At 41.3% G+C, this 141230-nt stretch overlaps 11 protein-coding genes across 22 annotated transcripts in view; 6 read left to right on the top strand and 5 right to left on the bottom strand.

Moving 5' to 3' along the window:
* The first annotated feature begins 4864 nt into the window (after window positions 1–4864).
* Window positions 4865–6054, top strand: LOC129194048 (DNA damage-inducible transcript 4 protein-like). The gene is made up of 2 exons (XM_054798942.1): window positions 4865–5243; window positions 5326–6054. Exons 1-2 carry the CDS (start codon window positions 5081–5083, stop codon window positions 5823–5825), a joined length of 663 nt encoding a protein of 220 aa, XP_054654917.1. The 5' UTR covers window positions 4865–5080; the 3' UTR covers window positions 5826–6054.
* On the bottom strand, window positions 5826–21375 carry dnajb12a (DnaJ heat shock protein family (Hsp40) member B12a). Its single transcript, XM_054798941.1, has 9 exons — window positions 21193–21375; window positions 20872–21049; window positions 18103–18248; window positions 17854–18024; window positions 13150–13229; window positions 12928–13037; window positions 12686–12858; window positions 12480–12622; window positions 5826–6621 (listed from the first exon to the last, which is right to left on the bottom strand). The coding sequence occupies exons 1-8, from the start codon at window positions 21323–21325 to the stop codon at window positions 12501–12503; spliced, it is 1113 nt and encodes a 370-aa protein (XP_054654916.1). The 5' UTR covers window positions 21326–21375; the 3' UTR covers window positions 5826–6621; window positions 12480–12500.
* trmt2b (tRNA methyltransferase 2 homolog B) lies at window positions 21215–28834 on the top strand. Its single transcript, XM_054798940.1, has 2 exons — window positions 21215–22453; window positions 26739–28834. Exons 1-2 carry the CDS (start codon window positions 21632–21634, stop codon window positions 27342–27344), a joined length of 1428 nt encoding a protein of 475 aa, XP_054654915.1. The 5' UTR covers window positions 21215–21631; the 3' UTR covers window positions 27345–28834.
* Window positions 28835–40880: 12046 nt separating this feature from the next.
* Window positions 40881–56153, top strand: scdb (stearoyl-CoA desaturase b). Of its 3 annotated transcripts, none has more exons than XR_008573711.1 (7): window positions 40881–40984; window positions 41174–41382; window positions 44954–45084; window positions 45162–45367; window positions 47411–47643; window positions 47838–54773; window positions 54850–56153. XR_008573711.1 is itself a non-coding variant. In XM_054799238.1 (6 exons), the coding sequence occupies exons 2-6, from the start codon at window positions 41178–41180 to the stop codon at window positions 48035–48037; spliced, it is 975 nt and encodes a 324-aa protein (XP_054655213.1). In that variant the 5' UTR covers window positions 40881–40984; window positions 41174–41177; the 3' UTR covers window positions 48038–56153. The 3 variants fall into 3 exon arrangements, 1 of the variants encoding a protein (XP_054655213.1); XR_008573712.1 differs by having other exon boundaries at window positions 47838–54992; window positions 55083–56153; XM_054799238.1 differs by having other exon boundaries at window positions 47838–56153.
* Window positions 56154–58504: 2351 nt separating this feature from the next.
* Window positions 58505–74050, top strand: wnt8b (wingless-type MMTV integration site family, member 8b). Of its 2 annotated transcripts, none has more exons than XM_054798951.1 (6): window positions 58505–58644; window positions 60492–60525; window positions 65962–66100; window positions 66213–66338; window positions 70017–70159; window positions 72033–74050. In XM_054798951.1, exons 1-6 carry the CDS (start codon window positions 58574–58576, stop codon window positions 72600–72602), a joined length of 1083 nt encoding a protein of 360 aa, XP_054654926.1. In that variant the 5' UTR covers window positions 58505–58573; the 3' UTR covers window positions 72603–74050. The 2 variants fall into 2 exon arrangements, with proteins under 2 accessions (XP_054654926.1, XP_054654927.1); XM_054798952.1 differs by having other exon boundaries at window positions 58510–58591; window positions 60497–60525.
* A 7403-nt stretch (window positions 74051–81453) lies between these two features.
* Window positions 81454–91331, bottom strand: supt3h (SPT3 homolog, SAGA and STAGA complex component). Of its 3 annotated transcripts, none has more exons than XM_054798954.1 (12): window positions 90798–91270; window positions 90607–90723; window positions 87555–87639; window positions 84201–84287; window positions 84043–84139; window positions 83844–83977; window positions 83701–83776; window positions 83117–83229; window positions 82241–82345; window positions 82003–82131; window positions 81830–81919; window positions 81455–81760 (listed from the first exon to the last, which is right to left on the bottom strand). In XM_054798954.1, exons 2-12 carry the CDS (start codon window positions 90684–90686, stop codon window positions 81719–81721), a joined length of 1038 nt encoding a protein of 345 aa, XP_054654929.1. In that variant the 5' UTR covers window positions 90687–90723; window positions 90798–91270; the 3' UTR covers window positions 81455–81718. The 3 variants fall into 3 exon arrangements, with proteins under 3 accessions (XP_054654930.1, XP_054654929.1, XP_054654928.1); XM_054798953.1 differs by lacking the exon at window positions 90798–91270 and adding an exon at window positions 91281–91331 and having other exon boundaries at window positions 81456–81760; XM_054798955.1 differs by lacking the exons at window positions 87555–87639; window positions 90798–91270 and having other exon boundaries at window positions 81454–81760.
* Window positions 87930–94445, top strand: LOC129194058 (runt-related transcription factor 3-like). Its single transcript, XM_054798956.1, has 6 exons — window positions 87930–88018; window positions 91947–92137; window positions 92222–92381; window positions 93807–93911; window positions 93985–94044; window positions 94114–94445. Exons 2-6 carry the CDS (start codon window positions 91955–91957, stop codon window positions 94443–94445), a joined length of 840 nt encoding a protein of 279 aa, XP_054654931.1. The 5' UTR covers window positions 87930–88018; window positions 91947–91954.
* Window positions 94446–97463: 3018 nt separating this feature from the next.
* Window positions 97464–108606, bottom strand: cdc5l (CDC5 cell division cycle 5-like (S. pombe)). Its single transcript, XM_054798950.1, has 19 exons — window positions 108414–108606; window positions 107995–108098; window positions 107749–107910; window positions 107547–107674; window positions 107360–107459; window positions 107133–107259; window positions 106117–106208; window positions 105886–106030; window positions 105615–105806; window positions 102293–102441; window positions 102040–102211; window positions 101802–101966; window positions 99972–100052; window positions 99655–99906; window positions 99458–99565; window positions 99294–99383; window positions 99087–99218; window positions 97751–97831; window positions 97464–97681 (listed from the first exon to the last, which is right to left on the bottom strand). Exons 1-19 carry the CDS (start codon window positions 108456–108458, stop codon window positions 97568–97570), a joined length of 2439 nt encoding a protein of 812 aa, XP_054654925.1. The 5' UTR covers window positions 108459–108606; the 3' UTR covers window positions 97464–97567.
* A 1443-nt stretch (window positions 108607–110049) lies between these two features.
* On the bottom strand, window positions 110050–122504 carry napba (N-ethylmaleimide-sensitive factor attachment protein, beta a). 2 transcript variants are annotated; one of them, XM_054799549.1, is made up of 10 exons: window positions 122231–122504; window positions 120165–120244; window positions 118826–118942; window positions 118694–118740; window positions 114282–114359; window positions 114149–114204; window positions 113989–114073; window positions 113740–113844; window positions 110919–110987; window positions 110050–110839 (listed from the first exon to the last, which is right to left on the bottom strand). In XM_054799549.1, exons 1-10 carry the CDS (start codon window positions 122326–122328, stop codon window positions 110687–110689), a joined length of 888 nt encoding a protein of 295 aa, XP_054655524.1. In that variant the 5' UTR covers window positions 122329–122504; the 3' UTR covers window positions 110050–110686. The 2 variants fall into 2 exon arrangements, with proteins under 2 accessions (XP_054655524.1, XP_054655525.1); XM_054799550.1 differs by lacking the exons at window positions 118694–118740; window positions 120165–120244; window positions 122231–122504 and having other exon boundaries at window positions 118826–118933.
* Window positions 122505–123728: 1224 nt separating this feature from the next.
* Window positions 123729–136069, top strand: ppp1r1c (protein phosphatase 1, regulatory (inhibitor) subunit 1C). 3 transcript variants are annotated; one of them, XM_054799170.1, is made up of 6 exons: window positions 123729–123817; window positions 125794–125845; window positions 127524–127561; window positions 127647–127701; window positions 132780–132968; window positions 135897–136069. In XM_054799170.1, exons 1-6 carry the CDS (start codon window positions 123737–123739, stop codon window positions 135950–135952), a joined length of 471 nt encoding a protein of 156 aa, XP_054655145.1. In that variant the 5' UTR covers window positions 123729–123736; the 3' UTR covers window positions 135953–136069. The 3 variants fall into 3 exon arrangements, with proteins under 3 accessions (XP_054655145.1, XP_054655144.1, XP_054655146.1); XM_054799169.1 differs by having other exon boundaries at window positions 125794–125851; XM_054799171.1 differs by lacking the exons at window positions 127524–127561; window positions 127647–127701 and having other exon boundaries at window positions 125794–125851.
* A 2654-nt stretch (window positions 136070–138723) lies between these two features.
* nckap1 (NCK-associated protein 1) overlaps window positions 138724–141230 on the bottom strand; it is a 52763-nt gene continuing 50256 nt past the window's right edge. For all 4 annotated transcript variants that reach the window (XM_054799162.1, XM_054799163.1, XM_054799164.1 and 1 more), the window contains one exon: window positions 138724–139939. In XM_054799162.1, the coding sequence (XP_054655137.1) occupies window positions 139823–139939 (117 nt within the window). In that variant the 3' untranslated portion in view covers window positions 138724–139822. The remainder of the gene's footprint in view (window positions 139940–141230) is intronic.

The following is a 141230-nucleotide window of genomic DNA, read 5'->3' as shown; positions in this document are numbered from 1 at the left end:
AGCAGATCTGAAGATCTGAAAACCAATCAGTATCTGGTCTGACCACCATTTGCCTCAAATACCGTGTACATTGATCTCGAGTAGTTTTTCTTGAGCTTAGTTTGATAGTATTACAGCACAGTAGTCCAGCATTTAGTAAAACACAAGTGCTTATGTATAAATGCATTTGTTTGATTTATTTTCATACATTTGAACATCCAACAGGGAGCAACAAAGACATCCAGCTACGCCGATTCCAACAGCATGTGGTTGCTATGGCGACAGCACGGAAACCACAAACTGGGACTCTTCTAAAGCTGACTTTATTCCGACATTATTGGTGCAATGTTGCGGTTGAAAGTAGAATGGAAATGAGGAACTAGAGCATGACAGAGTGCGTGTTTTACATTCAAACGGGACTAAGAGAACTGCTAAGTTACTCCGCTTCAGGCCATCCACTTCATATATAATACATTTACTACTAAATGGAGGGTTGGGGGTGCTTTTATGCACCATGTTCTGCCTATAAGGTGCTGCAACTGTGAGACAAAATAGGCAGGACAGACATTTACAGAAGGTTTATTTGAATAGGTGTTGCCACGATGCCGCCATAAATCAGCATTATTTAAAGAAATTGTTCAAAGAAAGGCAGCAGTGGGCAATATTTAAAATATTCAACAACACTGAGAATTCAGGTCAGCGGTGGTGGCTCTGTTGTTTTGTTCCGGCAGGTGAAGCAACAAAGAAGAGCTCAAGAACAAAAGGTAGCAGGCGCTGTTTTGTGGTGCCTTGTCGCCACCCAATGGAAATTGCGTGTATTACATGTGGAATTGGTGACAGGAATAAAATAAAATAAAATAAAATAAAATAAAATAAAATAAAATAAAATAAAATAAAATAAAATAAAATAAAATAATTTGGTTTCACCCAAATTTAGAACTTATAAATTCAATTACTTTAAATTAAAAATGAAATAAAAGCAGATTTAAACAGTACGTTTGATATGATATGCAAACATGCAAAAAAATTTCAAAATAACAAAATGAATTTCAATGGAATAAAATTACAATTAAATAAAAACAAAATTATATATTGTCACTTAAAACAATAGAGGCACACTTATAGACGTGCAGGTACATGTATAAAATGAATTTTGAAAAAGAATACACTGCCTCAACGAAAAAATATAACGCAACCATTTGCATCAATATTTTTGAGTAATGACAACATCTTTTTTTCTCATAAATATACGACTTTATTCTCGTTAATTTACAACTTTATTCTCGTCAATTTACGACTTTATTCTCATAATATTATAACTTTTTTATCGTAAATTTACAACATTTTTCTTGTAAATATCCAAATTTATTCACCTAATATTACAACTTTTTTATCGTAAATTTACAACTTTTTTCTCGTAAATATACAACTTTACTCTTGTAAATGTATGACTTTATTCGCATAATATTACAACATTTTTTACCATAAATTCACAATTTTTTTCTTGTAAATATATACAACTGTATTCTCGTAAATTTACGAACTTATTCTCAAAAAAATGTTTTTCAATGTGGCCCGTGGTCCAAATCTAAGTTTTCTAAACTTTTTTTTTTTTTTAATTAACAAAATTCCGTATCAACATGCAGTTATAACACAGCTGGCACAATGATCCTTTTGTATAGTTAAACAAGTGTCAATATGTAGTAAACATCTGTAGAAATGACACAAATACAACTTCGAGCTTCAAAAATGTACATGAAAAGCAGCTTGTCATACTTGACAGTTTTGCAGGTACTAGTGTTTTGCGTGTACAAAGAGTTACTGTGCCAGCTTGGCAGCTTTTACTCACTATTTTTTGTCTCTCCTCCGAAGTTATGCCTTTTTTTTTTACAACATAATAAGCAAATGATATGCAAATTAGACGATGGCGTAATGTAGCGACTTCTATGACAGCCCATAGCTACTTTTCTTACTGAAAAGTTGGCAACAGTGCATAAACTTAACTAACATACTGTAAGTGTTTAACTTCTGGTACCTGAAAAAGCATCCTGATTGTGACTCCCATACTTCCTCTCCTTGATGACACTACATCCATCATTTTGGCAGTACAATGATCACAACAACACAATGGAAGCCCTTTAGATGACTTGTCAAAAGAAACTGTATTTTTATTAGTACTGTCCATAACAAACTGGACATACTGTATGTCATGCTAAACGCTAAAGATTAGCATTAGCTTACTGCTATCTCGTCTAGTCATAGACATATACAGTACTGACGCATCTAGCGCTGGGCCGTACGTCAACGTCGCCGCCATATTGAATGTGGCAAGGCTACGCTGTAAATGAATACAAGTAAATGTACTTATAAAGCGCCTTTCTACAAATACATTTAAGTAAATGTCCAAAGTATATTGGTGCATGTGTGAATGTGTAAAAGAGAGGCATTAACTTAAATTTATTTGTAGAAAGGCGCTCTTTAAAAGTAAGCACATTGACTTGTGTTCATTTACAGCACAGCCGTGACACATCCAATATGGCGGAGACGTTGACGTATCGCCGCATTGGACAAACGTTTATGCGTCTAGTAGCCAATGTGCTCGTAGAAGTACTTAGCACTATTGTCTGTTTGTATGTTCTAACATGATTCCATCACAAGATGCTAACTGCATGCATCTGTATGTTGCAAAATGTATTTTTAAGTGAAACGCTACTCATTTTAAAATATCCGTTGGCTTTCAGCTCCAAACTTGCCCTGACATGTTCGCTGGGTGGGGGAAGGATACCTCAGAAATTCGCTCAAGGAGGAAAACTGACTTATCCAAGTCATTTGACCAAGTTTCTTCAACTAGATTTTTTTGGTTAACTCCTAAATGCAGAAATGTATTTACATGAATTTAAAATATTAACTTCATGCAATTACTTGCATGAAGTTAATACAAGTCATAATAATGAGGTTCTCAACATAGTAGTTGAGTATTAGGGCCACATTGAAAACAAAAATAATTGGAGATTTAGAGAATAAAATCGTACATTTACAAGAAAAAGTTGCAAATTTACAAGAAAAAAAGTTGTAATATTACAAGAATAAAATCATAAATTTTTGAGACAAAAATTGGAAACTTTTTTTCTTGTAAATTTACGAGAATAATGTCATACACTTACAAGAAGATTTTTTTTCTTGTAAATGTACAACCTTATTCTCTTAATATTGCTACTTTTTTCTGACAAATGTATGACTTTTTTCTCATAAATTTATGAGAAAAAAGTTAAAGACGTAAATTTCAGAGAAAAAACCTAAATTTATGTCTTTATTTCTCATCAATTTCCCATTTTTTTCTCATAAATTTACAACGTTATTCTTGTAATATGACAACTTTTTTCTTGTAAATTTGCCAGAATAAAGTCGTACATTTATGAGACTAAAGTCATAAATTTACAAGGAAAAAGTCATAATATTCCAAGAATAATGTCATAAATTTATGGGGGAAAAAAATAAGAGAATAAAGTTGTAGATTTACAACAATAAAGTCTTATATTTACAAGATAAAGGTCGTAATATTAGGAGAATAAAGACGTAAATTTACAAAATAAAGTCATAAATTTACGACTATTTCTTGTAGATTTCAGATTTTTTGTCATAAATTTACGACGTTATTCTTGTAATTTAACAACTTTTTTCTAAAGTTTTTGTCCCCGTAAATTTACAACGTTGTCGTAATACGACGACAATGTTGTAATATCACTATGTTATTCTTGTAATACAACAACTTTTTCTTGTAAATGTTCGAAGTTACTCTCGACTTTTTTTTCGTAAATTTACGAGAAAAAGTTGTAATATTACGAGAATAATGTCATAAATTTATAGTGAAAAAAGCAATATGAGAATAAAGTTGTAAATTTATGAGAAAAAAGTCGTAATATTACGAGAATAATGTCATACATTTATGGGAAAAAACAATACAAGAATAAAGTCGTAAATTTATGAGAAAAAAGTCGTAATATTACGAGAATAAAGATGTAAATTTATGAGAAAAAGTCATAAATTTACTACTTTATTTCTCATAAATTTACAACTTTATTCTCAAAATCTCAGATGTTTTTCAATGTGTCCCTAACACTCCATCGTATAATTTAAATCAATATATTTGAACTTTTATTACTATAATACTAAGTTACTATAATAGTTACGCTGCCTTAGTTTGTTCAGGGTGATATGATGTGATATATTGATGATACATGCTAAAAACAATACTAAACATGAAATCAGCAAAAAAAAAAGTTGGGAATGTACTGATGATTAATAGAATTTAGCATGGCGGGTTTTTTTTCCTGCAGAATGACGTCTGTCAAGAAAAATGATGCAACAGCAGAAGTCAAGTCAGGCTTGAGATTGAAGAATATTAAGTTTGACAGAATGTCTCACGTATCAAAATACAAATTAATAAACGTGTCAATTCGAGAAGAAGATCTGTTTTATAACTAGACACAAACTAACACTGGCGAGTTAATTGACTTGAATCCGGCTTGTAACACTCATCATTCATCATTCCTTCTCGTTTCCGACCATTCGGTTGCAAATACGCAGGCTACGTGCAAAACGTGAGGGTGTGTTTGATTTTGATGCCATTCGACTCTCGTCTCACCACTTTTCTTCTTTTCGTCACTACTCTTGCATCGCGCAACTTTCCCCATAAAAAGTAACTTTTGCTGTGTTGCTTCTTATCAGACGAGTGTGGTTTTTGAATTGTAGATGGTGTTGCTAAAATGTCCCGTTACAAGAACGTAAAGTTGCGTTGTTGGGAGGCTCGGGAGGGATGGGGGGAGTGGGGGTATAGGGTCGGGGTCTTTGCCCCCTCGAGGCAGCTGAAACGTTACCAGGCAGGATCGGACGCTGAGGACGTGAGGTGTTTGCCGATTGGCGGAGAAATCCAGTGGGCGGAGCTTTGTGGTTTGCCTATTTAAGGCTTTGTTCCATTGTTGCTGCTTGTGTTTTCCAGCTGGGTCCGGCTCAGGGGGGGTGATAGTTGCATAGTGGACTTAACAGTTTGAGGATACCACTTTTTTTTGCACTTTATTACTCAACACTCTTAAAAAAAAAAATGTCGTTCTCTTGCGGTCATTCTTTGGATGGGAGCTTCCCTCCTTCCCCGGCGGAGGACAAGGGCTCCAAGCGTCTGTCCTGGGGCAGACTGCTGCAGAGGCTCGCCGAGCTGAAGGGTTTCAACCAGAAGCTTTCCACACAGCAGTGCAACAGTGAAACTGGTGAGTAGTCTAATGCATTGTTTTGTGTGCGCATCTTTGTGAATGCTGCGTTTGAATAACAAACTGTCCTTTTTGTTCAAAGGCTCTGTGGCAGATATGTCCCTGTCAGAGTCTGAGAACAGCTTCTTCTGCTACCCCCTGGAGGAGACCCTCGCTGCAGACGTTGTAGCCACGATTGCACAATCCCTCCACCAGGCGTCCCACCTCCTGGGCTGTTGCACACTCATCATCCCAGACCCTTTGCTGCACCACATGGGTCAAGAACTGGTCCACCTGGCGGTCAGCGAGCCCTGCGGCCTGAGGGGAGCACTCATCGACCTGTGCGTGGACAAGGGGGACCCGGGTGAGCCGTGCACTGTGGATCAAATCGCAGTGGACGCGAGCTTGGTGCCCACTTTCCACGTCACGCTGGTGCTGAGAGCGGAGTCTGGGGGATTGTGGCCTAAGGTGCAGAGATTCTTTAAATCGGAGAGGACGTGCGAGACGCCTGCGAGGCAGTCTGTGAGACTGAGCTCCAGTTTCAGGGCCATGAAAAGGAAGTTGTATTGTTCCGGGGAGCTGCTCATTGAAGAGTGCTGCTGATCGCCACACACACTCCTACCTCTGAGGACTTAAAAAAAAAATGGCACCAAGCGCACCATCCTCAACTTGTACTTGCAAACAAGGCAGCTCATCACCTGCGGGTGTATCTTTTTTAAAAAAATGTAAAAGACATATAATTGCTCTCTCAAATGTTATCGCTTTTTGTACTGGAAATAAATTATTTTCTATAGTAGCGTGTGTGGTCTCTGGCATTGAATACATTTCCCATTATTCCGAACAAAATTTATTGGAAAAAAACAACATTATACAACTTCTTTTAGCTTGTTAATTTAATAAATAAGGTTTACTTGTGCAATCAGTTTCAATGATCTTGATCCGACGGGCTGCTGAGCAAATTCACTATAATATCATAATAATAATAATTCTACACTGTTAAAAAGTCTAAATCAATATTTACACTAGAAAGAACTATTAAAAAAAATTACACACTTTCCTCGTGAGTGTCTCAAGACACACGAGAAGGCCGAGAGGTTTCTCAAAAAAACAAACAAAAAGAAAGGGATAGAGAAAAGCTCAATTTAGCAGCTTCATTCACCGGACCACCAGACGGACCACCTGGCCGTCCTGAAGAGAGGGAAGAAAAATGTCAGCCAACATTTCTTGTGGCTTGTTTGCACGGGAGGTCAGAGTGGGTTCCCTGATGAGGTCTGCCGCCCGCTGGAGTGCGGAAGGCTTCTTTTCTTCTCTTGGTTTCGCGGCACAAATACACTCCGAATGGTGGGGGGGGGGGGCCTCCAGACCGGGTCCTCCAAAACTGATTCAAGTACCAAAGACCCTAAAACAGAAGGAAGGGAGATGAGCTAAAGGGTTGCGTGATTGCATAATGACGCATGTCATTTGTATGCGAGGGACAAACATGACGAGCAAAACAAACATGCTGAGAAATACAAACTTTCTTCTGTCGCTTCATTTTGTGTGTGTTTTTTTTTTTAAGTCACAAGCAAGACGGAGCAGTTTTGTTTTCATCCATGCTGACAAAATTATTTCGTTGACGAACCTTTTTTTCCATGACGAAAACGAGGCAGTGATGAGCTAAACATGGCTCTAGAAGTGCGCTTCGATGACAAGCAAACTAAATATCTGAATATTTGGACTGGCATGACTCACCCCAGTCGACATTGTCCTGATGTTTTGTTGTCTTATGACTCGCAGAAGTAATTCCACATCCCGTAAGTCGAGATGAGCCTCGGAAGGTGGAAGACGACAGACTTATGCGCATGCGTTCTTTCTTCTTCTGTGGTTTGGTGTGTCACGTGGTTCCGTCTGCATGCCTGTTCACAGCGCCACACGTAAGTGTGTCTTGTGCATTACATCCTTTTCACTCAAGTGACCCGTTCCCGTTAAGACAGAACTTAACTGAGATTACTTGAGGTCTATCAGTCTGGAAAAGGTTATAGTCATTTCTAAAGCCTAGGGACACCAGCGAACCACAGTGAGAGCCATTATCCACAAATGGCTTAAACAGTGGTGAACCTTCCCAGGAGTGGCTGGCCAACCAAAATGGCCCCAAGAGCACAGAAACGATTCATCCAGGAAGTCACAAAAGACCCCACAACAACATCCCAAGAAGTGCAGGCCTCACTTGCCTCAGTTAAGGTCAGTGTTCATTGCTCCATCGTAAGAAAGGCACTGGGCAAAAACGACCTGCATGGCAGAGTTCCAAGACCAAAACCAATGCTGAACAAAAAGAACATTAAGGCTCATCTCAATTTTGCCAGAAAACATCTTGATGATCCCCAAGACCTTTGAGAAAATACTCTGTAGTCTGACGAGACAAAAGTTGAACCTTTTAGAAGGTGTGTGTCCCATTACATTTGGCGTAAAACGAATGCCGCATTTCAGAAAAAGAACATCATACCAACAGTAAAATATGGTGGTGGTAGTGTGATGGTCTGGGGCTGTTTTGCTGCTTCAGGACCTGGAAGACTTGCTGTGACAAATGGAACCATGAATTCTGTTGTCTACCAAAAAATCCTGAAGGAAAATGTCCGGCCATCTGTTGGTGACCTCAAGCTAAAACGAACGAATGATCCAAAACACAACAGCAAGTCCACCTCTGAATGGCTGAAGACTTTGGAGTGGCCTAGTCCAAGTCCTGACCTGAATCCTATTGAGATGCTGTGGCATGACCTTAAAAAGGCGCTTCATGCTGGAAAAGCCTCCAATGTGGCTGAATGACAACAATTCTGCAAAATTCCTCCCCAGCGCTGGAAGAGACTCATTGCAAGTTATCACAAACGCTTGATTGCAGTTGTTGCTGCTAAGGGGGGCCCAACCACTTATTAGCTTTAGGGGGCAATCACTTTTTCCACACAGGGACATGTAGCTTTGGATTTATTTTCTCCCTTAATAATAAAAAGGTTATTTAAAAACTGCATTTTGTATTCAGTTGTGTTGTCATTGACTAATATTTACATTTGTTTGATGATCTGAAACATTTACGTGTTACAAACATGCAAAAAAAAATAAGAAAATCAGGAAGGTGCAAACACTTTTTCGCACCGCTGTACTAATCCAGCATAGCATGGATGCACATTTTTTTTCAATCCACCACTTCTTATTCCCTCGGGTGATAAGAAGCGGAGTCACGATGCCATCTGCTGTACGGAGAAGGAACGACAAGCTCCGTTCACAGGCAGTCCTATTATAATGTGTTTGTGAGCGAGGGCAAATCTGCAAATAAATCTGATAAATGGCAGTAAAAAAAAAAAACAACAAACGGCCGCATGTCTTGATACTTTTGTCCACATACAAGTGGACCCCCCCGAAGTGATACAATTCCAAATTCAAAGCAAAATATGCCTGTAATGATAAAAATTGTTGTGAACTGCTGTCATTCGTGACATTGGGATTAACATTACATTCTTTTCCCGCAACCATAATTAGGATAAGCGGCACAGAAAACGGATGGATGGATGGATTACATTCTTTGACTGCTCTTTAAAGGAGAAGTGCACTTTTTTTTTAGTTTTACCCATCATTCAAAATCCTTATGTGAGACATGAACAAATCTTTTCTTTTCTGGGCGTTCTAAAGATAAAAAAAAAAAAACAGACAAAAAGAGGCAGCCAACTAATGCATGTAATGGGACACACCTGTTCCGCTTACAAAGACAGCTATTAAAACTTCCAACAAGGTTTTATGGTTTTATATCCATGCTGTAAGCATGTAGTAACAAGTACATTCATGATAACATGGAATGCTTACAGTATTTTGTCCTCACATAGCAACATAGCTCCAATACTGTATGTAGCGTTACCTTTGGCTAGTGGCCTGAGGTGTTGTGAGCGAGTGTGTGGTGAAGCTAGTCACTAGCCGGCTAGCAGCTAGCTGGTGTGGTGTGGCGCGGTGTGACTACGCCAGCGACGTAGTTCTTAGGCGTAACTGTTAATAACAAGAGTAACAATGTCGCTGTAGCCGCAGCTGTAGGTCACATGATGTACATGGAGCATTGTTGCCGCTTTTTGGAGTTTTTTTCAGAAGGTTTTATAGGCGGAAATGCGTCCCATTACGTGCATTCTAGGTGCCTCGTTTTATCATTTTTTTTAATCTTTAGAATGCACAGAAAAGAGAAAGACGAGTGTTCAAGTCTCACATAAGGATTGTTGATGATGGACAAAATTTTAAAATGTGCACTTTTCCTTTGAAGTGACTTTCTCCAAAAAAAAAGAAAAAAAAAAGTAACGGCTTTGACAAAGTGTGACGACAGAAAAATATGCATAAGCGGAGTGTCCCCATCACTTGCGTGAAAAAGTCTGAATGTAAACATGAGGCGGGTGTGAGGCGGGAAGAGCATTTTTGTGTTGTGTTAACAGATGAGCTATTTTTATACTTGTAAGACAATTTAGAGTGTACAAATCCTACTAAAACATTGCCTATACAGAAAATAAAAGGGTTTTATTCTATTAACAATTTCACCCTGGAACAGATTATTTCTATTTCCATTATTTCCTGTGGAAAAAGTGTTTGGAAACACCAAAAAGAACCCCTGAAGAGATTGTGTTCCACCTCAGAGGCAGGCAGAAGTGTTGTTGCTCACTGCACAGACTAACATTAACGTCAGGAACTTTGCTTTTACTTCACTGGCCAAAGTTCTTCTCGTCACATGACGGTAGTGAGCAGTAGAAGCAGTATTCAAACTCCTCCTGTTGACGCACTCAAGATGGAAAAGTAAGTACGACACTCACGACGTTACCATGCACTAAATGTGTTCTCCACTGTACTATCAAGGTCCTCTCAGAACTTCTGGATGCGGGTCAGAATCTTTTACACTAAAAACAAACCCATTTTTGCATGAAATCAACGTTTTAAAACCCATTTGCAGCCCACCACAAATTGATTTGGCGCTACCTGACCTCATTCATGAACACATAAGGCATCAGATCTGCCAGAGAAGAAGACATAGCAGGAGGGTTCAGTGGTGCTAACTTAAAGAGATTTTGTCGCTATAATTAGCGAGGACTCGGACCCCTGTACGACCAGCAACAAATCTAGTGAGGACACTTTTGGAGAGTCCGACATGAAAGCACGTTTGGCTCTTCTCCCCCGTCACAAGGCACTCACAGGCGGCTCCGTCTTATTTAGTGACAGATGAAAAGTTCATTTGTAGTTGTAAGAATATTTGTTTTCCTTTTCATGTTTTTTTTGCTCACTTTTTGCAAATGCATCACAGCCAATTATGCAAATGAACACACCTGTCAAAATTTGCATTTAAAAATAAGGGAAGGTTTGTCCACCCCCCCTTTTTTTTTTTCCTTAATTCAATTTGGAAAATTCTGACAACAAACTAGGAATTTTTAAAAATAAAAGGTCCAGGAAAGTCATTGCTTTTTATCCACCCACAGCAAGGGCGTCCAACAGCACATTCTAAAAATATAATTTAACAAAGAAACAACAAAAAAAACCCACAGCAAATATGAAAAAAAACAACATAATTTGACAAGAATAAAGTCAAAATATTACCGTATTTTCACAACCATAAGGCGCACTTTAAAGCCTTAAATTTTGTCCAAAATGGGCGGGGCGCCTTATAATGCGGAGCGCCATATGTGTGTACTGAGTTCCAAAAGTGTTGCTGTGTGACTTTTATAAGCGCTCCGCTCGACTGACTGGGAGTGTCTCCTGCCGACACGCTGCTTACAGTATATAGAGGAAAGGAAAGGTGGACGTGACCGAGAACGCTAAAGGCACACCCCAGCAGTTATATAAGTATATTTTATTAAATGGCGCCATCTATCCATCCGGGCAAGGAGGCAGCAACATCCAGCGAATTACAAGGAAAGCTGCCCGTCTTCCGCTCCTACTGCAGTAAAAACATTGCAGTCAACTACTACCCAACTACATCACCAACATGGACGACGTGCCGCTCACTTTCCACATCCTGGTGAACCACACTGTAGAGAAGCAATACAGTGATACACACAACGGGACACGAGAAGTCGGCTTTTACTGTTGTGCTTGGTTGTCATGGTAATGGGCAGAAACTGCTACCTGCGGTAGACGCTGACGCTGCCTAAAGAAACGTTTCCAGCCAGACCAAAGGGGCTGGAAGGACGATGAGAAAATGGCTGAGTGACGTGTACGGAAAGAGACTGGATGTTTTTTTCACACGCGTCACCACAAACGAAGCAAGTGAGCTTTACATCATTCCGGGAGGCTTGACGAATGAACTCCAACCGCTGGACATCGGTGTAAACATGGTGTTAAAAGTCAAGTTGCGAGCGGCGTAGGAGTGATACATGACAGCTAGCGAACACAGCTTCACTAACACTGGGAGGCAGCGCCGTGCGAGTTTCGCCACAATTTGTGAATGGATGTAAACACGGCGTTTAAAGTGAAGTTGCGAGCGGCGTGGGAGCGATGAATGACAGCTAGCGAACACAGCTTTACTAATGGATTGTGGATGCTTGGGCTAACGTGTCTGATGCACTGTTCGAGCTTTCACAAAAGCCAGCATCATTTCTGAGGCGCCGCACGGCAACGAGACTGACTGACAATGACGACAGGGAACCTGGCGTGTTTGATGGAGAACTTGCCCCGCTCTTCATTTGGGATACAAAAGATGAGGACTTTGATGGATGTGTGGATGAGGATTGATCAAAAATAACGTGAGTACTTTGTTAAATACTTCAATAAAGTACAACCCAACTCAGTTTTGCTCTTGCTGGCTTTTTAAAAACATACAATAGCAAGCATGCTAGCGTATTGTAGCGTCACTGGGAGCACTTCCTGTTCCCCAGCGTGCTTTGTGGTAGTGTTTTGGTGCAAATGCTCTTAAATTTACATGTTTTAGCTACATAGTTGTTATTGTTCTGCAAAAATAGTGGTGGTGTCTTGTCTGTTTTTGCGTTGCTGTGTGATGACCATCCTGATTTCAAGTGGGTTTGATAAACTGAATGAGAGTTCTGCTCTTAATTCATCTGAAGAATTAATGAATTGTCGCTTCCTCACTGACTTTTGAGTGACATGGCGTGCATGCCTGCGCCCAACAACACGGTGCGCCTTGTGTATGTGTTAAATACAAAAATAGCACCTGTAACTGAGACTGCACCTTTTAAGAAGGTGCGCTTTATGGTCGTGAAAATACGGTAAGTGAAAACACTGGCAGGGGGTTGCGGTCCTAGAAAACCATACCCATCTATGTCTGTCTGTCCTCTATCCGTCCAGTATGACCTGAATCTCAGATAACCGGCTGCAACTGGGAGTTCCCATCTTCTGCGCCCTTTGGTACAGCTCAGAGTCGCCAAAATAGCGAGCGCGGTACATGAGGCCTTCCTCTGGAATCAAAGAAAAGAGTAAGGTGCAAAGCCTTGTTGCAGATGCATCTACGTGACACTCACTCTGCTGCTTCTCCTTCCAACAGTTGTTCCTGAGGTTGGAGATGTAGTCTTCCTCTACAGTCCTCTCCAAGTTCTTCAGGTTAGTTCCGCTGAATTCTTCACTGAAGCGCTCGCTCACATAGAAAGGCACCTTCAGGTGGGACGTATGCCTTTTGTGAATGTGCCCAGCTGACCTGGTGGAGCGGACGAGACGTGAGAACGGCGGCGTGTTGGGATTGAAAAGATGGAGGCCGCGCACTTACGGGCGGTAGCTAAGGCTGTAGGGGGGCTGCGTGACCATTAGCTGGCTGAGAGCAGACACGAGGATGAGAATAAGGATGGGCATCAGCTGGACAAACAGAGCAAGACCTCCCTGCTCATAGACAGAAAACACCAAATCATTACAGTGCCTTTAAACTACAGGAAATACCGCATACTGCACATACCGTTAACTCCAGAGACACAGTATCTGAATTAGAACTTACATCTCTCTGCTGCTCTCTTCTTTCTTGCCTATTATGGTGCGCAAAGTGCATTCTTCCATTTCTGTAAACGTGTACATTACCTAAAAAAACAGAGTGAATGAAGTAAAGTAACATGCAACCCAACATGCTATTTCAATTTGTTTACATATTAACTCATTCAATACCAGACGTATTTATACGTTGTTATGAACCCCAACGCGCTATCTCAAAGACGCCTTTTACGTTTTTTTGTGCGAGAGGCAAAAAGAGGTGATGAAGCAAGTGCACGCTAAAAGATGTCACTGTTAGAGCAGTTTGAAGCTATAAAAACGACCATAAGGTGGCAGAATTGCATTAGAGAGGAGCTCGGCATGGGTCTTTTTGCATGTAAAACACACTCAAGCAGGGAGGAAGTCAGTGTGGAGGAGTGTAGCGTGCAGAAGGTCACGCATTGTAGGGAAATTTTAGCACATGCACACGCACGCACACACACAGTTGAGTTCCAAATGTGAAAATTGTAAATAGTTTGTGGTGGTATATTTGTAATTAAATTGTTATTTTGATGTAAAACAACCTTTTTTTTGTGTTGTTTATGTCGTGGTATAGTTGTTTAGATATTTGAGCTGTCACAAAAGCAAAAAATCCTTGCGTCAAAGTGAAAGTTTGAAATGTACACAAAAAGCTGTTTTTCTCCCTGTTCTTGTTGGGAACTGATATTTTCCTGAAACTTCCTTATGTTCTACTGCTGATTACTAAAGAACGGAAAAAGGAGAGACAAACTTTTTTTCCTGATGAAAGACATGAGTCTAATGTTTCTTTTGGTAGGTTCCATGTTTATATTCCATAGAACACAATATTCTGTGAGCCTTGAAAGATCAGTCAAAATGGTCTAAAATGGCCGCTACTGATGGGGTTGTCTTTTGAAAAATGGCTGGGATTGAATGAGTTACTGTTACACACAGAAAGAGAATACACACCTCACATTACTATAGAATTGCAACATGGACATGATTTAGAGTAGCCAGTGTATAGCTTGTATAGCAATATGGATTTACGATGCACTGAAAATGAGTCAACACGTCGCCATTATTGTCTAAATAGCTGCCAGAATAGTACACACAAGTACGAAGATCATTGTGTCCTGCCTACGGTCAAGCAGGGTGGTGGTGGGGGTCTGGGGCTGCATGAGTGCTGCCAGCACCTGTTCACACGAATCCCAGCATGTACAGTCGTCACTCACTATATCGCGGTTCGAATATCGCTCCCTCACTACATGATAAATGATGGCTGTTTGGTGGCTGACGATGGCCTATTATTAGTCCAAAAAGTATTGAAAGACAAGTTCTACGCAGTACTGTGGCCACTAGGCATCAGTAATATCATGAGACATGACGTTAGATTGTATTACCTATCACAATGGCTGAGATCGAGCAAAAAAAGGTTCTCCACTCATTCCGTGTGGAAGTGGTAAGCTTTTGGCTTCTTTGTCCTTTTTCTCTACTTCGTTTGGAACACTTTCTTAAGTTTAGAATAAGTACATCGGAGAGGCTAACTAGTTAGCTCGCTAGCTTGCTATGCTTATGTTCCCGCAGTGATGCCATAGCCTGCACAATGTGATGTAAACAAAATGATAATAGGAGTGTAAAAGTGACTAAAAGGGGTGTTATTCCATGCCTACGTGGCTCTGATAATGTTAAAAAACGTATTTAGAAAGTCATAAACAAGTTTTCTATGCTCTAACTATGAAAATATTCACTTTATTACGATTGAATCCTACTTGCAGAAATTCACTTATCACAGTCGGGCCTGGAAGCAATTAACCGCCATAAACGAGGGACGACTGTACTGTACAGCTTTCTCTTGTACACAGACACTGTCCAAACCTTTTCCACTAAGGGCTGCAGATATGCTAAGGATTTATATACAGTATTTCAAGAAAAAACTGCATCTCAGTTTTGTGATATTGGTGAAAAAGCCTATTGTTGGTATCAACTTTTTTTGTTTTCTTTTTTTAATTTTCCAAATATTTCAACTTTCTTCTTAAACAATCTCTGCAAACTTTCTTCTTGTAACATTATGACTTTATTACTATAATTTGACTTTCTTCCCATAACATTCAAACTCTTTCTCCAACTGTCTCTCAAAGTATTACATCAAAAAAATGTCTCAAATATTTAAACTATGCAACTAAAATGACATGTTTACTTCATACTATAAAACTAAAATTATAAATAAATAAAAAATCTGATTTTTTTCTCTTATTATTTAGACTTCACTCATTGACATTACAGCTGTTTTTTTCCGTTTCTGCTGTTTTTTATTATTATTTTCTAACTATTTTGACTTTCTTTTTGTAAATTTTAGTTCTAATAACTTCTGACTTTATTCCCATAATATTTTGACTTTATTCTCATAACACAACTTTTTCCACAACCAAATACACTTCCTGATCAAAATCTTAAGACCAGTTGAAAAATGGCTACAATCTGCATTTTGCACATTTGGATCTTAATAAGGTTTTAAGCAGAGCTACAATATGCAAAAACAAGAAGGGGGATTGAGAAAAAAGCACTTTGAAAAAGTAATTTATTGAAAACAACAATTCAACTGAAATAGGCTGTTTATCAGATGATCAAAAGTTTAAAGCCATCGCTCAAAAAATAACAAAACTCTCCAAACCAGAACAAAAAATGTTCTCAGTAGGACTCAGTAATGAGTAGCTCCACCGTTCTTGTTCATCACTAAAAAATGGCTTTGGGCATGCTTGATTTGAGTGTTTCCAGGAAGCTAGTGGGAACATTGCTCCAAGTGGTGAAGATGGCTTCACCAAGGGCATCAACTGTCTGGAACTGATGGACATTTTTATAAACTTCCCTTGCCATCCATCCCCAAATGTTCTCTATGGGATTTAAATGAGGGGAACATGCAGGATGGTCCAAAAGAATGATGTTTTTCTCCCTGAAGAAGTCCTTGGTCAAGCCAGCATTGTGAACTGCAGCGTTGTCCTGTTGAAGAACCCAGCTGTTACCACACAGACGAGGACCCTCGGTCATGAGGGATGCCCGCAGCAACATCTACACGTAAGCAGCAACTATTTGACGACCCTGCACCACCTGAAGCTCCGATGTTCCACTGAATGGAAAAGCACTCCAGATCATGATGGCCCTCCACTGTGCCGGGTAGAACACATCTCAGGTGGGATCTCCTTGTCATGCCAGTAACGTTGGAAGCCATCTGGACCGTCAAGGTTACATTTTTTCTCATCAGAGAATAAAACTTTTTTCCACCTTTCAATGTCCCATGTTTGATGCTCCCTGGCAAAGACTAAACGGGCACTTTTGTGGTGTTGAAGGAGACGAGGTCTTTGAATTCCTTTTTTGTTTTTTTAAACCCTTTTCCCGCAGATGTCGTCTGATGGTTATTGCGCTGCAGTCGGCACCAGTAAGGCCTTAATGTGGGTGGAAGACCACCCTGTGTCTTGATGGACAGCCAATCGAATCCTTCGGCTCAGCGCAGGTGTGATTTTGTTGACTTTTGACTTTTTTGTTCCATAATGCTCAGGATCTTTCAAAAAATGTAGAATGACTGTCTGACTGCGCCCAACCTCAGCAGCCATGGCACGCTGCAAGAGGCCTTGCTTATGCAGTTCAACAATCCGACCACGTTGAAAAAGAGAAAGCTTCTTAGCTTTACCATCAGAAGGGCATGACAGTGGGAATGCCTGACAGAAAATGAACATTTTGAGCAGATTTTGGCTTTTATAGCCTGTGGTCTTAAACTTTTGATCAGCTGATAAACAACCTATTTGAGTTTAATTGTTGTTTTCAAAAATTACTTTTTCAAAATGCTTTTTGTCTCACTCCCCCTTCTTGTTTTTGCATATTGTAGCTCTGATTAAAACTGATTAAAACCTTATTAAGATCCAAATGTGCAAAATGGTTTTGATCAGGTTTTGATCAGGAGTGTATGCCTAAAATTACAGCTTTATTAGTTGCTTTGTTTGTTTCCCATTATAATATGACTTTTAAAAAATGTTGTTTTTTCTTTAATATTGAAACTTCATGGTACTAAAATGACGTTATTTTTCCTCATTACATTAGGACATTAATTATTGTAAAATTAGGACCTTCCTTTTTGTGAGAATACAACTTTTTTCTGTCAATATTAGTTTTTACTCTATTCTCTTTTTACTTTATTCTCGTACAATTACAGCTGTATTTTTTCTTATTGTAAATTTCCTTCTCGTAATTTTCACCTTCATTCCCATAATATTTTGGCTTTATTTCCCTAAGATTACAACTTTATTTGTTGGTTTGTTTCTCATAATATTACAACTTTTAAAAAATGTATGCCTTTTTTCTTTATTAATTCAACTTTATGCTACTAAAACGACAATCCGGTATTATTAAATATTAAATAAAAAAGTAAATATTGAGACGTTATTCTCGTAATATTAATTTTTCTTGTTAAATTGCAACTTTTTCTCTTAATATTTAGATTTTATTTTTGTAAAATTACTGCTGATTTTTCCATTTATGGTACTGGAGTTTTTTTTCTTATATTTTTAGAATAATAATACCAATATTAATAATAATAAAAAACAGCCACTGGCCACACTGTGCACACACCTGTTGTGTATTATTGTCCCTTGATAAAATGATGAGTGTGAGATGAGCGTGTACTTATTAGTCAAGGCAGGGAAATCAAGGGACATTTTGTACTGACTTGATGGGAAGCCTCCGCCAAAGAACATGTTGAAAAGGTCCTCGGGTGAAATATCTGCTTCAAAGTCACGGTGCTGCCTGTGTCTGCTCGGGTGCGACCTCTCCTCTCCATACTGGTCATACTGCCGCCGCTTCTCCGCATTGCTCAGCACGGCGTACGCGTTTCCGATGGCTGAAACGAATAAACATCACCAGTGAAGTGCACTGCAGGTGCTTTCATCTCACGGATCTGGATCGTTGCTTATTTTACCTTTGAATGCCTCCGTGGCGCCGGGCGCGTGGTTTTTGTCAGGGTGAAACTTCAGTGCCAACTTCCTGTAGGCTTTTTTGAGATCATCGTCAGACGCTGACTTTTCTACACCAAGGATTTGGTAGTAATCTTTGCAGGCCTTAATCCTGCAGGGCAGACCGAACATGGACTCCATAAACTAAGAAACTATTCTATCGCTATCGCACCAAATCAATGTGAAGCAGACACACACAGTTAAGGGTTAGGTCAGCAACATATCAGAAAATGTGGTAACAATGTCCATCATTGTTTTCCAAAGTCAAAGCTGATGTGTGTAAATATCTATAATACAATATTACAAAGATAACAAAAGCTCAGCTTTCATGGATGACTGAGGAAATTCAAAAATATTCACATTTGAGAGGCTGAAACCAAAGATATTAACATGTTCCAATCAAAAAACGATACATTGCCAATTAATCCATTTCATTGCTGGACCTCTGCAGCAAACCATTACATTCCTTGACACCAATACTCAAATTATACACAAAATTTAGGGAACGCATTTGTCTTATGTTACAAAAAAGACCAATGAGGGAATGTTTGTGCATCAAATCATGTGATTCATAATTTTTGAGGCACACAGTGGTGTGAAAAAGTGTTTGCCCCCTTCCTGGTTTCTTATTTTTTGCATGTTTGTCACACTTAAATGTTTCAGATCATCAAAGAAATGTAAATATTAGTCAATGACAACACAACAACTGAACACAAAATGCATTTTTTAAATTAAACTTTTTATTATGAAGGGAGAAAAAAAATCCAAAGCTACATGTCCCTGTGAGAAAAAGTGATTGCCCCCTAAAGCTAATAACTGGTTGGGCCCCCCTTAGCAGCAACAACTGCAATCAAGTGTTTGTGATAACTTGCAATGAGTCTCTTTCAGCGCTGGGGAGGAATTTTACAGAAATGTTGTCATTCAGCCACATTGGAGGCTTTTCCAGCATGAAGCGCCTTTTTAAGGTCATGCCACAGCATCTCAATAGGATTCAGGTCAGGACTTGGACTAGGCCACTCCAAAGTCTTCAGCCATTCAGAGGTGGACTTGCTGGTGTGTTTTGGATCATTGTCCTGCTGCAGAACCCAAGTTGCTTTCAGCTTGAGGTCACCAACAGATGGCCAGACATTCTCCTTCAGCACAATTCATGGTTCCATTTATCACAGCAAGTCTTCCAGGCCCTGAAGCAGCAAAACAGCCACAGACCACCACACTACCACCACCATATTTTATTGTTGGTATGATGTTCTTTTTCTGAAATGCGGCGTTACTTTTATGCCAGATGTGATGGGACACACACCTTCCAAAAAGTTCAAACTTTTGTCTCGTCAGAGTATTTTTCCCAAAAGTCTTGGGGATCATCAAGATGTTTTCTGGCAAAACTGAGACAAGCCTTAGTGTTCTTTTTGTTCAGCAGTGGTTTTGGTCTTGGAACTCGTTTTTGCCCAGTGACTTTCTTATGGTGGAGTCATGAACTGTGGATAATGGCTCTCACTGTGGTTCGCTGGAGTCCCAAAGCTTTAGAAAGGACTTTATAACCTTTTCCACACTGATAGACCTCAATTAATCTCACAAGTTGTGTTTTAATGGGGGAGGAAATCACTTTTTTTTTTTTTACACAGGGCCATGTAGATTTGGATTTATTTATTTTCTCCCTTAATAATAAAAAGTTTCATTTAAAAACTGTATTTTGTGTTCAGCTGTGTTGTCATTGATTAATATTTACATTTGTTTGATGAACAACTGTTGTTAAAAATGTTGCTTTCAAATAGTCTTCCCCTGCCAAGTCACGGTTCAAATTTCGCAGCTTCTGATCAATGTGCCAGACTGATCTGCAGCTACAGGAAGTGTCTGGTTGAAGTTATTGCTGCCAAAGGGGGGGCCACAAAATATTAAATGTGATGGTTCAGTTACTTAGTCCTCCCCCTTCTGTCATTGTTTGCATGCTATCCTCATTAAAATATAAAAACCTATAAATGTTTGGGTGGTTTTAGTTAAAACAGACACTGTTTTTTCATCTGTGTGATTTTGACAAAGATCAGATCACATTTGATGGTGATTTTATGCAGAAATGTGAGAAATTCCAAAAGGTTCAGATACTTTTTCATACCACTGCATATTGGATAATAGGAGTGTAAAGGACTGTTATTTCATGTCTAGAGGGTTCTAATAATGTTAAGCCATATTTAGAAGATCGTAAACAGGTTTTCTGCATGCATAAAAACATATTTGATGCATTTGACTTGTTGCTGACATTACTGTTTGTGTATTTTTTTTTTTTTTTTTTAAACACTGGCTTCTCCTCTCTGCAGAAGGACGGTGGTGACAAGCCTCACCTGCATTCCCTGACCGCGCATCACTGACCGACAAAGATGCGGACCTGGGTTGTTTAAAAGTATATTTTAGAAGCTTTTTGTGAAATCAGAGCTTGTACAAGTAGCAGAATATACAAATTACAAACACAAAAGCTGCCCAGTCATGTCATTACTTTGTGCAAATGCTTTTACTGTGCAGTCTTTGGTCACATGACAAAAATACCAGCGAAAGTATTGTTTTCTAATTTGTGTAAACAAGTGTAATGTCCTAAAAGTCAGGATTATTATCTTTGGATGTTTGATCCAGCTCTTGCAATGGACCTCATGAGATTGTGCACATTCAAACAAATGCTGTGATCATGCAAACATTGTTTAACGAGCAACCCATTGAACTGCAGAGAGCAAAACAAACACACTGACTTCCTGACCGCCTCCAGCTGTTCGGCGGTGTAAGGCTTTGCTGATTCTGCGTGGCCCTGCGCGGACGTTTGTGCCTCTTCTCTGTGGTGTCGGTGTCTCATGGTGGGTCCCTCTCCGTTAACAGTTCCGCCATGCTCGTCCGGAGGCTTTCCATTTTGCGACAACCTCTCCAGCAAGACTGTAAAAGAGAAGCAGACGGATTTCAACCCCAATGTCTGTATGCTAATTAGCGCCAATCAAATTATGCTAACGGATACTAGCGCTGCAACTGGTAGCTTTCGTCCACCGTTTTGGCGTGAAGATAAAAATACACCGACTTACTTTTGGCCTGGTCTGTCGGAAACAAACGCTGGGCTTTCTCTAGAAACTTCCTGGCCTTGTCTGGTTGGTTGTTGCTGACTGCATTTAGACCTATTTTAATGCAACGCTCTGCTTCGTCCTTGTTTGAGTCCATTGCTACACGGCGGAAGTATTTACTTGCCCCTGCTCCGGACGCTTGGTGATGACGCCACTCAAAGCCCCATAAGGAAAGTATGACGCCTCAACAGTGCGACCCTTGCCTATTTTCGCTTGTCTGCTTGTCATCTGTCTAAAAGACCGTTTGAATACGTTTTATGTATGTTTGTGTGGCGGTAATGCACATGCATTATAGTTTGTCGATATCGTATGAACTCAAAAAAGAAGATTTTCGTTTAACTAAGCTGGCATGTCCCAATTTTTGTGAAGCAAGCTAACTTTTTTTTTTTTTTTTTTAGCCAAAATGGCTTACTGTAGGTTATTTATGTTTATCAGGCCGATTGTTGTGTGGCCGAGGTTGTCTTTTTCATCTAACGGCACTACCCCTGCTGTTCAGGTAACAACACCAATGAAAAAACATAATAGGAAAAGACACAAGAAGCCCCCCTTAGATGATAATGTTTCCTGGGAGGAAAGGCTTGCATCTGTGGTCACCCCTCTCTGGAAGCTAAGTTACGACGAGCAGCTTGAACTCAAGCAAAAACACCAGGAGAAGATACTGGCAGAGCTGTCTGGTTATCTTCATTCCCAGTCTCCTCCCGGAGAGATGACCTTCCCCGTCCTGCCTATCCTGCCATCCCCAGTTAGGGACGGCTACCGAAACAAGTCCACCTTCTCCGTCAACAAGGGGGTGGATGGAAATCCAAAGACGGTTGGGTTTTACGTGGGAAGAGGCAGGGATGGAAATATTGTCTGTGTCAATGGAGACCACCTACTCAACATGCCAGAAAAGCACAAACAGGTGGCCAGATACTACCAGGAGTTCATCCGACGGTCTCCCTTGGAGCCCTGCCTCCTCTTCCACACGGGGGGTCACTGGAGGGAGGTCACGGTGAGGACCAACGCGGCGGGCCACACGATGGCTGTCGTGTATTTCCACCCACAGGAGCTCACAGCAGAGGAAGTTGCGGCCCACAAAGCCGAGTTGGTGGAGTTCTTCACAAGAGGTGAGGGATCGGTTTGTCAGCTGGACTCGCTTTTCTTCCAAGAGAGTGCCAAGACCCGCTGCACGCATGAGGACTCACCTTACCAGCTCCTGTATGGTCGGACGCACATTCATGAGGAGGTAACATCCAAAAGAAGAGAGAGGCATTTGACTGTAGTGGTGGAATTTGGTTCATTGTATGGACTTGAGTCATGAATTAAAGTGGAGATGCTAGGATATGAGGGAATTATGACGTCATACCGATAAATCCGATAACATTAAAAAAACTCTGATAACCGATCATTTTTAAAAAATGCTCCAGTGAGACAAGATTACCCGTATTGTGCAGTACAGCGTTAAAAGGCCTGTCGTAACTTCCCCTGACCTCGCTAGTAAACATTCACTTTCCAAGGAACACATTTCTCGTGCTAATGGTAGCAAATGCTCCGCAATAAGTGGGGAAAAAATTATACAGCCACCTGAAGTGCCAGCGCTGCGAAAGGTTTGCTAGAGACCTCCGTGGCGGCCACACCTGCTGCTCGGACTGTGTGCCCGAATACAGTGCACCTTGCTGGGCCACGCCAGGTGGCTCCTCCTGCTCTATATTCCGGTTCTCCTGACCTCCGTAGCAGCATACCGGCTGCTCGGAGCACGTGTCCGAATATAGTGCCCTTTGCTGTGCCACGCCAGGTGGCTCCCTCGGCTCTATACTGTGGCTCTGCCGATAGTAGTGATGTTAGTAGTAATGTCGTGATATTTGACTAGGACAAATCAACAGGTACAGTTGGTCAAATCCTAATTTGTTCCAGTCCTTCTGATATCCAGGTGTGCACAAACTACACTTAAATCTAAACTTAGAAAGTAAATATTAAAAAAAAAGTTATCGGGTATCAGTACCATATCGTTCTTGAGAAGCAGAAAATTATCGGTTTAAAGCAAAAAAGATCTCTAAATGAAAGTCACCTGGTTCACTTGAGCCAGTGATCCATGTAAACATTATGTTACAGACATTTACTTTTAAATTACACACACCAAAAAATATGCATTATTCAACTTGGTGCCACATTTAAAAAAAATGAGATACTGAGAATAATGTCGTAAATTTACAAGAATAAAATCGTCTATTTACGAGAAAAAAACTCGCAAATTTATAATAATAGTCCTAATATTACTTTTGCCCAAGGCCAGAGGTCACATAAATCCCCCCTTTTCATACCTGTCTCAGGCAATGCCTGTTACGACGGTGTATGAAAATAATTTACGAGAATAAAGTAAATAAACCACTTTATTCTCATAAATTTACCACTTTATTCTCGTAATATTACGACTTTTTTTTCTCGCAAACGTACGGCTATTCTCATAAATGTGCAACGTTTTTTTTCTCGTAAATTTACAATTTTCTCAAATGTACAACTTTTTTGTAAATGTACGAATTTTTTCTCGTAAATGTACAACTTATTCTAGTAAAGTTTGGACTTTTTTCTCCTAAATTTACGCCTTTTTTTTCTTGTAAATTCACTATTTTTTTCTTGTAAATTTACAACTTTTTTTCTCGTAAAATTCATGACTTTTTTCTCTTAAATTTACAATTTTTTTGTCCTAAATGTACGACATTTTTCTCGTAAATGTATGACTTTTTATTGTAAAGTTACAACTTTTTTTCAAACTAATGACATTTCTGAGAATAAAGATGTAAATTTACGTTTTTTTTCCTCTAGTACGGTAAATTTACAACTTTTTTCTCTTAAATATACTTTTTTCTCGTAAATTTACGACCTTATTCTCATAAAGTTTTGACTTTTCTCGTAAATGTATGACTTTTTCTTGTAATTTGCTTTTTTTTTTGTAAATTTACATCTTTATTCTCGTAAATTTACAACTTTTTTTCTTGTAAATTCACAACTTTTTCCTCGTAAATTCACAACTTTTTTCTTGTAAATGTACAACTTTTTTTCTTGTAAATTCATGACTTTTTTCTCTTAAATTTACAACTTTTTTATCCTAAATTTTCGACTTTATCCTAAATGTACAACTTTCTTCTCTTAAATTTAGAACTTTTTTCAAACGAATGAAATTTACGAGAATAAAGACGTAAATACAGTTTTTTTCTGTGTAAATTCTCTATTTTCTATTCTCGAAATCTCAAATAGTTTTGATTTCCAATGTGACCCTAATACTCTGTCGTACTAATCAAATCATCAGGGTTTGCCATTTTCCACTGAACTCTATACTACTGGAAGGGGCGTCACGGCTGACCGCATGAAGCCATTGGTCGGCCATCTTGCTTCACCCAAAAAAGCACACACGCATACACATACATGTATCTTCATTCACATTTATTATGTTTCGGTATAAAAATTAACAAAAATTCCATTGAAACAGAGTGAATTTACTAGACCCAAATCTCAAAATTTCCCTCCAGTTTAAGGTTTTTTCTACATCAATGGTGTGAAATTACAATGCATAACAAGTCAATTTCAGTGTTCACAAGGTATTTGTTATGATAAGGATCTACGTAGTATCAAAGTTAAATGCTAGCATACCTTTAGAAGATGATCAGGAAAGTCAAATATTGTTGGAACTGCATTTTGTCGTAATCTAACAGTCTGACCGGTCCTGTCCAAGTTCTCCTCGGTGAAATGACTTGAACAGAGTTGCGATCTGGCTGCAGGAATCCACCTGTCTCTCCGCATATTTACTACGCATTGCTTTAGAAGTTGAGCATTGCAGTGTGGACATCTAAAGGAGAATAAGGGCTCATTTACAACTACTTAGATGAAAAGATGCTTACAGATTTAAAGTATCTATTTTTTAAACTATTTTTGTTATTTATAAGCATTTACCTACCTGTGAAATGTAATTCCCTTCTCGCGATTTTCACAAGTATCACGATTTGTGCAATTAATAGCAGCACAAGACGGCATCTCGAACTCCTCTTAGTTGTTAGGCTTTCTTGTTTTGGGTGAAACAACATGGCGACTTCTATACTTCCGGTGGCTTCAAGCCTCCGATGTGCAGCAAGCGATCTGGGCCATTCCAGTTATAGAGTTCAGTGCCGGTTTCCCGATGACCCCGCTAACTCGAGTCAGTGAACCGATTCAAATGAATTGTCTTGAGTCTGCTGTGCTTTCTTTCTTTGAACTTGCTCATGGAGATAGGATTCATGGCTCCGAAAAGGGAGCCACTCCTTTAAAAGAGCCAATCCTTGAAAAGACTTGCTTGTTGTAATATTTCTTAATTTTTTAGAAGCAACTCGTTTTTATCAAGGAAACAATCACTGGTAGCTATTATAAGATAGGATAAGATTTGAATCATTATAATTCAAACTTGCACATCCCAGCAATATACTGTGTACTTGTGTTTCCATTGTAAACATTAGGTGGCATCAAATCACCATGCTTTTACAGTCACATCACCATTTTTCCTCACTGACAAAAACTTTGTGCCACAATAAAAACTATGCAGGCTACAGATACCATGCAAAACAACAACTGTAAAATGTTCCAATAATAATACAGAAAAAACTATTAAAAATAATAAATAAGAATAAAATGTATGTATGTATGTGTACAAAAAAGTACAATTAGACTGCAACTTGTGCTACCCCGCCTTGGTGTGTGTACACCTGAACTGTTTTACAAATAGGAGGTCAGCTCCTGGAATCAAATTCTCATCAGAAAAATGAACCACAAAAGTGGGAGAATCTTTTTCTGAATATTCTGAACTCCTGTTTCAACACTACTGAGCAGAATAATGCTGCTGGAGGAGTTGTCGTGCATGGATGTGATTAGGACTGTCACGATAACAAATTTTGCTGGTCAATAATTGCTCTACAAATTGCTCAACAAATTATCGGCGATAATCGATGTTATCAACAACGTTTTTTGAGACCATTTTTTAATGAATTGTCATTAGGTGTAAAACACATTACATTTGAACCACTGGATGGTGCTCAGGTATAGTGTACCTGTGTGAGCCAGAAGTTGCCTGTATGTATGTGTGTTGGCTGAGTTGCAAGCTGTTGACAGTAAAAGACGTTCGAGATCAACCACGTTGTTGTTCTTAATGTTGCACGGAAACATCACAATTATATGGCATAATGTTTATGCCATATAACCGTATTGAACGGTTGCATTTCTTTTGCAATGCAGGGAGCGACACTGTCTGTGAGCGTGCACCGCTTTGCACTGTTTTGGTTATTTTTCCAAACTCTTCGGTAAGCCTTGACTGTCGGAATGAAGGGTCCCCTGCCCGAGGCACCTCCATCGGTAGTTGTTTTGTTCTCAGTTGAGAAAACTGTCCGTGTCTGTTGTTGGTGTTCATGTGCTCACCTTGTTCATTCTGTTTAAAACTGAAATATTGTGTCCTAATGTCCTAATCATCCTTTAGACTGAAGTGCTTTCATGACTGCTGTTGTCACTGACAGGTGCTGGGCTTTCGCTTCCGCATCTCCCCTGATGCCTTCTTCCAGGTGAACCAGGCCGCTGCTCACGTGCTGTACAGCACAGTAAGAGACCTATGTGTCCCCCGTTTTGAGGACAAAGGAGGGACTCTCCTCGACGTGTGCTGCGGGACAGGTGCCATGGGCATCACTGCGTCCCCCAAAGTGGACCGGCTGGTCGGCGTGGAGCTCATAGAGCAGGCCGTGGAAGACGCCAGACACAACGCGGTCCTCAATGAGCTCCGCAACTGTGAGTTCATCCCTGGAAAGGCAGAGCTCGTCCTCCCCGGCCTCGTGTCCCAGTTGAGCTCTGGGGACGGGGGGCGTCTCACGGCAGTGGTGAACCCCGCCCGCGCCAGCTTGCATCACCACGTCATCAGGGCCTTACGAAACCACTCCGCTATCCGTCGTCTGGTCTACGTGTCCTGTAAACCAGACGGCGAGGCAATGAGGAACTTCAGGGAGCTTTGTTGTGCGCCCGACCCAAAGAGGAAACTCACAGGGGAGGCTTTTTGTCCAAGTGTGGCGGTGCCTGTGGACATGTTTCCACACACGTGGCACTGTGAGCTGGTGATTCTTTTTGAGAGGTAGCCAATAGCGTTTTTGGCACATGCTTTAATGGACCATGCCTGGCACACTGGGTTGGGGCTAGGGCAGGGGTGTCCAAAGTGCAGCCTGCGGCAAATTCTAAAAATATCATTTAACAAGAAAAAAACCCAGCAAAAATGGAAGTCAGCAGTAATCTTACAAGAATGAAGTCAAAATATTAAGAGAAAAACGTTGTACTCTAGCAAGAAAAAGTCATAATTTTACTAGGATGATGTTGTAATATTATGTGGAAAAATATCGTTCTCGTAGCATAACATTGAAGAAAGACGTTATAATATTATATGAAACAAAACAATGAATAAAATTGTAATTCTTAGAAAATTAGGTTGCAGATAAAGTTTTATTGTATACAAGAATGAAGTCAAAATATTATGGGAATAAAGTCTTAATTACAGGAAGAATATTTACAAGAATAAAGATGGAATTGTTGGAAAATGTAAAAAAAAAAAAAAAAACAGCACAAATGAGGAAAAAACGTAATTTTACGAGAATAAAGTCAAAATATTATGAGAAAAAAAGTTTTATTCTAACAAGAAAAAGATGACAATTTTACGAGATATGGACGAAAAACACGTTATTTGTTTTAAGTCCTCTCATATTTTGAGAAACAAACAAAATAGTGATTTTTGGAAAATTAGGTTAGGGGAAAAAGTCGAATATTATGGGATTAATGTCATATTATTACGAAAAGAAAATTATTTAAGAAGAAAGTTGAAATATTTGGAAATTTAAGAAAAAAACCCAGCAAAAATGTGGAAAAAAGAGCAAAGAGTGAAGTTCATACTAAAAATAAGTTATTTTATTTTTTGAAACGTACGCTATCGTTCACAGGTGCGGATTTAGTTTTGAGGCACCCACGATTTTTTTTGCCTGATTCTGATGTACAGTATGTCCATAGGGACATGCATCTGAAATATGGCCGCGTGGTGGACGCATATGCCAGAATGCAACCGAGATGCATGCTATTCCTGAAGCCACTGTCAGGCTGATCATTGACATTGGACATTGAACGTGTGCTGTACATGGCTATTCAGGTGGAGGTGCAAAATAAAGGTTCTGGCATCATGACTATAAGGAAAACTGTTGTCTATTCTCAATGAAAATGAACCAGAAAAGTGATCCCCAGTGACATAAAATTATACTCAAATCCTCGGAATTTACAGCTGCTTCAAATTGGAAAATATCTCAGGAAATTGAGCTAAAATGGGTTTCTCATAGTACCGCTCATTTTATAAATAGAATGTTTTGGCTTAAACGATATATTCCAAGGATAAAAATAACAACAAACTCTTGAAATTAAGGACATAAAATTGGCCTCAGATATCACCAGATTGCAGGAAATGAGGTCTAATTTAAAAAAAAAATTCTGGGGGATGGCCCACAGACTCCCCGCTCCTTTTCCAGCACCTCGGCCTACGGCCTCGGCCACACCCCCCCCTTTTCAAAAAAGCTAGAGCCGCCCCTGCTTCAAACCTTTCAGAACACCACAATTTTTCCAGATACAGTATTTTTCGAAACTGAAGTTGTTCAAGTGCATTGAATAGCTTGAAATGTTACAAAGGTAAGTGGTGAGGTACCGGAGGTTAAAAAAAAAGCTAAGGTTACCCAAAACTGAAAGATCATGTGTATTTCAGAATGATACAAAAAGGCCTGTTTTGAGGACCACAAAATGGGTCAACAATTTAAGCCGTCTGCAGAAATGGAGGTCGATCGAGCCTTGGCAGTTGGTGCAACTAATTCCTACAGGTGTTCCAAGTTGTGGAGTACTTACTACCTCCTCTGTCTGCATAAAAACACCTGGTGAACATCAGCTGAACTGCATTGTACTGGAGAAAGTCATTTGTTGCTCCAAGAATGGCAAGAAAAAAGGGAATTAACAATGGAAGGCCCAACCCCAAACTATTCTCACACATTTGAGAGCGTAAAATGGGTCAAAAAGTCGTTGTAACATGAATAATTGATGGTGCTGATTGAAGGATTTAGTTTTTAGAGGCGAGTCTTTCGCTGCTGTAACCGTATTTGTCCGCTAGATGGCATTAAAGCTCTTCTCATGTAAACCTCAGTCCCATTCGTTCCAGTTGGCTGAAGGTCATGTCTCTGTGGGCGTTTTTGTACCTGTGCTTGTTGTAAATTATTATTTTTTTTCTTGACTTATGTTCTTTCTTGGCCAAGATGAAGGTCCAGACCTTGTTAGGCCGCCCCAGTTTGACCACAGTTCATGTCAGACTGAATTTTATATTACACAACCGCAAGGGCTGTTGCCTCTTCTGTGTTTTTAATCATAATACCAAAAAAAAGTTCCAGGCGAGTGGGACTAAAGGGCATGGTTACGGAATGCTAGTGGTCACGGCTCCAAAGAGTCAGACAGCTGTTGTCACTGCTCTATGACATCATGGCGTCACGTGTGTTTGCAGCCTCTTGCAAAATGATCATGTGCTGCTTAGTCATTTTGTAAATAAAGCAAGGTTTTCAGCAATCTAGCCCCCTGCGGGTTTGATTTCATAACTGCCCGTGGACATTACGGGGCTGGGGAAACTCTAAAGTCAGTGGTGATAAAGAAATATCCCTCCCCAGGGAGGGCCACATAGTGAAAAATGAAAGCATGCACGGGCCAATTAGATATTTTTTATATGCTAATATGTTACATATATTAAGAAACAAACAAACTGATATATACAGTAGATGAAAAGGCCTATTACTACAAAGTTTGGTTTTTGCTTTCCCCCCCCATTTTTGCTGTTTTTTTTTTTTTCTTTAATTTTGCAAATATTTCAACTTTCTTCTTAATTAATCTTCATAAATGTCCTTTTGGTAATATTTTGACTTTATTGCCGTAATATTAAAACTTTTCCCCCAACCAAATTTTACCAAAATGCATTTTGTTTAGTTTATTTCTCATAATGTTATGTCTTTTAAAAAAGAATGTACACTTTCTTTAATATTTCAACCCTACGCTACTAAAATATCGTTATTTTTTCTCAGTTTTCTTCCTGTTAGAATACGATTTTTATTCTCGTAAAATTACGGCAGCTTTTTCCATTTCTGCGGTTGTTTTTCTTTGTTTAATTTTCCAACATATTTCATCTTGTAAATTTTGTCTCGTAAGTATGACTTTATTCTTAGAATATTTTAACGTACTTATACATAAATGACATCTGTAATGTCAATTAGGGTAAAGAACGTACAAACCCCCTATTCCTAAAATCACAACTACTAAAATTTGTTGATCTGGTAAGCTTTCAAACAGCTAAAATTAGCATAAAGCAAAAAATAACAAGCGACCCAGAAACGTAATACGATTCTTTTCATCAAAAGAGAGACTTAAAACACTTATATGCCCGCATGATGCTAAAAACCTTCAGCATATCTGTATGTGGAATCAAAGTATGGAACAGGTTGAGTGAAGAACTCAAACAATGCACTAAAATGACCCAATTTCACAGACACTACAAGTTGTTGATGTTTAGAAAATATAAGGAAGAAGAATCATGGACCACAGAGAGATATTATGCTAATTAGCCATATGTCACCTGCACTTTGTGAGATTTACAAAGCTCACCTTCATTGTAACACAGTGTTATATGGCTTTACCATGTTCTCATGTTATTCAGAACGAGCAAAGGGACCGTGTTGAATGGGAAATGAACAAATGTATCAGCAATTGGTGTGAAATGTATTAGCAATTGTGACATGTATTAGCTATTGGATGTGAAAATTCCTGCTCCTTTAGGAATTGTGATATGAGAGGTACAAGATACTAATGTGAAAGAATGTGAGGAAAAAAGAATGTTCAAATCAATCAACCAATCAAACATGACCTAAGTTTCCAAAAATTACAACTTAATTTGGTATTGTTTGTTTCTCATAATATTACAACTTCAAAAAAGTGTATTTTTTTTTAATATTTCAACTTTATGCTACTAAAATTTTATTTGTTCCTCATATTACAATATTCTTCATGCAAAAGTATGACTTTTTCTTAACATTTAAAGGATTTTTCCAGTTGTTTTTTTAGTTCAATTATATTTTTCAAATGTGCCACGGGCCACAAATGGCCAAGTTTCGGGTACCAGGAGTGACAAAGAGAAAGAAATGTGATTATAACCATAGAACAAAAAATGGAAGATGTCTCTGTCGTGGTTGCTCAGTACAATATGCACAATACGGACAATACGGATAAAAGAAGAACAGATGCTAGAAAACCCTAGAAAGTGAGCTGCATTAACATGAAGCCAATTTATTGCATAATATTTTACCTTTAACGGTACACTTGTACACTTGACGGTTACTTCAGTCATTGCGTGTATAGTTCATAAAGATTTTAGGACGGTGACCTTTTCACCCATTTTTATTGCTTCCTATGGGAAAATTGTTTTTGCAACGTTTCAGTGTAGGTGCACTGAGAGCAACATATTAATAAAGGCAAGTAATGTACAACTCATCTAGCTGTCCAGTGCTGCAAATGTCACTGATTGACTTGTTTGCAAAAGTCTTCCCGTCAGTGAGCTTACTTTAAGAAATTATGGTATCACTTCGAAATGACCCCTCAGTACATCATATTTTCATTTAACAAAATTCAACCTTGTCTACAACAGAGATTTGGAGAATAAAGCCGTAAATTTATGATAAAACTTATGGGAAAAAAAAGTCTTAAGTTTGAGAACATTTTGTATGTTTTTTATAAATTTTATTGTCATAAATTTCCAAGAATAAGACTTTTTTTCTTTGTAAATTTATGACTTTATTCTTGTAAATGTACAACTTTTCTTCTCATAAATGTACTTTATTCTTGTAAATTTACTATTTTATTTTTTTTAAATTACTTTATTCTCATAAATGTAAAAGTTTTTTCTTGTAAGTTTACGGCTTTATTCTTGTAAATTTATGACTTTTCTCGTAAATTTACATTTTTGTGAATTTATTACTTTATTCTTGTCACAAAATGGCGTGTGGCCGTACTTAGGACTCAATGCAGAAAGGACACAAATACTTCCGTGTAAAAAAGGAATTTAATAACAATAAACAAAAAACAAGAACTAAGAATGTCCACAGGGAAAAAGTACTAACAAAAACACCAGACCGAGTCACGGGAAAAAAAGGTAACTTAAGGGTGCTGCACACATGGCTAGCAGGTAACAAAAAATAAATAAATAAATAAGGGAACAGGGTATCAGAGAGTAACAAGGAGCAATGGGAATCAGGTGTGCATAAGACGTTCTGGCGATGAGTGAGAGGAGACGCAGGCACTAATAGTCCACTGAAGACTGGTGTCAGGTGTGCCTGGACTCCTCCCCTGGTGATTGGGTGTACTGCAAAGAAGCAATGTTAGATGGCAGCAGAGCACACCCAAACCATGACAGTACTCCCCCCTCTTATAAGGCGACCCCTGGCGGCTTACCTGGCTTGTCGGGGTGGAGCGAGTGGAAATCGCTAATGAGGGATAGATCCAGGATACAGGAGTGGGCCACCCAAGAGCACTCTTCTGGCCCATAACCCTCCCAGTCGACCAAGTACTGCACCCCTCTGCCCCTCTTTCTAGCATCTAAAATTGCTCTCACCGTGTAAGCTGGTAGGCCATCAATCATGTGCGGCAGAGGAGGAGCCTCGACCGGAGGGCACAAAGGACTGGAAGTGACTGCTTTGAGACGGCAGACGTGGAACACAGGATGGACTTTCATGGATGGAAGGAGCTTTAACTTGACGGAAGACAGGTTGATAAGAGTCCACAGTGTACGGTCCCACAAACCTGGGTGCCAGTTTCCTGTTGGTGCCGGCCAGTGGTAAGTCCCGAGAAGAGAGCCACAGCTCCTGACCCGGCTGGTAAGCTGGAGCAGGAATCTGATGGCGGTCTGCTAACCGACGGTTACGTGCTGCTGTTCTTGTAAGTGCTGCCCCCGTCTCCCTCCATATTTGACGAGCTCGATGTAAGTGCATCTGGAATCCGCCGGAATAGTGACCTCTGCTTCCTGAGAAGGAAATATAGGCGGTTGGTAGCCATAAGCAACTTTAAAAGGTGACATACCTGTAGCCGAACTGGGAAGCGAATTGTGGGCGTACTCCACCAAGGGGAGATAGGAGGCCCATGAGGCGGGGTGCCGGTGTCATACACAACGGAGGGCGGCTTCTAAGTCCTGATTCGCCCGCTCTGTCTGGCCATTAGACTGGGGGTGGTAACCTGATGAAAGGCTGACTGATGCTCCCAGGGCTTTACAACACCTTCCAAACCTTTGAAGCGAACTGTGGTCTGCGATCCGACACCAAGTCGGTTGGAATCCCGTGTATGCGAAAAACGTGCTTAACCAGCAATCGTGCTGTCTCCAATGATGGCAGCTAGTTTAATGCAATAAAGTGAGCCATCTTAGAGAATCTGTCTACTACTGTATGTTGAGAATAACAGTCTTTCCTTGTGAAGGAGGTAATCCTGTGATGAAGTCCAATGCGATGTGTGGCCATGGGCAGGGGAGTGGGCAATGGATGAAGACCTGCAGGCGGACGGTGTGATGGCTTGCTTCGGGCACAGACAGAGCAGGCTGTGACGAACTCTGACATCAGCCGCCATAGACGGCCACCAAAACCTCTGGGCTACCACAAACTGTACGTTGTACCCCCGGGTGACATGCTATCTTGGCCATGTGCCCCCATTGTAACACCTCAGAGCGAAGTTCCAGAGGCACAAACAGTCTATTCTCCGGGCAACCCTCGGGGTGTTCCATGCCAGATGTTGCCTTGGTCACTTTTTCCTCGATTTCCCAGAGGAGGCCCCCCAAAACTCGGGCTACAGGTACGATGGTCTCTGGTGGTTCCTCCACAGCCGGGTCGAAGAGTCTGGACAGGGCATCAGGCTTTACATTTCTGGAACCGGGTCTGTAGGTGATTGAAAAGTTGAATCTCGTGAGAAACAGTGACCAACAGGCTTGACGGGAATTCAGTGTCTTAGCGGAACGAATGTAAGCCAGGTTCTTATGGTCAGTGACAACAACGAATGTTAGGCCAGCCCCCCTCCAGCCAATGCCTCCACTCCCGCAGCGCGAGAACGATGGCCAGCAGCTCTCTATTACCCACATCATAATTACCCTCTGTGGACGTAAGAGAAATGCACATGAGTGGAGCTTCTGGTCGACCGGGGATCGTTGGGACAGAACAGCTCCCACTCCTGTATCCGAGGCATCCACCTCTACAAAAAACTGTAAAGAAGGGTCAGGGTGTGAAAGGACAGGTGCGGAAGTGAACAAGGATTTGAGCTTATTAAAAGGAAGCCTCGGCTTCTGGAGACCAAATGAATGGCACTTTAACAGATGTAAGCCTCGTTAGAGGTTCCGCCTTACTGCGAAAGTTGCGAATAAATCGCCTGTAAAAGTTGGCAAACCCCAGGAACCTCTAGATGCTTCCTTGATGTAGATGGCCAATCAACCACCACCTGTATCTTGGCGGGGTCTGCTCTCAGTTGGCCCTTCTGAACAATGTAACCTAAAAAAGAAACTGAAGTAGCGTGGAATTCATTTTCCTGCCTTCACGAACAGGCGGTTCTCAAGAAGCCGTTGCAAAACTTGTCTTACATGTTGAATATGTCCCTGTAAAGAGTCAGAGAAGATGAGAATATCATCTAAATACACAAAACAAAACTGGTTTAGCATGTCTCTAAGAACTTCGTTGATAAGATTCTGGAAAACTGTGGGTGCATTAGTGAGTCCAAACGGCATGACAAGATATTAAAAGTGGCCTAAAGGTGTATTGAATGCTGTTTTCGACTCCTCCCCTTCTCTGATATGAACCAGGTGATATGCGTTGCGCAAGTCCAATTTAGTAAAAATGTTAGCTGAGTGGAGAAGAAAATGCAGAATCCATTAGCGGGAGAGAATAACTGTTGGCATTAAGATCCAGATAATCGATGCATGGTCTGAGTGACTTATCCTTCTTATCCACGAAGAAAAATCCCACCCCCAGGTGTGACGAAGAGGGGCGATATCAAAGATGGCGCCCTCCGTGGCAGACGTCTCTGTGACACTCTCCCGTGTTTTTCTATTTTTTGTTATTTTATTGTTCATTTTGGACATTCAACACACTCACGCATTACATTACAACAGAGAGACACTTTTGAACATCGGCAGGGTTCACCATGAACTTTCATTTAGCCTCTCAGACTTTGCCTTTCTTCTGCGCCGGGAGAACGCAGCAGCCTGCGGACCTGGTGAGCTGAATACCCGGCGAGCAAAGCATCCGAGGCGTAAACGAGGCAAGCGAGCCGGCCTGCATGCTAGGCTAAAAGCTAGAGCGACGAGGCCACCGCTACCAAGCCTGCTGCTAGCCAACGTCCGCTCTCTTGAAAACAAGATGGACGAACTACGAGCAAGGATTACAGCTCAACGTGAGATCAGGGAATGCTGTGTCCTCACCTTCACAGAAACCTGGCTGACGGAGGATATACCGGACTCGGCGATCCAGTTGGAATCATTTGCTGCTTACCGGGGAGATCGGACTTTGGCGTCTGGTAAACACAGAGGTGGCGGCGTCTGTGTTTACGTAAACAAACGGTGGTGCACAGACGTACAGACGATGGAAAAGCACTGCTCGCAGGACATTGAGCTGCTGATGGTGAAATGCAGACCTTTTTATTTGCCTCGTGAGTTTAGCGCTGTGTATTTAACTGCTGTTTACATCCCACCACGAGCTAACACTGCTAACGCACTGGGCCTCCTACATGACATCATTGATAAACAAGAGACCAAACACCCAGACGCTGTATTCATTATATCTGGTAATTTCAACCACTGCAACCTCAGGACTGTCCTCCCCAAATATTACCAGCATGTGAGCTTTCCCACGAGGGAAAATAACATCCTGGACCAAGTCTACAGCAACATGAAAGGTGCTCTGAAGGCTGTTCCAAGACCCCACTTTGGAAAGGCTGACCACATCTCTATATTCCTTTATCCAACATACAGACAACTTCTTAAAAAAGCTCCCCCTGTACGTACAGCAGTTAAAGTATGGAATGAAGAAACTGATCAAGTACTTCAGGACTGCTTTGGCTGCACAAACTGGGATGTGTTTAAAACTGCAGCGGGGAGGGAAGATTGTACTGTTGATTTGGATGAATATGCTTCTGCTGTTACTGGCTACATTAGCACATGTATAGAGACTGTTACCACCACCAAGTATTACAGAAAATACCCTAACCAAAAACAGTGGATGAACTGTGATGTAAGGGCTAAGCTACGTGCTCGTTCGACTGCATTTGTCATGGGCACCGCTGATGACTACAAAAAGGCCAGATATGACCTGAGGAGGTCCATATGGGAGGCCAAAAGACAGTACAGACAGAAGCCGGAGGGCTACTATTCCACCTCAGACCCTCGGCGCATGTGGGCGGGGCTCCAGCACATCACAGACTATCGACAGCAGAGTAGCGTAGCCACGTCCAGCCAAACCACACTTCCAGATGAGCTGAACGAGTTCTATGCCCGCTTTGACACCCAAACTCCTGATGAGCAGAGAGGGTGGCTGAACCTGGGGAGCACACAGGACTCACCTCTCATGGTGACATCAGCTGATGTGCGCAGGGTTCTAAACCAAACAAACCCACGAAAAGCAGCAGGGCCAGACAACATCCCAGGACGTGCACTTCGGGTTTGCTCATCAGAGCTAGCTGATGTGCTTGCTGACATATTTAACCTGTCGCTTGCACAAGCATCTGTACCGACCTGCTTTAAGTCCACCACCATAGTGCCCGTACCCAAGAAGAGCAACGTGACCTGCTTGAATGACTATCGCCCTATAGCACTCACTCCTATTGTTATGAAGTGCTTTGAAAGAATAGTCATGACCCACATCAAAAAGAGCATCCCGGCGGCAACTGTGGACCCTCTACAGTTTGCATATCGCCAGAACCGGTCCACGGATGATGCAGTCAACACTGCCATCCACACAGCCCTTTCTCACCTACAGGGCCAGGACACATACGTCAGAATGCTATTTATAGACTATAGCTCTGCTTTTAATACAGTCAGCCCCCACAAACTCACAAATAAGCTCCTCACACTTGGCCTGTCTCCCTCCCTCTGTAACTGGGTGTTTAACTTTCTCACAGGCAGGCCCCAGTCAGTCAGAGTCCACAATCGCACATCCAGCTCAAGAATTGTGAGCACTGGGACCCCACAGGGGTGTGTGCTGAGTCCACTCCTCTACACGCTCTTCACCTACGATTGCGTGGCCTCCCAGAACAACACCAGCATCATTAAATTTGCGGATGACACTACAGTCATCGGACTGATCACTGGTGGTGTTGAAACATCATACAGAAGAGAGGTGGCGGACCTCATAGCTTGGTGTCGTGATAACAATCTCCTTCTCAATACAGATAAGACTAAAGAGATGATCATCGACCCAAGAACAAGGGAAAAGGAGCCGCATAGACCCCTGTTTATTGATGAGACTGAGGTGGAGAGGGTGAAAACCTTCAAGTTCCTTGGCACACACATCAGCGAGGACCTCACCTGGTCTCACAACACCCAACAAATTCTGAAGAAGTCCCAAAGGAGACTGTACTTCCTGAGAAGACTGAGGAAATTTGGCATGTCCACCACAATCCTGAGTTGCTTCTACAGATGCACTATGGAAAGTGTCCTTACCGCCTCCATCACTGTTTGGTATGGTAACTGTACAACACGTGATAGGAAGGCACTCCAGCGGGTGATCAAGACCTCACAGAACATTGTTGGGGCAGCCCTCCCCTCACTGCAAGACATTTATACATCTAGAGTCCTACGAAGAACACACAACCTCATCAAGGACAGCACACATCCACAACACTCATTATTCACACTCCTACCGTCAGGCAGACGCTACAGGAGTTTGAAGTCCAGGACCACAAGGCTGGCAAACAGCTTTTACCCACAGGCCATCAGGCTCCTCAACGAAGCACTCACACACGCCGCACGCAACACACGCACACACTCATAGCACTTTATTTATTTATTTATTTATTTGTATTATTTACTTGTATTAATGTCTCTTCTGTTGTTGTTGCTTAATTTATTGGTATATATATTTATGTGTTTATGTTTCTTATGTTCTTATTCTTTCTTGTGTTTTCTTTCTTTTCTTGGGAGAATGAACAGAATAAGATTTTCATTGCATGGTATAACTGCTGTTTTACCATGCACATGACAAAACTCTCTTGAATCTTGAATCTCTTGAATCTTGAATGAGCCCTGCTGCCAGTGATGATGTGATGTACTCCTTAAGAGCCTGTTGCTCGGGTACAGAAACATTGAACAATCTGGCGCTAGGTAGTGGGGCGTTAGAGACAAGTTCAATCGCACAATCATAAGGGCGATGGGGTGGTAAGCATTGTGCTCAATTCTTGCTAAAAACTCTCGCCAGGTCATGATATTCAGTGGGTACTTTGGACAAATCAATACGTTCCTCGGAACATTTAACAACTGGACTCTCGGTACCGCCAATCTGAGACAGTTAGCATAGCAGTGATTTCCCCATCACTAATATTCATATTTCTCCAATCGATGGATGGATTATATAATTTTAACCAAGTGAGACCTAATACAACTGGAGCAGACAGAGGGTATGATAAAGAATTGAGTCGACTCATAGTGGTTACCTGAGAGTCGAAGAGTTAACGGTTCGATCTAAAAAGACACCACTGCCAACAATCTTCCATCCAGTGAGAGTACTTCCTTGGGACTGATTAATTTAACCTTAGCTAAATTATTTTCTTTAACAAATTGTGAGTCCAGAAAACAGTCATCAGCCCCAGAATCAATAAATGCCGAAACAGTGATAAACGAATAGCGAGGTCAGGCCAGGTTGTTGGCCGAACACTAAAGAACATTGATGTAAAAATTGTTCACACAAATTCCCCCGAGGGTGTGGTATGTTAGTCGCTATGCGCCTGGTGGGTGAGATCTTGAGTCAGTGGAGGAGCAGAAGACATTACGCTGGGTGACGCCGAAGCTTCTGTATAAAGTCCGGGCGTACTCGTCGATCAAGCGCTGTCACTGTAGACGAGAATGCGCTAATGGCTTCCATGATTTGCCCCAGGGACTTCTCGTGGTTGCCCACTAATTGGCCCTGGTGTGCCAGCGCCGAGCAGAAGTGATCCAAATCTGCAGAGTCCATTTTACTAGCCAGAACGTACTGTCACAAAATAGCGTGTGGCCGTACTTAGGACTCACAATCCAGAAAGGACACAAAAATACTTCCATGTAAAAAAAGGAATTTAATAACAATAAACAAAAGGTACAAAAACAAGAACTAAGAATGTCCACAGGGAAAAAGTACTAACAAAAACACCGGACCGAGTCGTGGGAAAAAAAGGAACTTAAGAGCACTGCACACACGGCTGGCAGGTAACAAAAGGTACAACAAAAAAAACAGGAGACACTAAACTCTATAGAAGAGAAAAGCTACTATAACAAAAAGTCAACTGCTACACAAGCAGGCAAAAACCACAATACTCACAGTAGGCGAAAAGCATAGGACCAGAACAAGGGAACAGGGTACCACAGAGTAACAAGGAGCAATGGGAATCAGGTGTGCATAAGAAGACGTTCTGGCGATGAGCGAGAGGAGACGCAGGCATTAATAGTCCACTGAAGATTGGTGTCAGGTGTGCCTGGACTCCTCCCCTGGTGATTGGGTGTACTGCAAAGAAGCAACGTTAGATGGCAGCAGAGCACACCCAAACCATGACAATTCTTGTAAATGTAAAAATTCTTTCCTTGTAAATTGACGACTTTATTCTTGTAAATTTCTGACTTTTTTTCTCGTAAATTTACGACTTTATCTCTTTATCTCGTAAATGTACGACTTTATTCTCATAAATTGACAACTTTTTTTCTCATAAATTTAGAGCTTTATTCTCGTAAATGTGCGAGTTTTTTCTCATAAATTGACGACTTTATTCTTGTAAATTTACAGCTTTATTGTCATAGATTGACAACTTTTTTTTCTTATAAATTTACGACTTTACTCTTGTAAATTTCCATTTTTTTTGTTCATAACTTTTCCGACTTTATTCTTGAAATCTCTTTTTGTTTTTGTCCAATGTGGCCCTTCTCGTCAGCCACACTAACAGTGCTGGAAAACCCAACAAGTTGCACAGCTGCTGAAAGAGTCACAACTAAAAGAGTCACATAACAGATAAGAAAAGAGCCAGTCAGACATTTGGAGCCTTGCACACATATAAATGTCCCCTTCAGACCAAAAAAAACTAGCCTGCATAATATTGACGAAAATGTCTGCTTTTAAAAAAAAAAAAAAAAAAAAAAAGAATAAAGTATTTTGACCTGGCTCCAACAGAAACAAAGACCCATCTAAATTTCGGTGAAGACTGGGATTCAGAAACATCAAGTTTTGTTTCCTGCTGCTCATTTTCCTCAACTTCCCAGCTTGCGTGTGTCCCTCCCCCTTCTGCCCAGTGTCGACACATACGTCACCACACATGTGGACCAATCACGTGCAGCTTTAACTCTCGTTCACATCAAAGAGCCGTCTCCAGGAGCCGTTTCGTTCGCGAGCGACACATCCCAACTGCATATTGACTGGGAATCCACCCACAGTCACGTCTTTATTTCCATACTGGACCACGACTGGATCTCTGCACGGTGAGTAAGCACTAACTGGCTCCAGTTAGTTATTTTTAATATCAATGCACGCAATTACATGGCAGCTTTCGTCACGGGTTCATTCATAGAATCGAACGTTAAAAATCTTCTGTCAAAACATCAAACGAAAGTTTTGTGTTTTTGTGTGTTGTTTGCACGCACTTCTAACTAACCGCCGGACCTCTGAAGCCAAATGGCGGAGACCAGCACAGCTACCGCTGCGGATGAATCACGGACGTCGGAGGATATTTTTGACGACACCTACGCGGAGAAAACCGGTCCCAAACCTCCGAGGAGGCTGGTGTGGAGGAACATCTTCCTCATGCTCCTGCTGCACACCGGGGCGCTCTACGGAGTCTTCCTCATCCCGGCTGCGTCTGCACTCACACTTGCCTGGAGTGAGTATTGGCACCGAATACTAGGCTGTCACGATGGAAGGTCAAATGACAACTTTTGTGAAACAAACTGGAAATGTGAAAAATGGAGAAAGATGTATTATTGTTGAATTAGTGCATTCAACACTTCCTGCAGAGGCCACACCCTCTGCATGCACCGTGCAGGGGATACACTGTCACAGGCAGTGCACATTTTAAAAAAGCAATTCTAAAAAGTAATCATTAAAAATAATAAAAAAATGGAAACATATGATCATTAAAAAGTCATAAAAAGTTACTTTCCCCAAAAAGTAATTAAATTGGTACCAAAATGAGTCATTCATAAACGTAATTAGCTACCATTGCGTTACTTTTTTGAAGGGGAAAAAAAAAGGAAAATAATTGTGACTTATTTCGGTTTGTGGCGGCATTGGTGGATGTTTCATGAGATTAGAGTTTGGGACATAAAGTACACTTCACATGTGCGGTGGCAAGATGTGAACCTTTGGGCATGTCATGCTTTTCAGAATAAATGTGTCACATATATAATGATGATAAAAATAATGACACAGCATGTCTTTGTTCTTTTATGTCTTTGTTAAAAAAAAAAAAAACCCTGTGCTTGTGGCATGACCTCAAAAAACCTCATAGGAGTGAACTCAAGATACGGTGGGACCTCAGTTTACATCATTATTTCAAAAAGGTCTGACGAATACTGAAAAGTCCAAAAACCGAGGGAATTTTTAAAATGCATGACCGTTGAGTCAGCAACACGAAGGTTGCTTTGTTTGGTCACTGCAGACGCGGAACAATACAGTACAGTACAAAACCCGAGCTGCCTGGCCAGCTTGGATGTGTTCAAGGCGGGTGATGCAACAGTACCACCACCCAAAACAACGGCGCAATGAATAACAGGATGGCATCAGGAAAAACAATCCTCCTTTTGGAGTGGCCGAGCCAGAGCTTAGATGTCAAACCAATCGATATGTTGACTTGAAGAGGGCCAAGTATATAGAGGTTTACACACGGGACGTCCAAAGAATACGACTGAGCTAAAGTAGTTATGCCAGGAGGAATGGGCTAGAATTCCTACCATGGTGGGCAGGTCTGATTCCTGTTGGTTGGATCTTAAGGAGGTTCAAAATGCAAAAGGTATTGGGAATGAGACAAAAAAGTTTTGATTTAGCAATTCATTGCAAACAAGCCTTAAAGTGAAATAAGATGTTCATCAGCTGATCAAAAGTTCACGGGGGGCATCAACTGCCCAATGTTCTCCATTGGATTTAGATGAGGGGAACACGCAGGATGGTCCAAAAGAGTGAGCTTATTCCTCTGGAAGACGTCCTTTTGTGAAGTGTAGGGTTGTCCTATTGAAAAGCCAGTCATCACCACACAGACGAGGGCGTCCAGTCATCAGGGATGCTGCCTGCAGCATCTCCACATAGCTGGCTGCCGTTGGACGCCCCTGCACAACCTGAAGCTCCATTGTTCCCTTGAAGGATCATGATGGCGCCCCCTCCACTGTACCTCCTTGTCATGCCAAGAACGTTGGAAGCCATCAGGACCGTCAAGGGAGAATAGAACTTTCTTCCACCTTTCAATGACCCATGTTTGGTGCTCTCCTGCAAATTCCAAGCCTTGAAGGAGACGAGGCCTTTGAAGATGTTTCTTCTCAGGCAGATGGCTTCTGATGTTATTGGACTGCACTCGGCACCAGTACCAACCTTCATTTGGGCCGAGGATGTTCCCGTGTCTTGACGGACAGCCAATGGGATCCTCCGGTGACAATTTTTTGGGTCTACCACTTGACTTTTTTGTTCCAAGGGCCTCAGGATGCTTTTCAGAAGTTTGCAATGACCGTCTTACTGCGTCCAACCTCAGCAGCAATGGCGCGCTGCAAGAGGCCTTGCTTGTGCAGCTCAACAATCCCACCGCCTTCAAAGAGAGAAAGCTTTTTTGCCTTTGCCATCAAGACATCAAGACAGTGTGAACACTACTGACACTAAATCACATCCAATCCACATTTTTGACAGTTAGAGCATAGAAAACCTGTTTACAACCTTCTAAATATGCTTTTTAACATTATTAGAGCCCTCGAGACATGAAATAACACCCCTATAGTCACCTTTACACTCCTATTACCCAATACAGTAGACTCGTACTCATATGTGTTGCAGTAAGTGTGTTCCAGGAAGTGATGCCGGGGGTTCAGAGTTGAGTTTTGGCTTGGTGTGGTTTACGGCCGCAACAGTAGCCCGTTTTAGCGATTATTGTGCCTGACGCTTGCGTGTCTCAGCGCCGAAACGTTACAGCTAACTTTACTAACACCTAGTGAACAGTGCAGAATACTACACATCTTTGCAAAACATTGCAATTTTCTCTCTTGCTAGAATACGACTTTTCTCTCAATATTTTGACTTTATTCTGTTTTTTTTTCACTTCTGCAGTATTTAAGCTTTCTTCTCGTAATATTATGACTTTATTCCCATAATATTTTTACGTTATTTTTGTAAAAGTAAAACTTTTTCTGCAACCTAATTTTCCAAAAATTACAATTTTGTTGTTTTGTTTGTCATAATATTACGACTTAAAAAAAACAAAAACATCTGTTTTCTTTAATTAAACTTTATGCTACTAAAATGATATTATTTTTCCTCATATTATGCTTTTATTCCCATAATATTATTCCCATAATACATATTTTTCCCCAACCTTATATTCTAAAAATTACAACTTTATTTCATTTTGTCTTATTTCTCATAATATTATGACTTTAAAAAAGAGATCATGTCTGGTGCTTGTGTGTCTCACTGAACATTCGGGTAACATTACTGACACCTAGTGACCAGTGTAGAATACGGCATAGCATAACAAGGTCTTCGAATGCATCTTCTGATGCCTTATATTTGTATTTTGCTTTATTTAGCCATTTTTATGCTGGGAAATGATTCTTTTAGGAAAAAAATCCATAAAACTTGCTTAAATATGGATTTTAAAAAAATGAATAATAGGGTGTATTCAACCATGAAACAGCATGGTTTATTCATATATTTTTGAAAAACTGAGAGCGAAGCCACGATTTTGAGGAAAAGTGGCGAGGGATTTTTCTATTTTCCTATAATTAAACTTTTTTTTTTTTTAATTATAATTTCCTCTATAATTTGTACTCCTGGCTCTGACATGCACCCCCATTATTTTATCATTTTCAACACAAAATTGTGAGAATTTGCGGCAGACTATTGAGGAATGTCACAGATTCCTTCACAGTCGCCCCTTTGTCTCCAGTGTCTTGCTGGCGTAGTCGCCCCCCCCCACCCCCCTCCCCTGTCTTTGCCGTGCTGAACTGCATATTATTTGACGTTGGAAGACAAAGCACAATGTGCACTCCCATACACACACACACACACACACACACACACACACACACACACACACACACATTCCATTGTGGACCGCGTGGCACCACAACACAATTGCCTCAGAAGCCCCCACGTGCTTCTCTGAATGCACACAACAACACAAACATGAAGTGGATGCATGTTTGCACATTATTGACACTTTTCCACTTTTTTTATTGTCTTTTTTCCCCCCACAGCTGCTGTGTGCTTGTTCATCAGTGCCCTGGGTATAACAGCAGGTGCACACAGACTATGGAGCCACAGAACCTACAAGGCTTCGTCACCTCTGAAAGTCTTCCTGGCTCTTGGCAACTCTATGGCCTTTCAGGTGAGAAGTAGTCAACATTCTGCCCTCGGGATGCCTGACACCTGCTGACAGGCATCCGCTCATCTGGACGCGTGCAGAACGACATATACGAGTGGGCCAGGGACCACCGCGTCCACCACAAGTATTCAGAGACGGACGCTGACCCCCACAATGCAAAGCGGGGCTTCTTCTTCGCCCACATCGGCTGGCTGCTGATGCGCAAGCATCCCGACGTCATCGCCAAGGGCCGGAAGGTGGACCTGTCGGACCTGAAGGCCGACAAAGTGGTCATGTTTCAGAGACGGTAAGAGAAAGGTGGCCAAGCTTCTTCTAGTGAAAAACGCAAGGATGCGAGGCCCACCTTGATATTGTCTCATATGCTAGGAAGTTGCAGAGGTGAAAGAGCACACACATTCGTATGAACATCACACTTGGCTTTTTTTCTCCATTGTTATTTTCCAAATATTGCAACTTTCTTCTTCACTAGTCTTTTGTACATTTTCTCATTTATGACTTTATTCCCATAAAATGATAACATTTTCCCAAACCCAATTTTCTAAACATTACAATTTGATTTTGTTTTAGCTGTTTATTGTAATATTATGACTTAAAAAAAAAAAAGAAGAAACTTGTAATTTATATATATATTCTTGAATATTTCAACTCTATGCTGCTAAAATATTTTTCTTTGTAAAATTACAAGTTTATTCTTTTTTATATATATTTTTTTATATTTTTATTTATTTTTTAATATATTTTATATATATATATATATATATATATATAAATTCTTGAATATTTCAACTCTATGCTGCTAAAATATTTTTCTTTGTAAAATTACAAGTTTATTATTTTTTTATATATATTTTTTTATATTTTTATTTATTTTTAAATATATTTTATATATATATATATATATATATATATAGATTTTGTGGTTGCCGATACAATTCAAGGACGATATTGGTTCACTTAGACCCTAGGTTCCCAAAATGGGGTACGCGTACTCCCAGGGGTATGCCAATTGCGAAGGGGGGCACGTGAATAAAAATGGAAAAACAATTGGCGCCTAACACTTAGAATTACGAGTGCGCCTGAATGTGTCACGTAGCAGGAAGGAGTCAGACTGTTAGATCATCGTCATATGCACGTATGTCGTCCGGAATGTTACCTTGCCAATGTGTATGGCAGGAACATAAATGGAGACATCGATGTAGTAGATGGATCGTTGCACCGCTATCTTGTAATATCAGGACTGTATGCCCATATTTCCCCAATCTAATTTTCCTAAAATTACAACTTAATTGTTTCTCATATTACCACTTTAAAAAAAGGTTTTTTTTCTTTAATATATAACTTTTTTGGTACTAAAATGACATCATTTTTTTCTCATAATATTCTGACTTTATTCCCAGAATTTCATAACTTTCTCCCCTACGTAATTTTCTCAACATTACAACTTTATTTCTCGTAATATTATGACTTAAAAAAAATATTTTCTGTAATATTTCAACTGTATTCTCGTAAAATGACATAATTTTACGAGTTTATTCTCAGAAAGTTTTTCTCTTAATGTTTTAACTTTATTTTTGCAAAATTGCATTTTTTTTCCCATCTATTTAAAAATGTTTCTTGTAATATTATGACTTTATTCCCATAATATTTTGACTTTATTCTCATAACATTATACATTTTTTCCCAATCAAATTTTCCTAAAATTACAACTTAATTTATTTGTTTCTCATAATATTACGACGTTAAAAAAGGTTTTGTCTAATTCTCGTAATATTATGACTTTAAAAACAAAGACATCTTTTTTGTAATATTTCAACTCTATGCTACTAAAATGACAAAAAACTTTCCCCATAATATTACGAGTTTATTCTCGTACATTCTACCTTTTTTTTTCTCTTAATATTTTGACTTGATTTTTGCAAAATTACAGTTTTTTTGTTTTTTTCTATTTAAATGATTATCTATTTAAACTTTATTCCAATCATATTTTGACTTTATTCTCATAATCTAACTTTTTCCCAATCTATTTTTTTAATTGCAACTTAATTTGTTGTTTGTTTCTCATAATATTACAAAAAGTATTACAACTTTTTCTTGTTAGAGTACAACTTTTTTCTCTTTTATATTTTGGTGGTGTTGTTGTGGCCCCCTGGCTGAATGTTGGACACCCGTGCGTTAAGGGAAGGAAGCACAGTCGCGTCTTTGTTGTGTTGATGTTGATGTTTGCATGTGTTAAAGGTACAGTCAGTCAAATGTATTGGGGGCAAAGCTGCTTGTTCTCCTTCCTTAAGTATGCTATCCACCATTTCCCACATATTTGTGCATCCAAAAGGCACTACCAGCTCTCTGTGGTCCTCCTGTGCTTCCTGGTGCCCATGTTGGTGCCCTGGTACTTGTGGGGCGAATCCCTCCTGGTGGGTTACTTCCTACCGGGACTGCTGAGGTACACCGTGGTGCTCAACGCCACCTGGCTGGTCAACAGCGCCGCGCACATGTGGGGCAACAGGCCGTACGACCGCACCATCAACCCCAGGGAGAACGCTCTGGTCGCCTTCAGCGCCGTAGGTAAGAAAGCACTCGTGCAACGTACACAGGGTCTCCTGGTGGGGATGCGCCAAGGAAAAGGAAAGCTATCGCCGTGGAAGTGAAAATGAACCCCACCAATATCGGTAGACGGTATCCAAGCATCGGCTCCTATGAAAGCGACAGTAATAACTAAGTAAGGCAGAATCCTAACGTAACCTCCTCCTTGTCTCCAGGCGAGGGCTTCCACAACTTCCACCACACCTTCCCCTTCGACTACGCCACCAGCGAGTTTGGCTGCAGGCTCAACCTCACCACCGCCTTCATCGACCTCATGTGCTTCCTGGGTCTGGCCTCCGAGCGCAAGACCGCGTCCAAGGAGATGATCGCCGCCAGGGTGAAGCGGACGGGCGACGGCAGCGCTGCAAGTGGCTGAGGTGGACCGTGGCAACACATGATGGAGATGGAGGCGGCGCCTGTAGGGTGAGAGAATGAGGCGTCTGTGCCTCTTGCCTGCTGTTAGGAGACGCAGCTAGCTAGTGTAGCTTTTTCACCCAAGTATTAAACAGATTGGAAGATGGAAATGGGATTCAGGCTTGATTTATGTCCCTTTTTCCTCTGCACGGTACCTACTCGGCTTGCTACGGCTCTCGTCGCATTTCCATTCTGCAAATCAAGCTAGACGACAAAAAAGAAAGCAAAACACGCATGCTAACGTGTGTCAGCTGTGGATGCTGCAGTATTACACTCCACAGTCTCCACTTTGCTGCAGCGCTCTGGTTTCTTGCTGCCCTCAGTCTCCTCCTGGATCAAAGCAGCCTTTTCATGGTGGTCTGATGACAGGAAACCCTCCTCCTCCTCCACCCTTGCTTGTTAGCATCTGACTGGTGCGTTCAATGTGGCTTGGTTTTTGCAGCTTCCAACCATCCCAAACCGAGCTGGTATCACAGATGAATTCATCTTCTCAGGGCGTCCAATCGATTGCAACTGGACTGTTCAGGTTGTCTTGGCTCTCATCCGAGCAGACTTCATCATTTCTTCTAGTCTGAGAGCTGTCCTGTCTAGTCTGACTGGTGTGTCCCACCTAGTCTTAGAGCATGAACTAGACTACAGCTGTCCTACGACGGGTGTGTGTCCCGCCTAGTCTTAGACCATGAACTAGACTAGAGTTGTCCTATGACGGGTGTGTGTCCCGGGTAGTCTTTGAGCATGAACTAGACTAGAGCTGTCCTATGACGGGTGTGTCCCGCCTAGTCTTAGACCATGAACTAGACTAGAGCTGTCCTATGACGGGTGTGTGTCCCGCCTAGTCTTAAAGCATGAACTAGACTAGTGAATGCTTATTGGGTGTAAGCTTATTGGGTGTAAGCACACCAGGTGATGTGCACGTGTGTGCTGAGGGAGGGTGTGGCCTCAGGAGATCAGAGTAGGGTGTGTACCATTACATCTGGCATTTCAGAAAAAGAACATGCCGGCAGTAAAATGTGGTGGTGGTAGTGTGATAGCAAAATAAAATGACGTGACCTTCTTGCTCACCCGACCTAAACCCTACTGAGTACTTAAACGTAAGATTTACAGTGAAGAAAAAAGGTGCACCTCTGAACAGTCTGGGAGGGTTTGGTTGCTGCACAACGTTGATGAAATGACCAAGAAAGTGACAGACTGCACGGGTGGAAGGAAGGCTGTTCCGTGTTATTGAAAAGAAGGGTGGCTGTATTGGGCACTGATTTGGTTTTGGAAATGTCAAATATTTATTTGTAAATTTGTGTTTGTTTATCATTCTGACTTTTAAAAAATGAAAATAAATTAGTGAGATTCAAGTTTGAGGTTTATTAACATTTTGGCTTGACCAAGAGCACCATTAGTGTTAAATAATAAAACAATCATCAATAATGCAAATTGACGAATAACTATGCACACAGTGTCCTATGACGGGCGTGTCCCGCCTAGTCTTAGAGCATAAACTAGACTAGAGCTGTCCTATGACGGGTGTGTCCCGCCTAGTCTAAGACATGAACTAGACTAGAGCTGTCCTATGACGGGTGTGTCCCGCCTAGTCTTAGAGCATAAACTAGACTAGAGCTGTCCTATGACGGGTGTGTCCCGCCTAGTCTAAGACATGAACTAGACTAGAGCTGTCCTATGACGGGTGTGTCCCGCCTAGTCTTAGAGCATGAACTAGACTAGAGCTGTCCTATGACGGGTGTGTCCCGCCTAGTCTAAGACATGAACTAGACTAGAGCTGTCCTATGACGGGTGTGTCCCGCCTAGTCTAAGACATGAACTAGACTAGAGCTGTCCTATGAACTGATGAAGCCTGCTCGGATGAGAGGCCAAACGTCTCTATGACGACCTGAAGAGTCCAGCTGTGATGGATAGGATGCCCTGAGGATACAGTGACCTGTGACCTGGATGAAGGAGGATATTCGCAGGCAGATGAGTTCATCACACCTGGAGACCAGCGAGGGCCACGTAGTGAAAAATGAAAAGATGCTAGTTTGCCACGTGGATATTTTGTAAAGATCCGCTAAGAAGTGATATTATATTTAAAAAAAAAAAAAACAACAGTATGAACTTGGTTTGCTCTTTTTTTCCCATTTCTGATGTCGTTTTTTTCTAGTACGTAAATGTTCTTTTCATCTTTATGACTTCACGCCCATAACATTTTGGACTTTATCCCTGCAATATGACGACTTTTTCCCCAAACTAATTTTCCCAAAATGTCAACGTTATTTTTGTTTTATTTGTTTTTCATATTACAACTTTAAAAAGAAGTGGTGGCCTAGCGGTGAGCATGTTGGCCCACTGATCTAAAAAAAAGACTGGATTGAGCAACCTATTGTTTTCACGCGCCAAAATTTGAAGCCAGATTTTTTCGATCGCCGCCATCTTGGTGAGACCACCTTACGCGCCACAGCTTTGTGATTGTGCTGGTATACGAACGCAGAATTAGTGAAAAATCATCAAAAACATCAGGAGTGCCAGTGAAGGAAGCGAGGATGAGGAAACGCAACTTAAAAAGCACTTCCCAAGAACCTTCCACTCGTAAGTACTTTTACTTGGCACCTTTTTTTGACCTGATATATGTGCCACTACTTGAACGGCTTTGCTTTGAAAAGTTCTCGAAATGTAACCAAAAGTTAAAGTATGAACTTTGATGGGTGGTTTTGCAAGAATTTTCTAGTTACACCTTCCTGTAACAACTAGGCCTTTTTTTGGTGCCTAGCCTAGCAATCAATGATAAAATTATTTCTATGCAGTTTTTTACAGTAGGCTTTGAGTATTTGCACTTATCTAATGTCTTTTTGTACCAAAAAACAGCTTTTTTAAAAGCTACCACAACTACCAAGTTACATTAATTCTGATACCACACATGATTCACGCAAAGGTAGAAGACATGTGACAAAATTTCTGCTTTCTTCCTGCCTTAACCTTATCCTGAGATAAAAAAAATAATGGTTTACCGTAGGAAAATAATTAGACAAAGATAGACTTTAAATTCCGTACGTAAACAATGTTTGCAGGCTGCCACACAGCCAATTTTTCGTCCGTCTCGAAGCTAAAATACATCTTACTAGCTTGATAAATGACACAAAAGCGTATAAATCTGAGTAGTTATAACCTTTAGCAGTTGATTTTGGTGGCTATACGATCAATCGAAGTTATACCAGTGCGTTGCCATACTGTTGTCTCACAGCAAAGTGGTCTCACCAAGATGGCCGCCGCAAATTTCCATTGGCTTCAAAAATAAAACAATAGAAGCTCGATCCAGTCTTTTTTTTTAGATCAGTGATGTTGGCCACACAGTCAGGAAATCTGGAAGATCTGGGCTGGAATCTCCGTTGGGCATCTCCGTGTGGAGTTTGCATGTTCTCCCCGTGTGTGTGTGGGTTTTCTCCGGGTACTCTGGTTTCCTCCCACATTCCCAAAACATGCATGTTAGCTTCATTGGAGACTCTAAATTGTCCATAGGTATGAATGTGAGTGTGAATGCTTGTTTGTCTTTATGTGCCCTGCCATTGGCTGGCCACCAGTCCAGGGTGTACCCCGCCTCAGCTGGGATAGGCTCCAGCATACCTCCACGACCCTTGCGAGGACAAGCAACATAGAAAATGAATGAACATGTTTTTTCTTAAATATTTAAACTCTATTTTTTTTCATAATCTAACAACTTTATTCTCGTAAAATCGTGATGAAACCCGTTTCTCTTAATGTTTGGACTTTAGTCTCATAAAATTGCAGCTTTTTTCCCCCCCTTTTTTTTTATATTTTCCAACTATTTCAGCTTTCTTCTCGTAATATTTTATTATTTCATAATATTTTTGACTTCATTTAATGTGCGAACTTAATTAAATGACAACTTAATTTGCTCTTGTTTTTCTCATAATTCTACAACATTATTATTGTAACGTCACGCTACTAAAATTGCATTATTTTTCCTCATAATATTACGTCCTCGTCCTCATAAAATTCTGACTTTTTCCTCATTAGATTTCAACTTTTTTCTTAATATTTTGACTTTATTCTTGTAAAATGTTGTTTTCTTTAAGATTTCAACTCTGCTACTAAAATGACTTTATTTTCCCTCATAATATTACGACTTGATTCTGACGTTTTTCCTCCTCTTTGACTTTATTCTTGTAAAATGACAACTGTTTTTTCCATTTCTGCTATTTGTTTGTTTTTTCAACTACTTCAACTTTCTTCTTGTAAGTTTTCTTCTCGCAATTAAGACTTTATTCTTGTAATATTCTGACTTTATTTCCTTCACATTTTAAGTTTTTCCCCGACTTAATTTCCCAAAAAGTACAACTTTATTTGTTTTGTTTTGTTTCTTATCATATCACAACTTTGGAAAAAATAACGTACTTTTTTTCTTTATTTCAACTTTATTCTCCTAAAATGATATTTTCCCTCATGATATCACTACGTTATTCTTGTAAAATGACTGCTGATTTTTACATTTTTGCTGCTGTTGCTGTTTTCTTTTTGTTTTTTTGTTTTCTTGTTAAATTATATTTTTAGAATGTGCCGCTGGTTACTAATGTTGTAGATGCTCTTGATTTTACCCCTAAACTACCATATTTTGCGCTTCTTTTCCGTTGCCCCGTTCTAATATTTACAATTTTTCCCTTCGTAAAAGTCATAATATGGTCATTTTTCCATCAGTAAAAGTCATAATATGGCCGCACCACATGAGGCAGTCTTTAGACAGAAAAAAAACTACATTGTTGCTCCATTTTCCCTTATTTTTCCGGAATATTTCCCATCTTTTATCATGCAAATGTTGACCGGTATGGAATAAATATCGTATTTAAATCTGATATTTATTAAAAATCTCCAGCAACCGGCACCTGGCACCCTTTTTGGTAACAGTATAGTCTTCCTAAACCACAAATTGCTGCGCTGAAGTTGAGAATGCAAGCAGTCCATCTACTCTGTTGTCTTTTTGCCGTCCACTAGCATGAGTTCAAGCTTTTGTTTAAAACGTGGAGATAAGTCGTCCCTCAGATAAGAAAGACCATGAGACGTGCGCTGCAGCAAACTACGAGGTGTAGTCACATGGCAGGATTTTTAAGCAAAAGCCTCGGAAGGCAGATCTACCTGTAAGGGAAAAAAACAATATTGGCACAATTCCTTCTTTCATTTGCAGTATAATCATGGCTTTATTGCAGGCCGCTTTCCAGCGAGGCCCACATAGTGAAAAATGAAATGATGCACTTTGATATTTTGTAACTTTTTTTTTTTTCCTTACAATGGTGTGAAAAAGTGTTTGCCTCCTTCCTGATTTCTTTTGTTGCACGTTTGTCACAATTACATGTTTCAGATCATCAAAGAAATGTAAATATTAGTCAATGACAGCACAACTGAACACAAAATACTGTTTTTAAATGAAACTTTTTATTATTAAGGGAGAAAAAAAGTCCAACGCTACATGTCCCTGTGTGAAAAAGTGATGGCCCCCCACTTAAAACATAACTGAAATGAATTGAGATCTATCAGTGTGGAAAAGGTCATAAAGCCATTTCTAAAGCTTTGGGACTCCAGCGTACCACAGTGAGAGCCATTATCCACAAATGGCGAAAACATGGACCGGTGGTGAACCTTCCCAGGTGTGGCCCGCCAACCAAAATGACCCCAAGAGCGGAGCGATGACTCATGCGAGAGGTCACAAAAGACCCCACCACAACATCCAAAGAACTGCAGGCCTCACTTGCCTCAGTTAAGGTCAGTGTTCATGACTCCACCATAAGAAAGTCCCTGGGCAAAAACAAGTTCCAAGACCAAAACCACTGCTGAACAAAAAACATTAAGGCTCGTCTCATTTTTGCCAGAAAACATCTTGATGATCCCCAAGACCTTTGGGAAAATACTCAGTGGTCTGATGAGACAAAAGTTGAACTTTTTAGATTGTGTGTGTCCCATTACATCTGGCATTTCAGAACATCATACCAACAGTAAAATATGGTGGTGGTAGTGTGATGGCCTGTGGCTGTTTTGCTGCTTCAGGACCTGGAAGACTTGCTGTGATAAATGGAAGCATGAATTCTGCTGAAGGAGAATGTCGGCCATCTGTTGGTGACCTCAAGCTGAAAGCAACTTGGGTTCTGCAGCAGGACAATGATCCAAAACACACCAGCAAGTCCACCTCTGAATGGATGAAGACTTGGAGTGGCCTAGTCCAAGTCCTGACCTGAATCCTATTGAGATGCTGTGGCATGACCTTAAAAAGGCGCTTCATGCTGGAAAAGCCTCCAATGTGGCTGAATGACAACAATTCTGCAAAATTCCTCCCCAGCGCTGGAAGAGACTCATTGCAAGTTATCACAAACACTTGATTGCAGTTGTTGCTGCTAAGGGGGGCCCAACCACTTATTAGCTTTAGGGGGCAATCACTTTTTCACACAGGGACATGTAGCTTTGGATGTTTTTCTCCCTTCATAAGTTTCATTTAAAAAGTGCATTTTGTGTTGAGTTGTGTTGTCATTGACTAATATTTACATTTGTTTGATGATCTGAAACATTTAAGTGTGACAAACGTGCAAAAAAAAGGAAAGGGGGGCAAACACTTTTTCACACCACTGTATGTAAGTACAGTCATGGAAAGAATGATGAGAGCACCCTTGCTTCTTGGGTTGATTGATCCATTGTAAGGCCTGCTACAACTAAAGGTACATTTGCTTGGACAAATACAGTATAATGATAGCAAATATAGCTCATAAGAGTTGAACTTGTCATGTTTCGCAGGACAGGAGCGAGTGTTTCCTGTCCTGCGCCCTTATGTTGGCGAGGTGTACTTCTGGTGTGGTGGAAGATACAGCAGCTTCACGCCTGGTGTCCGCACAGCTGCGGACGATTTGTATTAGCGGCAGTTAAAAGGCCGTTTAAAGGTTCGTTGTGGTTGTCACTGTCATTGAACCTCGTTGACTTTCCAGTGCTGTCACCTGCCTGTTTATATTACTTTTGTATTTTTCCCACAGCTTTTCCTCTGTCACTTTTAGTTTTTTCTTGTCTTGTGCAATAAAATTACTTTTATTTTTGCACTTCGCCGCCTTCTCTCTGCACCCTGAGGTCAAGCTTCCGACGGCTCCAATGAATCCTGACAGAATTGAAGAGCTGATATCTACTGCAGCAACTTCCATGCTTTTCTTGATAACCAAAATCACTTCAGTTCTTACATGACTAGCTATAGCATTGTACTGCCAAAAAGTTTAACTCTTGTGAGCAATTTTTGTTGTCATTGTTATAGTTGTCCGAACAAAGGTACCTTTGGTTGTATCAGGCATTCAAATGAACAAGAAACGGAAGAAACAAGGGCGGTCTAATCATTTTTTCCATGACTATGTCAAGGAAAAAGTGCATTTCGGCGTTGTGACGTGTGGAAAAGCCTATGATTGCTATCAACTTCACTCTTTGTTTTTTTTCTTAATAAACCTTTATAATATACCTCTTCTAATGTTATGACTTTATTCCCATAATATTCTGACTTTTTCCTCAACCTAATTTTCCAAAAATTGCACCTTTTATTTTGTTTGGTTTCTCATAATATAACTGCAAACAAAAACGTCAGCGTTTCTTCTCGTCAGAATCGGAATACGACTTTTTTCCTCTAAATATTTTGACTTTATTCTCGTAACGTTGTAACGTTTGCCGCAACTGAAATTTCTGAAAATTACAACTTTGTTGTTTCTCATAATATTACAACTTTTAGAAAACTTCTTTAATATTTCAACTTACAGTATGCTGATAAAATGATGTTTATGTGTCTTCATAACAATACTGTGTTAGTCTCATAAAATTACCACATTTTCTCATTAGATTGCAACTTTTTTCCTCTTAATATTGTGGCTTTATCCTCGTAAAATTACACCTGATTTTTACATTTTTGCTGTTGGCTTTTTTTTCTTATGAAATCTTATTTTTGGAATGTGCCCCGGGGCTGCACTTTGGACACCCCTGTTGTGTGTGTTTTGTTGTTTTTTTTCAAAAAGTGAAAACAAGGAATGATATGATTGTCAAACACTAGAAGAGGAGGTGTTATGAAATGTTGTCACACTCACCCTTTTATACTTTTTATACTTGACGGTGTTATGAATGTTTTTACAAACATAACGTGTCCCCTAATAAACCACATTTTATACACACGATCACTTACTTTTGCTCATCATTCCACAGTATTTAGTTTCTCTAAAACGACAAAAGATCATACATAACATGCTAGTACTTAAACCTAACAGCCTTCGGGATCTTGGCCGTCTTCCAGTGTTGATTGTGATCTCAACCGCTCTTGCTGGTCGCACGCTCGTGTCGTAAAAACATTATGGCGACGCGCATGTTTAAGATAGCAGCACATATTGTTGGGACATTCCTCGTTGCTGCGCATCCGGTATTTCTCTACTGCTCGACAGGCGTGTATAAACTTTGGCCTATAGCTTTCCGACATGATCAGACGGCAAACACGAGATGAACTTGATGTAGACGTGACGCTGTGCAGGAGCACCCTCTGCTGGAGAAGTGGGGTATAACAGGTTGCTGTACTGTATCTGTTTTAAAGCATTGTGATTGGTATGCAGATATTTTTACAATTCGGTCACATTAAATCGATTCATGTTCTAATGATTTGAAGTCAAATGGAAATATTTTGTAATTTATACAAAGTGTGTTTAATGGCGTATCGTTATTGGACGTTTTGTTGGTGCTTCTCGTGATGGTTTTCATTTATTTCTACTTTTTGATCATATTCGAGTCCAAGGATGTGCAATGGAAAAAATAAATATATTATGCATATTATTTAAAGAATATTATTATTCAAAAGATAATTTTTAATAAATTGTTTTTTAAATTCCACTTATGATGCTATTCATTTATTTCTACATGTTGATTGTATTACATTTTAAGTTCAAGGATGTGCAATTGGGGAAAAAAAAGTATTATACTTTAAAGCATATTATTACACTAAACAATACTTTTAGTAAGTTTTTTTTATTCCCCATACGATGGTATTTGTGTATTTTCTTGACATTTATCTTGGAAATCATTTAAATGAAAGCACGTGCAATGGAAGAAATTTGATTTACAACATGTTATTGGGCCTATATTGATAAAACCCTGATAAAGTACCTTTTTATTCCCTTTATGATGGTCGTGATTTATTTGTGTGTTTTCTTTTTAAATGACTTAAATCAAAGCACGTGCAGTGGAAAAACATAGCAATCTTATTTCAAGCATATTATTAGGCCGATACTAATAAAACGATAAGATACTCATGATGGTATTTATTTGTGTATTTTTATGATATTTAATGTGATTCTTTTACCAAGTTTCAATCAAAGCGTGTGCATTGGAAATGCAATTTGAAGTAATTATGATTTCATCTACTTTTAAATATGGGATGTACATGTTTGCTTGTTATTGTTATCACTTTTAGTTTTCCTGTCGCTTTCATATACAGTATATACTGTATGTAAGTATATATATACATACTGTATATACATTTTACAAAACGTAAAGATAACTAAAACCACAACAATTTAGACATTTTTATGGCCAGTCTTTACTTGTGTTTTTACAAACCAGCACGTGAAAGGGCACATTTGCATGGCTTTAAAGGTGCGGGTGTACCTAATGACGTGTCCTAAATAAGGACGCATTATCATCCTGGCCATTCCCCCTTTTGAATCTTCAATCGCAAAAACAACCCTTGAAAGTTGAATCACTCCTGATCCTAACTGGCACCCGAGGAGACGAGGGGGCGGGCACATGTTGTCTTAGATTAAGGAATAACCTCCATCAGTGCGGGGAGCGCCTGGATTAAGGATGCAAATGTAATCCGCGTGGATCATCCCGATGGGAAACAGCGTTTGAGCTCTGCGTGTGTTTTCATTGACATTTTCCGGGGGGGGGGGGGGGGGGGGGGGGGGGGCGACGCAGTTTGCAATGAAAGTGTGTCTTTGATGAATTTGCTGTTTTAGCGGCTGATTGAATCACACACCTTTTGTTAACCCGAGACTTCCTCGTGCAGAACAAACACACATTCTGTCTTCTTATCAAACAATCCCGCTTAATCCCTCAACGCTGACGAGTTGGATAACTCAAATCTACCCCCCCCCCCCCTTCACCCCGCACAGCTAGAGGATCAGTGTTGCACTTTTCCTACAGGATTAAGCAGATCTTCCCCGCTCGCTGAATGGGTGGGGTGGTGGTGGGGGGCCAGCATCAAGGCCCAGGGTGCCCTTTTTGATCATGTCTCGCTGAGATGCTCCTGATTGGTGGGCAGCGTAAGAATGGGGGGGGGGGACCATTCTTTAATTAAGCAGATAATCTCTTGTTGGGGACGAGAGGAGCTCCATTTCAGAGAAAGCCCCCCTCCCGCCACGTCCCCCATCCTCTCATGGTGGAGTTCCATGCATGTTCTTGTCCGAGCTCAGTATCCACCTCCTCCACTCCAGCGGCTGCAGGCTCACCTGTCAGGATGTTCACGCGTTTGCAGGTTTGCTTCTACGTTTTCATCCTCCTGGCGCACATGAGGTCCTCCTGCTGCTGGTGAGTTTCCACCCTCGTGCTGCTGTTGATGTTCATGATTGGTTCATCTTTTTTTTTAATTTTTAAATGCACTAAATATACACGTGCTACGGTGTTGCAAGAATGCTTGCCATCGAATTTTTAATGCCATTTTTTGGGGGGGCATGTGCGGCTTTTACAGGCCACTCACGAGTCGGTAAATGAAAAGTCAATATTTCAAAATGTCGAAGTCAAAATGTGATGAAATGCTTCAAAACACGCGATAAATAAATACATAAATTCAAACGTGAACATTTTCTTGATTTTGTTTGTTTTTTTAAGTGTCTCAATTCAATGAAAATCGAAGTCACTCAAAGGCCATAAATATTTACAAATATATTTGACAATGTTTGACTTTGTCCCAAGGACATTTAATTAGCATTGCACTTCAAATCAAAGTCATTCTATTAAAAATAAATTCTTTTAAAAAATGCAATGAATATTTACAAATTAAAATATATGATCATTCGCTTTATATATATATATTATACACATATAATATATTTATGTATATTATTGATTTTGTCTCAATTACATACTTAAAAGTAATTCGATTTATATTAAATGCTTTAAAATGCAATGAATATTTACAAATGTAAAATCAATTTAAATCAAAGTAACGTGATTAATATTGAATACTTAAAAATGCAATTTAAAAATAAATGTAAAATAATTCAAACGGAAGTAATTCGATTAATATTAAATGCTTAAAAATGCAATGAATATTTACAAATGTAAAATAATTAAATTCAAATCAAAGTAACTTGATTAATATTAAATACTTCAAATGCAATTATTTACAAATACATGTAAGATAATTACATTACAATGGAAGTAATTCGATTAATATTAAATGCTTAAAAGTGCAATTCATATTTACAAATACATTAAAAACGTTTATATCAACAATATTAATATCAACATTTGCTGTCTCGATTTTTTTTCGACATATTTCAAAATGTACTTGAATTGAAATGAAATCCAAGTCATCGGCTTAGTAAACCAAGTGCTTGCAGATGCAATCAATATTTAGGAAAAATATTCAAATATAGGACGTTTGCTGTCTCGAGGACATGTTTTTTAAAATTGTACTTCATGAAATTCGAATCAAAGTCATAAAATTAGCGTGAAATGCAACACGTGCATACAAATCTACTTGAAATGTATGCACGGTTTGTTGATGTAGTCTGAAAGAAGTATTTCAGAATGCGCATTAAATCGAGTAAAGCGGAAGTCATTCAAAGAATGAGGCAAGGTTTACAAACGCAGCAAATGTCCCAAATACGTGAATGCCTTCTGTCCACATTGGGCACCAAGAATGAAATATATTGAAAAACGTTTGCTTTTTCATTAGTTTAAAAAGTAATTTTCTATTAATCCAAGTTCATTTCAAATGTTTAAAAAGTAAAATAACTTTGCATAAATCATTTTTGATGATTAACTGCATTTCACTGAAAATAATGGAAAAAATAAGGAAAACCATCATTCTTGTTTTGCTTATCTGTAATAAACGTGATGACTTTAATTTCAATTTCTTGCATATTTCCAGTTGATTGCAAATATTTGTCAGATTGTTATGTCTTTCAGGTGTTTTCAAAGGAATTTTATGGAATGAAATAGAATTTAATCATAACATTTGCACAAAAAATGACACCTTTGGCTCCATTTGGGACATTGGAGCGAATATTATTGTTAAGTTTTGCGTTGCTTGGCTGTCAGGCCACAGTTTGACGGACGATGTTCCCGCCTGCGCTAATGAGAGACGTTAGGCCAGGAATTCGTTATGGACACTGAGCTTCCTTGACTGAATAATCTGTCTCCTTTTCCAGGTCAGTGAATAATTTCTTGATGACTGGACCCAAGGTAAGCCAACCTCCTTTTGATCTCTCACGGAAAACACTCTTTCCTTTTTGTGTGTGTGTGTGTGTGTGTGTGTGTGATACCTGCCTGCCTACGCAGCACATAGAATGCAGCCATTATAGTCTTCATCATTCTTTTACCCCCCTGCGTACACTTGACCTTATGGAGAGGTTGTGTGTGCGTGAATGGCTGCGCCATTGCTTTAGTGGGTGGTCATCATTAGCGAGCCGGGCCCCTGTGTGTGTGTGTGTGAGTGTGTGTGTGTGTGTGTGTGTGTGTGTGTGTGTGTGTGTGTGTGTGTGTGTGTGAGAGAGAGAGGTGCTATCCTCAGCCACTTGAGACATATTAGTCATATTCACATTCACACGGTGGCAACAAGCAGCAGAGCAGAGGGTAAAAGCCAAGCGCCAACAACTCCACAGCTTGGAAATGCAACAAAAAAGTGCCTGGTGGGCTTTTTATGCAAAATATGGCTTCTTTTCGGACACATTTTTAGTTCACTGCATCCCGGTCCCGCTCATGCCACCGAGTATTAGGGCCACATTGGGAAAAAATCATCTGAGGTTTCAAGAATAAAGCCGTACATTTACAACTTTATTCTCGTAATATTGCAACTTTTTTTCTCATAAGTTTACAAGAAAAAAAGTCATAAATTTACGAGAATAAAACCTTAAAAATTTAGGAGAAAAAAGTCGTAAATGTACGAGAAAAAAGGTTAAATTACGATAATAAAATTGTAAATTTATCATAATAAAGTCGTAAATTTATGAGAATAAACTACTTTATTCTCATAATATTCCAACCTTTTTTTTTGTAAATTTCCGGGAAAAAAGTCATAAATTTCCAAGAATAAAGCTGTATATTTAGGAGAAAAAAGTTGTAATATTACGAGAAAAATGTCGTAAATTTAGGAGAAGGAAGTGGTAATATTACGAGAAAAAAAGTCATAAACTTGTGAGAATAAAGTCGTAAGTTTAGGAGAAAAGTGGTCATTTTACGAGAATAAAGTCATCAATTTAAGTTGTAAATTTACAAGAAAAAAGGTTATATTACAAGAAAGTTGTAAATGAACAAGAATACAATTGTAAATTTACGAGGATAAAGGCATAAATTTACAACTTGATTCTGGACATATTCCGACTTTTTTTCTTGTAAATTTACAAGAAAAAAGTCGTACATTTAGGCGAAAAGTCCTAACATTACAAGAATAAAGTTGTAAATTTAAGAGAAAAAAGGTTATATTACGAGAAAGTCGTAAGAGAATAAAGTCCCCAAACCTTTTGGGGAAAAAGTCGTATATCTATTACGAGAATAATATCGTAAATGTAGGAGAAAAACGTCGTAATATCACGAGAAAAAAGTCGTAAATATAGGAGAATAAAGTCATAAATTTAGTAGAAAAGTCATAATATTACGAGAATAAAGTCGTAAATTTACTACATTATTCTCATAATATTCCGACTTTTTTCTTGTAAATTTCCGAGGAAAAAACTTCTAAATTTACAAGAATAAAGTCGTCAATTTTGGAGAAAAAAAAGTCGTAGTGTTACGAGAATAAAGTGGTTAATTTAAGAGAATAAAGTCGTAAATTTAGGAGAAAAGTCATAATGTTACGAGAATAAAGTCGTAAATTTACTACATTATTCTCATAATATTCCGACTTTTTTCTTGTAAATTTCCGAGGAAAAAACGTATAAATTTACGAGAATAAAGTCGTAAATTTTGGAGAAAAAAAAAGTCGTAGTGTTACGAGAATAAAGTGGTTAATTTAGGAGAATAAAATCGTAAATTTAGGAGAAAAGTCGGAATATTATGGGAATGAAGTCGTAAACTTATGAGAAAAAAGTTGTAATATTACAAGAATAATGTCGTAAATTTAGGAGAAAAAAATTGTAAATTTATTGGAATAAAGTTGTAAATTTACGAGAAAAAAGTCGTAATATTACAAGAATAAAGTCGTAAATTTATGATTTCATTTAAAATGTGATGTAAATTTACGACTTTATTCTTGCAAATTTAAGTAACAAAGTAAATTTACGTCGTCAATTTCCGACTTTATTCCTGTAACATCACAACGCTTTTTCTCGTAAATTTACTAGAAAAAAGTTGTGAATTTACCAGACTAAAGTTGTACATTTAAGGAAAAAAGTGGTCCATTTCCACGAGCAAAGTGGTCATGTTAGGTGTCGTACGTGTCGGAGGGAAAATAGAGCACAGCTCTTCAGGAAGGAAGGAAATGTTCCTCTTGCTTCAGGCAAGCTTTTATTTATAACGTGGCAGCAAAACACAGCAGTTGAGCATTGAGCATTTAGGTTAGCATAGATAGCCATTCTCATTTCCGCCTCCTCCACATGAAAGTCGTAAACTGACCATTTTTTCCTTGTAAATCGACAGCTTTATTCTGGAAAATGGCAACGTGGCCCCGATAGCCTTAAATACTACAATCTCTCATTCAAGTGTTGATAAATATGCTGGTTGTAAACCACGCAACATATTATTAGTGTGGCCATTTTCTATTGTCCACGTCTTATTTCATCACGTTTTGCTACGCTTTGTTGTGACTTGTGGCTTTAAAATGTCTTAATAACCTAATAAGCTAATGTATGATCAGTTCTATAGGAAAGTAGACCTCAATAAAGCATACAGTAGGTGCTTGTTTGAGTGGCTAAAGCGTGTCATTTCTCACAAAAACAACAAGAAAAATGATAAATATACACTGCTCAAAAAAAATAAAGGAACACTTGGAAAACACATCAGATCTAAACTGGGGGAAAAATGATGTTGAATATCTTTCCTGATAATAAGTGGGTGATGTATTAGTAACAAAATGATGCCACATCATTTGATAGAAATGAAAATGATCACCCTATAGAGGGGGGAAATCAAAGACACCCCAAAAATGAAAGTGAAAAAATGATGCAGCACACTGGTCCATTTTGCTAAAATGTCATTGTAGCAACTCAAAATGATTCTCAGTAGTTTGTGTGGCCCCCACGTGCTTGTACGCATGCCTGACAACGTGGGGGCATGCTCCTAATGAGACTACGGATGGTGTCCTGGGGGATCTCCTCCCAGATCTGGACCAGGGCATCACTGCGGTACCTGGACGCATGGAGGAGATTCCAGAAGACAGGTAGTTACTCCAGGAGAGCTGGACAGGGCTGTGGAAGGTCCTTCAACCCTCAGCAGGATCGGTATCTGCTCCTTTGTGCAAGGAGGAACAGGATGAGCACTGCCAGAGCCCTACAAAATGACCTCCAGCAGGCCACTGGTGTGAACGTTTCTGACCAAACAATCAGAAACAGGCTCCATGATGGTGGCTTGAGGGCCCGACGTCCTGTAGTGGGCCCTGTGCTCACTGCCCAGCACCGTAGAGCTCCATTGGCATTTGCCATAGACCACCAGAATTGGCAACTACACCACTGGTGCCCTGTGCTCTTCCCTGATGAGAGCAAGTTCAACCTGAGCACATGCGACAGACGTGAAAGGGTCTGGAGATGCCGTGGAGAACGTTATGCTGCCTGCAACATCATTCAGCATGACCGCTTTGGTGGTGGGTCAGTGATGGTCTGGGGAGGCATATCCCTGGAAGGACGCACAGACCTCTACAGGTTAGATAACGGCACCCTGACTGCTATTAGGTACCGGGATGAAATCCTTGGACCCATTGTCAGAACCTACGCTGGTGCAGTGGGACCTGGGTTCCTCCTGGTCCACGACAATGCCCGACCTCATGTGGCTAGTGTATGCAGGTAGTTCCTGGAGGATGAAGGAATTGATACCATTGACTGGCCCCCACGTTCACCTGACCTAAACCCAATAGAACACCTCTGGGACATTATGTTTAGGTCCATCCGGCGCCGCCAGGTTGCTCCTCAGGCTGTCCAGGCGCTCATGGATGCCCTGGTCCAAATCTGGGAGGAGATCCCCCAGGACACCATCTGTAGTCTCATTAGGAGCATGCCCCCACGTTGTCAGGCATGCGTACAAGCACGTGGGGGCCACACAAACTACTGAGAATCATTTTGAGTTGCTACAATGACATTTTAGCAAAATGGACCAGTGTGCTGCATCATTTTTTCACTTTCATTTTTGGAGCAGTATATATATATATATATATATATATATATATATATAGTGTTAAGTTGAAGTAGTCTAAGTACTCGCAGGTAGTAATTAGGATATATTGGTAGTTCTATCAGGCTAGGAACCATATTTGGTTACGTGAATGAGTGAACCAGCTAATTTCTTGTAGACAATCATCTTAAACAACAACATGCTATCAAATAACGTAACGCTTACAAAGCACTCATATTGTTAAAAAAAAAGGTACCAGATACACATTGGTAGCCATCTGCTGTGTAGGGCCAGGAACCATATTTGGTTACATGACTGGGTGTGTGAACCACATCATTTTCCCCATAAATAGCTTAAAAATATATTTGAAAAATGCTGTAATGCCTTTGAACTGAATAGTTCTAAAGCCCTTATATAATGCCAAGTACAAGTAGTACCTCATACACGTTGGTAGCCACTTAAAGGGCAACAAACCATATTTGGTGACATGAGTGAGTGAACCAGCTAATTCCTCCCAGACAATCAACTTAAAAACGTGAAAAAATATATATTTTTAAAATGTTATGAAATAACATAACAGTTATAATAAAAGTACCAACTACACATCGGTAGCCATCTACGGTATTGCGCAAGGGACCAGATTTGGTAACATGACTGCGTGAACCACCTCATTTTGCTTACGCTTAACACTATCAAAGTACGAAAAAAATATACAAGAAACTTAATAGTTCTAAAGCCCTTATATAATGTAAAGTAGTATAATGTAAAAGTGCGTTGGTAGCCATTTAAAAGGCAAGGAACCATATTTGGTGACCCGAGTGAGTGAACCAGTTAATTTGTCGTAGACAATCAACTTAAAAATATTTTGAAAAATGATATCAAATAGCGTAAGAGTTATAAAGCCCTCATATTGTAGTAAAAGTACCTAACGCTCATTTAGCTAGCTCCTGTATCAGGCAAGGAACCATATTTGGTTCCCTGAGTGAGTGAACCAGCCCATTTCTCCCAGACAAACTTAAATACGTGAAAAAATACTTGAAATAACATTCAACGCTATCAAATAGCATGAGAGTTCCAAAGTAAATAGTTTGTAGACGATGTATTAAGTCACGTCCTCCACACGCTTATCACCCGACTGAAATTGCAGCGGGCATCTCGGCATGTGAGTCTGCCCTTGCTCGTCTCTGTCCCTCACAGGCGGACGAGGTATGCGGTTTCCGATATTTAGTAAGATTTAGTGACGGGGCAGGGAGTGTGAGTGTGTGAACTTCATTTCTCAAGCATCATAACAATGAAAAAGATTCCACAGCATTCAAAGGAAATGTGATGACGGCAGCGTGATGTCCTTTCCATGATGTGCAGGCGTACCTCATCTATTCCAGCAGCGTGGCGGCGGGGGCTCAGAGCGGCATCGAGGAGTGCAAGCACCAGTTTGCGTGGGAGCGCTGGAACTGTCCCGAGAGAGCCCTGCAGCTGTCCACGCACAGCAGCCTGCGCAGCGGTGAGCTTGCTGGCTACTCTCATGCCATTAGCATCAATAAGGAGACGTCTGTAGCTGTGAAAATACGAACTACAGCGAGTTCTCGTAACACCAGCGTCTCTGCCACCACCAGCCAATCGGGAGACGGCGTTTGTGCACGCCATCAGCTCGGCGGGGGTCATGTACACGCTAACCAGGAACTGCAGCCTGGGAGATTTCGACAACTGCGGCTGCGACGACAGCAGGAACGGACAGCGAGGTACGAGAAAGAGATCGCCGACTGTCTTGACGCGTGCAGTGCTCGGCCAAAACCAGCAGGGGCGCTGTTGATTCGTCTCAACGAGGAGTTGAAATAAGGACAATGTTGCGCTACTAGCAGTTCTATGCTCACATGGAAACAGGAGCTCAGAACATTCAGAGAAAGACTCTCTCATTCCATTTAAAGTAATATTAAAAAATAATAATCAAAAAGTTTTTATTGGTTTTAAACAACCATTCCTTTTATTGAAGTGTGTTTTTTAGTACATTTTTGTGTCTTATTATTGTTATCATTATTATTATTATTATTATTGTTATATAAAAATGTAATAATAAAACCACAAAATACTAAAAATGTTTCAATTTGAAGCTTACAAAAAAATTTGAATCATGTCAATGAAACTTTTTTCTTTTTTTATTTTAGTCTGCTTTTTAATTAAAAAAAATGTTAAGCGGACATTGAGAAATACAAAAAATATATCACACACATATGTAAACATACATGTATTCATTAAAAACTCACAAAATACGACACGCGCGTGAATGAATGAACATGTTTCAATTTGACGGAATTTAAAATGTAAAAAATTTTTAAAATGTAAAATTCAGAATTTAAATTTTTGTGTGTCCTTCAATGTCTCTACTTTTTTTTAATCATATAAAAAGTTGTAATTTTTTAAATTTTATTTCAGTCTGCTTTTTCATTTATATTTTTATTTCAAAGGACGTACAAGAAATTATGTTTTGAAGCAGCTTTAAATAAATGATTTTATTATTATTATAGTCAACATACATTTTACATTTTGGCCAGTCTGAATAAAAACGCGCAAGGAGAAACTTGTTTTCCGATTGCAATCATTCCCCGTGTTCCACAGTGCATGAACCAAGGACTCCGGAAAAGCAAACAAAAATGGGATTCTCCCGTCCCCGTCTTTTACTGTCTTGTTCTCATCAGAGCGCACACTGCTGCTTGCGGAAGGCGTTGTAGCTGAATCCCTTTCGTTTCGGTCTGTATCAGGAATTATTTCATGGTTGATTTTGACATTTTTACATGAAGTTGAACTGACACACAGGGATATAAACATGGGACATTTGCTGCCGTTTTGGGGGTTTTGGGACCCCAACGAGGGGAAATGACATTGCAGACTGGATTTGTCTGTGTACTCGAATTGCGCTAAGAAGAGGTCAACTTGACCTGAAGATGTTTAGTCAGTTCCTTTAGTTTGAAGTGCGTCCATTACTCCTGTCAAAAAGCGCTGCTTCCTGTAGACCAGTGGTGCCCAAAGTGCGGCCCGCGGCTATTTTAAAATTATTTGTACATTTTTTTAATTCCTTTATCGATTTTAATTTTTTATTTTTTTATTTTGTCAAATTCTAAAAGTGCAATTAAACAAGAGAATGAAAAAACCTTGCAAAAATGTCAAAAAAAAGGAAGAGAACTTTAGGAGAATAAGGTTTAAATATTAGGAGAATAATGTCATAATGTTAGGAGAAAAAAAGTAGTCATTTTGTGGCGCTAAATTTGTAATAATATGAGAAAAAAACAATTATTAAGATGTAAAAATTACAAAATAAATTAAAATGTAAATTAAAGTTTAAATATTAAAGAAAAAAATACTTTATTAAGTCATCACATTATGAAAAACAGTTGCAATTTTTGGAAAATTGGGTTGTGAAAAGCTATAAAAGTACACCAATAAAGTCAAAATATTATGGCAATAAAGTCATGACATGATGAGAAAAAACAATGTAAATGTTGGAATATTTAAAAAATTAAAAAAACAAAAACAGAAATGGAAAAACAAGCAAAAAAGTTGAGACTAATAATAGGATTTTTCACCCGTTTCGCAAAGCTGAGTGCAGTTTTTTTCTTGAGATTTACACAACTTCTTGGCATATCTCCATGGGTTAGTTCATGAAAGATAAAGAATCATGTTTATTTATTTTACACTTCAAATTGAGTAATATTCAGTCACCTGTAGTCGTTCCCGGATGGTAGACGCTATATTCATTGCATGCGGCATCTTATTTGCTGCAATTTTCATACTTCATTTGAATTTATGCATGATTTGTATGCATGCAGTCATGTTCTTCCTCATTTTCTTGACAAAATGCGTCATAAAATCCTCTAAAATGCGACTTGGAGATTAAAAAAACCCCAAAAACAAATACATTTGCTTGGTTTGACTTAAGTAAAAGTATAAATAAATGAAATGAATACATAAATGAAAGCGTAAAAAAGAATTAAAATTGTAAATATCAAAATGACTTATATAAAGTGTGAAATATAAACAATTTAAAATTACTCCAAATGTGTAACAAAAAGTGTAAACAATAAAAAGACTGAAAGTGTAAAAAATGTAGCATGTAGAAGTGTAACAAAAAAATGTAAATAACTTACAAAGTGTAGAAAAAAATCAAATGAAAAGACAAAGTGTAAAAAATGTACAAATTAAAACAACTTGCACAAAAGTATAAAAAAAATTAAAGCCACTCTATAAAAGTGTTACACGCGTTAAAAAAGTGACTTATATAAAAGTGTAACAAAAAAAATGTAAATAACTTACAAAGTGTAAAAAATATAAAAAGACTAAAAGTGTAAATTACAATGACTTATATAAAAGTGTAAAAAAAAAAAAAGACAAATGTAAAAAATAAAACCATTAAAATGATTTAAAAGTGTAACATTTAAAAACATTACAGGACTAAAAGTGTAAAAAATGTTAAAATTTAAACAACTTATACAAAAGTATAAAAAATTTCAAGCGACTATATAAAAGTGTAAAATATAAAATGACTTAAAAGTATTAAACATGAAAACATTTAAATAGCTTACATAAAGGTGTAGCAAAAAATTTAAGTAACTTGCATAAGCATAAAAAACAGAAAGACAATGTAAAAATAAATTAAAATGACATACATAAAAGTGTAAACAAAATAAAGTGTAAATAAAAAAACAACTTAAGTGTAAAAAAATGGAAATGACTTAAAGGGTAAACAATTAAAATTACATATATATACTGTATATATATATATATATTTATATATATATATATAATATACACTTATATATATAAGTGTAAAAACAAAAAAAAATGTGACTGACTTGTATATCTGTATCAAAAGTAAAAAAAATTAAATTACTTAAATAAAAGTGTCAAAAAATAAAAAACAAAAGTATAAAAAATAAAAACAGATAAAATGACTTACATAAGTGTAAAAACAAAAACAAATTAACTGACATATATCTGTATCAAAAGTAAAAAAATAATTTAAAAAAACTTGAATTACTCAAGGGAAAGTGGAAAAAAGATGCATTAAAGTGTCAAAAAATAAAATGACAAAGTATAAAAAATAAAAACAAATAAAATGACTTACATAAGTGTAAAAAAGAAAAAAGACAAAAGCATTAAACAAAATGAAATGAGTTCAATAAAAGCGTAAAAATAAAACAATTAGAATGACTGATATAAAAGTGTAAAAAATAATGAAAATGAACGGAAGTAAAAATGAATGAAATAAAAGCGGGTGGCGACTAAATGAGCACGTGACCATGAGGGTCCCGGGTTTAGAGCCTACTGTAGTTGAACCGTGGTGAGTTCATGCGCCTTTAGCAGTAACCATATGATGAGTTTGACGCGGTCCTCCCAGCGCATCAAGTGTATTTTCTGTCTTCTAGGTGGTCACGGGTGGCTGTGGGGAGGCTGCAGCGACAACGTGGGCTTCGGGGAGGCCATCGCTAAGCAGTTTGTGGACGCCTTGGAGACGGGGCAGGACGCTCGGGCGGCCATGAATCTCCACAACAACGAAGCGGGCCGAAAGGTACCATCATCAAGCGCTTGGCTTGTTTTGACGAGCCACAGAGGTTGATTTCTTTTCTTTGACATCACCCCCCCCCTGCCCCCTTCTCACTTTAACAGCAAGTGTGCCACCCAAGCGTCCTTTTGCACATAAGTGAGGTGCCACTCGTCCCCCCCAGTCATAATGTGTGCTCGCTGTAGCAGAAGGAGCCTATTTACCGCCGCAGAATCGCCAGGATCGCCAGTGCACGCTTAATTGGAGATCCAGGGGAGCCAGAGATGTTGTTTTGGAAATAAGTGTTTAGTTTTATTCTCCCACATTTATGTTGCTCTTTGTTTGGCTCGGAGGGAGTCTGAGGGGACCACAGGCGCGCAGCTGAAGTGCTCTTTGTTTACGCCGCCTTGTTGGACCCCGGGATCCCCCACGGCACCTGGAGCATCATTGTAACAGAAAAAAAACGGGGCTAGAAAAGGAGAAAAACGTCTTTTTCACAGGCGCGGCTCAACGGGACCCCTCCATTGGGGTGTTGTCACTCCGGAGAGGAGGATGAGAATGAACGGGCTAAATAAATACTCCCATTCCTCCAAGCGCCACAATGGCACTCGATGTGAAACTTTGGAAAGAGGACGTCCCTCTTTTCACGGGACAGATGCTTTTGTGTCGGGGTAAAGTCAGGAAACACGGGGGCCACAACAAACACGCTGACCTTCTGGTCTTTTTTCCTCTTTGGCTATGCTTGGTTTTCTTCCAGCGGGGGATGTTGGGAACGCACTTGCGTTCTACATTCATATCTTTCTGTCATCTTACATTACACAAAACTACTTACATTCATATCTTTCTGTCATCTTACATTTCACAAAACTACTTACATTCATATCTTTCTGTCATCTTACATTACACAAAACTACTTACATTCATATCTTTCTGTCATCTTACATTTCACAAAACTACTTAGGAGAGTTCCCCAAACCTCCACGCCATCCAGTTATGGCGCCAATCTGGATAAATGTGCTTTGCGTGTCAGGAATTTTTAAGTTTTCTCGGTAAATAATACATGACAGGTACAGTAATCCCACGCCACTTCACACTTCCAATTTCACGGCTGCACTTAAAAAAAAATGTAAATGAACTCATTCAATCCCAGACATTTTTCAAAAGACAACCCCCTCAGTAGCGCCCATTTTCGACCAATCTTTCAAGGCACCCGGAATATTGTGTTCTAAGGTTATATAATCATGGAACCTACCAAAAGCAAGGTTAGACTCCAATCTTTCACCAGGAAAAAAAGTTTGTTTCCACATTTTTCCGTTCTTTACTAATCAGCAGTAGAACGTTGGTACGTTTCAGGAAAATGTTACGATAGATTCAAGCATGACTTTCACTTCGCTTTTGCGACAGCTCAAATATGTAAACACCTTTACCAACATAAACGACACAAAAAGGGGTTGTTTTACATCAAAATAACTATTTACAAATATGACACCATGAACTATTTACAATTTTCACATTTGGAACTGAACTGTGTGTATTCACGCGTTACACTTTCCCTACAGTCCTCCACGCTCTCCCACTTCCTCTTTCCTGTCATGTGGGATTTTCCTTTCACGTGATCCCTGCCGAGCAGAAGTGAACTGCTGTTCACAGTGAAACAGAAATAATGCGTCGTTCACTTTTTAACTGTCCTTAACTGTCACGCAAACGTAAAAAGAAGTGAAGCATCTTAATTTGATTTATTAACAAGCTTTTTATGTTGTTTCCAAAACATCTGTCACGTGTTATTTTCCCCCCGAAAACTGCGAAAACTGCGAAGTGTATGACGTCAGGGGCTTGTTAGCCAATATGACTTCCTGATTGACGACTGAAATCGTCTTCCATTTGTCCTGACTCCCGCCAGGCGGTGAAGGGGACCATGCAGAAGACCTGCAAATGTCACGGCGTGTCGGGAAGCTGCACCACGCAAACCTGCTGGCTGCAGCTGCCCGAGTTCAGGGAGGTGGGCAACTACCTGAAGGAGAAGTACCACCGAGCCCTGAAGGTGGATCTCCTCCGCGGGGGCGGGAACAGCGCGGCCAGCCGAGGAGCCATCGCCGAGACCTTCAGCTCCATCTCCCGCAAGGAGCTGGTCCACCTGGAGGACTCCCCCGACTACTGCCTGGAGAACCGCACGTTGGGCCTGCCGGGCACCGAGAGCCGCGAATGCGTGAAGAAGGGCAAGAACTTGAGCAAATGGGAGAAGCGCAGCTGCAAGAGGCTGTGCGGCGAGTGCGGCCTGGCCGTGGAGGAGCGCAAGGCCGAGACGGTGTCCAGCTGCAACTGTAAGTTCCACTGGTGCTGCGCCGTCAAATGCGAGCAGTGCCGGAAGACCGTGACCAAGTTTTACTGCGTGAAGAAGGGAGGCGTGAGGGCCAGGAACGAGAGCGCCGGCGGCCGCCGCAAGAACCTCAAGCTGAGGAAGAAGCACTGAGCGTCTGCATGGAAAAACACTTATTTAAGATTTATTTTTCTACCTTTTTTATACACTTGTGGGCTGATTCGGTTCTTTTTCCAATGGTCAATTTTATTTATTTTCACACGATTCACCACAAAATGAGAAATGCAGATGGTCGTAAATGCACACGGATGAAAGCGCAGTTTAAACGAAACAAGGTTCAAGGAGGAGATGTTGAGATTAGGGGTTGGCATAAAAATCCATCGGTTTAAGTTTTTCAATTAAAGATAAAATGATATTCGAGAACAAACCTATAAAAGAATAGTAGAAATAGATTGGCTACAATATTAATGACCAGCCACACATTCCAAGATAAACAGTGATGGCAGGCGGAGGTAGAAAAAAATGGTGGTGTGAAAAGTCTGAGAAACATTGGATAGACCAGAGAAGCATTATATTACCATTTTTTAAATTTTTCAACTATATACTATTTTTGAATGTGATGCAAGTCCACCCATCTACTTCCGCTTATCCGAGGTGGGGTTGCGAGGTCAGCAGCCTAAGCAGGAAGGCCCAGACTTCCCTCTCCCCGGCTGCTTCATCCAGCTCCTCCCTGCGGATCCCGAGGCATTCCCAGGCCAGTTGAGAGACATAGTCTCGCCAACGTGTCCTGGGTCTTCCCCGAGGGCTCCTACCGGTCGGACGTGCCCTGAACACCTCCCCAGGGAGGCGTCCGGGAGGCATCCTGACCAGATGCCCGAGCCGCCTCATCTGGCTCCTCTCAATGCGGAGGAGCAGCGCTTCTACTCTCGAGTTTTTCACCTGATCTCTAAGGGAGCTTAGGGAGCGCCCAGACACCCTACGGAGAAAACTCATCTTGTCCTTTCAGTCACTACCCAAAGCTATGACCGTAGGTGAGGGAGGGAGCGTAGATCCACCTGAGAGCTTTGCCTTTCGGCTCAGCTCCCCCTTCACCACAACGGATCGATGGCAGAGTCGATCTCGCGTGCCATCCTTCCCTCATTCGTGAACAAGACCCCGAGTTAGGATCTCATCCCCGACCCGGAGATGGCACTCTACCCTTTTGTGGGCGGGAGCCATAGACGCCGACTTTGGAGGTGCTGATTCTGTTAAAAATCCTATTTAATTGACATTTTTGGAGGGTTTTTTTGGATATTTGTCCGCATTAACGTGAAAATGCTGCGTTTTTCTCGGAGCAAAAAGGAAACATTGCATTCTAACCGCATTTGTCTGTCCTCTTGATGTATCGAAATGTATATAAGGTATATAAGATGAAGCACTTTGTATGTACATTGTTAATTTATTGCACACCTAGTCGTATTGTTAGCGGTTGTTTTCTATGAAGATGTCATGAAAGAATAAAAAAAATTAATCCTTCCTGGTATCGTTGGCGATGCTTTGAATGAAACGCAAGCGTCCTCTTGGGGGCGGAGGGTTGCATCGGGAAGAAAAGAAAACTCTTCAGTGCTCTCTTCTCGAGCCTTTCTCAATTTCTCCTGGACAAACCCGCCCCCTCGTCACGCTAATCCTCAAAGAAAGTCCCCAAGTTTCTTTACTGTTTAATACGAGTTTAATTAATTTGTCCAGACAGAGTCGTAGCCCGGGGGGTGGAGGGCATGAGGCAAGTTAAAAAAAAACAAAAAAAAAAATCATCCCGCCTCTTCATTTTGTATGCTAATCTCCTTTTTGGAGTGGCGGAGGTGGGGGGGAAGAAATGTTGGGAAAACTTGAGGTTGCCTGTGCAAGGCTTCCTGCGGCTGTTTTATTCCCACTCGGGTCCTTTCCCTCCTCCAGGGCCTTCCTTTGCCCCATTTAACAATGAATGCAGAGCTAATCAGCTCTCTCGGAAATGCAGCGCTGTCCAGGAAGGTAATCCCTTCTCTGCGCTCTCAAAGGACTGTCGCCTTGCAAAGGACTTTGGGAAAAGGCTTTACACGGATTCACACTGTTGGCTGAAAAGAAGTTAGTTCAAGTATTGTGCCCAAACAAGTGGCTTTTATAAACACATGCTTTGCCAGGGGGCTCGTCCCACCTGCCAGGAGGAAGAAGCACCAGGGCCCGGGCGGGTTGGCGCGCGGCAAGCCGAGGCCCGGGCTCTTAGGCGAGATGGGCTGTGAAAAAGGAGATTAGAGGGTTTGGTGGTGGTGGTATTCATTTCTGCACCTTCCTCCTTTTGCTCAATAATGTGTCAAGGAAACACCTTGTTGACATCTTATTTAGCAAACAATGATCATCAAAAGCCCCCCTCCCTCCTCTGATGACCCCACGCAGGCCCGGCCCAGCGTGACGCTTCTCACCAACAAGAGAGCTGGCATTCCAAACGTTTGATGGAATTTGGGAGCTTTGCAGTGCAGATGGGGTTGGGAAAGATGAATGTGGAAAGCTAATTAATTGGGGATTTTTTTGGTTTCTGTGCATCCGGATGATGAGAAATCCATACAAGCATACAGTGGGGTGAAAAAGTGTTAGCCCCCTTCCTGATTTCTTAGTTTTTTTGCATGTTTGTCACACTTAAATGTTTCAGATCATCAAAAAATGTAAATATTAGTCAATGACAACACAACAACACAAAAGGCAGTTTTTAAATGAAACTTTTTATTATGAAGGGAGAAAAACATCCAAAGCTACATGTCCCTGTGTGAAAAAGTGATTGCCCCCTAAAGCTAATAACTGGTTGGGCCCCCTTAGCAGCAACAACTGCAATCAAGCGTTTGTGATAACTTGCAATGAGTCTCTTCCAGCGCTGGGGAGGAATTTTGCAGAATTGTTGTCATTCAGCCACATTGGAGGCTTTTCCAGCATGAAGCACCTTTATAAGGTCATGCCACAGCATCTCAATAGGATTCAGGTCAGGACTTGGACTAGGCCACTCCAAAGTCTTCAGCCATTCAGAGGTGGACTTGCTGTGTTTTGGATCATTGTCCTGCTGCAGAACCCAAGTTGCTTTCAGCTTGAGGTCACCAACAGATGGCTGCACACTCTCCTTCACCAGAATTCATGGTTCCATTTATCACAGCAAGTCTTCAAGCAGCAAAACAGCCCAAGACCGTCACACTACCACCACCATATTTTACTGTTGGTATGATGTTCTTTTTCTGAAATGCGGTGTTACTTTGATGCCAGATGTAATGGGACACACACTTTCCAATAAGTTCAACTTTTGTCTCATCAGACCACATAGTATTTTCCCAAAGGTCTTGGGGATCATCAAGATGTTTTCTGGCAAAATTGAGACGAGCCTTAATGTTCTTGTTCAGCAGTGGTTTTGGTCTTGGAACTCATTTTTGCCCAGTGACTTTCTTATGGTGGAGTCATGAACACTGACCTTAACTGAGGCAAGCGAGGCCTGCAGTTCTTTGGATGTTTTTGTGGGGTCTTTCGTGACCTGATAGATGAGTCGTCGCTGCACTCTTGGGGTCATTATGGTTGGTGGGTCACTCCTGGGAAGGTTCACCACTGTTCCATGTTTTCCCCATTTGTGGATAATGGCTCTCACTGTGGTTGGCTGGAGTCCCAAAGCTTTAGAAACAGCTTTATAACCTTTTCCACACTGACAGATCTCAATTCATCTCAGTTAAGTTATAACTGAGGCAATCACTTTTTCCACACAGGGGCATGTAGATTTGGATTTTTTTCCTCTGTTAAAAATAAAGACCTTCATTTAAAAACTGCATTGTGTGTTCAGTTGTGTTGTCATTGACTAATATTTCAATTTGTTTGATGATTTAAAACATTTAAGTGTGACAAACATGCAAAAAAAAAAAAAGAAATCAGAAACTTGAGTCTACATCGAGCACCCTTGAGTCAGTTTAAATTGAGTCTTCAGTGAGTACCCGTGAGTCAGTGAAACTCGAGTCTACATGGAGCACACGTGAGTCAATTCAATTTCAGTCTTTTTCAAAAACTGGGAAGGTTTTTTCGGAAACTTTTTTGAAATGTCGTATACAGATGACAAAGTTGTCAAAAAAATCCCTGTTCACACACTAAAAACGTTACTCCCACTTCTCAAGGAAAATGCCGACCTGCGCTCAGACGCACAAACCTTTCCCCCCACCCAGCGAGTGACGCGACCTCCGACCTGGGGGTCTGAACCTCTATCTCCCGGGCCGGACCCTGCCACATTTCATTGGCAAACACACTTGAGCGCAAGGTGGCAGGAGAGAGAGACGACAGCGCCGAGGAAGTGCGGGATTTGATGCCGACTCTCTCTCACAGAGCTCTGCAGAGTAGGAAAAAAAAACAAACGTTTTTTCTTGTGTAACTGTGACCGACATGGGGAAGTACCAGTTATGTCATGCATTTTTTGGGGGGGAAATTCATGATTGGCTTATTTGACTAATAAATAAAAGTGGTGATCTTGTCTTCGGTAGCGAGTGATCATGCAATGAGTTAAAAAAATGGAAAAAACTACTTATAATGCTTGAGAGAATCCCTGACTAATAGGATTTAAAGCTTAGGGGTTCTGGACCTACAACATCTAGAGGGGCGAGGGTCAACACGAATGTGAGCGAAAGCAGATGAGGACTATCAACTATCATGTGCTCCTATGGCCAAATATCTGTGGAATCTGCTTTAAAACAAATCCTACGTACCTGAGTGACCCCGTCAACGTCCATCAGGGAATAAAAAAGAGCAGCAGAAGGAGAAGGCAAGAGCTTTTGTGTTTGCCGCAGGACTGAGATACAAGCTTCTAAAAGGGGGTGCTCCTCACCGGGGTGGTCAATCTCCGTCCACAAAGAATGGCAGAGCAGAGGAGCATCAGAGGGATCAGCTCAGCTCATCTCGCTGATCTGCACAGGAAACAGCGAGCATGGGAACCCAGCGGGGAGTCCAAAGTAGTAAAGTCCCTGCAGGGTGAAGGTGAAGCGGATAAAAACAACCCAAAAAAGCCCATTACAAGGCGCGTTAAGATTTTTTTCTTTCAGGAATGTCATGAGGGTTGGAGGTGGTTTTCGGAGCTCAGGACAGGACACAGGATTGGGTACACCCGCACAAGCTCATGACCGCCAATACACTCAAAGTTTATAAAGATTAAAATACTAATAATGTCGTAATAAGAAAAAAATACAATGTGAAAAAATTAACATGAAAGGTTGAAGTAAATATTACACAAAAAATGAATTCATATATAACAAATAACACATGAAGTCCAAGCCAAAATGACCTTAGTTAACAATTTCTACTGTTGTTTGCGTGAAGGGAAATGAAATTTTAATTTATCCTATATACACAATCACAGGCCACAACATTAGGTACACCTGCACATTCTACAGCGACCTCAAAAAATAATAAAAATGTTTTAAAATACATTTACTAATTATTATATCAAAATCCATCTACAACAAATTCAAATATAATAACACCACCTTCAATAGTATTTCTGTGGTTAATAGGAGTGATGGGAAGCGCCATTCCTCCTCTGACTTTATGAATCGGGAACTCCACTCGAGTCATCTCGCACATGCGATCTTGCAATTCATGAGTCTTCTTCAAGTACCCGTGAGTCAGTTAAAAACAAGTCTTTGTCACGCATCGGGAGACAGTGAAACTTGAGTCTTTGTCGAGCTCCTGTGAGTCAGTTAAAATCGAGTTTTCGTTGAATACCCGTTAGTCGGTGAAACTCTGGTCTCTGCCGAGACACCCAGAGTCAGTTAGAATCGAGTTGACATTGAGCACCCGTGAGTCAAAGAAGTTCAACTAGTTTTTTCGAGCACCCGTGAGTCTGTTAAAATCAAGCCTACATTGAGCACTCGTGAGTCCGTGAGACTCGGGTCTTAGTCGAGCACCCTTGAATCAGTTTAAATTGACTCTTTGTTGAGTACCTGTGAATCAGTTAAAATCGATTCTTCCTTGAATACCCGTTAGTCAGTGAAACTTGAGTCTACATCGAGGACCTTTGAGTAACTGAAACTCTAGGCGGACACCCCTCGAGTCAGTTAAAATTGAATTGACATGGAGCACCCGTGAGTCAGTGAAACTCGCGTCTACACTGAGCACTTGTGAGTCAGTGAAGCTCAAATCTTTGGCGAGCACTGTTCAATCAGTTTAAATAGAGTCTTTGAGTACTCGTGAGTCAGTGAAGCGCGAGTCACGCACACGAGTCAGTTAAATTTGAGTTTTCATTGAATACCTGTGAGTTGGTGAAATTTGCGTTGACGCCGAGCACTCATGAGTGATTGAAACTGGAGTCTTTGGTGAGCAACCTGTGAGTTAGTGAAATTCGTGTCTACACCAGGCACTCGTGAGTCAGTGAAACTGGAGTCTTTGGCGAGCACTCTTGAATTGGTTTAAATTGAGTCTCTGAGTACCCGTGAGTCAGTAAAGCTCAACTCTTCGTCACGCCTGCATGAGTCAGTTAAAATGGAGTCTTTGTTGAATACCCGTGAGTCAGTGAAACTCGCATCTACACCGAGAACTTGTGAGTCAATGAAACTGGAGTCTTTGGCGACCACCCTAGAATCGGTTTAAATTGAGTTTAAATTGAGTCTTCGATGAGTAAAGTCAGTGAAACTCGAGTCTTCGTCAGGCACATCTGAGTCAGTTAAAATTGAATCTTCATTGAGTACCTGTGAGTCGGTGAAACTCGAGTTTTTGTCAAGCACGCGTGAGTCAATTAAAATTGAGTCTTTGTTGAGTACCCGTGAGTCAGTGACACGCTAATCTTTGTCGAGCACCCTTGAATCAGTTAATCAGTTGGGTCTACGTTGAGTACCCGTGAGTCAGTGAAATTGAAGTCTTTGCAGAACACCTGTTGGTTCAGTGAAACTCTAAACTGTGTATAACCCAGTTGCACGTTATTTTCTGTAATCGTATTATCTTGTAAGTATTATTTTTCTATTGGCTAGTAGTTGCACAACAACAACCCGATTGTGGTGACACAAACCATTGGTGTGGTGACCATGTGGTGACACAAACCATCAATCGCTGCTGGTGCTACTTGTTCTCGGTCTGATTCCCGTGTAGGTGGCCTTGAAGTTAACAAAATTGGATTTATGGTCATACCATGTATGGCAGTAGAAAAACAACGTGGTCTGCGTGGTGCGCAGCACACGTAGGGCAGTGCAGTCCATGAACCTGGACTAAAAAGACATCAAATGACAGTAATTACTGTCATTGATAAAATACAAAATACACTGTATAAACAACACCTACACCTGCATCATCTAGCAACCTTTTTTTCACAGTATCTTTTAAAAAATCATCTAAAATAAAATCATTTGTCGCTGTCTCTGCAGCAATGTGCGTGCGCTCTGACAAAAACCAGGCAGCTAACACTAAATTTAAGGTCTTTTGTTCACACTGAGCAAAATGCTGTCAGTACTGGGATGGAAGCTTTAATAAAACATAATTGCAATAATACAATTCTATCTTAAATCCTCATCTTTGTTTTTGTATATACTGTGTGTATATACACTAGGTCCCCACCTTACGAACATCCGACATGCAAACTTTCGGAGATACGAACACAAGCCGACTGGTCTATTTTTTCATGTATTTTGCCTTTTAGTACTGTAACTCCATCATTTATACTGCTACATGCTTGACCAGTAGAGGGCACTGTGACACTGCTAATGGGACCAACAGGTACAGGAAGCCCTGGGGAAAGAAAGCTAAATGGAAAGCTAAATTGTAGCTGGATGATACAACCTGGACAGAGCGTGTGATTAAAGTTTATAAAGAGTTAATAGGCCTGCTTAATTCTACACCACCCACAGAACACTACCTCTTTTAGAAGAGTCTAACGACGACGACCATTTGTCCTTTTTTTCAATAACTCCTCCTCCACCACGAGTATGCTCGACCACTCCTCTTCAAAGGTAAATAACATTTATCATTATGTTTTATTATATCATTTTTATTAGTTTTTTCATTAATTATCCTCGCTTAATATTACTACTGCATCCAAACTCATATTTACATACATACGCATATACTGTATATATGTATACACGTACATGTAGTTCCTATATCATTAGTAATATTACCTTTTCATGACTATTATGTGTGACTGTTTCAATGCAGTATTGTCATTGTGATCACTATCATAGTTCATCATTTCATGACTACTATCATGTGTGACTGTTTCAATGCAGCATTGTCATCGTGGTTGTTGATATTATTTTGTCCTTTCCGTCAGGGTCTTTATAGTCGTCACAGACATTTATTTGCTGATGTAGTCCTGTATGTTTCTGTTGTTCTGTTCTTGTCACAATTGTTGTTGCTGCTGTTGTCTTTGTCTCTATCTTTGTCTCCATCGTTTTCTTTTCTCTTCTTCTCTGTCCCCTCCTGCTCCGGTCGTTCCAAATTTGCTTAGTAACAAGCATCAAAGTTAAATAAATTCTGTATAACAGGGGAAGTGTATATCACACTTCTCCCTGGCAGAGTAAATCTGTTGAGCACTTGAGGGCATTTAGATCTACAATTCTATCTGCCTTAAAGGCTGGACAGGACAGGGGTGGTAAAAAAATTAAAAAAAATTACAAAAGCAGACTGGATTACCCACCTCGATCCAAGAAACGGACTTGAAGCATGCGGAAATCTCGACTCACTCACCTTCAAACTGCTCAGTGGTAGCTGACAGATTGATGCCATCCATTGCAAACTATCATGAAGGGATTTGTAAAGTAGTACCATGAATAAAATGTTTCAAATGATCATGTTTACTGATGATAAGAAAGAAGGAAAAGAAAGAGAAGATCATTTACATATTTTTATACCAACTGAAAAAAGGTGAACACTAAAGCAATCATCTGTTGTACTTGTTTTGTCCACTAGGTGGAGCAGGCGGCCACAGACCTGCAGACCTTCAGTCAGCTGAAGAAGCAAGAAGACTTGAGGTCAGTCACTCAGCATCACTGGAATGCTTGAAAAGAAAGCAATTCGAATCAACCATGTTTGTTTTTTAGGTGTTGCGGGAAGACGTGGGGCGTCAGATGGAGCGAGAGTGAGAAGTCGATTCGGAAAGATAGTCATGGCGAGAGATGCCAAAGCTAACAGCGCTCTGAAGTACCCAGTTAATGACAATGTCTCCGTGTTAGTGACCAATGAAGTTTATTTGAGCAATGCTACCTGTTGTAAGAACTAACTAACTCTTAACTCCAATGAGTGGAAGTGAGTCTTCAGTCGAAGCATCAGCAGACGAGGAAGACCATCCCACTCCTCCTGTAGGCACTCTGATGGAAGGAAGACATTCAAGTGAGTTTAAAAGGACACAAATTCCAAGAACAAGTGTGTGTACTTACCGTGTGTCTGTAGTGGTATCTTCTGATGGCCTCTCGAATGTGACAAGGCTGGATGGCTCCGCTGGGAGGTTCCACTGAGGCCGGGCAGCTCTAAAAAAACAAATTTAACACATTAAAGCCATCAAACTTCACTTTTTTGGTATTCGGTACGTGCAGAGATCTAGGAATCAAACCTTCTTGCGTTTCCGCTGCCGTGCTCGACCATCCAGACTGCCATTACCTTGGAGGAGGGGCTTGGAAGAGTGGGAGGAGCCTGGAGTGGAGGGGGGTGTGGCTTCAGGGGAGTCTGTTTCCTTCTTGACCTAGTAAGGAGAAGGAAAACAGTCATTTACTTTTTAAAAAGAGGTGGAGGGGAGAGAGAGAGAGAGTGTGTGTGTGTGTGTGTGTGTCTGTGTGTGTGTGTGTGTGTACCTCGGTGTGTGTGTTGTAGTGGATGTGGCTGGCAGAGATCACATGACTGACAGGATTGGTCTTTGCCACCATTTCCTGCTTCACCAGCAGAGACAGGTCCACAATCTGGAGGAGGAGAGATGAACATGTCAAATAAGTACAGTAGATCTCTGCTTTAAATGCTCAAAATTAGAGGGTGCTTCCATCTGTCGGCCACCCATCAGTATCGGCCGATTTCCGTGAAAAGTCACGTGATCGGCATATGCCGATAAATGCCTTCCAACGCTGATCGCAAAAGTCGAGTTTAACTACCAGTAGTGTAGCCAGGAGTCCCATGGAAAAAAAAACCCTTTTGCCCCCCCCCCTCCTTATTAATTAGTAATTTTATGAGTACTCTCCTATTTTTTGGGTCACCTGGCAGTCAAGCGACCTTGGAATTGTCCTGACTCCCCCCATTTTTTTTTTTTTTTATTAAACCATGTGAACGATATCGGTTGATTTCAGACCTGGATGATCGGTATCGGAATCGGCAGCATTAAACCCTGATCAGGACATCCCTAGTAAAATTATTTTTTTGGTTGTTTTTTTAAAATGGAAAGTGGTTTGACGGTGCTCTCTGCAGGGGGAAAAGAGTACTGCAGCTGTGAATCCAGCAGAGGGCGCTGTCTCACAAGTCAATTCACTTCACATTTTCCAGCAAGAAGATGCTTTGACAAGACGTGACGTGTAACTGCCTGTTTTGTGAGTACCGTCTGCCAGGAATTGTTTCTTGTTGTGTAATTTGATGTCTAATGACTTTGAGGAGCATATTATAGGGTTTAGAGTATCACAAATATGCATTTTTATGTACATCTAATATAGAGTCTGGATGTATCTTTCTATTAAAGAAGTGGTCACCTGAGCGACGGTCTCATAGGCCAGGTAGGCCAGGATCTCCATGGCAACACTGTTTGGTTTCAGCTCCAGGCTGCTGCAGTCCAGCCAGTCCCGAAACTTGGACGCTTTCTTGGCTGGACACAAGACAATGGCATGTTGACATTTTTACACAAGACATTATGTAAGGTTTGAGGCTTTAAAGACATGCACCCAGGATGAATGAAGTGCTTGCCGTCCCTTGCCGTCCCTTTTTTTTTCACATGATATCGGGTGTATTTTCATTCATGTACAGAAAAGTGAAGTCCAACTTTAAGCCTTTCAAACTCATGGATCGGAGCTTCAGGACCAGATAAAAGTTATGTAGGATATAAATTCACTTTATCATCTGCAGATGAAATTTAATTGAAATCGAATGCAAAATATGTTAATTTTGCCCGGGATTGACCGTGTACATGCAATTTGTAGTGTGGCGTGGAAACAATACAGCGTGCTGCTGCAACATTAGGAAACCTGTCGAATCAAATCGTTATTAAAACAAATCGTGACACTAATAATAATAGTAATTCCTAAGCGTCAACTATCAACAAGAATATTTTTTAACTCACCAAAGCTGAGCTGTCGACTCTCACAGAATTCAGAGTACTGCGCCTGGTCCATTGCTCGAGTGTTCCGCTCTATACGCTGCACAGGAAGATAAAAACATTCAGGAGCTGTTGAGTGTGTCTACACGATAAGCCGTGATGATGACCTCCAGCCTCTCTTGTTTGACGGGGTCCATTTCCTGTCTGTCAGTCAGCGACAGAAGCTCGCCCGTGTGGTCCAGCCACACCAGGTAGTCCTGCGCCAAGCGCTGCCTCCGCTGGTTGCCCCCGGCGACAGAGCCTGCCACAGAGCTCTCGTTGGTTCATCGTTTAAAGTTGTAGATTTTAAAATAACGGGAGGCTCACCTGCGTCCTGCTGTGTGTCGTCGTCCTCCAGCGTCTTAAGAAGTTTGGATTTGTAATCTCTGAACTGGAGGTACTTCAATAGCCGGGACACCTTTCTCTGACACGCAACACAAAGTCAAATGACAACGTCTCTTTATTTTTTCTGTGTTGTTGTTTACCTTGTCTCTCCTCATCAGGAACAGGATGTCCTCCACTGCGATGACTCTTGACCCACGTAGCGTCGCCCCCTCGCTGGCCTGATGGAGCTGATCCATACGTCAAACACACAAAAGCGCAAATCAACTGTCTGGAAGTGTCATGCAGTGCCACTCTCTTCTACAAGGACCAACAGTGAGTCAGGATCACATCTGTCAACCCACCCATTTCACCAGGAAACTCCAATATTTGCCCGCCTTCCCCAGCACCCTCCCGTTCTAATGGTTTCCCATATTGTTACTTTCTTCCGGTTCTGCCAGAGCTACACAGCTTCCAGACTGCTTTGCAACACTCGTGCAACATCAGCGTAACCCTTCAACGACAAAGAAAGTTGGCTACTTTGTGGATTTCACTTATTGCATTGCTATTTTGGGACCCTATCCCCCGTGATAACCGAGGGAACACTGTGTAATAACAATATATTGGAATACAATTACTTTAAATTATAGTGGTAGTAGAAAATCAGTTATGGTCAAGATGTCAGAGTGCATCATACAAATAAAACAAGCTGACATTTAGACTACTAAATTATTATTCATTTACACTCAACAAAAATATAAACGCAACACTTTTGTTTTTGCTCCCATTTTTTATGAGATGAACTCAAAGACCTAAAACTTTTTCCACATACACAATATCACCATTTCTCTCAAATATTGTTCACAAATCTGTCTAAATCTGTGCACTTCTCCCTTGCTGAGATAATCCATCCTACCTCACAGATGTGCATATCAAGATGCTGATTAGACACCAATATTTGAGAGAAATGGTGATATTGTGTATGTGGAAAAAGTTTTAGATCTTTGAGTTCATCTCATAAAAAAATGGGAGCAAAAACAAGTGTTGCGTTTATATTTTTGTTGAGTGTATATTTTTGTTTAGTATTTTATATTTTGTGTAGCATTTTAAAACTAAACTTGAGGACTTTCAAGTTTTTTTGTTTTTCAAAAACAAAAAATATTTTCTATTTAGTGCAGTAAAAACACACACACACACACACACACACACACACAAAAACGTTTTCAAATAAAAACTTAACTGGATGAATTTTTAAGTCTTGTCTTGCAGTACCACTGTCTGCCTAAGGAAGCACCATGGAGTCGCAAAGCCATCTCGGGCCCTGTGATTTCTACGTTAACGGAACTGCAGAATTGGCCAATAAAAACAGAATCTACTGTTAAATGTGGAATCTTGCGGAAATTGACAGTGTGAATGGAATGCTCCAACCGTGAGGAGAAGGAACGTTGAAGTATTTCCCCGGCGGACCGCTCCGTTCGTTCATAGCGGCATGTCCTGACAAACACTAACTAGCACATCCCCCGGAACTACACATGTCGAGGCGGCAACTGGAAACATCGGCTTCACGTACAACAATAGCCAGTGTAAGCTAGCTGGGCTCGCTTAGTTTAGCGGCTAAGCCACTCAGGCTGTATGAGCCGTGCTTTAGTGCTTGTTACAGTAACCAAGCGTTGTAGCTTGTTACAGTAACCAAGCGTTGTAGCTTGTTACTGTAACCAAGCGTTGTAGCTTGTTACTGTAACCAAGCGTTGTAGCTTGTTACAGTAACCAAGCGTTGTAGCTTGTTACTGTAACCAAGCGTTGTAGCTTGTTTCTGTAACCAAGCGTTTTAGGATGGCCGCTGACTTGGTGCAAGTTGTGTGTGAAATAGGGACGACAGCCACGGCTACAAGAGGGACTCAAATAGCTCAGTTGGCAACAGTTATGAACACAGACGACCGACACGGACAGTTTTCTCAACGAGGAAAAAAAAAAAAAAACTACCGATGGAGGGCCCGGCAGCGGAGCCATCGTCCCGACAGTCAACGCTTACTGAGGCGTTTGCTCGGCAAAAATAAACAAAAGAGCGCAAAATGGTGCGCGCTCACAGACAGTGTTGCTGGCTCCATTGCAAGAGAAACGCAACAATTCAAAAGGGTTACATGGCACACATTTTAAACAACATACTGTAGCGTCGCTGGGAGCACTTCCTGTTTCCCAGTGTGCTTTGTTGACTGTTGGTGTAAATGGCTGCTAATTACACGTTTAGAGCTCACACAGTTGTTAATTATTGTTCTGCATGACTCATTGGCAGTGGCTTGTCTGTTGTTATCTACCTATTGCGTTGCTGTCTGATGTTTTAGCTCTTTGTTTTATGACACCGTGAGCAAGACTGGTATGTTGAGTGGTGAGCTCCCGTGATTTCAGTGGGGTTGGTAAGTTCATGTTGAGCTCTATTGCTTACAAAATACCTGTAGTTACCCCTTCCTCACTGACGTGTGAGCGCCACAATACATACAGGCAACTTCTGTGTCGAGCTAACATGGCTCACACAGGTACACTATACTTGAGTACCATCTAGAGGTTCAAATGTGAATTACACCTCTCATGACAATAATGAAAAAAATGCTCTCAAAAAATGTTGGCGATAAAATGGATTATCGACAATAATTTCTAGCACGATTATCGATCAGCAAAATTTGTTATCGTGACAGACTTAGCAAGAGTCAAAACACATTTTCAACATGCATCACACTTCCGGCCTTCAAAATAAGGGTGGCACACATCCTGTCTAATAGTGGTAATAGAATAAGGACATCATAAAGAAAGTTATCTTTCATTAATAAAGCTATTACAATTGCATCTGCAACCATGTCTTCTTTAACCACAAGCACAGATATGATCGTTTGCTGTGGATTTTGTAGCAATGAAAAGTTATCAAAGTTGCATCCATTTATGGAATACTGGGCAAAATTGCCCAATGATGTATTGCATGAATACATTTTACTTTTGCATTTATTTAACTGTCATTTTATTGACTGACACCAAATGGTGATAAAATCTATGGTGATAAAATAAATGTAAAAAGTAAAAAACAGAAATGGAAAAAAATGTAAAAGGAAAACACGGAATTTAGGAGAAAATGAAACGGATTTTATAGGGCCCTGGACATCATTAGTGCGTCATTTAAAGTGCTCTTAACACCAAAAGGAGTGAAATGAAGTGGTGAATTTGACACGGCCTCCATGCATGGACCGTCTGGCTTAGGTGTCACTTGCTGCTGCTCCTCCAGACACGGAAGTACTGACCAATATTTTTTTTAAAATGGTAAACACTTCAATATTCAAGCTCACATTTAACAGGAAATATGCCTTTCAAAAGGTACTGTTCACACCGGAAATAACAAGATTAACGTGTTTTGGTGTCATGAGCACCAAGTTCTTTGTAGATTTGGAAGTTTTTATATCGTAATTTGTAAAGACGATTGAAAATGACTTCCTTTGAAGTCATTATTTTTTGTGGGTGTGTGGGTGTGTTACCATGGTGATGAGCTGTGTATGGACAATGTCCTCCACCAGGGCTGCTGTTTCATGCAAGGGTCTACGGGCATCTCCCAGAGCAAACCTGACACACACACACACACACACACACACACACACACACACACACACACACACACACACACACACTTTGAGCTCCATTTTGGTGAAAGGTCATATTTGCATGGTGTAGTAACCACTTTCACGACAGCCGCACAAACCACGCCACATCCTAAAGATCATTCCTCATCTTTCCCTGCTGCCTGCCTCCTCTGTGCTGTGATTGGCTGGCTGTGGTCGTCACTCACACAGCTCAGAGAGAGAGGGGTTTTGGTTTGAGGCTTGCGGGCAGGTTGGCCTCAGGTTCAGAGTTTGGCTACGGGCTGAGGCTTGGTTTTTAGGTTTTGGGGTTTAGTTGGGTTTCAGTGTCTCCGGCCACCAAGAACACCCCCACCCCTCGCAAGGTGAGTAACACGCACTCACACACAGCATGTGGTGTACTTGCATACATTATTTTAGTACTGACAAAAAGCATGCACAAATAATATTGTAACAATATGTCGTCCATTCCAGTTTCTTTCATATACAAATGAAGTATTCACAGAACAGAAGCTTCTGATTTTAACTCACAAATCATGAAAAACATTGCAATATTCGTCTTCAATTACCAGAACAGTGTGCGGCCCAACTACAGTATTTTCACATTGTTGTCAATTAAATAGTGGTAAAAAACAAGAAGGTGCTTTTAAAGCAGTGGTTCTCAACTGGTTTGGCTGCGAGGCCCACCATCATCCGTCAATGACAATCGGCGACCCAAATTGCATACATTTTTCAACCCTAACTTCTTAAATATCTTGGATTTAAAACGACCTGTTACGCAACTTTATGTTGTATGCGTTAGCGGGGAAAGGTTCCCAAAATAGTCCACAATAAGTGAAATCTGCCAAGTAGCCAGCTTAATTTTTATGTCTGAAGGCTGGAGGCTCCCTTCACTATAAACTTTATACACTTTTCTCAGACAGGCATTAACATTTTCTCACTTTTCTGTCTTGTTTAAAACACTCTTAAGTTCAAATTTCATTTAAATTTTAATGATCAACCTACTAGGTTGGACAAGAAATTATTAAGCGACTCACGCATATTTCACTCCTCTGACGGTGCCTCATCCTGGCATCGTTCGGCTGTAGCGTTTTTTTGTATCATTGATTCATTTACAGTATTCCGTAATGGCGCCCTACAGCCACGTAACTTTTGCCTTCCTTCAGTTTGTCCAGAAGTCCAACTTTTTGTGTGATGGCTGGATTCCTCTGCCTTTTGGGTGCAGAACGTTTCGTCGATATTGTGGGTTTTGTCGGGGAGAAAACGTGCAAACATACAGAGTTCAGACTCACAGTGCTAGCAATCACACAACAGTGTTGTATGATCGCTAGCAAACAGGAAACACGGCACTGCTGCATGGAGATTGATTGACAATGGTCTACAGCCAATCAGAACACAATGGGCGGGTTCTCCCTTAGCCAATCAGGGCTGTCGGGGTTCTATATTTAGCGGGCTGCCATCTTTACTCCAGCTGCACACATCCTCAACTCTCATGAGTACACAACACCCTCTACTGGTAGCAGCAGTAAACACAATAACAGACACATACAACAGAGCACGGTAAGATCGCTCACCACAAGGACGCACAACACAATGCACATTCACACGCTGTTAAAAACAAAAAAACATGCAAAATTAAAAAATCCATGAAACGTGAACAGCGATGTAGAGAGGGAACACTGTGGAACCCGCCCTCTTCCTGCTCAGGAACAGTACTATCCACAAATTAACAATTGATTTCAACAAAGTGTGTGTGTGTAAATATATTATAGTGTTACATTATAAATGAAATACAAAACAAATACAAAAACAAATCACACTGGACATATTAAGTCAAAATAGGTCAAATCTCTTCATACAAATTTCTCACGAACAAATCGGCTCTAAGAGCACCATAGTGTGTTCAACCCCGCCCCTCCCCCTGCTCAGTGTGAACACAGAGACGCCTCCACAAATCTAAAACTAATCGGCGTCATATTGGCCCCCAACGACACAAGCTGGCTGCTGTTGTTCATTTCAAAGAGTCGTTTATTTCACTATAATGCTCTTAGAGACGATTCGTTCGCAACCAACACATGACTAACGTGAGCTGCAGCGGTGAGATGCTCGTCTCTTTGTAGCACGCTCTTCTCCAGCAGAAATAAACGCTCTCTCCATACGTTAAGTTCACACTTGATGTCCCTTAAACATGGCACGCAACTCGTGGTGGCGTAGCAAGCAAGTAGTACATAAGCAAGACGCATTCATTGACATCGGGTCATTACGCAATTATTTTTTTTCTGGTAAGACTGCCGACCCACCGAAAACCGCTCCACGACCCAAAACCCACCAGTTGAGAATCCCTGGTTTAAAGCTCACCTTGTAGTGCCACTCACTTCCACAGGAGGCAGCAGTGAGTCTAAAAAGACCCAAAAGCTAACTTGTAGATAGCTCATGGTAAAGTTGGCATCTTTCAATGAGGGTCAACTTGGGCCGCACGGTGGTCTAGTGGGTTCAAATCTCCGTTGGGCACTTCTGTGTGGAGTTTGCATGTTCTCCCCGTGCCTGCATGGGTTTTCTCCCACATTCCAAAAACATGCATGCTAGGTTAAATTGGAGACTCTAAATAGTCCATAGGTATGAATGTGAGTGTGAATGGTTGTTTGTCTATATGTGCCCTGCCATTGGCCGGTGACCAGTCCAGGGTGTTTACCCCGCCTGTCAGCTGGGATAGCCCCGCGACCCTAATGAGGAGAGGCGGGATACAAAATGGATGGATGGATGAATAAGGGTCAACTTTATGCTGCCCCCTTGTGTTTTGGAGTGCATGTTTAAGTCAGATTTACTTCCTGTGCGCCATTAAACCTTTGTTCATCAAACAGGTGAGCATGGCATCAAACAGTCTGTTTAGTGGGAGCAGTCCGTCGGCGTACAGGGGTGAGTGTGTGTGTGTGTGTGTGTGTGTGTGTCTTACATCATGCCCTGTATCTCAGTGATGAAGCTGGCCCTGGATGCTGGTCGGTCTCGACTGCTAACAACCGCTGAGCCAGCCATCTGACCGCTCTCGTCCAATCACAGACTCTGATCGACACTAATGTGAAAGACATTTTCAAGAAGTTCTGCATGACATTCACAGCTACTGTATATAACTACCACAGTACTCACAGCTATAAAACTACCACAGTACGTTTCCCAGAAAATTCGAGTTGAGGATTTTATACTGTTTGGACTAAACTAGTCATTGGAGAATATACCCCTGGCCGATACGAAACACTTAGGACACCCCTGCACCACATTAACATGCTCCCTATGAAAAGTGACCTAGCATCACTTCTGCAGTTTGCTAGTTGTGGTTTGGTGCTTTATAAATAACATGAAATGAATTATAAGATGAGTTAAGGACTAAATAAACAACATAGCAGAACAGTATTAAGACAAAACAACAAAGAAAGACAGAGGACAGGTGCCGTGACCACACTGCTTCCCCTCCGGTAGTAAAATCTGAATAAAACCACACAGTTCCCTTCTATTCAAACACTGCGGTTTTTTTGTTTGGATTTTAAAGACGACAATGTCGCCACAAACAAAGAGAGACAGGTTAGGACAGGAAGAACAGGTCACAAAGCAGAATCAACGAATACAACTCACCAAAAGTAGCCAAACGTCACTGGCGTTTATGTTGAATTGCGGCGCGCATTGATGGCGTCATAATAAACACAAGGACGTAAGGAATGGTGGTACTTGTAGTTTATGTGCTCTTTCGTTCACTGTACAGTTTTATTACATCGTTGCGTGAATTTTATGGAATTACACCGACGAGGAGATCAGGACAGACGGAAATATTACACAGCCGTTTTTGGCAAAACACAATTTTATTCAGTGGCAAAGTTATTGTTCAGTTAGAATCAAACTTTGTCACTGTTACAAAAAACAATGAACATCAGTTTGGCATCCCTGGACACTCTCCAGCAACGCTGCTCTGTGGTGCAGAATATTAGTTCATCCTAACCGCTGTTTCCGCTTGGACGCATTTCACTGCAGCACACAACAGTGGCGGAGCTATGGGGTGGCCAGTGGTGGGCGTGGCCAACCCTGGTCACTCTCAACCCAATAAAAATAAACAATCAAAAACACGTTATTTACAAGTTGGGAACATGTCCATATTTGTTTAGAAATAATATGAATAGCAGTCCATGGTATTTTTTACATTTTTGTATTGCACTTTAAATAAAGCAAACGTGCATTTACTACAAAAACATTAGAATGGAAAACAAATGGAATAAAAATAAAATAGAACTTTTGTCCGTCCTGAAGACGCTAACATGAAACGTCGGCCTGCTCCATCGTCCTCAAACCCCCACTTGGAGGAAGCGGAGCAGTGGTCTCTCCATGAACGCCTCACAGCGACCCCAAGAGGCCTGGTGCAGACGGACAGCCCCAACTTCCTGTGCAGCAGCCTGCCGCATCACTGGAGGTGCAACAAGACCCTGCCGAGACCTTTCACCGTGAGCGCTCGCCTACTTTTAAACATGTGACGTGTCGTTTTTTTTTATTTTTAAGTCCATCCAAGTCTTTCCTTCATCCTCCAGGTGGTGTCTCTAAGCAGCGATGTTCCAGACGGCGTGGTGGTCACCCTGATGGCCGGCAATGACGACAACAGCAGCGCCGAGCTGCGTAACGCCACAACCACCATGAAGCAGGGACACGCCCACTTCAACGACCTGCGCTTCATAGGCCGCAGTGGCAGAGGTTAGAAGACGCAGAATCGTACTAAAGAAGAGTTGTAAAATATAGTAGGGGAGACTGGGGACAGTTGTAACACTTTTTACATTACTCTCAATTACTCAGAGATTATTCAGACTAGGCACACCAAATCTTTCCATAGTAAAGCTACATCTGTCTGCTAAATACCCATACCATTTAAAGATGGCTACATGTAACATATCAATAACAATATTTATTTGAATAAAAAAATTCAGACGTTGCAACTGACCCCAAACCTGGGGACAGTTGCAACACCGATCAGGGACGGTTGCAACATATCAAAAAACAGTAAATTTCACCAAAATCTTATGCTTTTTTTTAAATAACCACAGTATAGAATATTAAAGTATTTAATAAGTTTAGTTTTGTGTAAAACATAGGCCTACTTTGAGTTAATGTGCAAATGTTATGGAAGCTATAAAAACTCAATATTTCAGTTTGGGACAAAAAGAATAGAATAATTTGGAGTGCGAAAAACATTTATTAAACATGTGAACAAACAGTGAACAGTGTTAGTGAACAAAATTCACATTGTTTTAAAACTCCAGTGAATATAAAGTTTGATTTTTAAGTTTAATTAAAGGCACACAAATGCTTAAAAAATAAAACTGCAAGACTTCCCCAACAAATCTGCTGTCTTGTGAACTATTCCAGCAGCTTCTGAACAATTCTGCAGAACCCAGAGCATTTCTGCTACCTCACAGAAAAAAAACAGACATCTTCTTCCTCTTCAGAGTCTATTTCGATATTAGCATGGGGACAGTTGCAACAGTTGCAACCGTCACGACAGTATCAGTCACGACAAAACACCATGTGCTAACTAGCCACAGTGGCATTGACAAATGTAAGCAATGTTGCTGAATAGTCAACAAAACAGTGATTCAAACCAGGTAGGTTTGGAGTAATTCATACAAAATATTAGGATAGTATGACAAAAATACAGCTTGTGAAAAAAGCTACTTTCATACCTCCAAAACAACTTTGTCTTGATAGAAGCTGGACCAGATGCGCAATATGGCCGCTTTCTTTTTGGCGAGTCGAGGGTCTAACTGAGCATGTGCAGTTTGAGTGTCATCACTCTAGCATGTTACTGATTAGACAAATAAGGCTTGTTGCAACCGTCCCCAGTCTCCCCTACTCAAGTAAAGTTAAAGGTAAATAAAGCAACAACTTTATGACATAAAATGCAAAAATCAAATCAGATTCTGCAGAATTGACAAGGTGGTTGTCCACAAGTGGCATTAGACATTAACCCTTAAGCCATTTTTGCAATTTTTGATACTGCCGGGAGTCCTGAATAAGACGTACTGAAGTAAAAGCACACGTACGAATGCTTAAAATGACTTTAAGCGTACTAATACACACAAAAAAATAGTCCATTAGCTAGAGTATCCTGTACTTTCTTCTCAGGCAAGAGCTTCACCCTCAGCATCAACGTGCTGACCACGCCCCCCCAGGTGGCCACGCTGCACAGGGCCATCAAGGTGACCGTGGACGGCCCGCGGCTGCCCAGACGTCAGTAGATGCCAGAGAAAACAAGGAGCCAGGTTGTTCGGCAAGCTCACATTCCATTGTTTCTCTTTTTCAGGGCAGCGTCAGAAAGAGGCGGGAGCCGTTAGGTCCTCCAGCTGCAGGTTTGCGTCTTCAGGTAGGAGGCGGAGTCACAACATCGGCTCACTTGTCCTCCTCCACGTTCTTTAAAGTTGTCCACCTCCAGATTGTAGACCGCTGTCCTCCTTCTGGGCCAGCGAGGCGTCTTTGTTTGGTCAGATGGCCGCCCTGACGTCTTCCTTCACGCCAAGTCCCAGAAGGCACCACTTGTCCGGCCTCTCATATGCCACCCCACCCGCTGCCTACACCTCCTACGCCTCCGCTCCTCCCCCTCCACTCAGCCACAGTGGTCCATTCCCACCTGGGAGTCTTTACTACGGGCCGAACCAACCCATCCAGACTGCAGGGGAGGACAGCAGTGTGGTGGCAGCAGCATTGAGCATTGAAGGGGCGTGTTTTTCCCTCAGAGCGGAGGAGCCTGTCTGGAGGCCTTATTGATTTCCTTGAATGATTATTTTTACCTCTAATTACTGTCACTTATTTCTATTTAATTTATTTGTGTGTCTTTAATATTAATAAAGGAAGAGACATCCCTGTGTTCTATAAATTATCAAGTATTTATTAGAAAATGTTAACAAAAAATACTCATCAGAAAATACTAAATATAGTATGTCACTCATTTTACACTGGAATATGAATAATATTTTTTTCTGATTTATTTTTTATTGATGCCTTAAGCCAGGGGTGTCCAAAGTGCACACTGTGGAAATTAAACAAAAAATGAAAAGCAAGAAGGCACAATGTAAAGACAAAAGACTGTGTGGCCCCAAAATGACAACACTGGCACGGCTCCTTAAAGACGGGTGCGTCTGTGTAGGCTCTCAGTCGTACAGAAGTTGTCTGTACTTCTGTGAAGAAGGTATCGGACGTTTCGCTCCTCATCCGAAGAGCTTCGTCAGCGTCAGAGTTCGCTGACGAAGCTCTTCGGATGAGGAGCGAAACGTCCGACACCTTCTTCACAGAAGTACAGATGATGTCTCAAGAAGCCTTTCCCTCGAAGAAATGTATACAGTTAGTGCAATACAATTATTACAAATACCTTGTGCAGCTAGCCGAAACACATCTTATGCATACACTTAAACACTATCACAAATAATATTCAACAAAACATTTTTAACTATTGGAACAACATGTTAAGTTCTTTTATGCTTAAAGGAGACCTATTATACTAATTTTCAGGCCTAAGTATTGAGTTCTGGACTGGTATAGAGCAGCTACACATCATAACCCAAACAGAAAAAGCTTTCTAGATCTTCCAGACTCTGCACCTCTTCCTGTAGTGTTTCCTGCCTCCCCCACAAACTGTCTGTGGAATTTATCCCACCCTCCTCCAGGTACACCCCCACCAATTCCACTCTGCTGAGATTGGTCACACTCCCAAGTGCTCCCGAGGACTTCCAGACAGCTGCCGAACCCCTTTTTGTCACATTACTTACACAAAATAAACAGTTAGGACAGAGAAATTGTTACTTAAAGCTTGCTCTTCTGACTCTTCAACGTGACAAAGTAACGTTGGAAAGGCGTCGGACTTCAGCAACAGTTTGGCGGATAGTCTGGCTTCGTATTAGTATACAGTATTGATGAGTATACAGTATTTTTCTCTTGCTAGCCGGGAATCAGCAACTCCAACCACTTCTGCCTGATGCTTGCCTCTTTAGGAACACCCCAACAAACATTTCTTGGGAGCCATACAGTACATGCCAACAGCGAACAGAGCAGAGCGGGTTAGCAGGCTTACAGTGTTTGCCTGGGTGTTCCGTGTAAGGAAGTTAATTGAGATATCAGTGTGGAAAAGGTTATAAAGCCCCTCCAGCAAACCACAGTGAGACCGGGGCTCGAACACACGACCTTCGTAATGGTAGGCGAGAGCGCTGACCACACGGCCAAAACCCCGGACTGTCGTCTGCATGTTCAGCGCAGCTGTTAAGGCAGAGGGAGTGAGGTTTACCAACATACACTTGCACAGCCTCACTGGCTGGCATCCGTTACACTCACCCCCTCAAACTTCACTCCCATCTGGGTCACGACACCAATGTAACCCACCCTGTTTCGCACCGCCCGCACTGGGGCTCAAACACAGGACCTTCATCATGGGAGGCGAGAGCGCTGACCACACGGCCAAAAGCCCGAACTGTCAACCACGTGTACAACGCAGCTCTTAAGGCAGAGGGAGTGATGTTTACCAACGTACACTTGCACAGCCTCACTGGCTGGCATCCGTTACACTGGAACATTAAGGCTCCTCTCAATTTTGCCAGAAAACATCTTGATGATCCCCAAGATCTTTGGGAAAATACTCTGTGGTCTGACGAGACAAAAGTTGAACTTTTTGGAATGTGTGTCCCATCACATTTGGCGTAAAAGTAACGCTACATTTCAGAAAATCATACCAACAGTAAAATATGGTGGTGGTAGAGTGATGGTCTGGGGTTGTTTTGCTGCTTCAGGACCTGGAAGACTTGCTGTGATAAATGGAACCATGAATTCTGCTGAAGGAGAATGTTCGGCCATCCGTTGGTGACCTCAAGCTGAAAGCAACTTGGGTTCTGCAGCAGGACAATGATCCAAAACACACCAGCAAGTCCACCTCTGAATGGCTGAAGACTTTGGAGTGGTCTAGTCCAAGTCCTGACCTGAATCCTATTGAGATGCTGTGGCATGACCTTAAAAAGGAAAAACCTCCAATGTGGCTGAATGACAACAATTCTGCTAAATTCCTCCACAGCGCTGGAAGAGACTCATTGCAAGTTATCACAAACACTTGATTGCAGTTGTTGCTGCTAAGGGGGGCCCAACCACTTATTAGCTTTAGGGGGTAATCACTTTTTTCACACAGGGACATGAAGCTTTAGATTTTGTTCTCCCTTGATAATAAAGTTTCATTTAAAAACTGTATTGTTCTTTGGGCTGTGTGTGGCTTACTTTGTGGGTGTTTTTCTTTTTTGTGTTGGTGTTTTTTGTTTGTTTTTTTTCCTCTCTCTCTCGTTCTCTGTCTAAACTACCAGCAAACATTGTGTGCATTTGTTTTTTACTTTTAAAATTTAATAAAAATATTTCTGATAAAAAAACTGCATTGTGTTCGGTTGTGTTGTCATTGACGAATATTTTAATTTGTTTGATGATTTGAAACATTTAAGTGTGACAAACATGCAAAAAAAATTAAAAAATCAGGAAGGGGGCAAACACTTTTTCACACCACTGTACATACAGCATGTGGTTATGTTGTGTTTTTAGAGCTGTCGGGCCTCAGTGGAACCTCCCAGAAGAGCCATCCAGCCTTGTCAGATACAACTACAGACACACACATACATGGAATTTGTGTTCTTTAAACTCACTTGAACATCTTCCTTCCGTCAGAGTGCCTACAGGAGCAGTGGGATGGTTGTTCTCGCCTGCTGATGGTAAACTGAAGCCTCACTTGCACTCATTGATGTAAAGAGTTAGTTCTCACAACAGTTAGCGTTGCTCAAATAAACTTTATTGGTCACTAACACAAAAACAATCTGTTTGACGTTGCATCTGTCACACGGAGGCGGGGCTTATCTCAACTGACCACCAACTCAGTACTTCTGAGCGCTGTTAGCGAGGGCGTCTCTCTCCATGACTATTTCTCCGTATCGCTGCTGGAGTTCTCGCTCTCGCTCCATCTGACGCTCCACGTCTTCCCGCAACGCCTAAAAAACAAACAAAGTTAATTGAAATCACCTTCTGTTCAAGCATTCCGGTGAAGCTGAGCGACTTACTTCAAGTCTTCTGGGAATTGCAGTATCTTCTTGCTTCTTCAGCTGACTGAAGGTCTGCAGCTCTGTGGCTGCCTGCTCCACCTAGTGGACAAAACAAGTAGATCAGATGATTGCTTTTAAGCCAGAGTCTCAAACTCAATTTCACTGGGGGCCAGTGGAGGTAGAGTCTGGGTGAGGCTGGGCCGCATCAATTGGGAATCTCAGGTTACCTCACGATACGATACAATTCTCAATACATCCATGTGATAACACCACTGTTAGTTCAGTGTTGGTGTTTACTTGCCCCTGTAAGTATGGAAGTAACACTGAGCTTGCCCGGATCTTGCAGCCTGCAGTTACACTACTCTTTGATGTCCAGTCGCGGGCCGCAAGATACGATTTGGTGAGCCGCAAATGGCTCGCGGGCCGCGAGTTTGAGAACCCTGCTTTAAAGGGATAGTGGGAATGTTTTGACATGAAGTTGTATGACATCCCCATCAGCAGTGTCGTCCATCAACAGCGACTTACCCCCCTTCCCACTTGGTCCCCTAAGTCCAGTTCTGGTCAGACTTTGGAGATGAAGAACGCTGGGGTTCCCAGCGTTCCCAACTCCTTACACAAGTAAGGAGTTGGGTTCTTAAAACAATATGCGTTCAGAAGAGTGATGCAAATGCCTCCTCGAAAAAAAATCTGACCTCAAATTGCTCTGTTATATTTGCCTCCTGCCGTATCCCTGCGCAATATCGCCTGTCCATTCTTTTGACGAAGACGCTCGCATCTTCTTCCACCGTGGAATACACATGTAAACAAGATGGCAGCGGCGCTCCGTCGTGGAAGAAGATGTGAGCGTCATCATCACATACAGAAGAATGGACAGGCGACAGTGCGCAGGGATGCAGCAGGTGACAAATATAACGCCGAGCGAGGTTTGATGTTTTTCGAGGAGGCATTTTTGTGACGCAAATGTATTACTCTAATGAACGCATATTGTTTTGAGAAGCCAAACTCCTTACTTGTATAACCCCAGCGACTACCTGGAGCTACGTTCTTCATAACCAAAGTTCGACCAGAACTGGACGTAGGGGACCAAGTAAGGGGTAAGTCGCTGTTGATGGACGACACTGCTGATGGGGATGTCAAACAACTTTATGTCAAAACATCCCAACTATCCCTTTAACCTTTTTTCCATCTTCTCTTCCTCATCATGAGGCCTCCGTGTTTATCATTAAGTAACAAAAAACGGAATTTAAATATAGACCAAGCAAGTAACAACCAATTACGTGCAGCGTTAACAGGACAAAAAGACGACGACTCGTTCACTTCAAAGTTTTTAGTTTGAGGTGACAGCAGACCTTACCTGTTCCCAGAGTTCATTGTGCTGCTTCAGGAGACCCAGCGCTCTGGACTGAAAGCCCCCCAGCAGGATTTTGAGTTTCTTCTCCAGTTTGGCGGCTTTACGAGCCTCGGCTGTCATGTGACCACGGTTCACCTGTAGAAAACATGCACCAAGTCACAATCCTGAGCTGCTGTTTTGATGAACTGCATCAACCTTGTGTTGTATTACGTCTAGTTTCTTCTCCAAGCTCTCGATACGGTCCTTCTTAGATGCCAGGTTGGCTCGGGTGTATCGGTTCTGTCCGGGCAGGTATAACACCTGCACCAGACAACATGGTTTCTTTTATCTTGTCCACAGATTATAATGGCTAAATTGTGTGTGCTGATGCTCACCTGGCCGTAACATTCCTCCCACACCTGACAGTAAGCCTCCATGCTAAGGTCACCGTGACCCATCCCCGCTTTCACCACCTCCATCTCTGCCGCCAGTATGGCCTTGGCCTGTCAACCAACACGTCACACACATCAAAACACGCTGCCGTCACAAGAACATTTTTCCCCCAGCTTTTCCGGGACTTTTTGAGCATCACCTTCTCCATGTCCTCAGTGCTGACGGTCTGGTAGTTGTGACTGTCCAGGTAAGCAATGTGCAGCGCGTTGTTGGACGCGGAGGCGGGGCCTCTGGTCTTGCCGCGCTGCAGTTGGCTGACGGCATTGGCAGACGGGTGGTGCAGACAGTCAAAGTGCATCATGGTAATCATTTCCTGTTTGATGAGTTCCTCCGCCACCTGCAGGTCAGACAGCGGCTCCATGGAGGAGGGCCGGAGGACGGACTCGTTCACCTGTACACACACGGTGGATGAACAGGTAGGCTCCTTAACAGTGTGTGTGTGTGTGTGTGTGTTACCTCGGTGGGTCGGGGGAGGCTCCTCTGTACAGCAGTGTGTCGCAGCTTCAGCTCCTTCTCCCTCTCTGCATCTCGCTGGGCCTGACAAACACATGCATGATAAAAACCTTGACTTAGGACATTTACTATTTTGTCTATGGCAAATTTAAAGCTGTGTGCCAAAAACTGACATTTTTATAACTCCCATTTTTTCGCTATTTGCTGCTAAGTCTGGGACGAAACCCCCGCGAAAAAGACTTGACTTGAAAATGTAGTACAGTGATCCCTCGTTTATCGTAGTAAATTGGTTCCAGACCTGACCATGATAAGTGAATTTCCACAAAGTAAGATTCCTTATTTATAAAAAAGGTATATTTTGGTAGTTATAGCAATGAAAACCTGTTCACCACCTTCTAAATAGACTTTAACATGATTACATTCCTCTAGACATGAAATAAGACCCTTATAGTCACCTTTATGCTCCTATCAGCCAACATAGTACACATAAGAGAAAATAAGACAGAGATAAATAAGGCATAATATACACTCATGTTATAGCGTTGAAAGCATTTCTTTTTTTGCTTCCTGTTCTGTACTGTACTTCCTGCAGTGGCTATTGTTTCATCAATGTAACGTCACTGACACCTAGTGACCAGTGTAGAATACTACGTCATTTGAATGCTTCATATTGTATTTGAGCCATTTTTATGCTTGGAAATGGGTTTGCATTGAGGCAGAAAAAAAACACCTGGTTGTTTATGCATGTTTTTGACCAAATTCAGCCACAAAACAGCATGAGTTCACTGTAACGTACTTCTCAAAGACTTTATCACTTGCTTGCATTTAATTAGTTTGCTGCCTTAATTGGCTGCTAGAGGAAATGTAAATAGCAAACAGTAAGTAAGACATTTGTATGGTGGAATATTTATAGACATTTATTTATTTATATATTATGTAATTACATTAATTTTGTTATGAGTTTATTTATTGTATGTACACTATGTAATGAAGAGGAGCAGAAAAGCACTTTCATTGGCAGATTACTATCACTGTCCTGCTCACCTGGAAGACTGAGCAAATCATTCCTCCCCACGTCATGCGGCTTTTCAACAGAACACAAGCGGGAGCGATTAAAAACACACACAGGACTGGCCTTATTACCTTATTATGTATTATTATTATTATTATTATTATTATTGCACTACAACTTGGAAGTGAACAGTATTTACACACAGGCTGGATGACAAGAGGGTTCACTCCGCCTGTTTCTGAGCGGTAGTATAGTCAAGTTAAGGGAAAGAGTGAGCCTCCTGTCAGCTATTCAGCGTCTTTGCCACAGCACGTGGAGGCGGGGGCTAGCTACATAGTGATTGAATACACTAAGTGCTAGCTAGCAGTTAGCAAGCAAACGCTAATATGAATGAAAGCACAAAAGCGATAGTTTCTCAGCTGAATGCCACAGTTCCAGTGTGGATACTCTGTGGGGCATTCGTCCCGGCGGTTGGCGCGTTTGAACGGTGAAGTGAACGTATAGTGTTGGGCGGCACAAGCTCGCGGTACCCAGGGTATGTGAAGTGGTGACACGCCGCGATTCGTAAGCGCTATAGTAGGCATCTTCTGTGCCTCACACAGATACACTACACTAGAGTACCATCTAGTGGCTCAAATGTGATATGACAGTGATCATTGAACAATAAACTTAATATGGTCTAAAAAAATGATCGATTATCGTCGATACTTTATAGTACAATTATTAAATTTGCTATCATGACAGGTCTAACTTATGGCTATTAAATACACAGAAACGGAGTTAGGCTATATAATATACTGTGTGTGCGTGCATGAGTCTACCTGCTTCCGTGACTCTACGTCCGCCGCGTCCTCGACAAAGCCGACCTCCATCTCAGTCTCCTCCAGTTCCTTCTCTGCATTTTCGGGCAGGACGATCTCAAAGTCGTTTTTGGGCACAGGAAGTGACATCAGGCCTTGTCTCAGCTGCTGCAGGCTCTCTCGTTGCTGCCGCCAAAGACAAAGTTAGTTTCTATGCCTCATGTGCACAAGCTGCTGAGGAGCATGCGCGTTTGCTCACCATTTGCTTGGCGTATGACGGGTCTGCCAGCTGCTCCTCGCTGTTGATGTTCAGTTTGTCCCTCAGTGGCGTGCGGCCTGGGGTCAAGCTGGGGGTCGCCCCCCCACGTGGGGTCATTGCGCCGCCTGCTTGTGGGGTCATGCCCTCTGACCCTTGACCAGGCCCAGGAGTTCTGTACATCATGACAGTAGAACACACATATGTGACATGTTTCTATATCTTGTGCTCTGAAGGTGCGCTTGCAGCACATTACCTGAAGGGGGTGCTCAGCACTGTGTTGGGCGTTTGGACCTGCTGGCGTTGAGGTGTCACGCCGCTGAAGTCGCTCTCATGCAAGGGCGTGTTGAGGCCGCCCTTCAGGGGCGTGTCGATGTTGGTCAGAGCCATCAGATTCTGAGCTTCCTGGAAAATTTTAAAAAGAAAAAAACCCATAAGTGTATAGGAACACTTACTCAATACATTACAACAGAGAGACACTTTTTAACATCGGCAGGGTTCACCATGAACTTTCATTTGGCCTCTCAGACTTTGCCTTTCTTCTGCGCCGGGAGAACGCAGCAGCCTGCGGGCCTGGTGAGCTGAATACCCGGCGAGCAAAGCATCCGAGGCGTAAACGAGGCAAGCGGGCCGGCCTGCATGCTAGGCTAAAAGCTAGAGCGACTAGGCCACCGCTACCAAGCCTGCTGCTAGCCAACGTCCGCTCCCTCGAAAACAAGATGAACTGTGATGTAAGGGCTAAGCTACGTGCTCGTTCCACTGCATTTGTCATGGGCACCGCTGATGACTACAAAAAGGCCAGATATGACCTGAGGAGGTCCATACGAGAGGCCAAAAGACAGTACAGACAGAAGCTGGAGGGCTACTATTCCACCTCAGACCCTCGGCGCATGTGGGCGGGGCTCCAGCACATCACAGACTATCGACAGCGGAGTAGCGTAGCCACATCCAGCCATAGCACACTTCCAGATGAGCTGAACGAGTTCTACGCCCGCTTTGACTCCCAAACTCCTGATGAGCAGAGAGGGTGGCTGGACTTGGGGAGCACACAGGACTCACCTCTCATGGTGGCATCAGCTGATGTGCGCAGGGTTCTAAACAAAACAAACCCACGAAAAGCAGCAGGCCCAGACAACATCTCAGGACGTGCACTTCGGGTTTGCTCATCAGAGCTAGCTGATGTGCTTGCTGACATATTTAACCTGTCGCTTGCACAAGCATCTGTACCGACCTGCTTTAAGTCCACCACCATAGTGCCCGTACCCAAGAAGAGCAACGTGACCTGCTTGAATGACTATCGCCCTATAGCACTCACTCCTATTGTTATGAAGTGCTTTGAAAGAATAGTCATGACCCACATCAAAAAGAGCATCCCGGCAACTGTGGACCCTCTACAGTTTGCATATCGCCAGAACCGGTCCACGGATGATGCAGTCAACACTGCCATCCATCCACACAGCCCTTTCTCACCTACAGGGCCAGGACACATATGTCAGAATGCTATTTATAGACTATAGCTCTGCTTTTAATACAGTCAGCCCCCACAAACTCACAAATAAGCTCCTCACACTTGGCCTGTCTCCCTCCCTCTGTAACTGGGTGTTTAACTTTCTAACAGGCAGGCCCCAGTCAGTCAGAGTCCACAATCGCACATCCAGCTCAAGAATTGTGAGCACTGGGACCCCACAGGGGTGTGTGCTGAGTCCACTCCTCTACACGCTCTTCACCTACGATTGCGTGGCCTCCCAGAACAACACCAGCATCATTCAATTTGCGGATGACACTACAGTCATCGGACTGATCACTGGTGGTGTTGAAACATCATACAGAAGAGAGGTGGCGGACCTCATAGCTTGGTGTCGTGATAACAATCTCCTTCTCAATACAGATAAGACTAAAGAGATGATCATTGACCCAAGAACAAGGGAAAAGGAGCCGCATAGACCCCTGTTTATTGATGAGACTGAGGTGGAGAGGGTGAAAACCTTCAAGTTCCTTGGCACACACATCAGCGAGGACCTCACCTGGTCTCACAACACCCAACAAATTCTGAAGAAGTCCCAAAGGAGACTGTACTTCCTGAGAAGACTGAGGAAATTTGGCATGTCCACCACAATCCTGAGTTGCTTCTACAGATGCACTATGGAAAGTGTCCTTACCGCCTCCATCACTGTTTGGTACGGTAACTGTACAACACGTGATAGGAAGGCACTCCAGCGGGTGATCAAGACCTCACAGAACATTGTTGGGGCAGCCCTCCCCTCACTGCAAGACATTTATAAAACTAGAGTCCTACGAAGAACACACAACCTCATCAAGGACAGCACACATCCACAACACTCATTATTCACACTCCTACCGTCAGGCAGACGCTACAGGAGTTTGAAGTCCAGGACCACAAGGCTGGCAAACAGCTTTTACCCACGGGCCATCAGGCTTCTCAACGAAGCACTCACACACGCCGCACGCAACACACACACACACTCATAGCACTTTATTTATTTATTTATTTATTTGTATTATTTATTTGTATTAATGTCTCTTCTGTTTTTGTTGCTTAATTTATTGGTATATATGTTTATGTTTCTTATGTTCTTATTCTTTCTTGTGTTTTCTTTCTTTTCGTGGGAGAATGAACAGAATAAGATTTTCATTGCATGGTATAACTGCTGTTTTACCATGCACATGACAATAAAACTCTCTTGAATCTTGAATCTTGAAAGTATAAATGATTTTGTCCGAAAGTTTATTTGTGTAACATCGATGTCTGTTATAAGTAGAACATTTGTAGCCTTCTTCTGTGATGTCCTAGTGTCTATGAACGCAGCAGCAACTTGTGCCTGGGAGGTACGTGATGCACTTGAAAGCAACCTAGCTGAGCACTGGTAGCAGTTTTGCTAGTTTGATCTTGCTTCCCATCCTTTATGTGACTAAACAAGGCGAGTTGGATGATTACCGTATGTTGTGCATTAGGAGTGTTTGCGGTTGATGATTTAAGCTGTGTTGGGCGCTAAATGAAAGCTACTTTGTTGGATGTGTTGTGATTAAGAGTACATTTCTGAGCAATGTGCGTGTAATTGTTTGCTAACTGGCTCACTGACTAGCATGTGTGCTCTCACTCGTGTCTATCTCTTAGCATGACTGGATACGTGCACTGTACATGCATTTATTTGGGTCATGTGAGTGCTACTGGGCTGCTTTACTTGGCATTGTTTGTAAATGCATGTGTTCCTATTGTTTAGGCCACACGCAGCTCTTTGGAACCCAAGCTCATCTGGACTAACACACAAATACATTCCTAAACGAGCCCGCCCACCTACATAAAAAAGATGATGAAATAATTCTCTGACCAGAATCTTTCCATGGTGTCCCAGCTCTAAAGGGACCACGACCCCTTTTCAAAAGATTTTTTTAATGACACCAGACAGAAATAAAACACGTCATTCAATCACACATTTCAACATGAAATGCATCCTTAAATTACTTCTTTTGGAATCTGGTGCTGTGTAAAAAACAAAAAGCCCCGCCCCTCTAATATAAAAGGGGGAAAGAGGGCAGCATCTAATCATGCGCGTTACCTGCAGTATCCTGTCCTGGGCAGCAGGGGTGCGAGGCGTGCGCAGGCCCGTTGCCATGGTGTTGGTGATGCTGTACTCTGACAGGAGGGTGGAGGAGGCGGAGTTTGCGCTTTCGCTCTCCTCTGCGGCCTGCCGGGCGACCTCGCTGGCGACGCCCATCTTCACCACTTCCTCCAGCTCGGCGTCGCTGATCTGCGAGGGGAGTTGAGACATCGTTGTGAGCAAACGAGACCGGCGGTATCGTGGAAAAAGTTGTAGTTGCTCGTGTTACCTGCGGTGCGGGCAGGACCAGTTTGGACCGCTTCTTGGTGAACTCGGCCACGCCACTGGTCTGCAGGATGGCGGAGGGCAGGTCGCTTTCTTTCTTCTTCTTGATCTTCTGCTTATCCTTCTTGCGCTCCCTCTCCTCACGCTCGCTGCAAAAAACAGACAACGCGGTGAGCCAGAGGCCGGCGGGGCTGAAAGGGCGATGCTGTGAGGTGTCGCGCGTCACACGACTGACTTGCGCAGTTCTCCGTCCAAGTGCTGCTGTCTCAGACGCCTGAAGTTTGGTTGCAAAGGGTCGTACTGCTCCATGCTGGTGTCATAAAAGCCCTGAAAGGAAACAAATGTCAGTGCCTGTGGGTGCTGCACACATGTACACGGCACGATGTCGATAATGAATGGCAATTATAATAGCACTGATCTTAATGATAAAATGATACTATTCCTAATTAATTATGAAAATAACAATACCAATAATGATAAACAAATCATAACAACTAATAATGACACTAATAATTATAATGACAATACTTATAATTACGGTGACAATAAGGATCAAATAACAATAATGATAGCGTTAATAATTATTGATCATATTATAATTAGGTCCAATAATACTAATCATATGATAATTCTATTAAGAATTATTATAACAACGATATATATTATCATGTAACAAAACAATTTTAATCTTACTACTAATAATAGTATCAATTACAACGACAATGATATTGACAATAACAATAATTATGGTGATAATGATAAAATAGAGTTAATAATTGATTATAATAATGACATTATACAATACTGATCATAACGATTAAATGATCCTATTAATAATTATACCAACAATAACAATAATTACAATCACAATGATAATTATGATGTAACACAAATAATTGCAAATAATGATAGAATTACAATAATAATGACAATGGCAATTATAATTATGAAGATGGCATTACTATAAAATTCATAATTGTCGATGATAACAAGAGTAATGATACAATAATAAAGCAATAATTACAGAACTTTTGCTCGGGTGGGAATGACAGATTTCTCGCCTTTACCTTTTGTTTTTATTGTTATATATAAAAGATATGAGCATTGTTTGGAAGATTGTTTGCCCTTGAATGTATGTATGTATGTAAATACAATGCCAGTGCTCTACAAAAATGATATTTTAAATACAATAATAAAGCCAATAGTGCCATTAATAATAATAATCATAATAATAGTGATGATGGTACTTACTGGAGCGGGTTTCTTTTCAAATGGTATTTCAGCATTGTAGTCCACGCCTCTCTTCTTCTTCCTCTTCTTGGAAACGCCGATTCCAGCCGCTCTCAGCTCTCTGCGCTTCTGCAGCGCCGCCAAACGTCTGCAAAAAGCAAGTAGAGATGGAACTTGCATCCACGCCTCAGTAGTACTGTAGTGTGAGTGGCAGCAAATGAAAGCAATGCAGAAATCAAGAATGTGACCTGGCTTCCTCCAGCTGCTTCTCTCTGGCCTTCCTCTTAGCCTTTTTGCCCTGCGTGTTGGCCAGTCGAGCCCTGGCTTCAGACAGCATCTCCAGCTCATCTACACACATTTACTTCTTTAAATTTACAGACAAACAAAACTAAACGACTCGCTGGATCATCACAAGTTGACAAAACTGTTTCCTACCTTCATCCATGTCCACGGGGTCGGGCCTGGCAGGTTTAGTCTCGGGGTTCGGGTCAATCTCCCCCGGTTTTAACTTCCTGGGGTCCTCTCCCACTTCCTCCTCGTTGTCTCGTTGAGCCGCCTTGTCACTAAAAGAAAAACAAGGCGCTCACACAAACGCTAAAGTTTTAAGGTGTGGAAGCGTGCTGGTCCATCAACATACAGGAGGTATTCATAGTGCTCCAAGCACTGGGCTGCAGTGCGTCCAATGATGGGGGCGATGGTTCTCCACTGCGTGGGCATCAGCTTGGCCAGATGAAGCAGCTTCTCCTCCTCCTCTCTGGACCACTCTGTCTTCTTGATGCTGGGGTCCAGCCACTCGTACCTGCAAGAAGACGCCAAGACAATAGGAGAGCATAAACAAAATACTCAACAGATGAGAGAAGAGTGGCGGAAGCAACAAACTCACCATCGTGCTTTGCACTGTTTGGCAGACTTGCGGTGGAGCAAAGAGGCGATTCGGGACCATTGATTTTTCCCATATTTCATCACAGCTGCTTTGAGGATTTCATCCTGGAATACCCGCATTAGATCATTTACATTTGTTATGGGATATCTTTTCGTGATGTCAACAATGGCAGGCAAGAAACACCATCTGCTCTCCTGTTTCGCTGTGATGCATGCTAACCTTTTATAGCAACATTTAACACTGTATACAATAAATACCCAATATTCACTGCTACGGGCGGCCACATAAACCTTTATAAGGGATTACTTTCGTTAACCTTTCACCAAGCTTCTTGCTAAGTGAACCATGTAGGTATACTGTATGTATTTACGACTAGCAGTTAGCATGAGGCTAACCAAACTAGCCGTATAAACACGTACCTCTGTGTTGCGCCAAACGCCTCCTTTTATCATGATTCGCGGCATCTTGGCGGCCTTTTGTTGTCCCTTTCTTCGACGCGAATTGGAAACAAAATCAGAAAACTGAAGAAAACAGGAAGATGGCTAAGTAGCAGCACAGAGCGATGTAAAACCAAGGAACAACCACACTGGAACGCGTGACGTACCTAAGGTTTTCTTCTTCGTCTTCTTCAAGAAGACTCTTGTAGGCGCGCTACCGCCCCTACCGGACAATCAGGAAATTACACATTTGACTGCAATCAATAAGGACTCGTCCATGTGTTTTTTCTCTACAGTACTTTGTTGGCAAACAAAGCGCTGCAGCCTCATACTTATTATGATTAATTATTTGTCTGTGTAGGCTCTCAGTCGTACAGGAGTTGTCCATCGACAACTCCTGTACGCTGACGAAGCTCTTCGGATGAGGAGCGAAACGTCCGACACCTTCTTCACAGAAGTACAGATGACGTCTCAAGAAGCCTTTTCCTCGATGATTAATTATTATTATTATATCGGATGAGCGTAAAGGGCCGATACTGGGTCTGATGACAGATATATAGGATTCAATGTTTCAATTTAAAAAATACAAAGTACCTGCTTTTGATGGCTTAAATATGGTGTGTAATCACTTGTTACAAATGTAGTAGCTAGGTAATAGACTCTTTACAAATCCTTTTATTATCAGAAATAGTGTGGAATAAGCAGGAGATTAACAATTTGAACATAAAATAAATTAAAAATCACATGCCAGAGATGCCAGGGTTTGGTGTGCACACATGGGAGTTGCAAAGTTAACTTTTACACGGCACATCTCCATAGATTAGAATACTGTATGTGCGCCGTCCGCGCTGACTCTGCGCTTCCCCAGTTCAACTGTTCAATGAGCGCGCAGAACTCACGTGGACCGTACCGAGTAAGCATGTGCTCCGCACTTACAACGCACGTTGTGCGCACACATTTCTACAGTAAAGCTACGCTGACAACGAGGGCCAAGACTCCAAGTGGAAAAGTGCTATACAAGTTAAAGACCATTTTACTATTTTTTACATACTGAATAATATATAATAATGATAATAAAAATATGATAATGTTGCTTGTTAAGCCTCACACAGCGTAACACTGCAAGGAAGGAAAAATATTATTTTATTTTGCAGTGCTAACATGCTAACATCAGCATGCTAACACCTAGCATAATAGTGGTAGGTGTTTTTATAAGTGTCTAGCTATGAAAATGGCTAAAATTCGTAATATGCTAATGTTAGCATGCTAACACCTAGCATGATAGTGCTAAGTGTTTATTATACATGTCTATCTATGAAAAGAGCTAAAAATGTTAGTATGCTAACGTTAGCATGCTAGTAATGTGAAGCCGAGCAATTTAAGGGTAAAAGGTAGAAGGCCTCGAGGAAGACCCAGGACCCGCTGGAGAGACTATGTCTCTCAAATGGCCTGGGCACGCCTCAGGATCTCCTGGACCAAGTAGCAGGAGGGGGAAGTCCGGGCTTCCCTGCTTAGGTTGCTGCCCCTGCCACCCGACCTCGGAAAAGCGGTAGTAGATGGATGGATGGATGAATATATTGTATATTAAAACGTAACTAATTGTCTGAGAAGACATGAGTTTAGCATGACAGTGTATTTATTATTTCAAGGTACATTTTTATCAACTGCACACAAATGATACCAAACTACGGGTGTGTTTTTGCACACATTAGCACGACGACACAGAAAACATCAGCATCAACAGCAGCACAGACATGCACAAACGAGGCAGAGACGGTTGCTCGAAGATGAGCTGCACACTGGCTAGACGCAGCAAACCCAAAGTGGGGGGGCGCTAAGAGCTAAAACATTAAGACCAAGGGTGACACTGAGCACCAGAATAAACAATAAATGGTTTCAGTATGGACAATAAATATACTGTATATTCATTATAATCTGCTCACTTTCCCATCAAATAATTTAACACACACACTCACACACACACGCACACACACGCACGCACGCACGCACGCACGCACACACGCACACACACTCACTCACTCACTCACTCACTCACACATACTTGTGTGGATGTGTCCAGTGTTACAATACTGTCAGTAGGAACACACAGGGTGCTCTAAAGGTGGTGCTTAGCTTGTTGGGGGGGGGGTCACATGCAGACTGATATGTACAAGTTCAACCTCGGTCAGCCTCGTCCCCACATATACCCCAAAATGCCTTCCACCCTCCCTCCCTGCCCCCCGTCTGTCGCCGCTCTATTTGAGGTCGCCGGCGTCTCCTTGGATGGTCTTCTTGATGCGGAGGAGCATGGTAGTGAGCCACTGGTCCAGGCGGGACACCGAGTCAAACTCCTTGACGGCCTCGGTGAACGCCTCGCTGTTCTGCTCCTCGTGGGCCTCCAAGAGTTTCTGTGCCAAGAACATCCGGTGACGCTATTTCTATTATGATGGCATAAATGAGTTGTTATGACACAGACCAAACATTTACCTTTAACAGTTTCAGCTCTCTTGAGTCTGAGAACGCAGGAAACATCTCCTCGTACTTCTCAATGGCCAACTAAAAACACACACAGTCTGTGTTAAGGAACATTGTAGAAGGTGACGATCTGATTCATGTCACTTTTCCACTTCAGTAACCCCTCATTTATGGTAGCTAATCCCTTCCAGACCTGACAGTGATAAGTGAATTTCCGCCAAGTAGGATTTGGAAATGGAATATTCTTGTAGTTAAAGCATAGACAACCTATTAACCACCTTATAAATGCACTTTTTAACATTATTAGAGCCTTGTAGACATGAAATAACACCCCTATAGTCACCTTTACACTCCTATTACCCAATAGAGTAGATATACTGTAATAAGTAAAATAAAGCATGTAAGACATAATGCTGCATCCATTTCTCAATTACTGGACAAAATGGGCCAATGACGTATTGCATCAATAAATTGCATTTCTTTCATGGACATTTTATTCACTAACCTAATAGCACACACCCTATGCTGGTAAAATAAGAGGAAAAGGTACAAAACGGAATTCAAAAAAATTAAAATTAAATTTGGGAAATAATAAAACAGATTTCAAAGGGCCCAAAGAGAGTTTGTTAAAAAAAAATAGTCATATATTCTAAATCACACCACAAACTGATGTATAACAGGAGTGGGGGAAATAATGTCGTGATGCTGATATTGACGATTAGTAATCAATTCATAAATATCATTAATGGATGCTGACGGAACAAAAAAAAAAAATGCAACAAAAAGACAGAAAGCGGAAGTGCCGCCCAGACAGTTTATGGTGGTGCACCTAAGATGCTACCAGAACGGCTGAGCGTAAACTCCGAACCTCACCCGCTGGATTTAAAGCGAGCGTCTGGAAGCACTTTGGCTTTCACGTAGCTGAAGGTAAAATGAGCTGGACAAGAGCCAGACAATATGCAAGCTTTGTCATACAAGCCTCAAATATTTTGGGAACACGACAAATATGAGAAAACACATGGCACGTTTCCACTTGAACCAGGAGGGAAACCAGCCAGCTGAAGTTGCTGGTGAGCAGAGAACCACCGAGCAGGTGATAACTAATTTTCCACCCACCCTGGAAATCTGTATTGTGCATGAAAGCTGTTTTTGAATTTGCTGTACAGGAAAAATATTATTTTTGCCAAGATGTTCTATCTTTGAATTCAGAAGTCTTTATTATTTTCTTATGTATAATGGCATATTTCTTTATGTTGGTTATTCAGAATATGCTGAAGTTTGATCATTTTAGACAAGTGCTACTGGTGCACTTTACTTTTCCTGCTGGTTGTGTGCAAAGGGAAGTACTGTATGTTGGCAGATGTAACCTGCCAGTTATTAAGATAATGGAAGTAAATTCATCTGTTTTGTGTTCATTTTAATTGTGGATCATGACAAATATGCTTTGTTTGTGCTTTGTACACAGTGAGTAAAAAGAAATGATATATAGAAAAAATTACGCATAAAAAATATTGCTAAACTATTGATCACAAAAAAAGATAATGGTTGTATTATCGCATCGCAGGCCTCTGGATCGTAATCGCATCGAATCGGGAGGTGGCCAGAGAGTCCCACCCCTAATGTATAACCACGTCAAATGATTATTCCTACCCGAAACGTTTTTTGCACGCCCATTTTTGTCATTTTATCTTTTATTGGATTTTTTATTGGATTAGGGACCTGACTCACAGAGGTTTGTTACAAAAGCCAAACAATATTGTTAGTCATGCTGTGGAATAAAAAAAGGTTGCATAATAAGAGCTATTTTCATAAGCATATTCGATTTGACAAACTCATGTTTGTAACAAAAGTTTATTATTAAAAAAAAAAAAGGATCAGTGTCGGATCGGATTGGCAAGACTAGGCCTGTCACAATAACAAATTTTGCTGGTCGATAATTGTGCTACAAATTATCATTGATAAACGATTTTATCGGCACGCCTGTGTGTCTGGCTCGCTGCCTGCCTCAGCTCACTGTGATCAGCTTTATCTTTGTTTTATCGTTTGTTGTGAGGACTCTTACCTGGCTGACGTTCGGCGGGAGGAGCCGTTTCTTCCCAGGAAAACGTAGATGGCCGCTTTCTCCCGAGGTGGTGCGAATGTTAGCATATGCTTTCTCACAAGGCTGTTTTGTTACTAGCACCCTGGGTCCGTTCACTAGTAGCCCCGCCTCCACAAAGAGGGTGAATGAGAGGACAGGACGGTTCACTCTCTCCGTTCATTCCACTATTGAACCAATGCGCACAAGCAGATGCAGAGTGAACCCTCTTGTCATCCAGCCTGTGTGGCACATATCAATGTATCCAGGCCGTCAGAATTATTTTTCTAGTGTTCGATTAATTGATTATCTATTATCGGGACAGGCCTACAGTAGGCAAGACTATAAAAAATAAATCGGAGCGGAAGCCAAAAAATGTGGATCCGGACATTTGTAGTCTGCGTGTCCGTTCACAGCGTCACACGCAGGTGTGCCTTGTGTATTACATCCTTTTCACCCAGTGATCCGTCTGGATGCAACTATTTACTAATCCCCCACAGTGGCGACGCAACTTTTTTTCAACCCACCAAAAAAAAAAAAAAATCAAAAAAATCTCAGGAGCGTTCCCATGTGGACAGGTCGGGAGCTAACCCCGCCCCTACCTCATTATGCAAACGCTTGGCCACTTAGGACAGCAGGTGAGAACCAGACACAACTCGGCCTTGATAAAAGCTCGGGAACGTACCCCGTGCCTACCCTGAGGCAACTCTGAAAGAGTGGAACAGGAGTAAGAGTGCTGAAGTAGGAGTTTGTGACCTTGGCATTGAGCTCGTCCACGATGAAGTGACACAGTGACGCCTTGAAGAAGTACTCCTTAGCGTTATACTTCAACAGAGGATTGTCCATGGTGCTCATAGCAACCTGACACACACAAACACACAATGTCAGCTCTTATTCTTGGAAATCAACACATTTCCACCACTTGTGAGTCACTCTTTCTTTTACTTTTGGGGCATATTTTCTATTTCTCCCAGACAGCTTAGGTTGAAGGTTCCAGTGATGTACCTGCTCGTAGATCTCGATGGCTTTCTGGTACTGCTCCAGCTGGGCGCTGTAATGCCCCACCTTCAGGAGACACTTATTGGCCGAGCTGAAAGGCACACACAGAGGACTCAAACCTGCAACCTTGTTTCAGTGTGTCTGGCTACACCGCGCCACAGCGTACCTGTTTGATTCCTCTCCTTTGTAGTAGTCTGCCGCCTGCTCGTAGTGTGCGATGGCCTGATGGTAAAAAGTACATCAAGTATGAATTGCCGTTGCGGTTATTTGTGAAGGACACCAACGCTGGAGCATCTTACCTTCTCAATGTCCACCAGCTCTGACTCGTAAACCTCTGCTATGGTGATATGGTGCTTGGCTGCGATGGTGAAGCGACCCTGCAGAGGAGAAACACCACGAGACAAGAATTTAGCAAATTTCAACTTCACATGACGTAGACGACATTCAACCACAAATGTGCTCTTTGATGTATTCTATGGGCTGCACGGTGGACTAGTAGTTAGCATGTTGGCCTCACAGTCGGGAGATCTGGGTTCATATCTCTGTGTGCAGTTTGCATGTTCTCCCCGTGCGTGCGTGGGTTTTCTCCGGTACTCCCGTTCCCTCCCACATTCCAAAGACACGCACGTTAGGTTGATTGGACTCTAAATTGTCAACAGGTATGAATGTGAGCGTGAATGCTTGTTTGTCTGTAAGTGCCCTGTCATTGGCTGGCGACCAGTCCGGGTATAGCCCGCCTCACACCCTAAGACAGCTGGGATAGGCTCCAGCATGCCCCCGACTCTAATGAGGACAAGCGGTAGAGAAAATGGATGGATGAATTTGACCTGCGACAGCAACATAATACTACAACATATGCTGCATCAATAACATACAATGATTTTAGTGCATACACGCTGATTAGTATGAGCATATGAAGCAGAAAAAGTCATCATGAAGTCAAGTTGGAAAATATTTATAGTGCAAAAAATGTTTGGTTTGGTTTAGTTTATTTGAACATGAAGGTTCCAATGGAATACATCTCATGAATCATCCTTTCACAGTTCCACATGTCCAAAAGGAGTAGGAAGAAGCAAAGCTTATTTAATCCTACCCCCCATCCATTCTACATCTAGTACAACACCTGTTGTTCACTTCCTGCATTCCATGTCATGTTTTCTATGATAATCACAATAGTAATACATAATAAATAACAGTAAGAAGACAAAAAAAAAGTATATATATACAGTCAAACCTGTCTTAGCGGCCACCTGTATATAATGGCCACCTGCGACTCACGTCACCGATGCACTTTAATAGCTTTATTTACAGCAAAAACACTGCAGGACTTTACATCCACGCCAACTTAAACACACTTCCCAACTCTCTCCACACTCACAGTTAGCACTCAGCCTAGCTCTCCTGCTCGTGACGTCACACCGTCACTTCCCGATGAACTAAAGCTGTAATGACATTCTGTCGTAGTAGCACAGCTTTGTTCTGTGGGTGGTGTAGAATAACAAGCCTAGTTGTTCTTTACAACTTTTATCCGCAGTCCCACAGTGCCCTCTACTGGTCAACATGTAACAGTATAATTATATGTATCTGCAAACACAACAAGCTTCTAATCACAGACATGTCAAAATGTGCACGCACAAATTCAAAATGGCCACCGACCTGTCTATTATGGCCACCTGCCTATAGTGGCCACTTTTGTCGTTTCCCTTTAGTGGCCGCTATAGACAGGTTTGACTGTATATGTATATATATATATATAAGTAAATATAATTTAAAAAAAACTTTAAAAAATGAACCTGACAGAACAATCATTGTGATGATCAAGACTTCTGCCTTGTATTTAGCAAACATCAACTGCTTGTATTGTTTTTGAATGTGCTCATCTCTGTACTTTGTTTGAGTTCCTTACTCAAACCGTTCCATAATTTAATTCCACACATGGAAATGCTGTGGCTTTTCAGCGTAGTTCTCACATATAAATGTTTTAAGTTTAATTTTCCTCTAAGATCATATTTCTCCTCTCTGATAGAGAAATACTGTATGAGGTTTTTGGCTAACAAGTTATTATTAACTTGATGCATTATTCTAGCGGTTTGAAACAATACTAAATCAGCACATTTGAATATGTGTGCTTTTAGAAATAAAGGTTTGTATGTTGTCTATACTTGGTATTATGAATGATCCTCACTAATATGTGATATTAAAAATAAAGGTTTGTATGTTGTCTATACTTGGCATTATGAATGATCCTCACTAATATGTGATATTAAAAATAAAGGTTTGTATGTTGTCTATACTTGGTATTATGAATGATCCTCACTAATATGTGATATTAAAAATAAAGGTGTGTATGTTGTCTATACTTGGTATCATGAATGATCCTCACTAATATGTGATATTAAAAATAAAGGTTTGTATGTTGTCTATACTTGGCATTATGAATGATCATCACTAATATGTGATATTAAAAATAAAGGTTTGTATGTTGTCTATACTTGGTATTATGAATGATCATCACTAATATGTGATATTAAAAATAAAGGTTTGTATGTTGTCTATACTTGGCATTATGAATGATCATCACTAATATGTGATATTAAAAATAAAGGTTTGTATGTTGTCTATACTTGGCATTATGAATGATCATCACTAATATGTGATATTAAAAATAAAGGTTTTTATGTTGTCTATACTTGGCATTATGAATGATCATCACTAATATGTGATATTAAAAATAAAGGTTTGTATGTTGTCTATACTTGGTATTATGAATGATCATCACTAATATGTGATATTAAAAATAAAGGTTTGTATGTTGTCTATACTTGGCATTATGAATGATCATCACTAATATGTGATATTAAAAATAAAGGTTTGTATGTTGTCTATACTTGGCATTATGAATGATCATCACTAATATGTGATATTAAAAATAAAGGTTTTTATGTTGTCTATACTTGGCATTATGAATGATCATCACTAATATGTGATATTAGAAATAAAGGTGTGTATGTTGTCTATACTTGGTATCATGAATGATCATCACTAATATGTGATATTAAAAATAAAGGTTTGTATGTTGTCTATACTTGGTATTATGAATGATCATCACTAATATGTGATATTAAAAATAAAGGTTTGTATGTTGTCTATACTTGGTATTATGAATGATCATCACTAATATGTGATATTAAAAATAAAGGTTTGTATGTTGTCTATACTTGGTATTATGAATGATCCTCACTAATATGTGATATTAAAAATAAAGGTTTGTATGTTGTCTATACTTGGTATTATGAATGATCCTCACTAATATGTGATATTAAAAATAAAGGTTTGTATGTTGTCTATACTTGGTATTATGAATGATCATCACTAATATGTGATATTAAAAATAAAGGTTTGTATGTTGTCTATACTTGGCATTATGAATGATCATCACTAATATGTGATATTAAAAATAAAGGTTTGTATGTTGTCTATACTTGGTATTATGAATGATCATCACTAATATGTGATATTAAAAATAAAGGTTTGTATGTTGTCTATACTTGGTATTATGAATGATCATCACTAATATGTGATATTAAAAATAAAGGTGTGTATGTTGTCTATACTTGGCATTATGAATGATCATCACTAATATGTGATATTAAAAATAAAGGTGTGTATGTTCTCTATACTTGGTATTATGAATGATCCTCACCATCGTTTTTGCAGTACAGTGAGTGTGTGAAGATTGCTTTTGTAATTATTTCCCATATCTCCACACAATACATTAGATATGCTAATACTAAGAAACAGTACAGTGTGGAGTGATTTTTGGTCAAGAACATATTTTGCTTTATTCAATATAGAGATATTTCTCACCACCTTTTGTTGTATATTTTTAATATGAGATTTCCAACTCATTTTTTCGTCTATTATGACCCCCAGGAATTTATATTCTTCCACTTTTTCAATGTCCACTCCGTTGTTTGTATTTGTTTGTACATCTCCTTCTGCTTTTTCCAAATAGCATTATTTTAGTTTTCAGATGAAAGACAGGAGTCTAATCTGTCTTTTGGTCGTTTCCATGTTTATATAACCATAGAACACAATATTCTGTGTGCCTTGAAAGATCAGTGAAAATGGTCTAAAATGGCCTCTACTGAAGGGGTTGTCTTTTGAAAAACGGTTGGGATTGAATGAGTTAACTGTAAATTTGTGGATTTTAAAAAAATAATTTTAAAAACTCGTTCTTTTATTGTCACTAATATAACATTTTTTAAATTGTGTAACTTTAGTAGCCTTTTACCGCTAACTGTACTGTGTGTGTGTGTGTGTGTGTGTGTGTGTGTATATATATATATACACATACGTATATATATATATATATATATATATATATATATATATATATATATATATATATATATAGTAATCTATATCCGTATTTTCATTAAATTTTTTATTATTGTTATATTATTATTATTATTATAGAATTACCTGCCAGTATATTGCAATTTCATTTTTATGCTGCATTTTTAAAATCATTTACTAATAAATACTAAATAATAAAGAGAGAATTTGGGGAGAAAACAGTTGTTCTCTTTCCGCACAAAAAACCCTCCTGAAACCGTAGCCCAAATAGCGAGGTACAGACCATACCGTGGGGTACCTGTACCACGACACTCATCATGTGACAGGTACAGCTGCAGGGGGCGGGGCTTACCATGTCAGTGTAGATGTCGATGGCCTGATTTAGACAGTTGATGGCCTCTGCAGGGAGATAAACACTGCGCGTTTGCATGGGGAACGACGTCTAGCTCCAAACAGCCAAGAAGAACAAGGAAAATGTTCTCACCCTGTGGGTCGGCCTTCTTGTAAGCATTGCCTGCATCCACGAAGCTGGTGGCAGAGTCCAGTTTGTTCTGAAGCTGCATGTGGAGCCGGGCCGCCTGGCAGAACGCATTGCCAGCAGCTACACACACACACAAACACATGCACACACACGCACACACACACACACACACACACACACACACACACACACACGCACACCCACACACACACTAATAATGAGTACATGGACATGTTGATCATTAGTGTTGCTCTCTTGCCACACATCAGAGTGCTGTTAATGACGTGTATATTGCCTCAACTGGAAAGAAGCTTTAGCAGACATACATTCACTTTCTAGTTTACTGCTTGGTCCATTCAAATGGATTGATTGCTGGAGGAGCAAAGGTGTAATGGAGTGCACTACTTGGCTGTGACCAGCAGAGGCGCTCTAGTTTCAAGTGCAACAAGTTTGTGGTCTAATGAAGCCACACTGTGACATCAGATGTGGGAATGGAGCTCCATGCATGCAGACCTCCACTATGATGCGTTGTTTTTATCAGCGTATATCAATAGCACATACAAATTCATTTCAAATTCATATCTGACGAGTTGGATGCACGTCCCTAATGAGTGCGTATAGGCCTGTCACGATAATCAATAAAACGATTAATCGAACAACAAAAAAACAAGGTTGATAATTTTGACGTCTCGATAACTTGACATGTGCGACATGTGCGTATGCCTGTTCCATTTCCTTGTCTTGCTGTAGCACTCATGCTGGCTGACAAGAGGGTTCACTCTGCCGGTGTCTGAGTGCAATGGTTGTATAGTCAAATTAAGGGAAAGAGTGAGCCTCCTGTCAGCTATTCAGCGTCTTTGTCACAGCACACAGAGGCGGGAGCTAGCCACGTAGTGATTGAATACACCGAGTGCTAGCTAGCAGTTAGCAAGCAAAACCTAATATGAACGAAAGCACAAAAGCAATAGTTTCTAACCCGAATGCCACATGTTCCAGTGTGGATGTGCTGTGGGGCATTGCTGGGGCATTTGATCGGCGAAGTAAATGTATTGTGCCGGGTGGCGCGAGCTCGCGATACCCAGGGTATGTGAAGTGGTGACACCCCAAGATTCATAAGTGCTATAGTAGCATCTTCTGTACCTCACACAGATACACTACACTTGAGTACCATCTAGTGGCTCATATGTGACATGACACGGTGATCACTGAATGATAAACTTACTGGGTCTAAAAAAAGGTGAAAATGATTGATTATCGTTGATAATTTATAGCACAGTTATCGACTAGTAAAATTTGTTATCGCGACAGGCTTATGTGCGCGTGTGTGTGTGCGTGCTCTAACCGCTCCAGTTCTTGGCCATCTTGAACATGTTGGCTGCTCTGGCGTACATCTCGCAGGCGTCCTCCACCTTGTGGTTTCCACTGTAACACAAAACATATCATTCATGACACGATCATCACACAAACTTCATCTCCTAACATAAAAAAGTAGGCTGCAGCAACAGAAAAATACCCCAAAACAGATGTGACCTATTTTGGACTGTCTTTCAGTTTGGAGGACGCGTCTAATTACAGATCTGATGTCAACTCATCACACTCTCACTTAACATATGAACATACTGCAGTATTAATATTAATAATATAGTATCATTACTGTTAGCAGCCATCATGTTGATAGTTTTACATGACATAAATAATAAGTTTCACTTCATAATTTATAGAAAATGAAATAAGTAAATATAAGTAGATCTTGAATAAATAAGTGAACACTGGGGGGGAAATCTGACAGGAACATGTGGAGCACTTTGATGAGGGCTCACTCGGCAGAAGAAACGGTACAGATTTGAGCCGATCTCATTCTCACGCCAATATTAGCAGTCACGTATTAATAATAATAATCATGGAATGTGGCCAAGCGGTTAGCATGTTGGCCACACAGTCAGGAGATCGTGGGTTTGACTCTCCGTTGGGCATGTCTGTGTGGAGTTTGCAGCATGTTCTCCCCATGAGTGCGTTAGTTTTCTGCCACATTCCAAAAACATGCATGTTAGGTTCATTGGTGATTCTAAATAGTCCATAGGTATGAATGTGAGTGTAAACGGTTGTTTGTCTATATGTGCCCTGCCATTGGCTGGCCACCAGTCCAGGGTGTACGCCACCTCTTGCCCAAAGTCAGCATAAAAAATGGTTGAATGAATGAATGAAATGTGGCAAAGTATCTCCCCTCAGAGGAAACAATACAGTTGGATCCTCCTCTAATCCCTAAAGAAAACGTAATTCCTGTCGCATATTTTGTGGCGTGGAGCTAAAAGTTGTAGGGATCAGCTGCCGATCCGCTGTATTTTAAAGATCAGATAAAATCTGCTTCCGCCACGAGATCGGGACGATCTGGTTGTCGTATCGCGTTCGTAACTCTGGGCCACACTCCAACACGGTAGGTGCGGTAATGTGCCTCAAAGGTGGTTGCCGCTCGACTCCCGCTACCCGCAAGAAAAAGAAAACACAACACTACCGTGGTGAAGATAGTTTCACGTTGGACGTTGGATACTCCGTAGATACAGCGGCAGTCCCCCCGCACTGTGCCCAGACTGCTGTGTCATGGTGCGGGGAGCTCGCACGAGAAGTGGCGCTTTAACCGCTTGTTGTTTACACTATGGGCCGTCAATAAAGACCTGACTCACGGAGGTTTGTTACAAAAGCCAAACAATATTGTTGGTCATGCTGTGGAATAAAAAAAAAAAAGAGCAATACTTTGGTGGCATTATTTTTTAATGCTTTGAAGAGCTATTTTCATAACCATATTCGATTCCACATAATCATGTTCGTAACAAAAGCTTATTATTATTAAAATATTAAATAAAATAGGATCGGCACCGGATTGGCCGGGCAAGACTATTAAAAAAAAATCTGATCGGAGGAAAAGTGGAACTAAAAATCTATTCATTTGCCCTTGAGCAATACATTTAATTTGATAGATTACAGTGAACTAAAAATCCCCTTGAAAAAGCAATGAAATTAGATACATTCGCCCCGCCCCCTTTGCGTGAAAGCAGAGCGTCCTGACAGTGAGCCTCTCCCCGCCTCCCTGCGTCTCCAGGCCGGCCTCACATCCACTCCCATCCCGTATGGGTGGAGGGTGTGTGTGAAGGGTCGGATGGTGGATGGTGTCAGATGTTTGCTGGTCAGAAACGTGCAAAAAGACGAACGATACAACGTCACCGCCAGAGGATGATCACGTGATCATATTCCTGTGACGACTGTGTAAAATGATCAAAGATCGTGAAATGATGCAGCGCTACGTTGCCATCGTCGTGCTAGACGCCCACCTAACACATTTATGTGCTCGACGACGACCCCTACGCCCGCATAGCAATAACACGAGAGACTTATACACACACGGTCATTTACCCGAACATTCCACCGAGGAACGATCCAGAAGCTTTGACCTTCTTGTCGGCTTCAGCCATCAGCTGCATGGCTTCCTTCTCTTTGCCGGAGTTGTCCATGGCGGTCTGGGTGGTGTGTTGTTGTTGTTGTTGCTGCTGAGGAAGAAGACGGCAGGAAGACAGGCCGACGGTCGATGTTCCGCAGTGGATGCGAAGGATGGAGGGGGGGGAAGACAGACGAGCACGATGGTGCTGAGGCTGACACAAGCTAGCAGTCTTCCTCTACGGTACCGCTGACAGGAGCAACTCACTCCCGGCACCTGCTGGACACAAAGTGAATAAATACTCATTATTAGTATATTTACTTTAACAGTCAACTAACTACAATACCAGGCTATACAAATAAATACACATATAATAATAAAAAATGTGTGATTTTTTTGTGATACGAGTCCCTGATTCACTTGAGTGAGTGACTCACAAGAACTCGAGTCAGTAAAAGGAATAAAGTTTACCGTCACCAGTTGGCTGGGGAGAAAAGGGCACAAATGACACACGTCAGCTTGTACCTACTCTTCAAGTCATGCACCCAAATGGGATCCGATTGACTCTAAGTGGCCTGAAACGGCTCCTATATGACCCCTGGAGGAAGGAGAAAAAGTTGCACTACCTCCCCCTCACCATTCATTTTTATTGGGGGACAACACTTGGAATGATATCTGACAAAGTAAAGATCCTCTTGCAAACCTCCCCGAAATTAGGGGATGGGCGGAGCAACTAAAAGCCCTTGTGCCCTACATGGGCCGCAAGTTACAGCTGAAAGATCATGTTTTTGGATTTCCCAAAGTCCTGAGTCACCATGCTTTATAGCACACTTCCTTATTCAATCATTTTAGGAATTATTCAATGCCAAAAAATGAAAATATTCCCGTTTAGGAGGGCCTTTTAGTGTCAGTGTCTTTGTGCATCGCCTGCATGCGTGGTGTTCATGCTGGAACCACACACAGGCTTCCAGCGGCAGTCCTCAAACTAATCATTTGCACTTTGCTCACACAGACTGAGCAGTCCTGTTTAAACGTTGCAATTTGGGACCATAAACTTACTGTAACTTTGTGTCACATTATTATTGCAGCTCATTTCATTCATCCATTTTGATCAGGTGATTATATGCAGAATGCTGGACAAATGTCTTTTTCTTAGGGGGTGCATGATAGAAAATAACTAGAGAGTCACTGCCTGAACCCATAACACCTAATCCCCAAATCAAACTCTAACCATCCACCCCATCTTCATTTAGGCAACAAATAGACAAAGAGGAATTAAAAACTAATTGAAATAAAAGTAGTTCAGTGAATAATAATAATAATAATAATAATAATAATACATAGCAGTCCAAGAAAAGCTGCAGTGACTGCCAATTAGCGATAATGGACTGTGGCAGTGCAAAGGAGACCACTCCCTCTTAAACTTCCCCCTCCCCTCAACATACGCTCTCTCTCTCTTTCTTTCTACGCCTCAGTTTGTCATAATGGAGCCCAGCAGTCCAAAGAAGATCCAGTTTGCTGTGCCGCCGCTGCAGGGCCAGTTGGACCCTCAAGCCTCAGAGCAAGTGAGTGGGTCGCTACAACAAGTAGCTTTTTTGTGGGGGGCTCCATGGCTGCTCTCTCTCTGCTCTTTTTAATGCTGTGTGTGTATGTGTATGTGTATGTGTGTGTGTGTGTGTGTGTGTTTCTGGGTTGGTCTTGTTTGGTTTTGTCCAACATGCTGGTTTGAACTGCTCATGCATGACAAGAAAACAATGAGAAAGTCTTTTGTTTGTCATCTGTTGGATACAGGACCAACACTCTACAGTATATAAATATACCAACAGTACATGCCAATATACAGTATTACAATATACAGTACCAATACTCAACAGTATTTTATATTTATCAATTCATTGCCTCTTAGGATTGTGCTCCTCCAGTGAAAGTGTATCATGTTTCTAAAGAATATATACTGTATTATTTTCTCATATATTAACATTTGAGCCTATTTTTGTAATATTGGTTGTTTCGGACGAGTGATGGCTTGTTGTTGGGTAGAAGAAGCGTCTCTGCTCTTTGCTGACGATTTTACGAAGGGAGGTTGAAGCGATGGAAACAGGAAGTGGTGATGAAGGATGATGGATTGCTGTGAGGGTCTTGGGTTTGTTTAAGGTGACGTGTGTTGTGGCGAAAGGTTGATTTGTAGTCTTTGAGTGTTGGCCAAGGCCGTGGCGATGACGACGTTACATTGTTGTTCCTACACGCTTATTCCCAGCGTTAGGAGTAAAGCCTTAAAGATTTACAGCTCTTCCTGCGGGGGCTGACTCGTGACTTGCAATTCTCCACCAAAGTTCTTTGAGCTGGAACTAATATACAGTGAAACCTCGGTTAGCGTCATTAATCCGTTCCAGAAGGGTTGACTTTAACCAAAATGTACTCTAACCAAATCAATTTTTCCCATAAGAAATAATGTAAATCCAAGTTATTTGTTCCAGATAGCCAAAAGTGTTAACACAAAAAGCGTTTTTATCATATTATAATTATAGTTTAATAGTGACATTCCATGTCCCAAGAACCACATTTGGCTGCCCAAGAGCAGGTCGCCCGGGCGCCCGCCTCGACCTCGCTGCTACATCGTGTCTAAAGCAAGAATCACATCTTCAATGAAGGTAAAAGTAACCTCAAATGTTCATTTATCCATTTTATTCACCATTTATATGCATTTAAAAATGTTTTAGTCATGTAAAACTATCATTGTAAAACTAAAAAGACATGTTTTTCGAAACTTGTAGTGCAACTGTGTTCGTAAAGAACTACATAGTCAACCGCTGATGACATCATAAACGGTGACAGAGCTGACTTCCTGTTCCCATAAGTTAGAAAGTGAATAGGGCGTTTTGTGATCAAAATAAATACAGCACAGGTGGTCTCATGCAATGTACTACTGTAGTAACACGACAAGACGCGTGCCATATTGTACGCTAACTGGAAAATGTACGCTAACTGAGGCAACACTTTGGCGTACATTTTTGACGTTGACTGATAAACACGCTACACGGGGCATACACTGAGATCCCACTGCATAACTCATGGCTTGTTTCGAGTCATTTCCTTATTCCTTCATTAACGTGTGTATGTGTACAGATGTGTATGTGTGTGTGTACAGATGTGTATGTGTGTATGTGTACAGATGTGTATGTGTGTGTGTACAGATGTGTATGTGTTTGTGTGTACAGACGTGTATGTGTGTATGTGTACAGATGTGTATGTGTGTATGTGTACAGATGTGTATGTGTGTGTGTACAGATGTGTATGTGTTTGTGTGTACAGACGTGTATGTGTGTATGTGTACAGATGTGTATGTGTGTGTGTACAGATGTGTATGTGTTTGTGTGTACAGACGTGTATGTGTGTATGTGTACAGATGCGTGCATGTGTGTGCTGAAGCAGCTCAGAAAGACACAGTTTGTCTCTTGGCTATTGGATCTCTCTTGGATGTGAACTTCTCTTGGAGATCAATAAAGTATCTAAAATGCTTCATTTGCACATTTTTCATCAGATCCGTCGGAGACGACCGACTCCTGCAACGCTGCAAATCTACAGACAACCTGGTACAGGTGACACACGCACACACACACACACACACACACATGCACGCACACAGGCTTTCATGCAGGTCATTCGCTGCTTTGGCAACATGGTGGTGCAAATAAAGAACCCTTTGAGTGTGAGCACGACCAAAAAGAAAGCAAGAGGTGTGGAAGAAGAAGAGGGTGGGGTTGGGGGTTGTCAGCCATAATGGAACCTTTATTAGATTGGAGCTGCAGCTTTTGGGAAGTGATGTCAGTGTGAGGACTGGACTGATGGATGCTGATCATGCACGTGTGTGTGTGTGTGTGTGTGTGTGTGTGCGTGTGTGTGCGTGTGCCCTCCACTAAAGAGCTGACTGATGGACCAATGGGCCCCGTTCCATTTAGTGAACTCAGCTAAGTCAGTCATCTTCTGAGGAGCTTCCAAGTTCAGTCAGTATACAGTAGATCCCCACACAAAAAATATTTTGCAAATGTAATTTATTTTTAATGAAATGTTTTGTAAAGAAAACACATTCATGACAAGTTGGTAATGATTTATAAATCAGATAATACAGATACCATTTTTACATGTTGATGTCTTTATGCTTCACTGATAATCAGTGGCGGAGCCAGAAAGATTCCATTGGGGTGGCCAAGGTGAGACCATTACTCACACGGGGGGGGAAATAAGTTGATACTTGAATTGTCTAGATGGCCAGTAGAGTGACCCAAGAGTGACCAAGGGTGCTTTTGGACCACCTATTAGAGCACTTCATAGCTGAGCAGTGTGCCGAGGACATGTTTTCAATGCATAGTTTCTGGATTCTGCTCCCCATCATGGCGGCCAAACGGCGAAGGGCATAACACGGAGGTGGATGGAGATCGGCACTCCTGTTTTAACCTTAAACTACTTGGTTTACAGTCCCACTCATGCTGCTACACAGAGCTTCCAATGTTAAGTTTTATGTGCTGAATCACACTTTAGAATTTAAGTCAAAATCAACATAGTGAGAAAACTTAAACTGCAACAGACCAAAGTCATCATGGAAAACGTACCTCCCGCTTGCAGCTCATGCAAGACGAGGTTTTATTGACAGCTCCTCCACAAAACAGGCAGCTCTCCTCTGCTCTCCCACCGAAAGTTGTGTGCTGCAGTGAAATGTGTCCAAGCGGAAACGGCAGGTAGTGAACTAATGTTCTGCACCACAGAGCCGCGTTTGTCAGGATTGGCCCGTAGCCGTGGGGGTGGCCACCGGGGTGGCCGGAGAGTGACCAAGGGTGGTCACGGTCTGCAAATAGCAGAGACCCCCGGACTGGACTCCCTCGACGCCTTGGCTGCGCCTAGAAATTCTGTCCATGAAAATTACAAACAAAATTGGTGACAAAAGGCAAGTCAGTGTTGATGCACTCCTCCGCTGATGGGGATGTCATACAACTTCATGTCAAAAACATCCCAACTATCCCTTCAAGCGCTGAGATTTCACGCTGTGTTTGGCAGTCCTTGAACGCCCCATAGCTGTGTGCTGAGACACCAACGTTTCACCAACGTTATGGCCTCAACTCTTGCAGCAAAGTGAGCACAACTTAATATCTAGTTATAATAATAATAAAATATAATAATATAACAAATCATTATTGTATACATTAATTTATAAGTTGTTAAATATTAAGTATTAAGTAGGAAAAGCTCAGTGCTGCCATCTTGTGTCTTCCACAGAAGTTGGAGAGCAGCACAATGCCAGCGGAGGAGCTCAGGTTGTTGCACGCGCGCACACACACACACACACACTTTTGCGTAGTTGATGTGCATGTACGTGACACGTGTGCCTCCTGTTGGCAGACTTCAGATGGCGCTCAGAGGAAGCGGAGCACCTTGGCCCCGCCCACCATGAAAGGTAAACAGGAGGCAAATTGCACCTTCCCCATTAATTCTCCAAATATTTGACCTGGGACACATAGTTTAGTTGAACGATTTGAACAAAATCTTAGGAACTTTGATGATTTTTTATTATTTAGTGATGAGGAACATAGCCGTGTGTTCTCTTATCCTTTGGTAGACCTGCCAATTGTGAGCCTTGAGTGCGCGTCGCTGCCCTCCAGGTACACATTTTGTTGCATTTCGCCATTTTCAGTTCTGTGCGTAGCATGGAAATTAAAATTCTCGCACTGCAGCGAAAATGAAGACTGTGACTGGTCGGCTTGTAGTTCATGTCTGTTTCCCACTCCGCAATTGCCTTCTCCTTTGATTTCTGGTCAGCTGACCGTTTCCGCGTGCGTTAGCTCCAGCTGAAATAACACTGCACTTTTCTCTTTAATTACCATGGTCTGCTCGCTACCAACGACGCTAACAAGCTGAATAGTTGACAAGAGTTGTTGTTGCCCACAGAGTTGACGTCACGTATAAAAGCAGGGGTGTCAAAGTGCGGCCAAGGGGGCATTTGCCACCCGTGGCTTGTTTTTTTTATTGGCCTGTGGCCAGGTTGTAGAGACGAAACCAACATCCCTGCGCGGGTTTGCCCGCCATGATGGGGAGCAACTATGCACTGAAAACATGTCCCCGGCACCCTACCCAGCTATTCATTGCTCTAATAGATGCTCCAAAAGCAGTGGCGGAGCTACGGAGTGGCCAGTGGTGGCCGTGGCCATCCCTGGTCACGCTCCAGCACCAACTGGCCATCTAGACAATTTAGGTAACAACTTATTGCCCCCCCATGTGAGTACTGGTCTCACCTTGGCCACCCCAATGAAAAATATCTGGCTCCACCACTGTGCACAGGTAAGATTAACAATGACCTTCAACTTGGCCCGTAGACTGCATGACATCGTTTTGAGAGCATAATTTGCTGACGTCGTGGAAAACACTGTATTCCCGCCTACAATCCATTCATTCATTCATTCACATGTCTGTGGGGACTGTGAAAAAAAAAAAAAAAAAAAAGACTTCCACGAGATGTTTTTTACAGCCACGTTCAGACGCTAATTGCTGATGCGGCAGCTTCCACGACAGGAGATAAGTGATGTTACACATATCCGTATCGGTTGATATCGGAATCGGAACTTGACAGTTGGACAACATCGGCGTATAATGGCACTAATAAACCTCAAGGCTTTCCCTTTTAAATATGCCTTGCATTTTTTGAAGCCTTTTAAAAAAATATATAACTAGAATTTCTTTAAGAGTGGCAGGTATGCTTTTGGCATGAGATGTTGATGTTTTACACCTGGGGGGCTACATGATTACAGTACAGTAACAGCACTGCATTCTGCACTGAGGCTGTGTGGACGTGTCTTGTGGCTGGGTGGTGTCATGACCCGCACCTTGTAAACTCCCACTTCCTCGCATGTTGGATGGCACGCATGTTGTGCTTTGCTGTGTTGTTTTGTCTGCTTTCCCCTTTCTCAGGCGGCTGGCAGCTTGCTCGCCTTCATTTATTTATGCCATGAAAGTTTTTGCTTCTTCTGAAGCTTGCAACATTTCTAGTGTGTGTGTGTGTGTGTGTGTGTGTGCTTGGACTTGTTCTTTCGGAGGACAGGCAAACAACCTTCATGTTTATCGTTATTATTATTACTGTGACGCATGTACACAAAAAGATGAGTAAAGCAAATATTGTACATGGTTGTGAGTGCAGCACTCAGTGAGGCAGGAAGTGAAGACCTTAAAAGCTTTTCTTGTATCGATCCTGCGTGTGTGTGTGTGTGTGTGTGTGTGTGCGTGTGTGTGTGCTCTAATAGCTCCAGAGCAGCATTAGCATCAAAAGCAAAACAGGAGTTTATAATCTGCATAATAAGAAACAAATATTTCACGAAAGGGAAACGTTGTCTGTATGCTGTGTTTGTTCTGTAGAACATCGTGTAGCTGTATGGCCCACCAGCTTGGTGCTGATCTACCTCAGGTCGTAAATAACACTTGATACACTTTATACACGATGATCAAAATGTAAAGACCTGAGGAAAAATGTGAAGAATGTACATTTTGCACTGTTGGATCTTAAGGAGGTTCTAAGTAGTGCTTCGAAATGCAAAAAGAAGAAATGGGAGTGAGACAAAAAAAAGCAATGTATTGCATTGCAAAAGCCCTAAAATAGAAATAAAATGTAGAAAAAAAGAGTGAGTTATGAGTAGCTGGGCGCTTGAGGCCAGTGTTTCCAGGAGGCCAGTGGGAATGTTGCTCTAGGTGGTGAAGATGGCTTCACGGAGGACATCAACTGTCTGGAACTGATGCCCACTTTTGTAAATCCATCCCCAAATATTCTCCATTGGTTTAGATTAGGGGAACACGCAGGATGGTCCAAAAGAGTGAGCTTATTCCTCTGGAAGACGTCCTTTTGTGAAGTGCAGCGTTGTCCTGTTGAAAAGCCAGTCATCACCACACAGACGAGGGCTTTCAGTCATGAGGGATGCCCCCTGCAACATCTCCACATAGCCGGCTGCCGTTTGACGCCCCTGCACAACCTGAAGCTCCATCGTTCCCTTGAAGGATCATGATGGCCCCCCTCTACTGTGCTGTGGGAAAAACATCTCAGGTGGGATCTCCTTGTCATGCCAAGAATGTTGGAAGCCATTAGGACCGTCAAGGGAGAATAGAACTTTCTTCCACCTTTCAATGTCCCATGTTTGGTGCTCTCCTGCAAATTCCAAACCTTGAAGGAGACGAGGCCTTTGAAGACGTTTCTTCTCAGGCAGATGGCGCCTGATGGTTATTGGACTGCACTCTGCAGTCTCCAGTAGCAACCTTCATTTGGGCCGAGGATGGTCAACGGACGGACAGCCAATGGGCTGTCCTCCGGCTCATTGTTTTTGGGTCTACCACTTGACTTGGTGCGCTGCAAGAGGCCTTGCTTATGCAGCTCAACAATCCCACTGCCTTCAAAGAGAGAAAGTTTTTTGCCTTTGCCATCAAGACATCAAGACAGTGTGAACACATGACACTAAATCACATCCAATCCACATTTTTGACAACATTTTGCCTTTTAAAGGCTGTGCTCTTCAGCTTTTGATGAACAGCCTATTTCACTTTTTTCATGTATACTTTTTTATCTCACTCCCGTCTGAAGCTCTACTCAGAACCTCCTTAAGATCCAACAGTGCAAAATGTACATTCCTCACATCCTGATCAGGAGTGTACATAGAATTTTATGCATATGCATACCCATTTTGGAAATAAGTGCTATTATTTCATTGGAAAAATCATATACATCGTCACGCGTTTATTACCACTTTGTTCGGTGGTCCTTGAACGCAGCACAGTGATGTGCTCTGAGGCTAAGTGAAAGTAACTTTCTCCGATGCTAAAATTAACAGACTTGTATTTCACCTCTTCAATTCATTGCTGTTAGCACAGTACTTTCAAAAACCCATCGGAAATAAGACCATTTCCGGGACATATTACAAAGTAACACAACCAAAAACAACAGAGCTAGACAGAGCTACGGAAACATCTTACAAACACATCACAGAACTCAAAGTGTCCAAAAGAGTAGAAAAGCATGAGAAGAAAACAATGGCAGGAAGCGGAGCAACAAGGTAGTCAAGGAACACAAAAAGCTACCCGTAAATCAAAGTGAGAAAAAGAGCATGCATCCAAAAGTAGGAATGAAGAAGCCACACGGAATACAGGAGTCAGGCGTCATTTCGCAGATTTTGTTTGGTGTACACCCGTGAAATAAATTGATGATTATTATAAATCATTGAAGGCCGCAGCTGGTTTATATTTTGACTTTTGGAATAACAGCAATGTGCCAAACGTTAGTTCTGTACTTCCATTTGGAAGAAGGATGTATTTTAAAAATATCTAATTACGTCCGCCAAGCGCAGCACGGAGGTTATGTTTTTGCCGGCGTTTATCTTTTTTCTTTGTTTGTCAGTTTGTGTTCAAAATAACTTGAAAAGTTCAGAATGGATTTGGATTGAAATTTTCAGGCATTGTCGAAAATGGTATATGGAAGGGCTGATGCAATATTGGGGGTGAGCCGGATCACCGTCTGGAACCAGGAATTTTTTTTTAAAGGATTCTTTAACACATTGCGAGATAGGACCATTTTCGGCATTTGTGCATATAACTTCACAAAAAAATGGTCAGAGCATTTGTTCAGAACATTTAGCCTTCCTGGTACATTGCACTATCATGCTACGTGTTAGCATGCTAACGTCAGCATTGGTACCATGCTAATATTAGCATAGCAACATTTTTAGCCGTTTTTATGAGTAGACACTTATATGAACACTTAGCACTCTCATGCTAGGTGTTAGCATGCTAACATTAACATAGTAGCATTTTTATCCATTTTCTTAGGTTGACACTATTGTGCTAGGTGTTATGCTAACATAAGCATACTAGCATTTTTTGTGATTTCCATCAATATAAACTTAAGCAGACACCATGTGTTATCATGCTAGGTGTTAGCATGCTAAGGTTAGCATGTTAGCATTGCTAGCATTGTAATATTAGCATAGTAGCATTTTTATCCATTTCCATGGATAGACACTTATATAAACACTTAGCACTGTCATGCTAGGTGTTAGCATGCTAACATTAACATGTTAACATTCCTTGCATACTAACATTAACATAGTAGCATTTTGATAAATTTTCAAATTCTAATTCATCCACTGAATTGAATTGAATTCTGAAATCTTGAATTTTGCTCAGGCCTGGTTGATGCACGTTCATCCAGACAATATCAGAACTGTGAGGACTGGTCTGGCCTCTTCCTGGTGTACGTGTCCAACCGCCTCGTTGCTGTCACAAGACTGAGCCTGGAACACAAAGCATAAACAGGAAATGGCAGATTAAACAGGAAATGAGCAAAATAAGAGCATGTTGGGATGCAGACTATGACAGTTAGTATTCTCGTATGTATGAAGTACGCATGTGTCATAACTGGTCATCTCTATTTCCATTCACTTTACGTGTGGCTTTGGCCAACCTTGCAGTTGAGGCGTCTGTCCACTAGAGGTGCTCTTCTCTCCTCAGAGCTCCAGCTAGGGGCGGAGCAACACCCCTGTGAGATGGACACTCAGTCTAGTCCAATGGCAGCCCAGCTCTATGCCAGCCCTTCCCTGTGGACCAATCACAATGGGCCAGAGGAAGCCAATGGGAATGAGGCGCAGCTTCTTTTAGCCAATCAGGAGAGAGGAGTGGAAGCAAGCAACAGCTCCGGGGGTAAACAAACGTTCGGTTAAACACTTTGACCAAACAGACAAGGTCATTCGTCCCTCGCTGATGGCATCATGGGACGACGGTATCTGCAAATATACAGAAAACAGACAAAAGTACTGGGACAGTACTGGGAAATGAAAAGAATAAGGACAACCCATTCATTTCTTTATGGATTGTGTCCTGATACTTTTGTCTATGGTACGGTACGGTACGGTATGGTCCATGGAGCTAGACCAGGGGTCTCCAAGCAGTAGTTCATGAGCTACCTGTACCCCATTTCAGTAGCTCACCAGGAGGCCATTGTGATCAATTCCGCTACGATGCAAAATGAGCCATTTCATGACAAATGAGCACAAAATAGCATAGCTTCTCATATAGCCAGGCGTGTTGGGCGGGGCTAACATTTGTTTTGTGCTTACTAGCTCAGCAGACAGATAACAGGTTCTTGATGAAGACTTCCATTTCAGAGCCTTTACTTACAAAACTCAACACACACAAATAAGGCATGTTAATTATACACGCTCACATAAACACTAATCATTTCTCTGACCTTCAACATACTGTAAATCCATCTAAACAAATGCGCCAAATGTCATGATAATTACCATTTATGCTTGATGCATGGCACCATCTCCCAACAAAAGAGCAGTTTCAGTGGCAGATTACTATCACTGCCATGTTCCACCGAAAGACCGCCCCCACACCATGCCAATGTGCTAGCTCCATGCTAATTTTGCCTGGAAAGCCCATTTATGCATGAGTGACAGCATCATCTCCCGACAGAAGAGCAGTTTCAGTGGCAGATTACTATCACTGTCCTGCTCCACCGAGCAGATCCTTCTTCCCCTACGCCATGCGGCTTTTCAACACAACAGAGTGAGAGCGCTCAAAACACACAATGGACTTATTACGTATCATTATCTATCTATCTATCTATCTATCTATCTATCTATCTACTTGCTAGCGATTAGCATTAGTGAGATACATGGTGATTTTGAAAAGCACTAATTAGACATTTAAATGTAGGTTCCACTTCAGGTGATTACGCATAATAAGCATCGTTACTTTTCAGGCAAACATTTTCTACGGCTCACCAAGAGCTTCCTGACTTTGGCACGACCCCGAGGACAAACTGTACGTAAATGCGTAGAGTGGAACCTTGGCTGGTGTACAGTATGCATTGTATTGTGGCATTCATCTCAGAAACCATTGCTTCTGCACCTTCATTCATGTTAGCGTATGCTGCCTCACGAAGCCAACTAAACCCTCTGTATCCACTCACGAGTAGCCCCGCCTCCACAAAGAGGCTGAATGATGTGAGGACCCACTCTCTCCTTTCATTCCACTATAGAACCAATGCACACAGACAGATGCAGAGTGAACTCTCTTGTCATCCAGCTTGTGTGGCACAGAGAGATGAGCAGATGAAACACACATGGCGTCGAGTCGGAGACGTCATTGTTTTCGTATTTCCTGTCTACGCGGCAAAGACAAGCTGAGCCGTTTTCAAAAAATACCAATTCAGGTCACCCAGAACGCCGTTCCCGTGTGGATGAGAGGCTGAAACGGCAAAATACTGACCTGAAAACGTTTCCGTGTGGGTAGCCCCTTAGCATCCACCTTATGCTGTCCCCATCCCCCTCGGGTTGAGGAAAGGGGGGTCTTTGATATCTGCATTTGGCCTGGGTCACCATGACAACACATCCTGTCCTGGCTCCATCCGTGCTTTTCTGCTCGTAAATTCCTCCCAGCACCCTAGCGCGATGTGGACTGTATGTGTGATGGTGTTCAGACATTTTCTCGCAATTTCTCTCTCGTTTAAACACTCTCAAAAAAGTTCAAACCTTCGTTTGAATGTTAATGATCAGCCTACAGGTTGGACACAAGAAATTATTAAGTGACTCTCACGTATTTCACTCCACTGACCGCGCCTCTTCATCCTGGCGCCGTTCTGCAGTACTGTAGCGTTTTTGCGTCCTTGTTAAAACATATTGCTCCTGTCGTCGTCGTATCTTCCTCCGCCTCGAACCGAAGATTCATTTATTCCGTAATGGCGCCCTACGGCCGCAACTTCTACCTTCCTTCAGCACCTCCAGACGTCCAACCTTTTGTGCGATGGTTAGCGTTCGCGTAAATTTGGCAAGCCCAACACATTCTGTACCGCACAGGAAGGCACGGAGGAGATTGATTGACAATGGCCTGCAGTCCCTTAACCAATCAGGACGGGGAACACAATGCGTGGGTTCTCCCATAGCCAATCAGGATACAGAACACAATGCGATGTAGCGAGGGAACGCTGTATAATGTCAAAAAAATCAACATATTTATTATATCAGGTGTTTATCATGTGTGTGCTAGCATGCTCATGACAAAATTCATCCTTCCAGATGTCAGCGGCGGTCGACTGTGTAGTTCTTTGCTAGCTAACAAACATTTATAGTTTTACAAGTAGAGTTTCACATGCAGGAAACAATTGGAAATGCATGTAAGTGACAAATGAAAGGGATAAATTGGGCTCGGGGGTTATGGGTCAGGGTTAGGATTAGGGTTAGAATGGGTTAGGGTAAGGGTGGGTTCGGGTTTGGGTTAGAATTAATTTGATTTACATGATTTCTTACAAGAAAAAAAGATTTTGTTAAAAGTATGTTTCAGTTACAGTTGCACCTTCTGGGGCAGATTAATGACGCTAACCAAGGTTCCACTGACACTTGTAACCAAGACTCGTATAATATAAGCAATGTTGTTAAAAAGTCATATCTCCAGCGCTAATGGTGGTGGAAGTTGGAGATCCCTGGTCTAGACGTTGCTTTCGTCTTCTTCTGCCCCCTAGTGGCAAACCCATGACAGTACTGAGCAGCGCTAACATTGACGACCTTGCGAAAACGAGTATGTCTAACTTGTGTTTGTCTTCTCTTTGCACGCCCCCTCTAGATGTGTCATGCGACTCACAAAACGAGGCTTCCAGTCCTGACTCGGTTTCTCGGTAGCCACCACCGCTCTCCCGTCTTCAAGCGCCTCCTCTTCCTCGCCCCTGCATTAACCGCTCGGCACTCGCATTTAATCTCAATCTGCAAGTTTGACCTTTGAACCCACGGCTGTGAATAAACAGGACATGTGAAAAATCTGCCGGTTGAATTATTCACCAGAGTCAACAAAAGTATCAATGCAACACTTTTGGTGGACAGCATGATGTGCCTTAGGCTGGCCACAATAAAAGGACACACCAAAATGTGCAGTTTAACTGTATGGTATTCTGCATACTATTTTTTTTTTTACAGTTACCACATTTAAATACAGAAAACCATCCAAGGAATGCCTCATAGGTGGTTTACGTTAAAACTAGGCCTGTCTAACGGACGTTTCCTTTAACGGCGCTCATTTTTTTGACGTCCATCAGCGGCGTGGCAGCTGATGTGAAGCCAGAAGCGGGAACAAATACTGAGCTGAAATGGGCAAAGAGAAGGCTGTTCTGAATGGTAAGTTTCACTGCCCCGGCAGCTGCCTCTCTGGACAAGACCAAAGTCATTTGTGGCGCTGTGAGTCCGGTTGTCACGAAGAGAGAAGTTACTGGTGCACTGCGGGTATTTTTTTTTTGTGTCAATTATACAGTGGCATCCATGGCGGATTTTTGCTTTGAACGGCTAGCTAAAATTTGGGCGAGGCACTACAAGTTACGGGCAGGCACAGCCGAGGACCGCTATTTGGGGGCTTGTGTCAAATAGCATTAGCTCTTGCTAGCGTTAGCAACGCGCTAGCTGTTCAACACCCACGTGACATACTGTACGTACATTATAGAGATCTGATTTATCTTATGTATTGTGCAAAACTACGACAGGAACATCATCAAATTCAATAAATGAATGCAGAGCCAACATCCACCAGTATAAGCCTGGACTTCATTTTTCAGAGAGGTCGTGTAGCACAAACACGCACATTAGCACTTACAGTACTTTCTTACCTTTATGCACTCCCACATTGTATCAGCATTTGGGACCACATATGAGATGAAAGAAAAATCAGACAAATACAGTAATGTAGTCTTATCTGCACATCGTGGGAGAAGGTGCATTGTAAAGTTAGATGGTGCGTTCAAGGACCGTGGGACAAAGTAGAACAAGTCGCCGCTCACATTAAACACGCAAAACAATTGTGGGATTTCTAAGTATATACGTATTATTTTTTGCATAAAACAACGGCCCATATTTCCAAAATGTGTATCCCTTTTCACAATAAACTGATGTAGTTATTGCACTTGAATGTTTCCTGTGGCCCGGTGGTTGGGTACCCCTGTTTACAGCATGCTTGGGGCTATGATGTCCTCTTTTACACATTGGAAAATACTGGAAGACTGACACTTTTATCCAACTGGCTTCTTTATTTTAGAATGTAAGATTAACATCTCCACGACAAATGTAATCGTTGAATCATATCGAATCAAATCATTTGTACACTGTATCGACTTCCTCTGTTTGTAAAATATATCGTTTTTGAATGGTATCATGTATCTCGATGCGTATGGAAGCATTTACCGCAAATGAGCGGAATACACGGCATAATTCGCAAGTGGATGTCACTAGTGATGGAAATTTCGGCTCTTTTTAGAGATCCGGTTCTTTTGGCTCGGCTCACTAAAAAGAGCTGGCTATTTTGGCTCCCAAGTGGCTTCTCAATACTGTACAGTATATGTATTGTATAAAATGATTTACTCATGTAAAAAAGACATGATATCAAATGTTTATTTAAACTGATTTATGTAAACCTCAATCAACAGCTACAAAAATATGTTATAAAATACAAAAACAAAGACCCATCTCAATAGACAAAATAGGTCAAATCTCCATGCAAATTTCTCACCAACGAATCGGCTCTACGAGCACCACAACGTGTTTAACCCCGTCCCTGCACCTGCTCAGTGAGGATACAGAGACGCCGCCACCTATCTTGACCAATGACGTTTGCCTTTAACAAAAAAGCAAATTGGCTCCCAATTACACGACGTGAGCCGGCTCTTAGAGCCGATTCCTTCGCGACCGACACGTCACTAATGTTTTAACTCTAAACTACTTGTACTTAGTTTACATGCCATTCATGCCGCTCTAGCATACAGAGTATACAGAGAGCTTCCATTATTAACAGATTTATGTGCTGAATCACCCTTTAGCATTTAAGTGAAAATCAACATAGTGAGAAAATGTGACCAGAACAGACCAAAGTGATCATGGAAAACTTACCTCACGCTTGCAGCTCATACAAGACGCGGTTTTATTGACAGCTCCTCCACAAAACAGCCAGCTCTCCTCTACTCTCCCACCGAAAGCTGTGTGCTGCAGTGAAATGCGTCCAAGCGGAAACGGCGGTTAGACTGAACTAAGCTCGGACTTCTCTAATCGACCAACGGGTACCAATCAAGAAACCTGAACCTCAACCTTGAGGCCGGATTGTAAGAAATTTGAGTGTATAAGCTAGCGATAATAACGTTTCAACGCAAACATCCGCCCTAAACACGGAAATAGCGGAAGTACAATGCTTCTAATGTCAATTGTTTTGCGAGCTCAAACCAATTTTTTTTTTTTTTTACCCATCATGTGCCCTCGTGGGCTCCGTAGTATACTGGAGGAAAAGTGCCCATTTCGGAGAAAAGGCAAATAAAAAGGCAATATGCAGTCTCCATTGCAACCACTACTAATCAATCCTAACAGTTCTTATTAAACATGACAGTTTCATTGACAACAAATCACAAAAAAAGATGACAAATCTATTGTTTGACATTATTTATAGTGTTCACAATGAAGCAGAAGAGCACATCACATCTCAGGTGTGGCAGCCCAGAAATGTTTTTAGATTTTTTTTTGTCAAGCATTCCACAACAAATCATAAAGAGTCCAAAGTCCAGCGTTCCCAAACGCCTCGTTTCCTTTATTTAGTGGTTGTTACACTGTCAACGTCACCTCAGCAGTGCAGTAATGTCACACGTCAGCATCTTTATATACATTATACATGTTTGATACCTCATTTGGTCTGCAGGGGGCCTTAAACGGGATTGACTTGTAGTTCCTTGTTTGTTCTAATGAGCAGTAAACACAGCAGCAAGCACTGTGCAGGCCTAAGCTGCCTTGGAGGAGGCTACTGGTCACATTGACAAAAGTGCTAGAAGTCCATGCCGACAAATACCACACAGCCTGTTGACAAGATGAGACGTTCGCTTGTACTTTATTTAACCGTGATTACGAGCAGCTGAGTTGTCATTTTCAACTATAATGCACGACCCCCCCCTCCCGTAAATTGTTCCCACAGCATCCATCATCCAAAACGCACACGCGCGCGATGTGTAGTGTCAACACGTTTGGCAAATTGTCATCATAAAAATAAGAAAAACATAAAAACAGACAGGTTTACATCAAATATCTTTTTTTTTTACCCACATAGCGTTCATGTTAGCACTAGCTACAAAACAAACCACCATGTTAGAAGTATGTGTGGTGTGCTATGAACCAGGTGGAATTCAGCGTTAATGTTGTAAACATGAACCAAAAAAACAACCAAACACATCACAAGAAAATCAATCGCATGAAAGAAATCATCCATCACCACACCTCAAATAGTTTAGTGTCAACTAAATATATATACTGTATGTGTATATATATACTATACATTTAGATTTGTGTCCTCGTATAACCAAATGTTTGCTGTTGCCGCAGTTTGGGTCCCTAGCAACAGCATGAAAAAAGGAAGAAAAATAAACAAAATGTAGACACTGTTCCCCAACTTCATCCAGCTCGTGGTGTGTGTGTGTGTTAGAATGCCTTCTTGTCAATTTTGTGGAACGTTGCACCTTACGTGTGTGTGTGTGTGTGTGTTTATGCGTTGGCGCTGATGCTCTGCTTGTAGACAGCGTGGTAGGCGTTCCGCAGGAGGACGTACGGGAAGCAGGATTCCAGCAGGTCCATGGTGAGGAAGGGAGACTCCTGCACAATCTGACAGCACAAACAACTTTCCATCAGCGTTTGCAAGCAATACAGTAATCCCTCCTTTATTGCAATTAACTGGTTCCAGACCAGACTATGATATGTGAATCCAATAGAATTCCTTATTATGTCTACTATATTGGATAATAGGAGGGTAAAGATGACTATAGGGGTGTTATTTCATGTCTCCAAGGCTCTAATAGTGGTAAAATGTGTATTTAGAAGGTGGTTAAACAGACTTTCTATGCTCTATGAAAACATTTGATTTACAAATAAGGAATGCTACGAAATTCACATATTATAATCGGGTCACATTATGCTTCTTTGATTGGATGTATTTCATAAAAAACACTGTGTAAAATAAGACAAATAGTTATCCTTCGCCACACCACGCTTCTAATTTTGCAGCTTCACTCTATCACGGTTTTTCAAAAATATATTCATGAATAAACCATTGCTGTGTGTTGTGGTTGATTACTGCCAAGTAGTCAAAAATATGCATATTTGAGAAAATTGCATGTACTTTTTGCAGAAATTAAACATTTTCAATCATTGAAATACAAATATAAGGCATTAAGAAGATGCATTCAGATGTTGTGATGCTATGTAGTATTCTACACTGGTCACTAGGTGGCAGCAATGTTACACGGATGAGACAGTAGCCACAGTACAGAACAGGAAGTAAAAAAAACAAAAACAAAACAAGGAACTATTCCAATGCTAACCTGAGTTCATATTATGCCTTATTTTCTCTTATTACTGTATGTCTACTATATTGGGTAATAGGAGTGTAAAGGTGACTATAGGGATGTTATTTCATGTCAAAAGGCTCTAATATTGTTAAAATGTGTATTTAGAAGGTGGTTAAACAGATTTTGTATGCTCTATGAAAATATCTGATTTATAAATAAGAGAAAATGAGGTTCATGTTTGACTCAGCAATATAACAATGCTGCCACCTAGTGGCCAGTGTAGAATACGACATATCATCACAACGTCTGAATGCATCTTCTTAATGCCTTATATTTGTATTTTTGTGATTGAAAATGTTTAATTTCTGCAAAAAAGTACATACAATTTGCTCAAATATGCTTATTTTTGACTACTAGACAGTAATTAACCACGAAACAGCAATGATTTATTCAGGAATATATTTCTGAAAAAACGTGATAGAGTGAAGCTGCCAAATTAGAAGTGTGACGTGGCGAAGGATAACTGTATTTGTCTTATTTTAACTTATGAAATGCATCCAAGAAAAGAAGCATAATGTGTTGAGTTTAAGGGAAGAGCTTTGAATATT

This window comes from Dunckerocampus dactyliophorus, chromosome 14 (genome assembly GCF_027744805.1).
Source record: "Dunckerocampus dactyliophorus isolate RoL2022-P2 chromosome 14, RoL_Ddac_1.1, whole genome shotgun sequence".
NCBI classification, from domain to species: Eukaryota; Metazoa; Chordata; class Actinopteri; order Syngnathiformes; family Syngnathidae; genus Dunckerocampus; species Dunckerocampus dactyliophorus.
The sequence above is the reverse complement of the archived record's forward strand: the minus strand, read 5'-3'. Positions and strand labels throughout refer to the sequence as shown.

Excerpts from the sequence above, each read along its gene's own strand:
- LOC129194048 (XM_054798942.1), top strand. The coding sequence starts at position 5,081 with ATGTCGTTCTCTTGCGGTCATTCTTTGGATGGGAGCTTCCCTCCTTCC. Across the intron at positions 5,244-5,325 it reads GCAGTGCAACAGTGAAACTG|GCTCTGTGGCAGATATGTCC; the intron begins GTGAGTAGTCTA and ends TTTTGTTCAAAG.
- dnajb12a (XM_054798941.1), bottom strand. The coding sequence starts at position 21,325 with ATGGACTCAAACAAGGACGAAGCAGAGCGTTGCATTAAAATAGGTCTA. Across the intron at positions 12,859-12,927 it reads TACAGCCTTAGCTACCGCCC|GTCAGCTGGGCACATTCACA; the intron begins GTAAGTGCGCGG and ends CCGCTCCACCAG. Across the intron at positions 12,623-12,685 it reads TTGGAAGGAGAAGCAGCAGA|AGGAAGGCCTCATGTACCGC; the intron begins GTGAGTGTCACG and ends CTTTGATTCCAG.
- trmt2b (XM_054798940.1), top strand. The coding sequence starts at position 21,632 with ATGGCTTACTGTAGGTTATTTATGTTTATCAGGCCGATTGTTGTGTGG. Across the intron at positions 22,454-26,738 it reads GGACGCACATTCATGAGGAG|GTGCTGGGCTTTCGCTTCCG; the intron begins GTAACATCCAAA and ends TGTCACTGACAG.
- scdb (XM_054799238.1), top strand. The coding sequence starts at position 41,178 with ATGGCGGAGACCAGCACAGCTACCGCTGCGGATGAATCACGGACGTCG. Across the intron at positions 41,383-44,953 it reads TGCACTCACACTTGCCTGGA|CTGCTGTGTGCTTGTTCATC; the intron begins GTGAGTATTGGC and ends TTCCCCCCACAG. Across the intron at positions 45,085-45,161 it reads GCAACTCTATGGCCTTTCAG|AACGACATATACGAGTGGGC; the intron begins GTGAGAAGTAGT and ends GGACGCGTGCAG.
- wnt8b (XM_054798952.1), top strand. The coding sequence starts at position 58,510 with ATGTTCTTGTCCGAGCTCAGTATCCACCTCCTCCACTCCAGCGGCTGC. Across the intron at positions 58,592-60,496 it reads GGATGTTCACGCGTTTGCAG|TGAATAATTTCTTGATGACT; the intron begins GTTTGCTTCTAC and ends TTTCCAGGTCAG. Across the intron at positions 66,339-70,016 it reads CAGCAGGAACGGACAGCGAG|GTGGTCACGGGTGGCTGTGG; the intron begins GTACGAGAAAGA and ends TCTGTCTTCTAG.
- supt3h (XM_054798953.1), bottom strand. The coding sequence starts at position 90,686 with ATGGCTGGCTCAGCGGTTGTTAGCAGTCGAGACCGACCAGCATCCAGG. Across the intron at positions 82,346-83,116 it reads CCTATGAGACCGTCGCTCAG|ATTGTGGACCTGTCTCTGCT; the intron begins GTGACCACTTCT and ends CTCCTCCTCCAG. Across the intron at positions 82,132-82,240 it reads ACTACAACACACACACCGAG|GTCAAGAAGGAAACAGACTC; the intron begins GTACACACACAC and ends TCTCCTTACTAG.
- LOC129194058 (XM_054798956.1), top strand. The coding sequence starts at position 91,955 with ATGAAACGTCGGCCTGCTCCATCGTCCTCAAACCCCCACTTGGAGGAA. Across the intron at positions 93,912-93,984 it reads CGGCCCGCGGCTGCCCAGAC|GGCAGCGTCAGAAAGAGGCG; the intron begins GTCAGTAGATGC and ends TCTCTTTTTCAG. Across the intron at positions 94,045-94,113 it reads CTGCAGGTTTGCGTCTTCAG|ATTGTAGACCGCTGTCCTCC; the intron begins GTAGGAGGCGGA and ends GTCCACCTCCAG.
- cdc5l (XM_054798950.1), bottom strand. The coding sequence starts at position 108,458 with ATGCCGCGAATCATGATAAAAGGAGGCGTTTGGCGCAACACAGAG. Across the intron at positions 107,460-107,546 it reads CCCCGTGGACATGGATGAAG|ATGAGCTGGAGATGCTGTCT; the intron begins GTAGGAAACAGT and ends AAATGTGTGTAG. Across the intron at positions 99,384-99,457 it reads GGGAGGAATGTTACGGCCAG|GTGTTATACCTGCCCGGACA; the intron begins GTGAGCATCAGC and ends TGTCTGGTGCAG.
- napba (XM_054799549.1), bottom strand. The coding sequence starts at position 122,328 with ATGGACAACTCCGGCAAAGAGAAGGAAGCCATGCAGCTGATGGCTGAA. Across the intron at positions 114,205-114,281 it reads AGCTGGTGGACATTGAGAAG|GCCATCGCACACTACGAGCA; the intron begins GTAAGATGCTCC and ends TTTTACCATCAG. Across the intron at positions 110,988-113,739 it reads TGGACGAGCTCAATGCCAAG|TTGGCCATTGAGAAGTACGA; the intron begins GTCACAAACTCC and ends GTGTGTTTTTAG.
- ppp1r1c (XM_054799169.1), top strand. The coding sequence starts at position 123,737 with ATGGAGCCCAGCAGTCCAAAGAAGATCCAGTTTGCTGTGCCGCCGCTG. Across the intron at positions 127,702-132,779 it reads GGCCCCGCCCACCATGAAAG|AGCTCCAGCTAGGGGCGGAG; the intron begins GTAAACAGGAGG and ends TTCTCTCCTCAG. Across the intron at positions 132,969-135,896 it reads AGCAAGCAACAGCTCCGGGG|ATGTGTCATGCGACTCACAA; the intron begins GTAAACAAACGT and ends CGCCCCCTCTAG.